Source organism: Zonotrichia leucophrys, chromosome 13 (assembly GCF_028769735.1).
Source record: "Zonotrichia leucophrys gambelii isolate GWCS_2022_RI chromosome 13, RI_Zleu_2.0, whole genome shotgun sequence".
NCBI lineage: Eukaryota > Metazoa > Chordata > Aves > Passeriformes > Passerellidae > Zonotrichia > Zonotrichia leucophrys.
The window spans coordinates 1,580,812-1,717,129 of record NC_088183.1 but is presented as its reverse complement, the minus strand read 5'-3'; the positions used below and the strand labels follow the sequence as shown (position 1 = coordinate 1,717,129).

At 57.6% G+C, this 136,318-nt stretch overlaps 6 protein-coding genes and 1 long non-coding RNA gene across 9 annotated transcripts in view; 5 read left to right on the top strand and 2 right to left on the bottom strand.

Moving 5' to 3' along the window:
• Positions 1–12,854, bottom strand: part of SH3TC2 (SH3 domain and tetratricopeptide repeats 2) — a 21,481-nt gene extending 8,627 nt beyond the window's left edge. Inside the window, exons 1-13 of the mRNA XM_064724911.1 lie at positions 12,756–12,854; positions 11,000–11,401; positions 9,436–9,573; positions 7,451–7,555; positions 6,557–6,684; positions 5,917–6,022; positions 5,478–5,621; positions 5,176–5,377; positions 4,621–4,694; positions 3,638–3,833; positions 2,577–2,713; positions 1,775–1,816; positions 1–1,517 (exon numbers count right to left, since the gene is read on the bottom strand). The exon at positions 1–1,517 is cut by the window's left edge and continues 190 nt beyond it. Of these exons, the coding sequence (XP_064580981.1) occupies positions 1–1,517; positions 1,775–1,816; positions 2,577–2,713; positions 3,638–3,833; positions 4,621–4,694; positions 5,176–5,377; positions 5,478–5,621; positions 5,917–6,022; positions 6,557–6,684; positions 7,451–7,555; positions 9,436–9,573; positions 11,000–11,255 (3,045 nt within the window). The 5' untranslated portion in view covers positions 11,256–11,401; positions 12,756–12,854. The remainder of the gene's footprint in view (positions 1,518–1,774; positions 1,817–2,576; positions 2,714–3,637; positions 3,834–4,620; positions 4,695–5,175; positions 5,378–5,477; positions 5,622–5,916; positions 6,023–6,556; positions 6,685–7,450; positions 7,556–9,435; positions 9,574–10,999; positions 11,402–12,755) is intronic.
• A 10,130-nt stretch (positions 12,855–22,984) lies between these two features.
• ABLIM3 (actin binding LIM protein family member 3) lies at positions 22,985–66,993 on the top strand. 2 transcript variants are annotated; one of them, XM_064724656.1, is made up of 23 exons: positions 22,985–23,375; positions 50,141–50,278; positions 53,336–53,519; positions 53,614–53,726; positions 55,772–55,898; positions 55,984–56,077; positions 56,410–56,497; positions 56,927–56,985; positions 57,207–57,278; positions 57,622–57,777; positions 58,434–58,463; positions 59,118–59,247; positions 60,188–60,286; positions 61,603–61,653; positions 62,871–63,005; positions 63,248–63,312; positions 63,579–63,726; positions 64,463–64,492; positions 64,857–64,915; positions 65,634–65,694; positions 65,870–65,877; positions 66,308–66,388; positions 66,739–66,908. In XM_064724656.1, exons 1-23 carry the CDS (start codon positions 23,363–23,365, stop codon positions 66,850–66,852), a joined length of 2,055 nt encoding a protein of 684 aa, XP_064580726.1. In that variant the 5' UTR covers positions 22,985–23,362; the 3' UTR covers positions 66,853–66,908. The 2 variants fall into 2 exon arrangements, with proteins under 2 accessions (XP_064580726.1, XP_064580725.1); XM_064724655.1 differs by lacking the exon at positions 65,870–65,877 and having other exon boundaries at positions 66,739–66,993.
• A 2,940-nt stretch (positions 66,994–69,933) lies between these two features.
• Positions 69,934–89,568, top strand: AFAP1L1 (actin filament associated protein 1 like 1). 2 transcript variants are annotated; one of them, XM_064724778.1, is made up of 19 exons: positions 69,934–70,016; positions 82,053–82,181; positions 82,557–82,640; positions 82,971–83,071; positions 83,196–83,307; positions 84,065–84,163; positions 84,511–84,722; positions 85,040–85,219; positions 85,815–85,901; positions 86,103–86,196; positions 86,316–86,468; positions 86,923–87,134; positions 87,375–87,520; positions 87,812–87,890; positions 88,082–88,196; positions 88,317–88,481; positions 88,640–88,818; positions 89,087–89,215; positions 89,435–89,568. In XM_064724778.1, exons 1-19 carry the CDS (start codon positions 70,001–70,003, stop codon positions 89,456–89,458), a joined length of 2,316 nt encoding a protein of 771 aa, XP_064580848.1. In that variant the 5' UTR covers positions 69,934–70,000; the 3' UTR covers positions 89,459–89,568. The 2 variants fall into 2 exon arrangements, with proteins under 2 accessions (XP_064580848.1, XP_064580847.1); XM_064724777.1 differs by having other exon boundaries at positions 88,079–88,196.
• Positions 89,569–89,575: 7 nt separating this feature from the next.
• GRPEL2 (GrpE like 2, mitochondrial) lies at positions 89,576–103,118 on the top strand. Its single transcript, XM_064724779.1, has 4 exons — positions 89,576–91,725; positions 95,639–95,807; positions 97,316–97,397; positions 99,334–103,118. Exons 1-4 carry the CDS (start codon positions 91,529–91,531, stop codon positions 99,690–99,692), a joined length of 807 nt encoding a protein of 268 aa, XP_064580849.1. The 5' UTR covers positions 89,576–91,528; the 3' UTR covers positions 99,693–103,118.
• Positions 103,119–108,293: 5,175 nt separating this feature from the next.
• On the top strand, positions 108,294–111,326 carry PCYOX1L (prenylcysteine oxidase 1 like). Its single transcript, XM_064724840.1, has 6 exons — positions 108,294–108,408; positions 108,660–108,866; positions 109,300–109,474; positions 109,554–109,765; positions 109,854–109,994; positions 110,513–111,326. Exons 1-6 carry the CDS (start codon positions 108,294–108,296, stop codon positions 111,169–111,171), a joined length of 1,509 nt encoding a protein of 502 aa, XP_064580910.1. The 3' UTR covers positions 111,172–111,326.
• A 915-nt stretch (positions 111,327–112,241) lies between these two features.
• Positions 112,242–113,743, bottom strand: IL17B (interleukin 17B). The gene is made up of 3 exons (XM_064725190.1): positions 113,735–113,743; positions 112,622–112,908; positions 112,242–112,491 (listed from the first exon to the last, which is right to left on the bottom strand). Exons 2-3 carry the CDS (start codon positions 112,879–112,881, stop codon positions 112,242–112,244), a joined length of 510 nt encoding a protein of 169 aa, XP_064581260.1. The 5' UTR covers positions 112,882–112,908; positions 113,735–113,743.
• Positions 113,744–116,091: 2,348 nt separating this feature from the next.
• LOC135453748 (uncharacterized) lies at positions 116,092–121,747 on the top strand. Its single transcript, XR_010441942.1, has 3 exons — positions 116,092–116,196; positions 117,779–117,848; positions 120,093–121,747. It is a non-coding gene; the product is annotated as an uncharacterized LOC135453748 (long non-coding RNA).
• The last annotated feature ends 14,571 nt before the right edge of the window (positions 121,748–136,318 follow it).

Here is a 136,318-nt window from a genome sequence, read left to right as displayed (position 1 = left end):
CAGCTGGGCCGCCCCGCACGACAGGCTCAGCTGGCCCAGGTTAGCCAGGGCCACGGCCTGGTTCCTGCAGCTCCCCGCCTCCTTGGCCTTGTGCAGGGCCCTCAGGAAGTTCTCGGCAGCCTCCTGGAGGCGGCCCTGGGCGGTGAGGGCCATGGCCAGCAGGTTGTGCACGGCGCCATGCGGGGTCTCGCAGGCCGCGCCGCACAGGCAGCGCCGCAGCCGCCGCAGGAGCTGCCCCGCCGGGCCCGGCCGCCGCTGCAGCACGTAGAGCCAGGCCAGGCACAGCGAGGACTCAAACGCCTCCTCCTCCCCCAGCAGTCTGGCCAGATCTGCTGCTCTAGCTGCATAAGGGATGGCTCCATCCAGCAGGCCATGCTGGAGGTACATCCTGGACAGCACGGCGCAGAGCGTCCTCTGCATGGGCACGGCCCTGCTCTCGCAGCAGAACTGCAGAGCCTGCCTGAGGTACAAACAAGCCACTGCTGGGATGCTGCTCCTGTCCTGCTGCTGCCTCCCCAGGAGCTTGGAAGCGTTTTGGAGGATGAAGCCGGCTCTCCAGACAGGGCTCGGTGTGCCCTTGGTGCTGCTGGGAACAAAGGACCTGACGGAGGCCAGCGCGATGTTCGGCAGACACTTCTTGTCGTAGAGGTAGCCCAGGGTGGCAGTGGCATCCAGGGGCCCAGCACGGCTGCCTGGGCTGAGCCAGGTGGTGCTGAGGCACTGGAGATGCTCCAAAAAGGGCAGCACCTCCTCGGTCCTGCCCAGCTGCAGGAAGAGTTTGACAATGAGGAAGCAGATCCGGGCCTCCAGCGGGGCATTGCCCACGGCGATGGATTCCCTCAGGATGTAGGTGAGGAGCTCCAGCTCGTTCTCCGAGCTGAAGGAGCGGCCAGGCAGGCACACGAGCAGGGTCACCGTCTTCCCCAGCAGGGAGGAGAACTTGTGCTTCATGTTCTGCTTCAGGTAGATGGAGGCGAGGCTCCCGTGCAGCGCTGCCAGCAGGGGCAGGTCGCCAAAGCCTCTGTCCAGGACACTCATGGCTTCCTCAAAGTACACCCGGGCCTGGGAGAGCTTGAGCTTTTTGATGCAGAGCTTACCCAAGAGGAAACAGAGCCTGACGTGAGCCCAAACTGAGCGAGTCCTCTTGGCCCAGTTCCGGGAAGTCTCGAGGTACAGGACCAGTTCATCCTCATCAGAGAAGCCATAAAAAGTGGAGTGGAGAAAGGAAAAGCTGAGATCATAAAAGCTTTGGAAACTGGGCACGAAACTGTCTTGGTTGAGGAAGGTCAGTATGGGGTCAAAGACATCAGCATCCTCCATGTGGCCAGCGTTGAGGTCGATGAAGAATTTGGGATAATCCAAGTCGTCCAGCTTCTCCAGGAGAACATCTTCCAGTGTGGCAGGACCTGTTTCACTGCCTGGGCTGGACAGCTCTGAGGTGCTGCTGGTGGCCCAGTCATTGATCTCCTCCCAGGGCTGGAGCACCTGGATTTCTTTACTGCCATGGAGAGCAGCCTCTGGAAGGGACAGGGAAACCACAGAGGGATCAGGAGGAAATTCTTCCCTGGGGCTGCCCCACCCCTGGAAGTGTCCAAGGGCAGGTTGGACAGGGCTTGGAGAAACCTGGGATAGTGGAGGGTGTCCTTGACCATGTCCCTGGATGACCTTTAATGTTCCTCCCAACCCAAACCATTCTCTGATGTTTCCTCCTGTCCAAGTTCACCCTCAGCAGCCATCACCAAAGCTTCCCCCTCTGTCCCCTCCTCGTACTCACCTGGTGGCACTTGTGGGAACACAGCTGTGGGTTCAAACCCAGCTGTACAAAGAGACAAACAGAACACAAACCCCAAATCTTTGGTCAGTGTCAATGTGCAGAAATCAGCTGAAGTCCCAAAGCCACCCAGCCAGAACAGAGAAAGTGAGAGCCCCCAGAAACCCCAACCCTGGTGCTGCAGGCCAAGCTCAGTGGAGAGCAGCACCTGCCAGGGTGAATCCCAGCTCAGGAGCTGCCCTGGCAGCAGAGAAGGGCCCTGCAGACTCCAGCATGGCAGGGTCACCTCCTGAGGACACCTCCAGCCTCTGTCACCAGACTGAGCACAGGTGTCACAGACACTTTTTATGGAAAATCCTTTTGTTAGGGAGAAATGAGAAATGTAAACAATGATTATCTGCTGCTGTGGAATGCAACAAGTGGATCTGTGATTGGTGTCATGTGGTTGCTTCTAATTAATGGCCAATCACAGCCAGCTGTCTCGGACTGTCCCAGTCAGTGTCAAGATTTTATTATCATTCCATTCTTTTTCCTTTCCTTCAAGCCTTCTGATGAAATCCTTTCTTCTATTATTTTTAATATAATATATATATAATAAAATAATAAATCAGCCTTCTGAAACACGGAGTCAGTCCTCGTCTCTTCCCTCGTCCTGGGACCCCTGTGAACACCACCCCACACAGGTTTGTGCTGCCTCCACCCCAGAAGGTGCCTCCACTGCACCCCAATGATCTTGGGGCTCTCCAGGCCTGCCCAGCTCTCCCTGGGGATGCAGGACTGGGATATAAAGAGAGGGGACACTCACCCAGCCTGTACACAGAGGTGATGTCCGTGTGTGCCAGGTCCCCCAGGAGGGTGGCAAAGTGCTCCTCGTCACCATTGCAGGGGATGTGCAGCACTGGGGACTTCTCCTCTTCACTCAGAAACACAAAGCCCTTTCCCCTGGGGTGGGGCAGGAGAAAAGAATCAGCGTGTGCCCAGCCCCTGGCACTGCGGATGGGATGGCATGGCATGGCATGGCATGGCATGGCATGGCATGGCATGGCATGGCATGGCATGGCATGGCATGGCATGGCATGGGAAGTTTCCCCATCCCTTCTCTTCCTCCCACCACAGAAGTTGTTTTGCAGATGAACACAGGATTCTGGACACCTTCTCCATCAAGGTTCTCCAAGAAGGAACAGAAAGGCACCAGAAGAAAGGGCTTATTGGTCTGGTTTGGAATCCAGAAGGCACAGGACACCACCTGATCTGCTCTGTCTCTTCTGGAGTGTCAGAGAAAAGTGCTACAACTCACCAGGAGTGACTCTGAGAGGGGAAAGCCCAGCAGACCTTGGTTAAAACCTTGTCCTCCTACCCACACTCTTGGGATGGGCCTCGAATGGAAGCCACCACCAGAGCCAGCTGCTGAGTCAGGGTGGGATTCACCCCTCTCCCTCCCTGGACAGCTCTCCCTGTGTCCTTGGGAAGGTGTGAAATTCTGCTCTGTGCCAGTTCTGCCTCCACACCCAGGGCAGGAGGAAGGAGAGCAGGATTTGGTTTCCTGGGCAGGGAATGCTCTCCCCACCCTTGCCAGGCTCCCAGCCCCTCAGAGCTACAAACTGAACATTTCTAGGACAAACTGGGAAGCCAGATTAGCCCAGGGCTGGATCTGTTCCTCTCCAAGAGCCACCTGAGGCAGGTGAAATGCAATTTTTTTGTCTGCGCTGCAGCAGAGTCTGGCCAAAGCTTCTGCTCACACCTCAAACCCACCCTCTGTGAAGGTCCTGTAAGGGGAATCGCCTGCCCTAGGCTCTCACACAGCCTTGGGGTGGGATTTGGAGCCTCCCCTCCCTTTTCTCCAGAATTTAATTTAAATAAACTCACAGGGGTTCGCAAGGTTCGGGGTTTACGTGTCGGGTGGGAACGAAGCCGATGCTCCTGGTGCTGAGGGATTTGCCCACAAACCAGGGCAGCCCAGGGATGAAGAATCCAATTATTTCTATGGGATCTCCTTTGGAGAAGCTCAGCTCATCCCATGCTGCTCCTCTGTGGTCCTTGGTGGCGATGCACCTGCCTCTGACTGGGAAACCAAGGCAAAAAAGGGAATTTCAGTGGGATCCCTGCTAAAACCTCCTCACTGGAAAAGACCTGGGCAGGGAGAGGCCATGATTCCAGCTGGAGAGGGCTGCCCCTCTCTCCCCTAAGATTTATTGTGATCTTGGGTCCAGCTCTCTGCCTTTTCTCCTTGAGACGTGCATTATAATACAAAATAAAAGAGGAATGGATAAACTCCACCCCTCTCGAGCTGCAGCCTGGAAGGTGGCTGGAAATACAGATTTTCACAGAAAAATCCCTGCCCTATCTCAATTCTGCCAAATCCTGGACAGTGCCAATGTCCATCCCTACATGACAAAGTCACAGCTGCAGGGCTCTCCTTGTCCAGCTTGCTCTGAATCGGACTGGACTGGGCTTAAGAGCTGGATACAGGGCACAGGTTTCACTGGACCTCCTGTGTCCAGCTTGCTCTGAACTGGACTGGACTGGGGTTAAGGGCTGGGTGGAGGATACAGGTTTCATGTGAGCACAAGGTGGGAACCTCACAATTTGAAACCTCACCCCTGAAAGAATGAAAAGAAACATAAAATTGAAGTAGGGCAGGGAAAAGCCAGTGGCAGGAGGGGGTCACCAGCAGCTCTCTGTGCTCCTCAGAACGTGGTTTGCAAGTTCTGATCTGCATTCCAGAGGGCCCAGAGGTGCTGCATTCCCTCAGAGCCCCTGTGGCAGGGTCAGTCCCAGAAGAACAGATGGATTTGTGGCCAAACCCAGGTTTGGTGCCCAGCCTGGGACAGTGCCCAGGTGTCACTCACCAATGGCCCGAGAGCTCGTCCCGCTGATCTCCTGGGAGAGGCCAAAGCTCACAGCATAATTCCTCAGGAACCATCTGCAGGGCAAAGGGGACCTCAGTGGTCCTGGTGAGCACTCCTGAGCTCAGGCCAGCCCACGGATGGTGTCCCACCACAGGGGAGGAGCAGGATAAATTAGCCATCTTTAGGAAAGGTTTCTCCAAGTAAAAGGCTCAGCCAGGTGACCAGTGTGAAGCCCCACTTTGGCTGGCATTGCCTGAATTTTTTCTGCCACTTCTTCATCTGTTAATCAGAGATAAGCTCATGCATGACCTCAATCAATATCTTACAAAAACCACATCTGAAGTAGGAGCATGTCCTTGCTGTGACTCATTGACTGCACCTGCATTAATTCCAGGCTTTATGCCTAATGTGGACCCTCCTGGAAATATCCTCACAGAATTGTGAGGCTCTTGTCCTTTGCCAGAGGCAAGAGGAGCTTCCCAGCCAGCCTTGGTGCCAGTCATGCACCAGCATCAGGAAAGAATCCTGGTCTGAGCCCTTTCATTCAGCACTTACTGGTAAAAGGGGTGAGCTATTGGCTCCAGAGCAGTCACGGGCACCACGCCTCGCTGTCCCGTCAGCAGGGACATCCCTTCCCATCTGGAATCCTGTCCAGCACTCTTCACATGGACCAGCTCGTTCCTGCAGAGCTGCAGACCCTCCTCTCCCTCCTGCTCCAGCTTGCAGACCCCGGGCACTGCCCTGCAGAAGAAGTTCCCTGCAGAGAGAGAGTCAGAGGTGGCATCAGTGCACCAGGGGCTCCAGCCCAGCCCTGCTGGGGAATTTTCAGGAATTCCCCATGTGCATTCCCATCACACCTTCCTGGAGGAGCAGATCCATGTAGATGGTGGCCAGGTGCTCCTCATCCACAGTGACCCTGAGCTCTGTGTCCTCCACCAGGGCACAGTCCAGCCAGAACTCCTGGGCAAGGAGCAGCTGCTCCAGGCAGGTCCCCACGTACCCTGAGAAGCCAAGAGGGGCATCAGGATCAGCACCTCCCTCTCTGGGCAGCAGGAAGGGTCTTGGGGATTTCCAAATGTCAGGCAAAAGCTTCTAATTATGTCTCCAAAATTTCCCAAACAGAATCCTCCCGATTCTCCCGGATCCAAACAGAGATTTCATAAACAACAGATTGCAAAGTTTTCTAATTCATCTCTCACTGTCCATCTCTCCTGAACATTACAGTTCTGTAGTGTCAGGCAATGCCTTCTCCAAAAACCCTCCTCACACTGTCTGTTTAGACATTAGAAACATTACCTAAAGTCAGATAGGTGGAAAACTTCCAGACTTCCTCAGGGGTTTTGAAGGTGAGGAGGAAGCGATCCTCGTGTGCCTGCGTGCAGACCAGCCTGGCTGACAGCTCCTGCACAGGGAGACAAAGCAGATCAAGGGACACTCCTGGAGCCGTGAAACCCAGCAGGGAGGGAGAGTTCAGTCCAGGCATCCTCTCTGTAGCTGGGATTTGTTTGTATAAAACCCAGCCTGAGAACTCTGTGCCTCTCCAGAGCTGCTCCCTCCAGCAGGGACGTGGCTTAGGTGATCCGAGCCCTGGGAATTCCTATTTAGGCTCAGATCTGTCCTCTCCAGCAGGAACATGGATTTGGTGATCCCAGCCCTGGGACTTCCTGAATATTTAGGCTCAGATCCGTCCTCTCCAGCAGGGACGTGGCTTAGGTGATCCGAGCCCTGGGAATTCCTATTTAGGCTCAGATCTCCCAAAACATCCCAAGGCTCAGCTTTGCCCCTCCCTTGCCATCAAGTTCATATTCCCCATCATTCCAGTCCCCTCCAGAGTGCCCCACAGTGGGGTTGGAGGAACTCCTCAGCTGGGTTTGGCCCCCCAGCACACCTCCCACCATTCCAGGAGCATGCCAGCACGCTGGCACGGGGTTTGTACCTTGAAGAGGGCACAGACACTTGTGTCATCACTCTCCAGAGCCCACAGCCTCCTCCTGGCAGCCTCCTGGAGCTGGGCATTGCGGCGCCCGCAGGAGCGGCTCTCCACGGAGAAGGAGAGAGAGAGCTCTGGGAAGGGAAAAGAAGAGGGTGGAAGGGCAGGAGGAGCTCTGGGGCACCCAGAGCCACCCCTGCCACCCTGCCAGGGCCACCAGAAACCCAGCTGTGGGCTGAATTGAAGGCACTTGAGATGATATTTCATGTTCGGACTCAGGTGTTTATTATTTCTTATCAGTAAAACAGCCTCACTACTGTGAGTTCTGCAGCTTTTCATTAGAAGGCACAACATTACCAACAATCTCTTGTTGCAAGGTCTTTTAAGAACTATCCAATGAAGAACTGACACCTGGATTATTTCCCCTTTCAACCCAATAACTGATCCCAGAGAGCCCCCAGTGTGAACTTTTCTGCCCAATTACAAAATGCCACCCAAACCCATGGAGAAAGAGGAAGAAGAAGCGTGAAGAAGAAACCCAAGCCCTCCATCTTGCTTCCACCCACAGCACACTAAAACCCTCAAAATCTAATTTTCTCACCAAGTGACACACCTACACTGCTCTCTACAATCTATTGCACACTTTTGTGGTTTCTAGTCTATTCTGGAGTTTAGGGAACTTTCTCCATGAATGAGGGTCAAAGTCAGTGCTGCCCTGGGGGTCAGGGCACCCCAGAGCAGACAGAGGAACATTCCCTGTGTGCCCTGGGTTTTCCCATCCAGCCTGCTGTGATGCTCACACAGCACAAGCCCAGCCCATCCCCATCCCTCAGCACCAAGGTGAGACCCGAGGCACTGCAGGAGCCAGGGAAAGTGTGAGGTGCCCCAGGAGCTCCTTACCTGGGGGACAGGTGTTCCTGAGAGCCAGCAGCACCACCGGGGGCTCCGGGGAGCCGTGTCCTGCCTCGGGAGCGGGGCTGCTCCTCCCTGCCAGCCCAGCCTTACCTGGAGAGGAGGGAACAGCAGAGCTGCTGGGAATGCTGTGCACAGCTCTGGGATGTCCTGCCTCGGCTGAGAGCTCCTGGAGCACAGCCCTGCACCTCTGCTGGGACTGGGAGACTCTGGAACCAGCCTGAAGTCGTGCTCAAGGCTGGAGAGACCCGTGTGTGACCGTGTTCACAGGGGTTCTTGGATCAGGGAAGAGACAAGGATCTGACTTTATGTTTCAGAAGGCTTGATTTATTATTTTGTGATATATATTACATTAAAACTATACTAAAAGAACAGAAGAAAAGGTCTCATCAGAAGGCTGGCTAAGAATAGCATAGGAAAGAATGATAACAAAAGTTCTGTCTCGGAGAGAGTCTGAGCCAGTTTACTGTGATTGGCCATTAATTAGAAACAACCACATGAGACCAATCCCAGATGCACCTGTTGCATTCCACAGCAGCAGATAATCAATGTTTACATTTTGTTCCTGAGTCCTCCTAGCTTCTCAGGAAGAAAAATCCTAAGGAAAGGATTTTCCATAAAAGTTGTCCATGACACCCATGGGAGTGATGGGGTCTGACTCCATCATTCCCTTGATGTTGGGTTTTTTTCCAGTGCTGGAGTGGCTCTGGAGTGAGGAGATTTCCCTCCCTTTTCCTGGCCAGATCCTCAGATGAGCAGATCTGTTAAAAGGGTGAATCCCCAGCAGAGATTTTTTTTGGAGGAGGCTTCAACTCCCCTGCACAGGAGAGCCAAGGCCTTGCAAAACTCTTCATTCAAAAATTCGAAAATCAAAATGAGATTTTCTCCCCTGCCTGCTTTTCTGGGTGTCCAAAACCCAAGCAGCATTCTCCCTGCTCCACACATCATCAGCTATTGCCATAAAGGATTCAGGGCCTGCTATGTGAGCTGCTAATTATGTTAATGAAAGCTGAGGCACACACAGCTCCAGCCCTGCTCTCCACAGCTGCATTGGCAGTGGAGGGATAACCAGATTAAACCCCAATTTTTGTCAGCAATCAGACAGGATTTGTAAGATAAACATGTACCTGGAGATGTGGAGCTGGAATGTGCAGCAGCTTTTTAAAGTCATTTCTTTGACCAGAACTCTGCTCTACAGTTCTTTTCACTGAGCCAGCTTTGCCAGCCACTCAAACAAACTGATGTTTGCATTCAGAAATAGAATTCTTATTTAAAGAAATAGAATTCTCATGTAGAGCTAGCAAGTAGAAAAGAACAGCCCAAGGCTGGACAGGCCATGAATGAGTTTTGCTTTGAAAGAAAAGGGTCTACATTGAAGAAAGTCTCTACATTTCATGTGGCAGCTCCACATGAGGAAATGGAGAAGGGGAAGTGAAGGGAGGCAGAACTAAATCTGAGCTGGCTCCTGCCATTGCTCCACTCCTGGCTGCCCTCCTCCCTTCTCTGTGCCCACAGAGCCTGGCAGGGTCTGGAGAGGGTACCTGGTGCCATTCTCTGGGAATGGAGATGGGGATGGGGACGGGCATGGGGATGGGGCTCTAATGCCATGCCCTGGGGATGGGGATGTGTACCTAATGCCATTCCCTGTGGCTGGGTACCTGATGCCATTCCCTGGGGGTGGGTACCTGATGCCATTCCCTGGGGGTGGGTACCTAATGCCATGTCCTGGGAATGGATCCCTGATGCCATTCCCTGGGGATGGGTATCTGATGTCATTCCCTGAAGATGGGGCCCTGATGCCATTCCCTCAGGATGGAGATGAGTCCCTAGTGCCATTCCCTGGGGATGGGGATGTGTCCTTGGTGCCATGTCCCATGGATGGGTACCTGATGCCATGCCCTGGGGGTGGGTACCTGATGCCATTCCCTGGGGGTGGGTACCTGATGCCATTCCCTCGGGATGGGGTTGGGTACCTGTTGCCATGTCCTGGGGCCGTGTCCCTGGTGCCGTGTCCGTGTCCGTGTCCCTCCACCATTGTCCCCGGCGGTGTGGGCTGTCCCCGTGGGGCAGGAGCTCAGGGGCCCAGGGCCAGCAGGACTCACACTCCTCACCTGGAGGGGGGGCAGAGGCGTCCACACCCCTGGCAGGGTCCTCCCGGCCTGAGAGGTGTCCCTGGGGTGTGACAGGTGGGACGCTGCTCGTGCCACCCCTGCCAGCAGCAGGGCACAGCCCGTCCATGGGTCCCCAGGGCTCACTCCGGTTGCTCTCGCAGCTTCAGTGTTTATTTTCATTTGAGCCAGCTCAGAAAGGGAACTGGGAGCTTTCTTTTCAAGAGACCAATTGAAACTGCAGCTGGGGAGTTGTTCCCAGCCGTGCCAGTGACTCACTGACCTCCTCAGTGCCAAAATACTTTGTGCCAGTGGGCAGCAAACAGCTCCAGCCCCAGGCAGGTCCCAGCACTCAGGGCTGCACTCCTGGCTCCAGGGCTGGTGCTCAGGGCACCTTCTGGCCCTGGCTGAGCCATGTCCCTCCTGCAGCTCACTGGGACACCCTGGAATGGTGCCCTGGGGGATGCCAGCACCCATGGGCTGTGCTTGGAGGGATCCTGGGCAGGGAGGGGAAACACCAACAGCATGGGAGTAAACCAGCCCCAGAGTCACCCTGTCCCCTCCCTGGCCAAACCATCCTGCCTCACTCCCTACACATCCCAATCCAAGAGGAGAGAGCACAGGAGCCATCCCAGAGGAAAGCCAGAGGGGCCAGTGCTCAGTGCCAGGGTGTCCCCAAGGCTCCCAGCCCATGGCAGGAGCCCTGCAGCCCCACGGGCACCTTACCTGTGCATCCCAGCGCCAGCTCCGGGTGCCAGGGGGTCCCCAGGCAGCAGCCCATGTGTGCAATGACAGCAGCACAGGGCTGGCACAGGGCTGGCACAGGGCTGGCAGGGGCAGGGCTGCTCGCTGCCCGCCCGGCACGGGGCTGGGCACGGCCACAATGCACAATGTCCCCTTTGAGAGGGCACTGCCACCGCGGGGGCGGCGGGCACGGGCGCAGGGCGGGCACAGCAGGGACTCACTGCAGCAGCCGGTGCTGGAAAGGGCTTTAAGGGCATCAGTGAGCTTTGGAAAGGCCTTTAAGGGCATCAGGTCTGGCCACACACCTAATAGTGCCAAGGGCACCACTAGACCATGTCCCTTAGTGCCACAGCTATGTCCTTTAAATGGGGACTCTGCCATGCCCTGGATGGGCTGTGCCAGTGCTTGCCGAGCCTTTCCATGGAGAAATTCTCCCTGATATCCAACCCTGGTGCAATCTGGGACCATTTCCTCTCCTCCTGTTCCCATTCCCTGGCTGTCCCCTCCTGTCACAGCTGTGCAGAGCCAGCAGGGCCCCCTGAGCCTCCTTTCCTGCTCTCTGCCTCCAGGAGGGCAGTGCCCATCCCACATGGCACATTCCTGCCATTCCTCCCCTCGCTCTGCCAAGCCTGCCCCAGCTCCCAGCTGCTCTCCCCCATTCCCAGGGGCAGAGCTGCTCCCTCACCTTTGGGGGTGTCCACCTGGGGCCCATCCAGCGTCCTCCTTGTGGGTCTGGCTGTGATCCTGCTCCTCTTCCCTGCCTGATGCTTCTCCTGTGTCACCCTGGGGGCAGCTGGCAGCACCATGGGCATCTCTGGCACCCACAGCCAGGTGAGTCCTGCAGCCCGGGCACTGTGGGCACCTCGGGGGCAGCACTGTGCAAACCCCAGCTCCAACAGCAGCAGGAAGGGCTTGGCTGCCCTGCAGGATCCCTTGGGCATCCCAGGATGAGGGTGAGCCTCATTCCGTGCTCACTCACATCCTCAGAGCTTCCCCAGCCGTCGGGGTCGGGATTTGGGGTGCCTGGGAGGGCTCACTGAGCGGTGCAGGGTCTGCAGAGCATCTTTGGGCAGCAGCAACACAGCCCCTGCAAAATAAAACCCAAAGGGGTTTAGGGAGAGAATTTTCAGGCTGGGAGGGGTTTTAGGGATGGGTTTTTGCTGCAGCAACCAGGCAGAGCCACCACTGCAGGGATTTATGTGCTGGGGGTGCTCCAGGAGCATTGCTGGCTCTCCCAGGCTGCATCCCAGGCCATGGACTTCTCCAGAGCAGGGAATAATTAATCCAGGGATTAATTATTACATTAATTATTATAGTAGGGAATAATTAGGCCAGGCTGGATGGGGCTGTGAGCTCACTGGTGCAGTGGAAGGGATTTAATGGTGGGATTTAATATTTTAATATTTTAAATTTTTTTAACACAAATGTCTTCCTTTGTGGTTGTGAAATGTCTTTTTGTTTTTAAGTCTACCTTGACAACTTAACAACCAAACCCATCCCTGTACAAGCAAAGGTGTCACCTCCTGTTTGACCTGAGCTGGAATTTGCCTTTTGGCCAGCAAGCTGAAAACCTCTCACTCCACTTCCTCCCCTTCTGCTTCCCAACAAATAAATGCTGGATCTGCCCGGGAGAGCCCCCATCGCTGCTGCTGCTGCTGCCTGGCCTCCCTGGAAAAGCCAGGGATAAGTCTGGAATATTTCCTGGGACCTCAGCCTGTTCCAGAGGGGGTTCTCTGCCTGTGCCTGCTTTCCAGGGGCTCTGCTCCCTCTGCAATCCCAGTGCCAGCCACACTCCCTGCCCTGGGCACAGAACAGGGTCAGAGTGGCTGTGCAGGCACCCTCGGCTCGGGGACGGAGCTGCCACCAACCCCAGAGCTCTGCGGGGCTGACACCCAGCCCTGGCACCAAAGTCCCTTTCCCAAACCCATTTCTCAGTTCCCAAAGCTCCCAAACCCTCCTGTCCCTCCCTCCGTACCCATCCCTGAGCCCCTGGTGCCAAAGTACCCAAACCCTCTTGTCCCTTCCTGAGCCCCTGACCCAGGCGGCGCCAAAGCCCCGAACTCTGCGCTCCAGTCGGGAATTCCAGAGGCGCTGGATCCAGCCTGGATTCCAGAGGCTCTGAATCTCTCCAGCCTGGAATTCCAAAGGCTCTGGATCGCCCCAGCCTGGAATTCCAGAGGGGCTGGATCCAACCGGGAATTCCAAAGGCTCTGGGTCGCCCCAGCCTGGAATTCCAGAGGGGCTGGATCCAACCGGGAATTCTAAAGGCTCTGGGTCGCTCCAGTCTGGAATTCCAGAGGCCCTGGATTGCTCCAACCCGGAATTCCAGAGGCTCTGGATCGCTCCATCCACCCGCACCAGCTGCCGGCTGGCTTTGCCCAGCTGGGCCAGAGGGCAGGGGACAGTCCCGGGACAGACACACAGACTGCGGCTCCACTGACCTGCTCCCAGCTCCGCTTCCCTCCCGGAGAGCTCCCGCATCCAATTCCAGCCTCTCTGGAGCTCCCGCATCCAATTCCCTCCGAGCCCCAGGGAACGCTGCTGCGCTGCCGGGATGGAGCTGCCGGGGCTGCGGACGTGTTTGCGAGCGTGCCCAGCGCTGCCACTCCCTCACACGAGGGGAGGAATTCCTTCCAAGAGCTCCTTATCATCCTGGGAACCTCCGCTTCCCGGCAGAGGTCAATGAGTTACCCGGGGCTGGGTTAGAAACCGCGGCTCCCGCAATTCCCAGGCGCCTCCTTCGCCCGGCCGGGCAGGAAACAATTCCAGGGGGGCTCCATGGGCACCGTGTGCCCGTGCCAAGGGCTGGGATCTCCCTTCCCGGGCAGGAACAGCCTCTCCCGGCCTCACCTGTGCTCTGCTCGCAGCAGAATCCCGGGAGAGGCATTCCCTGGGGAATCCCAGCTCCGACACCCCTGGCAAAATGCAAATACAGGCACAGAACAACAGATCTGTGCACCCAGCAGTATTGGTGCTAAAGTCCGCGGCACGGCAATCACGGGGATGTTTTTCCTCTTGGAAGCGATGAAAATAGTTAACACCGAGATTTCCCAACGCGGAAACCATGAAACAGTTAACACGGAGGTTTCCCAGTGTGGAAATCATGAAACAGTTAACACCGAGATTTCCCGACGTGGAAGGGATGGAACAGCTAACACCGAGCATTCCTGAAACACTAAACACGGAGATTTCCTGACGTAGAAGGGATGGAACAGTTAACACCGACATTTCTCGATGTGGAAATCATGAAACAGTTAACACGGAGCTTTCCCGACGTTTCTGCTCCTTCTGAAGTCGGCCATTCCTTGGCAGGTTCAAAAACGAAGCCTCGTGGCTTTTCAGCTTGTTATTCCACACTGGAGCTGAAAGCAAAGGAAGTCAGCCCAGAGCCGGCTTCGCTGGAGGAAAAAGCAAACAGAAAAAGATGAAAGGTTTTGTTTGAGGCCAAAGGAGCCCTTGGTTCATGGTTTGATCCTCTGGTAGCCACTTTGGTGTGAGATGGAGCTGAGCTTTCCTGCCCTCCCTCTGAAATCCCGGTGGGGGAGGGCTGGGAGCTGGCAGGAGCACAGGGGACAATTCCTCAGGGACATTTCCTCATTCCAGAGCTCTGCCTTCGCTGTCACCCTGTGCAAATGGCACAGAGCAGCGATAAGGACCTGCCCCCTCCAGGTTCTCCCGGAATCCAGGACCCCTCGGGCTGCTCACCCGGAGAACCTGCCTCATGTCCCTCCATCCCTGGGTGGCTTTGGGACAGCATTTTCCCGGCTTTTTTGGCATTTGGGGCACTGGGGAATGGGCGGGTTCATGCAGGACACACGGAAATCTCAAGGCTTTCACAGCCAAACTGGTGTGGCCAGTCCCTGAGTGCAGCCAGATTGACCTGGCCTTGAGACTTTTCTCCTCATTGATTTCCCTCCCTCAGGAATTTTCTTCCACCTCCAAGCCCTTTCTGAATTCTCTCAATCCAAAGCTGCTGCTGCTGCCCTGGGAATTCTGCTCCATCCCACAGCGAAAGGGTTAAGAGGGCTCTGGGGCTGAACTGAGCTGAACTCAGCGCTTCATGTTCAGAAATGCTGAGTCCTGCTCCTCTCGCATTGTTTTCAGCCAGGGGAGGAAATGAACCCTCCTGGAAAACTGCAAAACTGGGAAAGTGGAAAATGGGAAAACAGGAAAATGGGAAAACTGGGAAAGTGGAAAATGGGAAAACAGGAAAATGGGAAAACTGGGAAAGTGGAAAATGGGAAAGCAGGAAAATGGGGAAATGGGAAAACTGGGAAAGTGAGAAAACTGGAAAAGTGGAAAATGGGAAAACTGGGAAAGTGGGAAAACTGGGAAAGTGGAAAATGGGAAAACTGGCTCAGTGTGTGTTGGATGGATCCGTGTGGGTCTGGAGCCTTTGCCACACCAGGAGCTGTGGTTTGAGGTCTCCTCCCTGGCACTGGGGTGGGAATCCGGGAACTCTCCCTGCTCCTGTCACCGTCACTGCAGGGCAGCAGCTCAGTGCCACAGCCAGGGAGCCTCAGACTGTCCCAGACACGGCCAGGGAAGTGAGGCCGTGCATGGGGCATGGAAGGAGGAAGGGAGGACAGAAGAGGGTGCTGGGAATGGCTCCCCAGGGATGGGCACAGCCTGAGGCTGCCAGAGCTCCAGGAGGGTTTGGACAGCACTCCAGGGATGCACAGGGTGGGATTTTGGGGCTGTGCAGGGTGAGGAGTTGCACTGCTGATCCTTCAGGTCCTGGCAGCTCAGGATTTTCCCATTTCCATGCATTTGAGGATGAGAAGTGCATTCACCCTGCGCCAGGAAGGGCAGAGCTGCTGGCACCAGAAGCATCATCCCAAAGGAGCTTGTCCTGAGCTTTGCCATAGGAATGTCTGTCCCTGCCCTTCTCCCCGTGCCCAGTGTCCCCTCAGGGACATCGTGCCGTGTTGTGGGCTCGGTGTGACCTCCTGCAGCCCTCGGGAGAGCTCAGGGACTCCCCAGGCAGCAGCGCTGGCTGAGCCGGGCTCTCCCTGCTGGGTGTTCATTGTCAGAGCCATTAGATGGCAGCAGGAACCGCTCCGCTGCATCCAGCACGGGAAAATGCGATGGCAGCCCTGCTGTCCCCATCTCTGCTGTCCCCAACCCTGCTGTCCCCAGCCCTGCTGTCCCCAGCCCTGCTATCCCAACTCTGCTGTCCCCATCCCTGCTGTCCCATCCCTGCTGTCCCCAGCCCTGCTGTCCCGTCCCTGCTGTCCCCGTCCCTGCTGTCCCATCCCTGCTGTCCCAGCCCTGCTATCCCAGCCCTGCTGTCCCAGCCCTGCTGTCCCAACCCTGCTCTCCCATCCCTGCCTTCCCATCCCTGCTATCCCAGCCCTGCTGTCCCAGCCCTGCTATCCCAACCCTGCTATCCCAACCCTGCTGTCCCCAGCCCTGCTGTCCCGTCCCTGCTGTCCCCGTCCCTGCTGTCCCATCCCTGCTGTCCAGCCCTGCTATCCCAGCCCTGCTGTCCCAGCCCTGCTGTCCCAACCCTGCTCTCCCATCCCTGCCTTCCCATCCCTGCTATCCCAGCCCTGCCGTCCCAGCCCTGCTGTCCCATCTCTGCTGTCCCCAACCCTGCTGTCCCCAACCCTGCTGTCCCAGCCCTGCTGTCCCCATCCTTGCTGTCCCATCCCTGCTGTCCTCAACCCTGCTGACCCCAACTCTGCTGTCCCCAGCCTGCTGTCCCATCCCTGCTGTCCCATCCCTGCTGTCCATCCCTGCCGTCCATCCCTGCTGTCCCATCCCTGCCGTTAACCCTGCTCTCCCATTCCTGCTGTCCCCATCCCTGCTGTCCATCCCTGCGTGTCCCAACTCTGCTGTCCCATCCCTGCTGTCCCATCCTGGTCCAGCCCTGCTGTCCATCCCTGCATCCCACTTGCTGTCCCAACCCTGCTGTCCCCAGCCCTGCTGTTCCATCCCTGCTGTCCCATCCCTGCTATCCCAACTATGCTGTCCCCATCTCTGCTGTCCCCAACCCTGCTGTCCCCAGCCCTGCTGTCCCCATCCCTGCTGTCCCAGCCCTGCTATCCCAACTCTGCTGTCCCCAGCCCCAGCAGCTCCACAGGCTAGCAAAAATATCCCCAAGCCCTGTGGAGCTGCAGAATTGGGATCACCAGAAAAAACAAGGCAAAGCTCCAAAATAGGGGAGCAGCGCCCTGAGCAGCAGCAGGGACACAGAAGCTGGGTCTGGATGACATCTCCAGGAAAAAAAAAAAAAAAAAAAAAACCTCTGGAAGCTTTTCCCAGGGATTTTTGGAGCTCCCAGCTGGGGGTGCCTCAGTGGTCAGCACAGCCACATGCAATTCCAGCAGGGATTTTATGGTTCCTGAGTTAAAGACAGCCCACGTCAGGTAATGCTGATGGGAATGTCCAGCTGAGCTTCATCCAGTGCTGCTTTGGATGGAGCTGACTGAAAACCAGCAGGAAAACTGCTCCAAACATCAAGGATGTTCTCCTCCGAGAGGCTTCCAAAGGAAATGTGTTTCACCTCTAGAAAATGAGACTTCCAAAAAATATTTAATATTCAATTTCCCTTTCAGTCTCTATTTTCTGTATTATTCTCTGCTCTTACCCTGGTGTTGTTTTGCCGCTGGAACAGAAATAAACAGGACAAGGAGAAGGAAAGATGACAAAGTGAATTTAAATGAACCACTCCATGTAATTCCCACAGCTCAAGCTCCAGCTCAGCCATCCAGTGAGGGGATCATATTTAAAGAAATCTTTGGATAGAATGGGAAAAATCAATATTTTTAGACTTCCCTCTGGAAGAAAAAGAGAAAATCTAATTAAGAAATTAATTGCTTATGCTGAACTAGGGGGGTTTTTTTGAAGTGCTTAATGATCCAAGCCTCTTGTAAAGGTGTTGGTCTCGATGCCATTTCCTTTTAGAAAGCAACAAAGCAGCTCAGCGAGGCTCAGCATCTTGTTTTGATATTTCCAGGCTGGAACATTTTGATTTTTCAACTTCCAAAGCTTTGCTGCTTTAATTTTTTGTCCATAAAGGCAAGGCTGAAATCAGAATGAAAGCTTTCAGTTTAAGCTAATTAATCCAAACACTTTGAATCAAAGCCTGGGATGTTTGCACAGTGGTGTTCTCTGGGAATTTATTTTCAGGGTCTGCATTCCATTTTTAGACTGAAGAGCAAAAAAAAAAGAGTGAGATTTCCTAGAAAAGAGATAACCTGCTGCTTACCTGGGGCGAGCCATTCTGCAGCTTAGAAGTGGAAAAAGAAATTAGCTCTCCTTAATTACAGCATTTGGCCTCCTCCTGAGGATTGGAGACCTGGCCTGAGCTCCAGTTGCTGGAGGTGCCCTAAATTCCCCCAGAATCGCCCTGATTCCTGGTTTTCCCATGGAATAATTTGAGGAAGAAAAGGCAAAGCGAATTATCGTGACAATCCCACTGCAGTAATAAGAAATCAGCAGCATTTCCCAGGTCATCCTGAGCAGGGGATGCTCTCTGGAAGGTGGGAGGAATTGCAGGAGTGCACAGATCCCAGAGCTGGGCTTCCCACAGATGGTTCATGCTGGGCAAGGCTGTCCATGAACATCTCCTGATCCCAGCCCAAGGGGAGGAAATCCTTCTGCCAGCAGCTTTCAGCGCTCCAGGGCAACTCAAAGAGAAAACCAAAATGAACCCCGACGTCCCCTGCCCTGCAGTGGGGTGAGAGCAGGGCAGGGACCTGGGGCTGCAGCTGGAGCTGAGCTCCCCGTGCCAGGAGGAGCTGCCAGCTGGGCTCAGCAGGGCGGCTGTGCCCACAAAGGGTCCCTGTGTGTCACACACAGGCAAATGGGACAGGGAAATGGAGCAGCCCCAGCTCGGGCAATAATTCCTGACACAGCCCTGCTGTGGGACACAACAACTGCTCCTCCTTTTCCAGAGCACTCCAGGGTGAAAGATTTGCAGATTTTGGGAAAAACACTGACTTTCAATGCCCTTAGATCTTTGCCATCTCTCCTGCATCAGTCCAGACCATGCAGGAGGGATGGCAAAGGTTTCAGGGCATTGAAACCTGGACACCTCTCCTCTCCCTGGTGTCCAGGTCTTTCAGGGGGGAATGTGACCATTCCTGATGTGCAGAGCTTCTGCAGGACTTGCTTTGACTCACCTGCTGCTGGTTGAGGAATATTTGTTGCATTTGACCCAGAGGCAGTCTTGGTGAGGATAAGAATGAAGGAGGATGCAAGAGCCAAAGGATGGAACCAGAGGATGGAGCCAGAGGATGGAGCCAGAGGATGGAGCCAAGGATGGAGCCAGAGGATGGAGCCAGAGGATGGAGCCAGAGGATGGAGCCAGAGGATGGAGCCAAGGATGGAGCCAGAGGATGGAGCCAGAGGATGGAACCAGAGGATGGAGCCAAGGATGGAGCCAAGGATGGAGCCAGAGGATGGAGCCAGAGGATGGAACCAGAGGATGGAGCCAAGGATGGAGCCAAGGATGGAGCCAGAGGATGGAGCCAGAGGATGGAGCCAAGGATGGAGCCAGAGGATGGAGCCAGAGGATGGAGCCACCCTTGGTGGCTTTGCAGGGTGGCTGCAGGTACAGATGGGCTGTGGTGCATCAGCTTTCCCTGGAGCACATCCAGATCCCACCCATCCTCCACTGCCTGGGTGCTCTTTTCACTGCCTCTCTTTGCACAGCACTAAAATTAATGCTGAAAATGAGAGTTTGCTTGAAAATAATCTATCATTTGATTATCACTTTAATGCAGGCAGCCCGGGGAACATCTGCCTCTGCCAGGCTGTGTCTCCTCCTGCTGATGTGGGGAATTGCTGGGAAGGGCTGCTGGGGAAACTGGAAGAAAGCCAAACCACTGGCAAATGGTGGCTGTGAGGAGGAGGAGGAGGATGAGAGGGGACCTTTGCTGGATGAGGCCCCACTGCCCAGTTCACTGCCTCTGCTCCCAGTTGCTCTGTGGTCCAGAGACTCAGAAATTAAAATGTTCATCTCCATCACATGGGAAATAATTCTGCCACCACTGGCAGTGCCTGGCTTTGCACTGGGCAGTGGGCAGCAGCATCTGCCCTCTCCTGCCCCTGCCAGATGCCACCTCCCAGGGGACCCAGGGACAAGGAGAAGGGATGGGAACTGCCCAGCGAGGCAGAATTTGCTCCCTGCCATGCCACAGCCCATGTGCCGTGGTAGAATGGGGTCTGCAGCCCCCTTAGGCTCCTCTGCTGCCTTTTGGGAACATCACAGCCCCGGACTTTGAGGCTTTTTTTGGAAAATGTCACCAGCTTGTGATGAGTCAGCCGTGGCTGTGTGCAGCCTGCCCAGCGCTCCGTGCGGGGCGTGGGGCTGTCCCCAAGGCCATTCCCGCTGCTCTTTGCACTCAGATCATCCTGGGGACACGAGAGGCTGTGCTGGGCCGGGGCTGAGCCGGGGGCTGGGCCGCCAGGGCCGTGTTTGGCCGGCCGGAGCCGCAGGGACAGACGGACACATGGGTGCTGCAGCTGCCATCCCCGGCAGAGGCACCTCCGGAGCCCGCAGCAAAGGCTGCGCTCCCAAATGACTCCCGGGGGAAGGGAAGGGGCTGGGGCAGCGCGGGGAGAGCGCTGGGGGCTGTGCTGCAAGCAGGGATGGGTGGGAGGTGTCCAGGTGTGATGGAAGCGATGATCCAGCTCCGAATAAAGCAGAAACGCCAGAGGCTGCTGATGGGCCATCCCCTTGGTTTTGTGTGATCCTTTTACTCTCCGGACTCTCTCCCAGCTCTGCTATGCGAAATTCCCCTTGCAACCTCACCGTTCCTCATCTGTCCCCAAATCCCCTGGCAGTGAGGAGGGAGCCCCTTCCCTGGGAACTGCCCAAAATCCCTTCCCAGGGACAGCAGCTGAGCACAGCCTCACATGGAAACACGGCGCAGACACATGGAGAGTGCTGAGCCTGATTTCTCACCATTCCTGCTGCAGGTGTGGCACAGGATGTGTCTGAGCCCAGCTCCCGGTGGTTCCAGGTACAACCAGCAACTCCCAGCTCTCCAACTGGGATCAGGCATCAGGGAAAAAAGGAACACAATGACTGAGCAGGTGGGGGAAGTCTGGTTCAGGTGACTCTCAGCATCTTATGGAGGAGGGATAAAAATCCCAGTGTCCAGGGAAGGAAAATTAAATGAAATGAAATTAGCACCTTTTTCTCCTCTGTCCTTTTATCTCCATCACTCCTGTGTCCCTTCTCGCTGGAGGGGGCAGGGTTCCCCTTCCTCTGCACAGCCTGAGCTCTGTGGGACCTGCGGGTGCTGAACGGAGCAGGAGCCTTGTGGGAAAAACACATCCAATAATTGCTGTGAAAATTCATGTTGCAGCGCACAGACACAAAGGGATGAAAGGAGGCTGCCTCAACGTCCTGACATTTCCTCCTCTCTGACTCCTGTCTCAGGCATCCCCAACATCCTCTCGCGGCAGCTTTCGCAGGCAGCTCCCTCAGACAAAGGAAAGGAAATGGGATTTCCAAAACGCCCTGGGATGGTGCTGAGGGGCTCGGAGCTCCACCAGAGCACCCCATCCTCCAGTGCAGCCCTCTGCAACCCCAGCCTGTCTGTGCTGGAGATTTCAAGTTGTTCCAAAGGCAGCAAGTTAACAAGATTTGGAAACCAGGTCAGTGGAAGGAGCTCAATTAGCTGCTGAACCGTGGGGACCAGCTCAGGTCCTGGCTGCTTTATGGACTCCTCAGATGGGGGTCATTGACACCACTCATGACAGTCTGGCTGGGATGGGGACCCTCCCTGAGTAAGGGAAAACCTGGACACTCATCAGGCACAGGAAACTTTACAGAAGGCCAAACTCAGTGCAGCCTGAGCCATCCCACTGTGCTGTGCCATAGAATCACCACAGAATTATAGAATTCTGTGGTGATTCCACACAGAATTATAGAATAAGATAATAAGATTCATCACAGAATTATAGAATAAGATCCCTTCCAACCCAGAATGGCCTGGGCTGGAAGGGATCTTAAAGATCATCCATGGGCAGGGACTCCTTCCATCAACCCAGGTGGCTCAGAGCTCCATCCAGCCTGGCCTTGGGCACTGCCAGGGATCCAGGGCAGCCACAGCTTCTCTGGGCACCCTGTGCCAGGGCCTCCCCACCCTCACAGAGAGGAATTTCTTCCCAATATCTAATCTAACCCTCCTCTAAGGCCACTCCCTCCTGTCCTGTCACTACACGCTCCTGTAAACAGCGTCTCTCAATCTTTCCTGTATCAGCAGCTCTGCTCCCCCCAGCCCTGCAGGAACCTCCAGGCTCCCACTCCCACTGCTCCTCCTGCTCTTCCCTGCCACCTCAGGGGAGGGGACAGCCAGAGGGGACAGGCAGCAGGGCTTGCAGGGAGCTGGCAGCACCAGCACAGCTCCCTGCTACCTGTCTTGTCACGTCAGCGCCAGCAGCTGCTGCAGATGAAGCAGCAGAGGAAGGGAAGGCAGAGGGGCTCTGAGCAGCTCTGCAGCCCCAGCAGTGCAGGGACACAGCGGCTGCCACGCTGCGTGACAAACCTCTGTCACTATGGCAGGGCTGAGCTCACATCCTGCAGGCACAGCGAGGATCACAGCCTGGGAGGGCAGCACAGCGGGCAGGGGGCACAGCCCGGCTCTGTGGGCACCCAGGGAGCAGCCTGGGCATGGCTTTGTTCTGACTGGCAGCCACAAAACAAGGGGCTCAGGGAGCCCTGCAGGGATCCTGGGGTGCTGCCAGCAGGGCAGGCTGCTCTGATCCCGAGGGAAGGGCCCCTCTCTGTCCCACAGCCCTGCAGACATCCTCAGCTTCCTGATCCTGGCATGGGACAGACGCCCAGGCTGCCAGGAGAGCTGGGGTGCCAGCCTGGACAGCTGCAGGAGGGAATCTTGGCATGGGAGGAAATCCAGTTTACTGCATAAACCACATGCCTCTGTCCTGGGACAGCATTTGTGAGATGCTCGGCTGGACAGCAAACAGCACAGGGCAGCGGTGGCACCCGGGGCTGGGCAGGAGCCCTGGGGCAAGGAGGGACCAGCCAGGGGGCTCAGGGGCTGTGGGCAGGGCAGGGGGTGAAAACAGGGCAGGGCAGGGCAGGGCAGGGGGCAGAACTGAGGGCAGGGCGGGGCAGGGGGCAGGACTGCAACCAGGGCAGGGAAGGGCAGGGCTGTGGGCACAACTGCAGCCAGGACAGGGCGGGACAGGGCGGGAAAGGGAGCTGAAAACAGGGCAGCTGGAAGGGCAGGGCAGGGCAAAGCTGGGCTGGGCTGTGGGCAGAACTCAGGGCAGGGTGGGGCAGTGGGCAGGACTGCAGCCAGGGCAGGGAAGGGCAAAGCTGGGCTGGGCTGTGGGCACGACTGCAGGACAGGGCAGGGCAGGACCGTGGGCACAAGAGGGCATCGGGCAGAGCAAAGCAGGGCAGGCCAGGGCATTGCCAAGGCTGAGCATCCTTCAGCCGGGTCCATACAGGAATCTGTGTCCGCCACACCCGGCCCCGCCCGGCCCCGCCCGTGTCTCCCGGGACGGTCGCGGCCCGCGGGCGGTACCGGGCGGTACCGGGGAGTACCGAGACGGTGCCGGGGCGGTGTCGCTGGGCCAGGGCGGTGCCGGGGCGGTACCGAGGGGTACCGAGGGCGGTTCCGCCGGGCCGGGGCGGTGCCGGGGCGGTGTCGCTGGGCCGGGGCGGTGCCGGGGCGGTGCTGCCGGGGCGGTCCCGGTGCTGCGCGGCCCCGCCGCCGCTCCCAGCCGCTATAAGCGGGCGGCCGCGGCCGCGCTCCGCAGTGCATGGCCGAGCTCCGGCCGGCCCCCGCCGCTCCGCCGGGACCCTCCCCCGGGCCGGGACCCTCCCCCGGGCCGGTCCCGTCCCCTCCCCGCCGGCCGTGACCTTGGCATCCGCCGGCCGCGGGGACGGCGCCGGGGACAGCGCCGGGGGATGCGATAGGCGGCGGATCGCACGGGAATATTCTCCGGGGAGAGGGAGAGCGGCAGCCTCCTCCCGCGGCCGGGGAGCGGCACGAGAAGCGGATTTAAGGAGCATCTTGGCCCCTTTGTTGGGTGAGAAGGACGGGCAAGGAGCGGCAGGATGAGCACCAGCAGTGAGTACGGCGTCCTCTCGCCTTGGCTGAGGGAGTGGGGCTGATACCGCACCGAGCTGGCTGGGAGCAATTGGAAAGAAAATGTCATAGCAGCGCTGACAAGCCCAGTGGGATGGATTTTGGGTTATTTTCCTGCTCGCCTGCTCTCTGACAGGCTCTGGCTCGGCCGTGTTTGATGTGGGCTGAGCCGCGGTGCTTATCTCCACGGAGTACTTTTCTTGGCTTGGATTTCTGGGGTTTTGGAGGGCAGAGCATCGACTGAAATGTCGATACGCAACATGGTGAGAGGCAGCCAGGAGCGCTCTGACAGGCACAGCCTCACTTGCTGCTGCCTCTGCCTGGGCAGAAATGGATGCGAGGGGAGGAGGAGAAGGGTGAGGAGACACCCAGAAACCTGAGCGAAGCACAGGTGCAATCCTGGGGAAAAAAAATAAAAGCCCCCAAAGCTTCTGCAGCTGGGGATGTGGGTGTTGCTATTGTGCGTGTGAGACAGGGACGGAGGCACTCATGCGCTGTGGATGAATTTCTAAAGAAGCAGAGCTCGGAAATGCGCTGCATAAGATGAGAACTGGCACCAGGCTGCTCACTTTGGATTCCGTGCCCTTGCTGGAAAGTCTGGGAGGATTGATCAGGGCTGAGCAAGTCACAATCAATTTCTTTTCCTGCCTGGCGTGCTGTGTGACAGCTGTGCCCACCTCGCTGGCACGGCTTTGATCCCCGTCTGTAAGTCCCTGGTGAAGGAGTTGGTGCTGGTGGCCACCTGAGGGGCTTCCTGCTGGCCTGGCCCCTCCAGGGGAGCCCCCCTGGCCCTCCGTGGGTGCTGGAGCTGTGTGGGGAGCAGGGCCCTCCCCCGGGCACGGAACAGCAGAGCAGCAACTTCTCCATTGCACTGGCGTGCTGAGGTTTCTCAATCCGAGGGCTTGGGGTGGTTCCCGAGCAAAACACCGTGAAAAATGCCTTGGCACGCTGCGAGCCAACAGAACAGGTGATTCCAGCTCTGTCGGGCTGTGTCAGAGGCGAGGAAACTTTGCAGGTGCCCTGTGCCCGAGCCACACCTGGGGCAGCGGCGAGGAGCCCCCTCCTCCCGGGGCAGCCGGGGTGGGAAACAATAGGGACTGATCCTTTCCGAGGCTGCAGGATGCCTGATAACAAAGGGTCCTCCCTCTGCTCCTCGGGGGGAGCAGCCCGGCTCTGTGCTCAGCCCTGCTGGCATCTCCCTGCTCAGGTGGGACTGCTGAGCTTCCTCCGGGCCGCTTTTGGCAAACGCCTGTTGGTTCCTTTTGGGATTCCTTCCCAGCTCTTCACAGCAGCCCGGGCTGCTGCTGGAGATAAGGGCTGCTTATGGCACTGCTGTGTTCCAGCTATCTGATGGTGCTGCAAAACTCCCTCGGCTGTGGCCTCCCACGCCCATGGAGGTGCCAGGGATCCAACCCTGCAGGAGGTGCCAGGATCAAACCTCGCTCTGCCATGGAGTGCAGGGATGCAACCTGCCCCTGGAGGTGCCAGGGAGCCAAACACTGCCCATGGAGGTGCCAGGGAGCTGAACCCTGCTGCCTGTCCATAGAGGGGCCAGGATCCAACCTGCCCATGGAGGTGCCAGGGATCCGAACCCTGCCCATGGAGGTGCCAGGGAGCCGAACCCTGCCCATGGAGGTGCCAGGGAGCTGAACCCTGCTGCCTGCCCCCTGCTCTGCCCATGGAGGTGCCAGGGATCCACACCCCCCTGCTCTGCCCCCTTCTCTGCCCTGCCACACAGAGGAGGCCCCTGGGCACAGCCAGGAGTCCTTGGGAGCTGCTCCTCTGCCCCTGCCCAGCTCTGTGGCCCTGGGCACGTCACTCAGCAGTGCCAAGGCTCCTGCCCAGCCTTTTGGGGCTTTGCAGTCTGTGCCTGAGTTGCCATTCCCCCATTTGAAGTAGCAGCTCTGTGACATCCCCTGGTCACTCAGGGTGCTGGGGTGGGTGATTTTGGGTCAGTGGAGGCGCTTTGGGAGCACCCCAGGGCTGTGCAAACCCTGCTGGGCACTGGCTCTGCCCTCTTGGGCTCCCATTGCTCTCCCACAGCTGGAGTGCTCTGAGCAGGGCTTGGATGCCCAAATGCTGCTTCACCTCTGTTCCAGCTCACTCTGTGAGCCAGGCTGGGCTGTGGGGCCATCTCTGCCATCAGCTCCTTCTGGGACTGCTGTGAGCACTGCCAGGAGCTGCCTCACCCAGCTCTGGGCATCCCTCCCCAGCCTGTAGCCCTCCAATCCATCCACAAGGCACAAAACCCCAATCCTGGCAGCCTTGTGTCTGTGCCATCTCTGCCCTCCAATCCATCCACACCGCACAAAACCCCAATCCTGGCAGCCTTGTGTCTGTGCCATCTCTGCCTCCAATCCATCCACAAGGCACAAAACCCCAATCCTGGCAGCCTTGTGTCTGTGCCATCTCTGCCCTCCAATCCATCCACACCGCACAAAACCCCAATCCTGGCAGCCTTGTGCCAATGCCATCTCTGTTTCACCCCCTGTGATGCCCCTGGCACTGCCCTACCATGGCATTTCACCCCTCTGCTGGTGCCTCACTGGAGTTTGGTGCCCCTTCCCAGCCCTCCCAGCATGGGCAGGATTGCTGCTTTGATTTTTTTTGGCTGTTTTTCCCCCCAGGACAAGGGCTGAAGAAGCCAGATTGTGCACAAATTTATGATGCCCAGGTGTTCCTGTGCCTGCAGGGCTGAAATTTTTGGGGCTGGCAAAGCAAGGAGATGCACAGCTGAGGACAGAATGGCACCATCTGATCTGTGAGCTCCCACCACTGCTTCCCACTGCTCTGGGTGCGTTTTGTTCACGCTTCTCCCCTGCCTGAGGCTGATGTGAGGCAGGGAACCTGTGGCTGTGGGCCATGGCTGGCGCTGAGCCACGCTGCTGAGCAGATCTGAGAGGCCTCCAGGAGCTCTGGGCAGGATTTGTGGCTTTATCCCTGGAGATGCTCCATGCACAGGAGCCTTGCTGAGGGGACAGGGAGTGATTTGCACCCTGGATTTCAGTGTCACCGTGTCATCGTCTGTCCCATGAGGAAGGCAAAGCCAGGTGGAAATTGTGTCTTTGGGGTGATAAAACCACTTGATGCCAGGTGTAAATTCCTGTCCTGGGGCTGCAGAGGAGCTCAGGTGGCCCTGAGGGTGGAAGGGTGGGAAGGTGGCCTCTGCTCCTGGGATGGCAGTGAGGGTTTGGAGGGCACAGTGCTGGTGTTTACACTCATTAGGCTATCAGTGCCTCTCACTAATTGCTTACAAATGGATCCCTACCTTAGCAAACAGCTCTGTGCTGCTGCTTGGCATTCCCATGGCAGCCTGTAGGACAAACCCTTGGCCAAGAGAACATCCCTAAAAATCAGCCCTTGGAATGTGGAATGTGCTCTGCGTGCAGGCAGCACCCCCTGGGAGCCTGGGCATGACTGATGCTGTGTTTGTGCTGAAAGGGTTAAAGCTGCCCCTGCCCCGAGGATCTCAGCCCCTGGAGTGAGTGGGAAGGATCCTTCTGCTGCTCTGAGGGAGCCAGCAGGGCTGGGTGCTGCAGGTGCCTGGAGTGCTGCTGTGAGTCACCCGTGGCATCTGCACATCATCCATCCCTGCTGGGGTGGCACGGGGGCTGTGCCAGCCTGGGCACTGCTTGTTCTGGGTGAGACAGAGGGGCTGTGCCAGCCTGGGCACTGCTCTGGGCAGGATCAGTGTGCCCCTGCTTGTTCTGGGTGAGGGGCTGTGCCAGCCTGGGCGCTGCTCTGGGCAGCACCAAGGTGCCCCTGCTTGTTCTGGGTGAGGGTGGAGGGGCTGTGCCAGCCTGGGCACTGCTCTGGGCAGGATCAGTGTGCCCCTGCTTGTTCTGGGTGAGGGGCTGTGCCAGCCTGGGCACTGCTCTGGGCAGCACCAAGGTGCCCCTGCTTGTTCTGGCTCCCACCCAGGGCATGCCATCCTCTGGGGGTGCCACCCGGGCCAGCTCTGGATTGGGCAGCTCTGGATCAGTGTGGCACTGGGTGATGGGGCTGGCACACACACCTGGCATCTTCCAGACTCCCTCCTGTCCCCAAGGTGGGGAAAATGGCCAGAATGTGATGGCAAACCAGCTGAGGGTGGGCTGAGCCATTTATCCCCATCCTTGGAGCAGTGGGAGCTTGGTGGGACACAGAGATCCCAAAGCAGGTTTGGGATGCCAAGTGCAGAGTGCCATCCCCAGCCCTGGCACCTCTCAAATTCCTGTCCCTGCTCAGAGAGGGAAGGCTGGGCAGTGAAGCATTTGGGAATGAGGTTTCCTGACAGACCCTGGTGCACGCAGCATGTTTGCCTGGTTATTTTTGTCCTCCCTCAATCATGCTTCTCTCAGATCGTGATCCTCTAAGCGTGATTACCCCCTAATCTGCAGGCACATGTGGCTACAAGGTGTTTACCAGCAAACTCCATTAAGGGCTGTGTAATTAAAGAGGAATCTCTGGGAGCTGCAGCTCTGCTCCTGGGGCAGGTGATTGTCCCCACCCAGCTGGGAGGGTTTCCCATGCTCAGGGATGCAGGGAACCCAAGGGATCAGCCTGTTGATGCCATGGGCAGGGAGTTTTCCACAATTTGGGCACTCCCAGACCGCCTGCCTGCGTGTCAGTCCTCTCAGCACCCTGACAAACAAGCAGACACAAATCACTCCCTGTTTTCCTGGGCAGCCTAGCAGAGGCACAATCACCCATTGCATTTGCTTTGCTGCCAGAGAATTCCAATGCCAGGCAGCAGCTCTGTCCCTGGGCTGGTGGATGGGCTCTGTCCTCTCACCCAGGCTCTTTCAAACCCTCATTCCTGGCAGCTGGCCCTTGGGAGAGCGGGAGCCCTCAGGCTCATGGAGTGCGTGCTGGAAGGTCAATGGAAGCACTGAATTCTTCCAAGGGCTTGGCCTGCTCCTCTCAAACAAAAAGCACATTTTCTAATCATCAACTGGCCCTGCTTGAGCAGGATAACAGCTCTGGGATGGGGACAGGAGCCCACGTGCTGCTGCCTGTGCTGGGAAGGAGGGAGGGAGGAAAATCCCACCCAGCTCCTGGCAGACCCTGCAGCCCCGTCGTGCTGGGGCCATCACGAAGCGCTGGGAACACCTCATTGGGTATTTTTAGTAGTGAAATTCGTCAGAGACTGAGCTGGGAGCGCTGCAGAACCTCCAGAAAGCATCTGGGGGTGGAGTGGTCATGGCAGGAGCTGGGCTGAGGAATGATGGGGAGTTCTGCAGGATGGGGAGGAACAGGTGCCTCAGGCTTGGGGATTGTGGCTGTGGGCAAGGCTGGCAGGGTCTGGAGCAGAGATTGTGGCTGTGGGCAAGGCTGGCAGGGGAGTGGAGCAGGGATTTTGGTTGGGGATAGGGATGGCAGGGTCTGGAGCAGGGATTTTGGTTGTGGATAGGGATGGCAGGGTCTGGAGCAGGGATTTTGGTTGGGGATAGGGATGGCAGGGTCTGGAGCAGGGATTTTGGCTGTGCCAAGTCCTCCTGTGCCCAGCACCTCTGGTGTCAGGGGGCTCAGTGCATTCCTGGGGGAGCAGAGCAGCTGGAATTCACTGAGCCCCACGGCCCGTGGGCACTGCTGGGATGCCCTGAGCCCCACAGCCCGTGGGCACTGCTGGGATGCCCTGAGCCCCACGGCCCACGGGCACTGCTGGGATTCACTGTGCCCCACGGCCCACGGGCACTGCTGGAATTCACTGTGCCACACAGCCCGTGGGCACTGCTGGAGTTCACTGAGCCCCACGGCCCGTGGGCACTGCTGCTCTCAGCAAAGGCTGTTTGAGGTTTTTCAGGCCCAAGGTGATCTCCCCCAGGAGCACGCTCAGCTCACAGGTGCCGTTTATCTGCTGGTGGCTCAGGTGTTTGATAGCCCCCCATTTCTGGGTGCATTTTTCAGCTCAGGTGCAGTTCTGTGGATGCTTTATCAGTATCAGCCATGAGCCCTGGCCTGGGGATTGATGAGCTCTGTGCACTGCCTGGGGCGGGAGCAGCAAGAAAAAGGAGCTGAAGCTGCTGCTGTGCTTTCCTGAGCCAGCCTGTCTGACCTTCCTTTCTTCTTACCCTTGCTGGCCTGGCAAGGTCTGCAGAGCCCCAAGGATCATTGGTTTTCTGTTCATGGACATTTTACTGCGCTTCCATTTTGAATCAGCTTCTCCCTGAGCCCTGGGGAAGGCTCAGAGCTGGGGGATTTTGTGGGAAGGTTTCTCTGGGGAGCAGGTGCTCGAGGTTTGGAGCCATCCCCTTGGCTTCTGGATTTTCTTGGCATCGAGTGGCACATTTGGAGAGCTGGGGAGCAGGAGAAGCTTTGCTGGTGCCAATGGCAGCCACAAAAACTCTTCCTGAACCCAGGCTGAGTTTGAGCCCCATGGTTTGACCTGGAGCAGGGAGCTGTGTGAGTGTTTCCCAGCAGGATCACACAGCCAAAGGTAGAGCAGGGCTCGCTGGGGGCTCCCAAATCTCCTGCCAGGCCCTGTGGAACAGCCCCCCTCAGAAACACCTCCCTTGTGAGGGCCCCTGGCCTGTCCTTCCCAACATCCCTGCTGTGCTGGGCTGCCAGCCCTTATTGGGAATATTTTTGGGGATATTTTGAATTTTTAAAATTTATTTTTTGAATATATTTTGATTTTTTAATTTATTTTTGTATATATTTTGAATTTTTTAAATTTATATTTTGGATTTATTTTTGGAATTTTTTTTTAATTTATTTTTGGAATATGTTTGGATTTATTTTTGGAATATTTTTAGGATTTATTTTTGGAGTTTTAAATTTTTTTTTGTCTGGATTTTTTTTTTTTTTTTGTGGAATTTTTTTTGGGTGGAATTTTTTTTGGGTGGAATTTTTTTTGGGTGGAATTTTTTTTGGGTGGAATTTTTTTTGTGTGGAATTTTTTTGGTGGAATTTCAGGATGGCCAGGGCTGGAAGGGCCCTCCAAGCTCTTGCAGCACCCCTGGCATGGCAGGGACGCCTTGCACAGAGCAGGGTGCTCCAGGCCCTGCCCGAGCTGGCCTTGGACACTTCCAGGGATTGCTCCTGCTGCAGAATGGGAGCTATTTCTGAACCCCCCTGGGGACTGGGTGGGTCTGGGCCTGGCCCAGAGGCTCCTGCTGGGACATGTGGGGCTCTGCCAGTGCCAGCTGCTGCCAGGGCAGCCACAGAGGGCACAGGCTGGGGGGGTGGCCCAGGGTGGCTCTGCTGCACCCCCTGAGCAAATCCCTCAGAGCTGCAGAGGAGAAAATCTGAGTGAGGAGCCCCTTCCTGAGGCACTGCAGGAGCTGCAGCCCCTGCAGGGCCCCCTGTGCCCACACCTGGCTGGCACTGGGGTTGGTGTGCCCACACCTGGCTGGCACTGACAGCTGGCACAGATATGCCCACACCAGGCTGGCACTGGGGTCTCTATGCCCACACCTGGCTGGCACTGTGGGTATCCTTCTCCAGATGTCCCAGCTGCTTTAGGCTCTTGCCAGGCTGTGCCAGGTGCGGGTGGCATGGGTGGGGTGTCCTTGGGGTTTGTGGCCAGACTTTGGGACAGAAAGGGGTGGCAGCTGTTCCACAGGAAATAACCAGATTGAGGGGGGCAAAGAGGGGCTTGTGGGGCTGCTGCAGTGCCTGTGGGCATCAGGGAGCCCTTGGTCTGTCTGTCTGTCCATCCAGGCTGTGCCTGTGGGCATCAGGGAGCCCTTGGTCTGTCTGTCTGTCCATCCAGGCTGTGCCTGTGAGAGCAGGGAGCCCTTGGTCTGTCTGTCTGTCCATCCAGGCTATGCCTGTGGGAGCAGGGAGCCCTTGGTCTGTCTGTCTGTCCATCCAGGCTATGCCTGTGGGAGCAGGGAGCCCTTGGTCTGTCTGTCTGTCCATCCAGGCTGTGCCTGTGGGCATCAGGGACCCCTTGGTCCTGTCTGTCTGTCCATCCAGGCTGTGCCTGTGGGCATCAGGAGCCCTTGGTCTGTCTGTCTGTCCATCCAGGCTGTGCCTGTGGGCATCAGGGAGTCCTTGGTCTGTCTGTCTGTCCAGGCTGTGCCTGTGGGAGCAGGGAGCCCTTGGTCTGTCTGTCTGTCCATCCAGGCTGTGCCTGTGGGCATCAGGGAGTCCTTGGTCTGTCTGTCTGTCCAGGCTGTGCCTGTGGGTGTGGGAAGCCCTTGGTCCTTCTGTCTGTCCCACCAGGAGAGGAGTGGGCTGGGCTGATCCTTCCCCTCTGCAAAAGGAGGTGCTGGATGAGCTGGCTGAGGGATGGAGTGTGGATGTTCTCCCCTCCCCTGAGGGATGGAGTGTGGATGTGTGGATGTTCTCCCTCCCCTGCTTTTCAAAAAAAACAAACCAAGAAAAGGCAGTGCCTGTGTGGTGAGTTATTGCTGATGACTCCTCCTGATGGGCTCCACATAAAATCCCCTGCCTCCCTGAGGATGCTCCCCGTTGAAAGCTTTTATGGCATCTTAAAAATAGCCCCAGAGGGGGGGGAGAGAGAATGAGAAGATGGATAGGTAGGTGGATCCCTAATAAGGAGAGGAGAGGAAACAGCTCGGGAGGGAATGGAAAGACTCTGGTGCACGGCATGTGAGTGGCTGCAGAGGGAGGGGATGGCGTGGCCACGCTGAGCTGTGCCCAGCAGGAGCAGGAAACCCTATAAAAAGCCTGTCTGGGGGATCCGTGCCTTGCACGTGCTGGGGACAGGGCTGGGCTGAGCAGCAGCTCGGGCTGTGCCTCCCCCAGGCTCTCCCTGCATTCTACAAGTGGCTGTTAAAAATAATCCCTGCCTTGGCCATGCAGCTGCTGCTCCGGGGTCATCCCCAAAAAAGTGCCGATGCCCGTCCCCAAATAGTGCCCATCCCCATCCCCAAATAGTGCTCATCTCATCCCCAAAAATGTGTCCATCCCAGCCCCCAAAAAAGTGCCGATGCCCATCCCCAAAAAGTGCCCATCCCCTCCCCAAACAGTGCTCATCCCATCCCCCCCAAAAAAGTGCTCATCCCCTCCCAAAAAAAGTACTCGTCCCCAAACTGCTCATCCCATCCCCAAAAAGTGCTGGGACCCTGAGGTTCCCAAAAAGTGCTCGTCCCCAAACTGCTCATCCCCAAAAAAAGTGCTGAGCCCCATCCCCAAAAAAAGGGGGATCATCCCCAAAAGGGGCTCATCCCATCCCCAAGAAAGTGCTCAGCCCCATCCCCAAAAAGGGCTTATCCCATCCCCAAAAAACTACTCATCCCCCAAAAAGTGCTCATCCCCAAACTGTTCATCCCATCCCCAAAAAGTGCCGGGACCCTGAGGTTCCCAAAAAGTGCTCGTCCCCAAACTGCTCATCCCCAAAAAAAGTGCTGAGCCCCATCCCCAAAAAGGGCTTATCCCATCCCCAAAAAACTACTCATCCCCCAAAAAGTGCTCATCCCCAAACTGTTCATCCCATCCCCAAAAAGTGCCAGGACCCTGAGGTCCCCAAAAAGTGCTTGTCCCCAAACTGCCCAATCCCCAAAAAAGGGTGCATCCCCAATCCCCAAAAAAGGGTGCATCCCCAATCCCCAAAAAACTGCTCATCCCCAAAAAACTGCTCATCCCCAAACTGCTCATCCCCATCCCCAAAAAACTGCTCATCCCCAAAAACTGCTCATCCCTGCTTGTCCCTTCGGTGCAGGCTGCAGCTGAGGGATGGGATCACCCCTGGATCTCCCTCAGGTGCCCTTTCCCCCCAGTCTGTGCCCTGGGAGAGCTGCTGGGCCCCTGAGGTGCCACTCCCCATCTGGGCTGTGCCCGGGGGAAGGAGCCTGAGGTGCCCTGTGCTGAGCTTGTGGCAGCTCTCCCCAGCACTCAGGGAGCATTTCCCAGAGTGTCTCCAAGAAATGCTAATTGCTTTGGCTTCCCTGGGTACAGCACAGCCACTGGGCACAAAGGGCTCTTAGTCAGCTCAGAGATGTGCCAGATCCTTGCTCTGGATCCCCTGGAGAGCTGCTGGGCTCTGCTGTGGCCGTGCTGATCCCCACATCCCCTCTTGTCCCCAATATCGGGTGACACAAGGCACTGTGAGCTCTCTTTGGGGTGTGAAACCCCCCAAATTCAACCCCTGGCAGGCACAGCATGCTCACATGCTCCCCTTGAGCTGCTGGAGGGGTGACAGGAGTTTCCCATCCTGGGGATGTGTCAGGAGCCATCAGCTGAACCCTGGGGTGCCACAGCCCAGCCCAGCTCTGCCCTTAGCAGGAAAAGCCCTGTGCAGTGTGCAGGAGCCTTGGTTTGGTGCAGGCAGCTGGAAACTCTCCCTGGCTTTGCCCCTGCTCCAACTGCAGGGAAAAAATGCTGCTAACGAGGCTCCTGTGTCACAGCCACCAGCCTGTCACATCCAGGCCATCTCCCTTTGCTTTCTTGCCTTTTTTATCCTTTTTTTATCCCTCTCAGCTAGACAGGAGCCCAGGGAAGCTGAGGCTGTGGAGGGTTGGCAGTGCCCATCTGCAGGGCACAGTGGAGCTGCAGAGCCCCTGCCTGGTGCTGGGGGTGGCTCTGAGGCAGCAGCACCTTCTGGCTGGGGAGTGTCCATCCTCCTCCTCCTCACCTGCAGGGCTGCAGCCTGCTCTGGCCTCCAGCACTGGCCTGGGAGAGAGGAGCTCTGGGATCACCCAGCTGTGACCTTCCAGTGCCTGAGGAGATGTGGAGAGGGAATTTAGCAGGGATGCAGTGGCAGCATAAGGGCATGGCTGCACACTGCCAGGGCGTGAGGTCAGATGGGATATTGGGATGGAATTCTTCCCTGGGAGGGTGGGCAAGCCCTGGATCCCTGGCAGTGCCCAAGGCCAGGCTGGATGGGCTTGGTGACACCTGGGATAGTGCAAGGTGTCCCTGCCATGGCAGGGGTGGAATGAGATGAGCTTTAAGGTCCCTTCCAACCCAAACCATTCCATGATTCTACCCCTGGTCCCTGCTCCCTCCTTGGCTGGGAGCATCCCCTGGGTGTCCAGAGGGAGAACTGGCCAGGATGGGGACACTGCAGCTGGTAAGGATGGTGACACTGCAGCAGTCCCAGCTCTCTCTGCCTGGGCTGAGCTGCTCAGGTGTGACCGTGCTCACAAAGGTTCTTGGATGAGGATCTGACTCCATGTTTCAGAAGGCTGATTTATTATTTTATTACATAAATTACATTAAAACTATACTAAAAGAATAGAAGAAAGGATTTCATCAGAAGGCTGGCTAAGAATAGAATAGCAAAGAATGATCACAAAGGTTTGTGGCTCAGCTCTCTGTCCGAGCCAGCTGACTGTGATTGGCCATTAATTAGAAACAACCACATGAGCCCAATCCCAGATGCACCTGTTGCATTCCACAGCAGCAGATAATCAATGTTTATATTTTGTTCCTGAGGCCTCTCAGCTTCTCAGGAGGAAAAATCCTAAGGAAAGGATTTTCCATAAAAGATGTCTGCGACACTCAGGTGGCAGCCAGGCTCCAGTTTGGGGCACAATTCACAATTTGGGCAGGCAGGTTTTGGCTCGCTTAACCAAAAGCACATCAAAGGCCACGCTCATTTTCCCCCTGCTGAAAGGGGACTTGTTCCCGGAAAGTGCCAGCGCTGCCGGGCCCATTGATTGCCCGTTAATTGTCGCTAATGAGGAGCTGGTGAAGTGGCATCCAGAGGCTCTTGGGGACAGACTGTCGCTTCGGCTTGGGAGGGACAGCTCAGCGGGGAAGGCAGCCGTGCCCTGCGTGGGTGAGCTGAGCTGAGCTGCATGAATGGCTTTGTTAACGAGGAATGCTCCAGTTCTGTGCCCGCAGCTCGGTCCAGAGGTCTTGGTGCTCCCCTGTCCCCTGATGGATTTATTTCCACGTGGAGAGGTGGGATGGAGAGGGCTAAGCCCACCCATGTTTTAAGTGATGACTTCAGTTTTAGCTTCCGTATTTCCCCAGACTCTGTACTGTGTTCGTTTATAACTCTGCACTCCATATAAAGTGTCAGCAGTTCTGCTCCCAGCTCAGCCCCACAGAACAATCCTTTTCCAGCCCCACAAGCAAGGACACCGCTGCAGCTTCAGCCCCAAAAGTGCAAACAACAGGGAATGGAGGGGAGCAACCTGGGAGGGTGGGACTGCATCACCTGGAGCTGGGATTGGACACTGAACCCCAGCATGGAAATGGACCCAAACTTATCAAAGTGTGAGAACTCGTGGCCAGGATCCATCTGGGTCAGGGTCTTGCACTGCCCAAGGTGTGTCCTGTGAAGGGCTTTAATAAATCCCAAATTTATTCCTTTACCAGTCCAGCCTCCGTTCTGAAGGCACCAGCAGCACTCAGTCTGTGCCCAGGAGCTGCAGGAGCTGTGCCAGGGCTTGGCCCCTTGCCTGCAGCCTGCCCGTGGAAGGAGGGCTCTTGTTCCCCAGCCCCATGAAAGGCACCAGAGGCTCTCAGCAGAGCCAGCCCTGTCTGCCTGCCCAGAATCCCCCAGCCCTGGGATTCTGGGCTGGGGAGCTTGGATATTAGGTTGGATATCAGGAAAAAGTGTTTTACAGAAAGGGTGATAAAGTTCTGGAATGGCTGCCCAGGGAGGTGGTGGAGTCCCCATCTCTGGGTGTGTTTAACAAAGCCTGGATGTGGCACTGGGGGCCAGGGTTCAGTTCAGGGGTGTTGGGGCTGGGATGGACTCAATGATCTTGAAGGTCTCTTCCAACCTGGTGATTCTGGGAATTCTGTGAATTTTGGGAGTTTTGGGACCGGGGAGGTGGTGGAGTTCCCATCCCTGGATGTGTTTAAGGGAAGACTGGATGTGGCACTGGGTGCCAGGGTTTAGCTGAGGTGTTGGGGCTCTTCTGGGTCTCTTCCAACCCAGTGAATTCTGTGTGATTCTGTCAGTTCTGTGAATCCCATCTGTGCCAAGCCCCTGGTGTGCCATGGGGGTTTCACAGTTCCAGGTGTGCCAGTTCTGCCACGTCCCCACCATCCCCAGCCAGGTGTGGCCCTGCCCCATTGGCCCCTCTTGCTGGGTACCCCCAGGTCCCCAGGTGAGGCTCAGGGTGGGTCTGGGGGCTGTGGAGCCCCCCTGGGAGGGTCACACTGGTGCAGAGCTGTGGTTTTACCTATGGAGATTCCTCTCCCGCTGCAGCAGCTTCCTGGGTGCCCATCCTTGCCCCAGCAGCTCCTTGGCACCTGTGCCACTCACCTCAGTGGTTCCTTTTATCTCCTCTGTGCTAAAATGGCTGGGTTGCCTCATCAGGCCCTTTTCTGGGTGTTTTCTCTGTTTTTCTGCCACTCCTGCCAGGTTTCCATGGACCTGTGTGCCTGTTCTTGTTCTCACAGCAAGAGGCTGTGTCTGATTCCTGCTCAGCTGCAGGCAGGGCTGCTCTGCAGAGGGGATCTTCCCTCTGGATTTGTTATTTCTTTAGGATAAACAGCCAAGTGGGATGTTATTTTCCATTCCTGCTGAGAGAGGTTGGAGCTGCTGCTTTCTTACCCATCCCTGACGTCTGGTTTTGGATTCTCTGCCTCTGAAGTGGGGAGGAGAAGCAGGAGTGGAGAATGTGGATGTGTTCTTGCTGTGCCACCTCTGCCTCCCACCCTGGCCCTGCTCTGGGGGTCAGGGGAGCCCTGAGCTGTGCATGAATTGTTCTGGGCTTTGTTTTCCCCTGGTTCCAGGCTCCTTTCACAGCCAGTCAAAGTTGTGGATTTGGGATTGGTTATTGATTGTGTTCTGACCCCTAAAATGCCTTTTAGGGGGCTCAGGCAGCCCTGCTCCACTGGGGAAGCAGCAGGACAAGGAGCTGGCACAGCTGGGCTGAGAAATGTGCCTGGGGCCAGAACTGGGGCAGAGTGGGAGAGCTCTGAGCTGCTGTGATGTGTGAGCTGTGCTGTGCCCCAGAACTGAGCCAGCATCTGTGCTGGGACAGGGAGAGGTGCTGGATCACCTGGTCGGGCCATCCATCCATCCATCCATCCATCCATCCATCCATCCATCCATCCATCCATCCATCCATCATCCCTCCATCCCCAGGGTCTCTGAGCTGCCCCAGGCTCCTCTGGGCTCTCTGGCACTGTCCCCTCCTGTCCCAGTCCCCCTGGCAGGGGACAGGACATGTCCTGGAGGGATCCTGTGCTGGGACAGTGGCAGGACACAGAGGATGTCCCACTGGTGCACTCAGAGGGTGGTTCTGTGAAGGTCATCCCAAGGGGAGCAGCCTCCACCCTCCTGCACAGCTGATTTCCCTCCCCATGGCTCCCTCCTGCCCCATTTTTGCTCCATGGCTTTTTGCCTTCCCTGCTTTTGCTTTCTCCACCTTCCTTCTCTCTTCCCTCTGCTGTTTCTCTGCTGGCAGCTTTGTTCTCCTGGCTGTGTACTGGGGTTGCCATGGTGACTGCCAGAGCATCTCTGCATCCCCAGCCGTGCTCTGTGCCCAGCCTGGCCATGGCAGGGACAGGGCACCCCCTCCTGCCCCTCCCAGGGGTGCCATTCCCTGGGGACATCCCTGGGGACAGGAGGGGACAGCGTGGGGTGGCCCTGAGCAGCTCAGGGCAGGGCTGGCTGCGTGGCACAGCCTCACTGCTGCCACAAACGTGCCAATAAAACCTTCAGTAAATTTTTTTTTAATGAGCAAACACCAGTTGAGGAGAACAGAGGAGCTGCTGCAGCCCAGGGAGTCCCTGGGGTGAGGAGGCAGAGCTGATGTGGCCTTCTGGTGGCGATTTGCAGATGGCAATATCTCCCTGCAGTGTGTGTCAGAATTGCTGGGCCCCTTTCAGGAGATAATTAGGTTGATGTGTTATTAGCTGATTACTGGGGAAACATACATTTACTGAGGATTTATCCTGCAACCAGCATTAATCTCCTGTATAGCTGCTAAACCCCCATAAATAATCTGATTTTGATAATCAATTGCTATTGCGAGTTCCCCTATAAATCTCAATTAAATGCACATTTAACAGGCATCAAGGTGCCAAATTTGCTTGTGCCTGTGTGCTGCTGCTTGCCTGGGGCAGATGTCAGGGCTGGGCCAGCTCAGCTCTGCTTTTCACACAGCCTGCAAGCAGAGAGGGGTTTGCCAAGGCAGAGCATCCCAGAGCAGGAACTCCTCCCTGGGCCATCCCAGCCATGGGGGACGCCAAAATCCACCTGGGGCTTTCAGCAGCGCTTGCTTGGGATGGAAATTGAGAAACTGAGCCTGGCTTGGGCTGGGGACAGTCCTGGCCACCCTGGGCCACTGTGGTGCCCTGTGCAGCCTTGGTGCAGGTGCAGGGCTCAGAGGGTGGGGACACCCTGCAGGGAGAGGTGACCAGCAGGACAAGGTGCCACCAGCTTGCTTTGGAGCTGGAAGGGGATTCCAGCCTTTAATTGGGCTCTGCTTGCTGTTGGGGCAATTTATTTTATTTTACTTTATTTTATTTTACTTTATTTTATTTTACTTTATTTTATTTTACTATATTTTATTTTATTAAATTTTATTTTATTTTACTTTATTTTATTTTATTATATTTTATTTATTATTTTAATTTTTATCAATTTATTTTAATTTATTTTATTTATTTTATTACTTTTGTTTTCTTATTTTATTTGATTTATTTTAATTTTTACTTTATTTTGTTTATTTTGCTTTTATTTTATTGTTTTATTTTAATTTTTATTTTGGTACTTTTATTACTTTATCAATTTTTTATTTTTTATTTAATTTTTTATTTATTTTATTACTTTTAAAAAATCTATTTATTTCAATTACAACTTTATTTAAATTGTGTTTATTTTAAAATTGTATTTTATTTTTTAATTGTATTTTTTTAAATGCATGTATTATATATTTACTGATTGATTTCATCTCCTCGTTTTTGCCCCAAGTGACCACTCCATCCTGCTGTGTCCCTGGCACTGCTGAGTCCATCCCTGGCACTAGGGAGGGGATCACAGCAGATGAGGATCCAGGTGTTTGCAGGGTCCCTGGGGCTCTCTCAGCTCCCCTCCGAGGGCTCTGCAGGGTTTTTGGGGTCACTCTGTGGTAGGAAACTGCAGGAGTGGATTTCACCTCTTCCAGCCCCATAATTTGCAGGAGTTTGGCTCAGGAGGGCTCCGAGGGGTTGGGGTTAGGGTTAGGGTTCCAGGGGGATGTGGCAGTGCAGGAGGGCCCCAGGGGATGTGGCAGTGCCCTCCCTGTGTCTCACAGAGCCCCCAGTTGTCCCAGCGAGCTCCTCGCAGGCTCTGGGAGCCCTTGGAGCAATCTGGACCAGCCAGGGCAGCTCCTGCTGCAGTTCTGCCCCCATCCCCTGGAATGGGGCTGCAGGCTGCTGGTGGCACGGAGAGGGCTCTGTGACAAATACCCCAGCCCTGCAGCCTATTCTGGGGACATTGTCCCCTCGGTGACGCCAGGCCTTGCTCTGCCAGCTGTCACCCCCAGCCCGAATTCCCAGTGCATTAATATCCGTGCAGTGCCTCTGGATGGGGATTTGGTTTCAGCTGGCTCCCCGGAGCAGAAAGAGTTAAAAATAGCAAATCCACCACCCCTCATTCCCTGGCTCTGACGCAGACTCCCAGGTTGGAGCTACAATGCCGACAGGAATAGGGTTTAAAATAAAACAAGGGAGTGCTCTGCACTCTGCAAAGGGAGAAAGGACCTGGAGGAGCCCCTGGTTCTGTAAAACAGGCAGGAGTTTGTCTGTCTGGCAGGTAAATGGTGCTGGGCGTTAGAAATGGACACTCCACTTTAATAATTAAGGAAATTTATTAAATTCTCAAAGTATAAATTTGGAAAAAGCTACAAGGGATTTGACTCTAAACTAGATGATCAGAGTTGGGGATACCCAGGATTTGGCCTCTATTGCACCAAAGTCCCCATGGGTCTCCAAATGTCATTTCTAAGGGGTCTTCTGTTTTATACAGTCTTTTGGGCAATGGAAGGGGGCTCTTCTTTAGCATATTTTAGCATATCATTGTAGTTTTTAGCATATTCTTTAGCATATTATTGTAGTTTTTACTTTCCTGCTGCCACATTTCCCAGTGGATAATTCCTGGAATCCTGTCAGGTGAAAACTTCCCAGGAGAAACTTCTGATGATGCCTATCAAATACCTCCTGCTGGGGCCTTGTCAGATGGAAAATAATCCCTTGAAATATCCATCCCTGGAGCCAGTGTCCTCCTGGTGCTGGGATCTCCATTCTTTATCACTATTACTGCTCGTTGCCCGACACTGGCTTGGTACGCAAAATGGTGTGGTTTGAATTTCTTTTAGCACGAATTATTGTATATTTAATATAATAATATATAGTATAATAATATATATTGTAACATATATCACATATACAATATAATAATATATCATAGATCATATATAATATAATAACATATCATATATCGTATATCATATCACATGTTATATGCAATATATAATATATAATATATAATATATAATATATAATATATAATATATAATATATAATATATAATATATTTAAAATATTGTATATATATATCTATGTATTGTATATTATTATCATATTATATGTGATATATATAATATATAGAATATGATGATATATAATATAATAATATTATATTGTAACTTATATCACACTGGGCACACACAGAGATCAGTGAGAGGGAATTCAGGAGATTCTCAACCCCAGGTGAACCATGGAGGAAGGAGCTCAGAGCACTCTGCTCTGGAGCTCTGCACCTCAGCAAGGCTGGGCTCAGCCTCCTGGAGGTGCAGGCAGGGACAGAGCAGGCAAATCCTTCTCCCAAAATTGTTCCCAGACTCTGGAAGCAACAGTCTGCTGCAGGGTGGCGAGGTGCCAGCCTGGCTCTGCCTCATCCCACGGGGCTGCTGCTCTGATCTGGCACAGAAAATCCTAAATCCCCACGTTTCTCCCTCTCTCACAGGCTGGCCTAGTTTAAAAAAAAAAAAAAAAAAAAAAAAAGTCAGCTCCTGGCTTTTCTTTTGTAATATTTTAAATATAGCAGCCTTTATGTCTGTGATGGATGCACCATATGTTTGGGAAATGGCCCTGAAATGCACTGGGCTGGTGGGTGGAGGTGGAAGGGAAAGAGCATTTCCACACGGGAAGCTGCAAACACAAAAACACAGCAGCAGCAAACAGCAAATCCCTGCTGCAGCAGCCAGCAATAATCTCCTTTCTGTCCTGCCTGTCCCATGTGAGCAGCAATGAATGTTTCCATTGTGTCACCTCCTGTCCTGGCCACCCTGGCACTGCCCAGCAGGACGTGCCACATCTGACAGCTCCTTTGCCTTTTCCCTTCCTCAGAAATCCCCTTTGCTGCTTTCTCTTTGGGGTTTTGGGGAGGTTTTTCAGCCAGAATAGTTCCTGCTGGAGCTGCTGCAGGCTCAGGCTGTCCCACTGCAGGTCCCTGGCACCTGTCCTCAGCCCATCAGGAGCACTCAGCCCTCCCCAAATTAAAAATGTAAATATTAAATAAGGAACCATGTGATGCTTTTGAATTTTACTGGGGGGGAAGGATCAGGAGAGAAAATCTTCTGTCCAGAGGTGAATCTGGGTCCCTGGTGCTGCTGCTGGCCTGGCTGGGGGTGGCTTTGGCACCAGGGACAGTCCCTTTCCAGCTGCAGGATTCCCCCCTTTCACTTTACTCTCTCAAAGCTCCATCTATCACTTGCCCAGACCTTCAGCACTTACATATTTCCTTCCATCTCCTGTCTGTGTGGTTTAATGTACAGACAATGGCAGTAACATCCGACAAACAGTGATACTGCACACCATTCTCACCCTACAATCAGATCTCCCTGAGCTACACATCGTGTTCTTCCATCTCTTTGCATTACCCACCTGGTCCCTGAGCAAAGGCAACCCCACGAATGGGTTTGTCTGTACTCGAGGCAGAACTGACCACAGCATCTCCCAGAACACTTATTTCCCCTCAAACCACAGCACCCACCCAGCCAGGGCTGTGTCCCAGCCCCGAGCACAGCCCCTGCTCCTTTTTTCTGCAGAAATCTGGCCCCAGCAAAGGGATGAGCTCAGGCTTTGCAGCTTTTGGCCAGCACCTCCAGTTTGGATTCCTTACTCCGCACATCCCTCAGCTTCAGGAGCCAAGTGCAGCCCCTTGTGGGGACCCCCCAAAACCAAAACCAGCCCAGCTGGAGCTGGAAAGAGCAGAAATCCTGAGGGATGGGGATGGGGGCAGCCTGAGGCAAGGGCACCCCTCCTGCTCTGCCTGGATCAGCTGCCTCAGGAACCAAATCCAGGGCAGGGGATGGAAATCCAAATCCAAGGGGTTCTGTCCCTCCAGACCTCCCTGCAGGGCAACTCCTGGGACACAGGGGATGTGCTGGGATTCAGTGAAGTTCCTGGGATACTGGCAAATTCTTGGGATGCAGTGGCACTCTTGGGATAAATTGGAATTCCTGGGATGCAGTGGAGTTCTTGGGATACACTGGAATTCCCGGGATACAGGCAAATTCTTGGGATTCAGTGAAATTCCTGGGATACAGTGGAGTTCTGGGATGCAGCAAAATTCTTGGGATTCAGTGGAATTCCTGGGATACAGGCAAATTCTTGGAACGCAGTAGAACTCTTGGGATACAGGGGAATTCTTGGGATACATTGGAATTCCTGGGATACAAGCAAATTCTTGGGATTCAGTGAAATTCCTGGGATATAGTGGAGTTCTTGGGATGCATTTGAATTCTTGGGATACATGGGGAATTCCTGGGATACAGCGGAGCTCTCGGGATGCAGCGGAATTCTTGTGATGCAGTGCAATTCCTGGGATATAGAGGAACCTCTGGGATGCAGCGGAGCTCCTGGGATACATTGGAATTCCTGGGATATAGGCAAATTCTTGGGGTACAGTGGAACCCCTGGGACATAGTGGAACCTCTGGGATGCAGTAGTATGCCTGGGATACACGAAAATTCCTGTGATGCAGTGGAACTCCTGGGATTTAGAGGAGCTCCTGGGATCCAGTAGAACTCCTAGGATACAGTGGGATTCCACAGCGTGTTGCTGGCCCTGCCCAGCCCAGGTGTAGCTGCCATTCTGGGGAAGCCCTCAGCCCTGCTGTGCCTTCCTGTCTGCACTCAGATCATCCAATCTCCCTGCAGCTCTGAGAACAACAAAAGCAACTTTTCCCTCTTGTTCTTGTGGATCTGGGAAGATCCCAGCAGCCCCCAGCGCTTCCATGTGATCCCAGCTCCCCCAGGACACTGCTGGGATGGGGCTGGGGGCTCCTGCAGGCAGGCAGGAGGTGCCAGCTCTGAGCCCCAGGGAGGGTTTGGGTGTCCCTGGCACATTCCAGCCCTGCCTGTGTGGGAAGTAAACATCCTGCAGCAGCCAGGTCAGCCTGGGAGACAATCACGGCTTCCTCCACACTCATTTGGAGAATAATTTCCACAAACGCAGCCAGCAGCAAATTCTGCTCTGCAGGCAGGGCCCTAGCTTTATTTTGTTTTTGTTTTGGTTTTTGTGTTTGGTTTGGTTTGGGGTTTTTTTTTTTTTTTTTTTTTTTTTTTTTTTTTTTTTTTTTTTTTTTTTTTTTTTGTGGGTTTTTTGGTTTTTTTTTTTTTTTTTTTTTGGTTGGTTGGTTTGGTTTTTTAGGGGTTTTTGGGGTTTTTTTGTTGTTTTTTTGTTTTGTTTTGGTTTTTTTTTCCTTCTATGCCCTTGACTTTTGCTTTTTTTGTTTGTTTGTTTTTGGTTGGTTTTTTGGTTGTTGTTGTTTTTGTTTTGTTTGGGGTTTTTTTTAATTTTTCTTCTATCCCTTTGCCTTTTCTCTTTGTCCCGTTCCCTCCTTTGTCTCCTCTGGGTGTTCCTGACCTCCCTCCTGTCTGTTTTTCCAGCATGTCCCTGTGTGACCCAGCTCCCACCCTGGCACAACGTGCTGCCGTGCCCTCACCATGCTCTGGCACCTTTTTGGGCACCTGTGCCACCCAGCCTCACTCCCTGCAGCCCTGCTCCAGCTCAAGGGTGTTCCCTGCTCCCCTCCCTGGTGTGGTGCCAGCGCTGGCCCAGCCCTGTGCCCTCTGCAATGGTGGCACTGCCCCTCCAGCTCCCTGGTGCCACCCCCACGTCACCCAGGGCTCCTCTGTGCCCTCTGTCCCACGCAGGCAGTGGGGCCAAGGGGCCACTGTGAGCCAGGTGGGGCAATAATTGGTGCTGATCTAATTAGGGGAGCCTAGGGCTGGATTAGGAGCTGTGACAGGGGAGGGGGTTTAGCTGTAAGCCACAGATGGCTTTGCTGGGAGCCAGGAGAGGCTGCCATGGGCTGGAGGGTTCTAATCCTGCCTGGAGCACACTCTGAGCTGACTGGTGGGATTGGGAAGAGCCCAGGGGCTGCTCTGGGTGCTCCCCAATGCCCTCATACCACTGTCCCAGCCTCAGGGGTTCAGTGCCAGCACTGGAGGAACAGCCAGAGCTGTTGCAGGCTCAGACTGTCCCTACAGATTCCTGGTACCTGTCCCCAGCCCATCAGGAGCACTCAGCCCTCCCCACCTTAAAAATGTAAATATCAAATAAGGAACCACGTGATGCTTCTGCATTTTACTGAGGGGCAAGGATCAGGAGAGAAAATCTTTTGTCCAGAAGTGAATCTGGCATTTTCTCCTGGCTGGAAATGGATTTTATCTGATGGAGCTCCATGAAAGCAGGGGATGAGCACTGAGATGGTTGTGCAGGGCTCAGTTCACCTCCAGAGCTGAGCATCCCAACTGCTGGGCCCTTCCTTTACCTCAAGGGGTTTGGATGAACCTTTCCTGTGTCCCTCACCCAGCTCTGTCCTGCTGGGCCCTTCCTTTATCGCAGGGGGTTTGGCTGGGCCCTTCCTTTACTTCAGGGGGTTCTGCTGAGCCTTTCCTGGGTTTCTCACCCTGCTCTGTCCTGCTGAGCCCTTCCTTTATCTCAAGGGGGGTTTGGCTGAGCCTCTCCTGGGTCTCTGTGCTGCTGAGCCCTTCCTTTACCTCAGAGGGTTTGGCTGGGCCTCTCCTGGTTCTCTCACCCAGCTCTGTGTTGCTGTCCCCTCCTCACAGGGACCTGGGCTGGACTCTGAGGTGTTTTCCAGCCTGGTTAATTGGGATTTGTGTGTGGAACAGGCACATTCCTGGCTCAGGGCAGCCCCACAGGCCCAGCCCAGGCTCTCCCTGCCCGCTGAAGGAGCAGCACCATTGCCTGCCAGCCCATCCTGCCCTTCCTTCCCAGGGCGTTCTTGGGGCTGCAGCCAAGCCCTGGACATGCAGCACAGCAGGCAGGAGCCTCTGGCCCTGCTGCTGATGAGAAAATCCCACATCCCGTGGCCTGGAGCTCCCACCCTTCCTCCCTGCACCCCTGGGACACAGCTTAGCTCTGCCTGAGGGGAAATCCTCACCCTGGAGCATATGGGGGTGTTCACAGGGGTTCCAGGACCAGGGAGGAGACAAGGGTCTGACTCCATGTTCAGAAGGCTTGATTTATTATTTTATTATATATTATTATATTATATAATATTATATTACCAGTAAGGTGTATATATATATATATATATATATATATACTATACTGAAGGAATAGAAGAAAGGATTTCATCAGAAGGCTTAAAAGGAAAAGAAAATAAATGGAATTATAATAAAATCCCACAGTGACACCCACACCTCCCTCAGCACCCCAGGGCTGGCTCCATCCCATGCTGGCACCCTTTGCTGCAGGTGCCAGCTCTCAGTCCCCGCATGCCCCCTGGCACCCACCAACCTCAGTTTCCCACGGTGGCCCTGCCTCTCCTTATTCATTTCAGGGTGAATGTTTGCTTTGCCCAGTCCCCTTCACCTGTGGCTCTCCCAGCATTGTGTGAATGTTAATTACTGTTAATTAAGCCAGGCATGCCCATCTTCCTGTGGAGATGCAGTGTTATAATCCTGCTGGCAGCAGGGCTGGGTGGGAATATCCAGCTCCCTGTGGATAATGATCCAAACCCCACCTGGAGCAGCTCATCCCTGATGGACCCTCCTAGAGGGCCAATGGGCTGGAAGAGGGAGGTGGGAAAGGAGCATCACCTGTAAGGAAGGAGGAATGGAGCTTTAAAAATGTCTCTGGGTGCTCAGGGAAGCTCTTCCTGGTTTGCTGTGCTTGGGTATGTGGGGCTGTGGGGTTTGGGGCTGCCTGGGGGGAGCCCAAGCTGCTGCAGGAGCTTGTTCTGAGCTTGTTGTACCCTGCTGTTTGTGTTGGTGGTGAGCAGCAACCCCTCCAAATGGAAATTATCCCCTGTTATCCTTGCACTCCTGAAGCGCTCAGAGTGTTCCAGAGGTTCAGCATTTCCCCATCCTGCTGGAGGCTGGACAGGGGCAGGAAGAGCACAGGAAACCAAACAAGGTCCTTGACCCTCCCGAAGCCAAGGAGGGCATTGCAGAGGGGAACTGCAGATTGTGAGCCTGGAGCAGCCCTTGGGCAGGGTCCCTGTGCCCTGGGGGGTGTTTGGGGCTGTCTCCTGCCAGGGTCACCCCCTGTCTGTCCCTGTCCCTGGGTGTTGGGGCTGTCCTGCCGTCACCCCCGTCTGTCCTGGCCGTGGTTTGGGACTTCCCTGGTATTTGGTCTGTCCCTTGCCCTGGTGTTTGGGGCTATCCTGGGGTTTTGGGGTCGTTTCCTGTCCCTGGGTGTTTGGCTGTCCCCTGCCCAGCTCACCCCTGCCTGGGCCCTGGCACCGCTGCCTGACCCCAGGGCAGCAATCCCTGACCGGAGGTGCCACCTTAATCCGGATCATTGGCAAATCTGCCCAGTGCCCACGCAGCAGCCCTGTGGCACTCCCTGCCTGGCTGCAGCCAGAGCCCACCAGGACACGGGCACAGCCCCACAGGAGCCCTGCCCTGGGCATGTTTTGCACTGAGAGTGCGGCACAAACCCGTGAATTGTTGTCCCAAACCAGCTCTGAGCAGAGTGGGGGCAGATTATGGCATTCCTTGGGCAGCTCCCACCCCTTCTGCAGGGCTGCTGTGTCCCAGCCTGCGAGGCCTCTAATGCTATTTACGTTATTAGGGGATTATTGGGTGTAATGAGCTTTGCCCCGCTCAGCTGGCCCTGTGCTGGGGGCTCTGGGCTGTGTAATACTTCCTGCACGGGGCCACCAGGCGGGCAGCTGCTGCCTGCACACAATGCCCCAATGTTCCTGCACACAATCCCAGCCTGGCCCGGGCGTTCGGCACAAACCAGGGAGCTTTGGGCAGCGCTGGGCAGAGCAGGAGGGTGAGGGTGCCCTGAGCCGGCTCCTGACCCGTCCCCACGGGCACGGCGGGCAGTGGTGGCTCAGAGCCAGCTCTGGAGCACAGCTGAAAGCATCTCTGCCATCCCCAGCTCCTCTCCATCACAGCAGCCAGGGCTTGGGATGTGTTGCTATGGACACCAGGAAGTTTTCCCTGGAGACCAGGAGCCCGCACCAAGCGATGCCCGCGTGTTCCGACACAGATTATGATGATGATTATTATTATTGTTATTACTTTGTATTATTATTATTATTATTATTATTATTATTATTATTATTTCTGTGTGTTCCAACACAGATTATTATTGTGTCTATGTGTTTGGACACTGATGATGATGATGATGATTATTATTATTATTATTTTGGCCTCTCCCCCCTTTCTTTGTGGTGAATGTTTCAGTGTGGATGAATTCCTGGCTCCCCCCCTGCCTCTGTCCTGTTTTCCCCTCCCAGCTTTGTGGATTTCCATGGCTGTGTCCCAGGGCTTGGCTCGTTCTGGGCCAGGGTGTGAGCAGTGGGTGCGTGGGAGGAAGGCTCAGCTCTGTAACTCTTGCTCTGCTGGACAGCCCTGCAGGGAACATCCCTGATTTATTCCAGCCTTGGGAAATCCTCCTGCTCCCCTCAGGCAGCTGCAGAGCTCCTGGGCATCCATTGCACCAGTAACCATCACAGGAGGTGCTGCATTCCTGCTCTTGGGTGGGGGTTCCCTGCTCCCTTCCTCTTGTTTGGGACCTCAGAGTGATTTAGGTCTGGACTAATTAGTCTCTGCTGGGCTTGCTCCAGGCCTTGTCACTCCTCTGCTGGCACTTGGTGTCCTTTAGGTACCTCTGAGAGCTCTGGGCTTGCAGGGAAAGGAAATCCCAGCAGCTCCTGGAAGTCAGGGCTGGGCCTGAGCAGTGCAGGAGCTCCCTCACAGCCCATTCCCAGCAGCTCCTGGAAGCCAAAACTGGGTCTGAGCTGTGCAGGAACTTCCTCCCAGCCCATTCCCAGCAGCTCCAGGGATGGAGCCGTGCTCCAGGAGGTTCAGCCCCTGTGGCTCTGGGCTCTTGGCACAGGGAATAGGATTTTACTGTGCCACAATCTCAATGTCATTTTGACTTTTCCTGCCTGGCTTTTGAAGCTGATAATGGGCTGTTTCTGTTCCCTGTCACTTGATCTGCCCCTGGGTGAGCGAGGAGCCTCTGATGAGTGATCTCCTCTGTCCTGTGCCCCCTCTCCCTGCTCTGCAGGCACTTCACAGGCTGCCTTTCAATCAGCTGCTTCTCCTGTTCCTGGGAATGCAGTTCAGCCCTGGGTCAGAAGAGCTCTGGCCCATTGAAATCCTCCTTTTTGCTGCTTGACCTGCCCAGGTTGTGACTCCCTGTCGGAAATCTTACAGCAAATAAATCCTGTGGTGCTTGGCGTGGTGTCAGCCTGGCTGGGGCTCCTGCCCTGCCCAGCACTCCTGGGAGGGGCAGGGAGAGCAGGAATTGCTCTGTTTGCTCCATGGGACTGGGAGGGAGAGCAGGAATTGCTCTGTTTGCTCCATGGGATTGGGAGAGAGAGCAGGAATTGCTCTGTTTGCTCCATGGGACTGGGAGAGAGAGCAGGAATTGCTCTGTTTGCTCCATGGGATTGGGAGGGAGAGCAGGAATTGCTCTGTTTGCTCCGTGTGTTTGGGAATTGCCTTCAGACAGTTAAGCTACAAGAACGTAAAATTTGGTGGGTGGTTGGTCGATGATTTATCACCATGGTTTGTATTTTTGTTTGGTTTTTGGAGGGGGGCTAAATATGTTTGTTTGGGGGGGGTTGTAGAGTGATGATGATGGTTGATTGTTGTTTTTGATAGTAGGAAATATAGAGGAAGGTTAATTGAAAGTGTATTGACGACAAGTGATTTGGAAAATGTAGGGATATATGGTTTAATTATTTGATAAAAAAAATAAAAATAAAACCCTCCCACAGAGCAGGAGGGTTTCATGTGGAGCATGGGGTGAGGCTGCTGGGCATCCCCTGTGTGTCCCAGAGGGGTGAGGAGTGCACTGTCACTGCAGGACACGAAAGAACACGAGCTCACACCGCTGTTCTCAAGGTGAAGAAAAAAGGGAAGTTTATTTTCTGACTCCAACATTTATAGTTTTCCAAGAGTGACAGTGGATTGGAAGGTGACAGTGCCACCTCTCCAATGACACTGGTCAAACCAACAGCCCATCAACTTCTCTATTATAAAGGAATGCAAAACAAAGCTATACTAAAGAATTGAGAAAGCATACAGACAGAAGGCTAAAAGATGATAATGAAAAACTCGTGACTCCTTCCAGAGCTTGACAGTGATTGGTCATTAAGTCAAAACAATTCACATTAAACCAATGAACAATCACCTGTGGGTAAACAATGTCCAAACACATTCCAAAGGAGCAAAACACAGGAGAAGCAAATCAGATAATTATTGTTTTCATTTGTCTTTGAGGTTTCTCAGTTTCCCAGGAGAAAATCCTGGCGAAGGGATTTTTCAGAAAATGTGACAGTGACATCGCTGGGTGCTGTCCCTCAGTGCTGGCCCTGTCACAGCCAGGCTGAGCTCAGTGCAGTGACACCCGGCCATGTCCCACATCCTAACAGAGCCTTCCCCTCTCTCCTCCTGCAGTTCCCTACCAGCAGAGCCCCTACAGCTCCGGGAGCAGCTCCTCTGCCATCCAGTGCTACCGCTGCGGGGACACCTGCAAGGGCGAGGTCGTGCGCGTGCAGAGCAACCACTTCCACATCCGCTGCTTCACCTGCCAAGGTAGGACCAGGGCCCCCAAAAAGCTCCTGGCCAGGCTGTCCCACAGCCCCAGGACAGACCTGTAGGTCCCAAACATGCCCATCTGTGTCTGGGGGGGTCACTGTGTCCTTCAGCTGCTCCCAGAGCAGGAGGAGTGTCACGGTGTTCACATGTTGAGGGAAGACATGAAGATCTGACTCCATGTTTCAGAAGACTTGATTTGTTATTTTATGATAGATATTACATTCAAACTATACTGAAAGAATAGAAGAAAAGATTCCATCAGAAAGCTAGCTAAGCTAAGAACAGGAAAGAATGATAACAAAAGCTTCTGTCCCAGACAGAGAGCCTAAGCCAGCTGACTGTGATTGGGCATTAATTAGAAACAACTCTATATGACCAATCACAGATGCACCTGTTGCATTCCACAGCAGCAGATAATCAATGTTTACATTTTGTTCCTGAGGCCTCTCAGCTTCTCAGGAGGAAAAATCCTAAGGAAAGGATTTTCCATAAAAGATGTCTGCGGCAGAGGAGGAGCAGGGAGATGAGGCAGTGCCAGGTGGGGGAGATGCCCAGAGCAGAGCTGAGGCTGGGTGACACATCCCTGTGACATCCCTGTGACATCCCTGCCACCTGCCCATGGCCTGCAGCTGACCTGGTGCCCCCAGGGCTGGCAGGAGTGCAGCAGAGGTTCTTTGGATGCTGCTGAGCTGCAGGGCTGTAAAGCTCATGGTGCAGAGCTGCTGCTGCTCAGCTCCTTTATGGCAGCAGCTGCTCTCAGCCGGCTCCATGGCTGTAAAATTCCCCATTCCAGGGCTCTTTAAAGCCTCTTCCAAGCTCCCTGTGCCAAGCATGATCCCATCCCCCTGGCCACCCTCTTGCCAGAGCAGAGGGGTTGGCTGCAGGTCACACTGTCCCCACCCTGCTGCACCCCAGGTTTTTGGGACTGGGATCTGTCCTGGGATGCCCTCAGGGCTGCCTTGCACCTGCAGGGCCCCGTGCTGAGCTCGCTGCCCTTCCCCAGCCCGGCCTGGAGGCTCCAGCAGGAGCTGAGCATCCAGACAAAGAGCTCAGACAGCTTCAAAGGGAGCAGGAGCCAGCAGGGAGAGCCTGGCAGAGCTCACTGCCCGATTTCCAAGTGAAAGGGAATAAATAATGAGAGGAAATCCTCCTGTCTCACCTTCCCTCGCAGCTCTCACCTCCTGCCACCTCTGGCTGGCTCCAGCCCCGCTGAGCTGGCACAGGACTGAGCCAGGGGTGTGCTGTTCCACAGCAAACAGGGCACACAGCAGCCTCCCTTTACATTGCATTTGCTTCCTGATGCTGTCCCTGCATTGCTGGCCTGTCTCTGCATTGCTGACAGGGTGTTTGGGACACCCAAATTCCCTGCTGGGTACCCCAGCTGTGACGGTGTTCACAGGGGTCTGAGGATGAGGGAAGAGATGAGGATCTGACTCCATGTTTCAGAAGGTTTAATTTATTTTTTTATGATATATATTACATTAAAACTATACTAAAAGAATAGAAGAAAAGGTTTCATCAGAAGGCTGGCTAAGAATAGAATAGCAAAGAATGATCACAAAGTGCCTGGGACTCTCTGTCTGAGACAGCTGGGCTGTGATTGGCCATTAATTACAAACATCCAACATGGATCAATCACAGATGCACCTGTTGCATTCCACAGCAGCAGATAATCAATGTTTACATTTTGTTCCTGAGGCTTCTCAGCTTCTCAGGAAGAAAAATCATAAAGAAAGGATTTTTCATAAAAGATGTCTGTGACACCCAGCCCCAGGGAGCAGCTGGGCCAGGGGATGCCCAGGGCAGGAGCTGCTCCCTGTGCCCTGCAGCTCCAGCTGTCCCCTGCCACCAGGGACAGGACAGAGGGGCTGAGGGACAAACCCAGACCAAGGTGGGCTGTGCCAGCAGTGCCCAGTCACTCTGGGGTCCCCTCCCCATCCCAAGGGGACAAACCCAGACCAAGATGGGCTGTGCCAGCGGTGCCCAGTCACTCTGTGGTCCCTCCCCACCCTGCCACCCTGCAGGATGGGCTGGGCACGGTGCCCACCCTGTGCCAGCCCAGTGCCAGGCTGTGCTGCCCTGCAGGTCCCTCAGGCTGCAGAGGCCGTGGGTGGGAAGGAGGGAGATGATGCTGAGGCCAGGGCTGGCCACGTCTGCTCGGATTCCTGTGATGGGCTGTGCACCACCCACGCTCCCCACAGCAGGGCCGGACACGTGGAGAAACGAGCAGGGAGAGCTCCGAGTGCTGCCAGGAGCTGCTCCCGTCAGGGCAGGGCTCCGTGGCACTGCAGGTGGCTCAGCACGGGGCTGGCAGGGACAACACCGCTCCCCAGCTGTCCCCAGCCCTGCCCTCATCTTCCTCACCCCTCGGAGGGGCTGAGCCAGGTTGGGAGGGGATGCCCAGGCTGTGCCCGTGTCCGTGCGTGCTGCAGGAGCGCTGCAGTGCGGGGGCTCCTGCCGGCTGCGGGAGCGGCCCCATCCCACAGCCCGACACTGACATCTGCTGGGAGAGCCCAGAGCCCGGCTGGCCAGGGAAACCCTCGGAGATACCTGCGGGAGGCAAGGGAAACTCTGGGAGATGGGAAACCCTCGGAGATAGATGCCTGCAGGAGGAAAGGGAAACCCTGGGAGATGCGTGCAGGTGGCTGGAGAAACCCTTGGAGATGGGAAACCCTGGAAGATACCTGAAGGAAGCTGGAGAAACCCTCAGAGATAGATGCCTTCAAGAGGCAAGGGAAACCCTCAGAGATGCCTGCAGGAGGTTGGAGAAACCCTTGGAGATAGATACCTGCAGGAGGCAAGGGAAACCCTCAGAGATGCCTGCAGGAGGAGCGGGAAGCCCTTGGAGATAGATGCCTGCAGGAGGTGAGGGAAAACCGGGGAGATAAACACCTCCAGGAGAGGGGAAACCTTGGGAGATGCCTGCAGGAGGCTGGAGGAACCCTGGGACATAGGAAACCCTCAGAGATACCTGCAGGAGAGGGGAAACCCTGGGAGATGCCTGCAGGTGACCAGAGAAGGACCCACCCTGATGGCTGCGTGTCCTCTCCCCAGTGTGTGGCTGTGACCTGGCCCAGTCAGGTTTCTTCTTCAAGAACCAGGAGTACATCTGCACCCAGGACTACCAGCAGCTCTACGGGACCCGCTGCGACAGCTGTGGGGACTTCATCACCGGCGAGGTCATCTCAGCCCTGGGCAGGACCTACCACCCCAAGTGCTTTGTCTGCAGCACCTGCAGGTCAGTGCTGGCTGCTGGCCCCTCTGAGAGGCCCCAGGGCAGGAGCAGCCCCGGGGGTCCCTGCTGACCCCTCCCCACGTGTCCCTGGCCGCAGGAAGCCGTTCCCCATCGGGGACAAGGTGACGTTCAGCGGGAAGGACTGCGTGTGCCAGAACTGCTCCCACGCCCTGCTCAGCACCAAGCCCATCAAGATCCACGGGCCCAGCCGTAAGTTGTGCTGTGCTGGGTGCACACAGAGGGGCCACGTGTCCCTGCAGGGGTGACAGGGCGGGTTCAGGGTCACCCTGCAGCCCTGCAGAGCCAGGGTGCCACCAAGGGGTGGGAGGAAGGACGGGGCAGTCCTGCAGCTCCACCCAGGATTGCAGCGGTTTTGGGAACTCCCCTGGCCTGCTGGTGACCTGGGCAGGTGCCACCACCCTGGCAGAGCCCATGGGGAGGTTCTGGAGCTGTGTCCAAGCTGCTCCAAGGGGCTGTCCTGGGAATGCTCCTGGGGCTGTCACAGCACTGGTGTTCCTTGCTGGGTCTGCCAGCACTGAAAGGGTTTTTCTGCTCATCCCCTTGCCCTGGTGAACCCCAGAGATCCCCTAAAAGTGATCTGGAGTGATGGACAAGCTCTTTAGGGTGGGTTTGGCCTTGCTTTTGACCCCAGCTTGGGAGGACCTTCCCTTCCTGCCCTGGAGCTCAGTGCCTGACACTGCAGCCAGGACTGGGTGTCACCCATGTTCCTTGTCACCCAGCCACCATGGTGACACTTCTGGTGGCGGGGTTGGTGCTGATGGACCCCCTGTGAGTCGATGGAGGGGACGTGGCAGGGTTGGGCTGAGCCAAAGGACAGGAATTCCCTCATCTTCAGGCCAGGCTCTGCCTCCCTCCCACCTTCCTCTCCCTCCCCATCCCCTTCCCGGCCCTGTAGCGGGGTTACCTGAGGACACCATGCCCTATTCACGGCAGCTGCAGGCACACAGAGCTGTCCCCGGTGGCCCTGGTGGCCCTGGCAGTGCCACCAGCAGGGTGGCAGGGAGCTGTGCTGCATTCCACAGCGAAGGCATCCCCAGGAGCAGCCTCTCCCTGCAGCCCCTGCCCTGCAGGACCCGGAGGAGGGAGCAGATCCTGCCTTTGTGCAGGGCTCTGAAATGTTCCAGGCAGGGATTTGGGACAGAGCAGGCTGGGCTGGGCTGGGCTGGCTGCTCCTGCTTCCCCGTGGCAGGGACGGGGTTAAACGAAACCCCCTCCAGACAGCGCTGGAGCCCAGGGAAGGGGAGGACAAGGAGGAATCAAGGTCAGGGCTCCAGGCCCGTGTGCTTCCTGCCGGGAGCCAGGGGAGGAAGGGAAGGGAGGCCGGAGCGGGGCCGGACGCGAGCGGACAGCACAGCCCTTCCTCTGCCGGACGCTTCACCCTTGGGCACCTGCCAGCCCACGGGGCCCTCCCACAGCCCAGCACAGAGTGAAACTGCCTGGAAAACACCCTGAGGTCATCGAGTCCAAGCTGTGACACAGCAGCTCCTCCTCAGCTCAATGCTGGCACTGGGTGCCAGATCCAGGCTGTGAAACCCAGCAGGGACAGTGACCCAGCCCCTCCTGACCATTCCAGTGCCCAGGTGCTGGTTCACATAAGAGTTTGTTCCTGATGTCCAGCTGGCCTGGCTCAGACTGGGCACCCCGAGGGAAGCCCAGGGCTGTGGCTGGGTGCCAGAGGTACCTCTGAGGTCCCACATTTCCTGTGCTGGGGACCAGCAGAGGTGACAGAAATCCACAGTGAAATGGTCCCCACGAGGCTGCCTCAGAAGCAGGGTGTTTGTAACAGCATTGTGGTGTTTTTGGGGTTACCCAGACAGAGGAGGAAGGAAGTAATCTGACTCCATGTTCTTAGAAGGCTAATTTATTATAATTTATTATAATTTATTGTATATATATTAAACTATACTAAAGAATGGAGAAAGGATACACACAGAAGGCTGAGATACTAATGGAAACTCATGACTCCTTCCAGAGTCCCGACACAGCTGGACCAGCAAAACACAGGAGAAGCAAATCAGATAATTATTGTTTTCAGTTTTCTCTGAGGCTTCTCGGCTTCCCGGGAGAAAATCCTGGGCAAAGGGATTTTTCAGAAAATATGACAGTGACACAGCATCATCCCTGGCTCACCCTTTGGGGCAGGGCTTTCCCCTGGGGGCGAGGGCAGTGCCAGGGCTGTCACACAGCAGCTGGGGGTGTCCCTGCTGTGCCCACATCCCCTCCTGTCCCCCCAGACTGCGCTGGCTGCAAGGAGGAGATCAAGCAGGGCCAGTCCCTGCTGGCCCTGGAGAAGCAGTGGCACGTCAGCTGCTTCAAGTGCCAAACGTGCGGGGTCATCCTCACCGGCGAGTACATCAGCAAGTGAGTGCCACCTGGGGGCTGGGGCCGGCCTGGCACTCCCTGGCACTCACCTGGCACCCACCCACCCCTCTGTGCCTCTCCCCAGGGATGGCATCCCCTACTGCGAGTCCGACTACCACGCCCAGTTCGGCATCAAGTGCGAGACCTGCGACCGCTACATCAGCGGCCGTGTCCTGGAGGTGAGTGAGTGCCAGGCCCTGGAGGTGAGTGAGTGCCAGGCCCTGGAGGTGAGTGAGTGCCAGGCCCTGGAGGTGTGTGCCCTGCTGCTCTGGGACCCCTGACTCTGCTTGCTGTGGGAGGTTTTGAGGAGAGCAGAAGGTCCTGCAAGTTTCCAGTGGGGATGAAGCCGTCTCTGGTTTCTCCATGGGACGTGGAGGCCTCCAGGGCCACCCCAGTTTGCTCACTGGTCCCTGTGGGCAGCAGTGAGGGTGGCAGGGTCACTCAGGCCAGGGGACAGGGCCAGGCCAGCGTGTCCTGCCTGGCTCAGGGCTCCTCTCTGCTCCCCTCACAGGCAGGAGGGAAGCACTACCACCCCACCTGTGCCAGATGTGTGCGCTGCCACCAGATGTTCACAGAGGGAGAGGAGATGTACCTGACAGGTAACGTGGGGGGTTTGGGTTCTCCTGGCACCTCCTGGCAAGAGTCTCTGTGTGTGCAGTGCCAGGGATCCCCTCCCACAGCTCTCCAGCTGCTGTGTGCACAAATCCCTGCTCTCCATGAGCCCTGGCCCTGAGCTGGGAACTCCTCCCCTCCCTGCACACCTGGGCACAGCCCAATCTCTACTCACTGAGCCCAAACGTGGGGGTGTTGTGGTGTCCCCAGCTCGGTGTCACCCCAGTTTAACCAGCAGCAACTGGTTGAGCTGCCCCAAATCCACCCGAGTTTGCTGTCCCAGCTGAGGTTTGGCCCTGCCCTGCTCCATTCCCTGTCACAGACACTCATTCCCATGGCACTGCTGGAGGTGGCAGAGACGTGGCAGGGGGACCAGGGTGACAGTGTGTGAGCACTGTCCCTTTGCTGCCCTGCAGGCTCTGAGGTGTGGCACCCCATCTGCAAGCAGGCAGCCAGAGCAGAGAAGAAGCTGAAGGTAGGCACCAGGGTGAGGGGTGGCACATCCCAGGTGCCATTGTCCTGTGTCCCAGCTGGAGCTGGACTGTTCTGGCAGTGCCCACAGCTGGGGTGGCTTCCTGAGGCTGCCCAGAGGATGGTGGGTTGCCATGGCTGGGGCTGTGACAGTGACATTCAGCCCCAAGCCAGCAATCTCTCCTTCCCTGCCCTCACCTGCCCTCCCCGTTTGTGCCTCCACAGCACAGAAGGACGTCAGAAACCTCCATCTCACCCCCTGGCTCCAGCATTGGCTCCCCCAACCGTGTCATCTGTGTAAGTCCAGCCTGCCCCTCGCCAGGGGTGGCAGCAGCAGCTGCTCTTCAGTGGGACAAGCCCAGAATTTGGGGACAGCACGGACAAATCCCCCTGTCCCTGCAGCACGCTGTGCCACCAGTGCCATGGCACAGCTCGGGGGCACTCAGGGGCACAGCCCTGCCCTCCCAGCTCCTCTGCCCTCCCCTGCTGCCTCTCAGGCCTCTCCTCTGCCCTCTCCCTGCTGCTGGGCTGGCACTGAGCTCTGTCTGCCCTGTGCTGGCTCCACACTGTGCTCCAGCCTCCCCTCCCTTCTCTGCTCCTCCTCCTTTCCATCTCCGTGTCTGTCTCTCCCTCTCCCCAGGCTAAAGTGGATAATGAGATCCTTAATTACAAAGACCTGGCAGCTCTTCCCAAGATTAAAGCCATCTATGAGGTGCAGCGTCCCGACCTCATTTCCTACGAGCCCTATCACAGATACACGTCGGACGAGACGCTGGAGAGATATAGCTATGGGGAGGTACTGATAGAGCTGTGGGGAGGAACTGAGGCTGCAGGAGCCCTGCAGGCTGGGCACAGCTCTGGGGGGCTCCTCCATGCCAGGGGGAGCCGTGCAGGGAGGCAGGAGTGGGGCAGGGCCTTGGGGAGGGTCAGTGATGGAGGTGAAGTGATGCTGCTGTAGTCAGAGATCCCAGTGAGCTCAGGGCTGTGTGAGAGGAGTGATGGGCAGGGAATGCACCCTCACAGACCTGGGCATGGCCCTGGCAGGCAATCCTGCCTGCAGCACCTCTGGGGCACCTCTGGAACACCCAAAGTGATGCTGGAAGAGGATTTGGTGGCAGCAGCACCTGCAGAGGATTTGGCAGCAGCCCCTCTCCCATGCCCACCCCGAGGTTCTGCCACAAGCCTGGTGTCCTGCAGCCCACCAGGATGGTGCAGGCAGTGTGGCCATGGCCCTGTGTGCCTCCCCCTCTCCACAGAGGTGTCTGAGAGCTGCTGATTGCTCCTGCCAGTTCCTCTCCCTGCCCAGTTCAGCTCTGGCTGCACCCCCAGTGTACCCCAGGCAATCCAGCTGCTGTGGGAGCCCAGTCTGTCCCTGTCCTCCTAACCATGTGCTGTCTCTCTCTCTCTCTCTCTCTCTGCTTTCCTCCTCACTTTGCCTCCTGCTGCCTGCAGTCCCTGGGGACCCTCTCCCCATACTCACAGGTAATGTCCCTGTGGGCACTGGCTCTGTCACCTGCTGCCCCAGGATATCCCTCTGCCCTGAGCCTCTGCTGCTCGTCCCCCTGGGCTGGTGGCTGTCCCAGGGTGTGGGGAGATGGGAGAGGGCTGCTGTTGTATCTGTCAGGCCCCAAGAGAGCAGGGTGAAAGCCCTCCCTGGCAGAATGGCCCCAGGGTGCAGCTTCTGCCCCGTGGAGGCAGCCCCAGTGACTGGGGACAAATTCAAGGGGAGGGGACAATCTCCAGGCAAAAAACCTCTGTCACCTGCTCCCACACCTGGGCTGTGCTGCCTGTGCCTTGGCAGGGCAGGCTGGGGACCCCTCCAGCCTCAGGGGACACTCAGAGCCAGTGTCACACACAGAGCACCCCCGGGCTGGGGACACTCAGAGCCAGTGCCAGTGTCACACACAGGGCACCCCCAGGCTGGGGACACTCAGAGCCACTGCCAGTGTCACACACAGGGCACCCCCGGGCTGGGGACACTCAGAGCCACTGCCAGTGTCACACACAGGGCACCCCCAGGCTGGGGACACTCAGAGCCAGTGCCAGTGTCACACACAGGGCACCCCCAGGCAGGGACCCACCATGGGACACCCCCATGCCAGTCTAACCCCGCTCCCCACACCTTCCCCACGCCAGGACATCTACGAGAGCTTTGACCCGCGGCAGAGGCGAGCCTCCAGCCCCGGCTACATCGACTCCCCCACCTACAGCCGCCAGGGCATGTCCCCCACCATGCCCAGGTCCCCCCACCACTTCTACCGCTCAGGTGAGGATCTGGGCTGCGGCCCCACCGCCAGGGGGAGAGAGGATCGCAAAAACATCGCTGGGATTTCTTTCTGTGCTTTCTCATCTGGCCAGCAGCAGGCGGCCTGGGGTGGCCAATGGTGGGAGCAGTGGTGCCCATCCTCTGTTCTCCAAACTCCTGTGAGCAGCAAGGAGAATTTGGGGCAAGCCAAGGGGAATTTGGGGCTGGCAGGATGGGGTGGGAGGCATGAGACCTCCAGCTCTGGTGAAGACCCCTCGGCTGCCCTGGTGGCTCTGGGAGTGGTGTGCAGGAGGTGTTTGTGCCCGGGGAGCTTCTTGCACATGCACAAAAATCTCTGGGATTTCTGTGTTTTCTCATCTGGCCAGCAGCAGGAGGCCCAGGCTGGCCCATGATGGGAGCAATGCCCAGCTCTGCACATCCTCTGTTCTCCAAACTCTTCTGAGCAGCAAGGAGAGGCCAAGGGGAATTTGGGGCTCAGGCAGGACGGGGTCCAGCTCTGGTGCAGACCCCTCGGCTGCCCGGGCGGCTCTGGGAGAGGTGTGCAAGAGATGCTTATGCCCAGAGAGCTCCTTGCACACGCACACGGAGCACGGCAGGGAGCAGAGCATGCCTGGGCCGTGTCTCCCGTCCTTTGGAGCTGCAGATGAAGGACCAGAACACTCTGAGCTCACCGAGAGCCCCCTGCACGGCCAGGGGCTCCTCAGTGCCTCTGCAGCCCGCTCGGCTTTTCCCAGCCCCGCTCCGGGCTGTGCTCTGCATCCCGGCGATGCGGGAAGTGCCCCGCTCCATCAGCGCCGCTCCCGGACCGCAGATCCCCGTCGCTGCCACTCACCCGGCTCACCGCCGCTGCTCTAACACCGCCGCATTTAACACTCATTTTCTTCTGCCTCTTGTTCTCTCTCTCGGTCACTCACGGCTGCTTCTGCTGGGCCCCGCGCAGGCACCGAGAGCGGGCGCAGCTCCCCCTACTATAGCCAGTTAGATGTGAGGTCCTCCACTCCAACCTCATACCAAGCGCCCAAGCATTTCCACATCCCAGGTAGGCTCCGGAGCGCGCCGCTGCCCGGGGAGCCGTGTCCGTGGCATGCCCGCATGTGCCGTGCCCGCTGTGTCGCATGCCCAGCTCCGCCGCCTGCCTAGAGCCAGGATCTACCCCTGGGAGAGGCCATCCATAAACAGGACCTTGAACCCTCCTCCTCCTCCTCCTCCCCATCACCACCCGGAGGTCCCAGAGCCGCCCGGAGCCTGCTCGATCCTTGCAGCATCCCTCTTCTTCCTCCTCCTCCCTGCCCTCCCTCCACTGTTCCCCACACCGAGATGAGTGTCCTGGTGAGATCCTGTCCCCATCCCTGCCTCCCCCAGGGTCACAGCCTGTCTCCCCGAGGCGTTTGCACAGCCCTCCGCTACAGATGACTATTTTATACCCCCCTAGGGCCCGCCGCTCCCTCCCCCCAGCGTGCGCTGGGCTTGCCAGATGCCTGCTCCCCTTCTGCAGGGATTGCAGGGGGCCACCAGGTAAGGGCCACCCCGCCCCGGCCACGCACAGCCCACGGGGACGGGGCAGGAAGGGACAGGGGGTTGGGAAGCAGGCAGACTCGGCAGGGTCAGAACCCGCACCGGCCACCCAGCTGGGGCATCTCCCCGTGCCCCGAGAGCCTGGCACCCTCCCCGAGGCATCACCGATGCCCTGAGCACACCCGGAGGCTCCTCCAGCTCTGCTCCCATCCTTGCCCTGCTCATCCCATCCCTGCCCACCCCATCCCTGCGGTGTTTATGGATGGCCCCCTCCCTGCTCCAGCTCGCTTTCCCTCCCGACTCGCTCTTTTCTCTCTCTGTGCTGCGCAAAGAGGCTTTGGCTGATGCTGGCTCGCCCCAGGTAGCTCGCAGGCGGTGCTGGCACCCCCAGAACGGTGCCCGGCTGCCAGGCTGTGCCCCTGCCCCCGGTGCATGCTGTGGCTGGGTGCTCGCTGCATGTCCTGGCACTGCTGGGCAGCCGGGACCGCGCTCCGTGCCAGGGCTGCCGGCCCGGGGCCCTCCCGGACACTCCCGGATCCCTCCTTGGGCCCTCCCGGGGCATTCCCGGATCCCTCCTGGAGCCTTCCGGGGCCTTCCCGGGGCCTTCCCGGATCTCTCCTGGGGCACTCCAGGATCCCTCACGGAGCCTCCCTGGATCCCTCTCTGGGCCCTCCCGGGTCACTCCCAGTACACGGAGGGCCCGGGGGTGGCTCCGTGATGGAACCGTGACCTGAGGGTGGTGGCACCGGCAGGACCCGTGTCCTGTGCGCTCTCAGCACACTCACACTCACCGCCCTCTCTCCCTTCTTTCTTCCCTTTCTCTCTCTCTTGTCCCATCAGCTGCTGGCGAGAGCAACATCTACAGGAAGCCGCCCATCTACAAGCGGCACGGTACGTCTGTCTGTCTGTCTGTCTGTCCCTGTCCCCGTGTCACCCCGGGGAGGGGACTGGTGTGCTCAGGAGTGGGTGGGAGATGGGGCAGGCATCAGGGTTTAGGGTGGGCTCTGGTGGGATGCTCCTGCTCTGGGCAGCAGGGAGGGATCACAGCTGTGGCTTTGGAGTGTCCCTGTGGTGAGGGTTCCAGCAAAGGCCCCAGTGACACCAGGGATGGCTGTGGCAGGGGGAGCAGGGCCTTGGTGGGTAAGGGAGTCAGAGCAGCCTCGGAAAAGGGATGAAAAAAGCAATTTGCAGTTGAAAATGCAGCCCTGGAGAAAATGCAGCCCATTGTGGGCGGCTGCTCCAGAGTGAAACAGGCCTGGGGGTGTTGCAGGTTGGGGAGGGTGCTTGGTGACCCTTGGTGCTTGATAGCCCCCAGTGTTTGGTGGTTCTTGGTGTTTGGGTGGCTCTCAGTTCTTGGTGGCCCTCAGTGTAGGGTGGCTCTTGGTGTTTGGGTGGCCCTTGGGGCTTGGTGGCTCTCAGAGGGGCTGGCTGGCTCTGTCCCCTCCTGCTCCTGCTCACGGAGGGACAGCAGCTCCCCTGGGCAGTAACTGTGTCTGTCTCCTGTCTCTCCCTGCTCTCCCCTCCCTCCTGCCATCTCCCACTGCCTGCTGCTGCCTGCTCCTGCTGCTGTAAGTACTGCTGGGTCCCCTGTGCCTGCCAGGCTCTGCCACCTCCTGGCCCTGCTGCTCCTTCCCCTGTCACCCTCCCGGCCTCTGGTGCAGCAGAGCTCCCCCCTGGGCTCCCCCGTGTGCTATCGAGGCTCTGTCCCCAGCCTGAGCACCTGTGTGTCCCTGCCATGAGGAGCCAGCCCTGCCAGAGCCCTTCTGCTGCCACCTGTCCCTGCTGGGGCTGAGCCTTCCTCCTTCCCCTCTGTCACCTCCTGGGGACAGCACAGCACAGCCTGGTGGCACTGCTGGGACGGGATGAGCACGGTGCAGGACACAGCACTTGTGGTGCCGTGGGCTCTCAGCCATTTGGGTCCCTTCCCAGCCACACCAGTGACATCCCCTGCTTGTCACTGTCCCCTCTGTCTGCCTCAGCAGTTGGAAAACTGATAATTCCCAGCTCTGCTCCGTGCCCAGACACAAATCCCTGGCAGTCTTGGGGAGGGAAGAGGATCTGCCTTGCTTTGGGGATCCTCACCCTGGCTCTGCCCTCTCCTTCTGCAGACACCCCCTCTGCAGCCACCAAGAGCAAAACCAGCGAGGACATCGCTCAGTCATCCAAGTACAGCCCTGCCTACTCCCCTGACCCCTACTACCACTCTGAGTCCGAGTACTGGTCCTTCCAGGGCTCACCCAAAGGTAACAAATCCCCCTTGGGCTGGGAGGAAGGGAAACCCATTCCTGCTCCACATTTTCTGGGAGGAAACCCCGCTTTGAGTTGGGTCTGGACACAAAAGTGGGATTGGGCTGAGATACCTGCAAAGGTGACCCCAAAACGCAAAGAGTGTCCAGGAGCCAACTGTCCCCATGGAGCCGGGGACTGTCTGCCCCCTGCCTGTCCATTTTTGTCCCCATCTGACCCCTGCTGTGTCTCCCTGCAGCTCCCCGGGCCCGGAGGTTCTCCTCAGGTGGGGAGGAGGATGGGTACGACCGGGGCATGCACAAGGTGAGTGCCAGCCCTGCTGGGCACAGCCAGCACCCAACTGTCCCCAGCTGGCTCTGCCACCCCAGAGGGTGCCACCACCATCCCCATGGCCCTGGGCCATCTGTCCCCTCCTGGCCACCCTCATCAGAGGCTCTGAAGGAGGGGACAGCATCCCCCTGTCCAGGAGATGCCCAGCCCATGCCAGGGGATGCTGTGCCCTCCTGTGGGTGCCAGGGCGGGCTGGGCAGGCACAGCAAGGGTGGCAGGTGGCTTTTCCCCCCTGGCAGATCCAGAGTGGCATCGGGAGGCTGATCCTGAGGGAGGAGATGAAGGCTCGCTCCAACTCCTACGCAGACCCCTGGACCCCCCCTCGCAGCTCGGCCAGCAGCAGGGAGGCCCTGCACACTGTGGGCTACGAGGGCTCCCTCAATGGCTGTAAGGCTGTCCCTCTGTCCTTCTGTCCCACCCACCACAGCCCCAGCCCCTCGGGAGGGGTGGAGAGGGAGGAATGGGATGAGGAAAGGGCTGATGAGGGGTGCTGGGCATGGAGCTGGGCATGGAGCTGGGCTCTTTGCCTCTATGGAGGGCCCCATCCATGCCCTGTGCCCCAGCTGGGATGGGGCATTGCCCAGGGGCAGCCTGGAATGGCTGAGGGGTCCCTTGGGGGTCTGGCAGCACAGCCATGCCCACGTGCTGGCACCTGCTCTGGGATGGCACCCCAGGGCTGCCTCGCTCACCCTGCTCTTCTGACAGAGCCTCCAGGGCCCCCAGCCCTGCCTTTGGGGCCACTTGAGAGCCTGGCAGCACAGCTGGCACTGCCCATTCCATGCTGTCCTGGCAGCACAGCTGGCACTGCCCATTCCATGCTGTCCTGGCAGCACAGCTGGCCCTGCCCATTCCATGCTGTCCTGGCAGCACAGCTGGCACTGCCCATTCCATGCTGTCCTGGCAGCACAGCTGGCCCTGCCCATTCCATGCTGTCCTGGCAGCACAGCTGGCACTGCCCATTCCATGCTCTCCCTCCTCATGGCACATCTACCCTGGTGGAGCAGGCTGGGGATGCTCAGGGAGCCCCTCATGAGCTCCAGGGAGCCCCAGGGAGGGTCTGTGGGGCTGGGGATGGGCAGCTGTGCATGGATGGGGCCCTGACAGAGCTCTGCTCTCCCTGCAGCTCCCCGCACCCATTACCTGGCTGACAGCGGTGAGTGCCTGAGCCCAGCCCGCCCCAGCCCCTCCTGGGATCCAGAGCTGAGCTGGAGGCGCTGCTGGGACCTGGGAGGGGAGAAGGGAAGCCAACAGGAGCCCTTGAAAGGCTGGGTTAGGACAGAGCTGGAGCAGGGCAGAGAGGATGAGAGGGGGAGCTGGGAGAGGAGAATGGCTTCTCTGGAGGGTGAGGTGGGAGGGTGCCATGGGAATGGGATTTTGGGGAGAGGAATATCAGCACAGGCTGGAAATGAGCTGGAGCTGGGAGGAGACAGAGCTGGGAGCACAGGGGCAGAGGGTGAGGGCTGTCCTGGGCTGCCATTGCTGCTTTTTCCCTGATGGAATTGGTGCCTTCTTTGCAGATCCCCTCATTTCAAAGTCAGCCTCGCTCCCTGCCTACAGGAGGAACGGGCTGCACAGGGTGAGTGCCTCCTGCTGCTGCCAGCCTTTCCCCATTGTGCCAGGCTTTCCCCCTTGTGCCAGGCCTTCCCCATTGTGCCAGCCATTCCCCCTTGTGCCAGGCCTTCCCCATTGTGCCAGCCATTCCCCATTGTGGCAGGCATTCCCCCTTCTCCCAAGAATTCCCAATCTCCAAGACATTCCTCAATCTCCCAGGCATTCCTCCCTCTTCCAGGCTTTCCCAAATCTCTTCTCCCAGGCTTTCCCAATCTCCCAGGCATTCCCAAATCTCCTCTCCCAAGCTTCCCCATTGTCCCAGGCTCCTCCAAGCCCCCCATGCTCCCTTTCCATCACTGGGATCTCCTGTTTCCCCCTCCTCTGCATCCCTGCTGTCACTGCTGCCCTGTGCCAATCCAAAATGATTATTACCATTAATAATCCTTATTAAATAGGGTCCAAAGAGCCCTGTCCAGGCAGTGTCTGCCCTGAAACCCCCACAGAGCAAATCCAGAGGGATGCTGGTGCTGCTTTCCAGCAGGAGAGCTTTGCTTTGTATCCTGGGGTTGTTTGGGATCAGGAGCTCTGGGCTGGTCACTTCACCTCCCCGTGTCTCCCTTTCCCTGCTGCAGGGTGGGGACCCTGGTGTCCCCCCCTGGGGATGTGGGAGGTGTCCCTGGGGTGTCTGGAGGAGCCTCCCTCCCTCTCACAGCCCCTCTGTCTGTCTGTCCATCCCTCTGCAGCCTCCCAGCGCGGAGCTGTTCCACTACGACAGCACCAACGCCGTCAACTGGGGCATGCGAGGTGAGGGGACATCCTGGGGACACCCTGAGGGGCTGCCCATGCTGAGGGGCTGCCAACCCCTCCAGGCAGCTCTGCAGGGGGATGGGGTCCCCCCAGGCAGCCCTGGGGCAGGGCGGTGCCAGCAGAGTTGGGGCTCACGTCTGTCTGTCTGTCTGTCTGTCTGCTCTCCCCACAGAGTACAAGGTAAGAGCCTTCTGCTGCAAGGAGAGGCCACCAGCCAGAGCCCCAGGGATGTGTCCGTGTGTCCCCAGGCTCTGCAGAGGGAAGCTCAGCCCTCTGCCTTTGTTCTGCTCCATCCTGGACCTGGCAGCCCCATCCCAGCACCCTGGGGCTCACACCAGAGCCCCTTCCCTCCCCAGGGGCTGCTGAGCACAGTTGTCCCCTGGGTGAGGAGCAGAGCAGGGGGTTGTGCTGCTCACACCCCTGCCTGGGTCATTCCTGCTGTTGTTCCAGAGCCACCACGGAGCTCCAGGGTGGATCAGAGTCACCCTGAGAGCAGCTCCCACCTCTCCTTGTCCCACCCAGGCCATGGAGGCAGCTGTGCCACCCAAACCCTGTTAAATACAGGGGGCAGGAGGGTGCCCACAGTGTCCCTGTCCCTGTCCCTGTGCAGATTTACCCCTACGAGCTGCTCCTGGTGAAGACGAGGGGGAGGAACCAGCTGCCCAAAGACGTGGACAGGACTCGGTTGGAGGTGAGAGGAGCCCTCGGCCCTGGGGACAATCAGGGCACAGAGGGACCTGATCCCATGGGGGTGGCCCTGGCACGCGGTGTGTGGGGCTGTGTGAGGAGCATCTCCAGGGCACTGCCACAGGGCTCCTGCTGCTCCCTGGCCAGGCACAGCTGTCCCCTGTGCCTCTGGCAGGGGCAGGAGGGTGGCAGGGCACTGTCACAGGGCTCCTGTGCCACAGGAGAGTGGCAGGTCCCCCCATTCCCAGGGGAGCAGTGCTGGCCTCGTGTCACCCACTGTCCCAGCGGGCAGGGGATGCCCTCAGAGCCCCTGGCGGGTGCCCAGCTCTGGCCCAGCCCCCTGTTTCTCCCCAGAGACACCTGTCCCAGGAGGAATTCTACCAGATCTTCGGCATGACCATGGCCGAGTTCGACCGCCTGGCGCTGTGGAAGAGGAACGAGCTGAAGAAGCAGGCCCGGCTGTTCTGAGCCAGGGCACTATAAATATATACATACCTATAAATATATACATAGAGAGATCTCTATATGGCAGCTCTGTATGATTCTGGGGGCTGCACGGGCCACTGGGGCCCTCCCTGCACCCCTGAGAGTGAATTGGAGTCTTGCAGATCCTTTGGTGCTCTGTGTTTCCTTTCCTTTTCTAGTTCTGTAGGGATCCCTGGGCTCTCCTTTTGGTCTCTGTCACTGCTGCCCCACAGGGACATGAGGGGAGGGTGAGGATTCACACCTGATATTTAAATTTCCACAGGGACACAAGGGGAGGGTGAGGATTCACACCTGATATTTACATTTCCACAGGGACATGAGGGGAGGGTGAGGATTCACACCTGATATTTCTGTTTCCAAAGGGACACAAGGGGAGGGTGAGGATTCACACCTGATATTTGAATTTCCACAGGGACACAAGGGGAGGGTGAGGATTCACACCTGATATTTAAATTTCCACAGGGACATGAGGGGAGGGTGAGGATTCACACCTGATATTTCTGTTTCCACAGGGACATGAGGGGAGGGTGAGGATTCACACCTGATATTTCTGTTTCCAAAGGGACACGAGGGGAGGATTTTCCAGAGAGCATGGCTTTGGGATGGGGGCTGCACTGGGGTGTCCCATCCCCTCCTGCTCAGCTGGGCTGTGGAGTTGGGGTGGAAAAGGCCCTGGATACAGCAGGAAAGTGGGATCTCACTCCAGCCTCCTTAAATCCATCCCTGCCTTCACATGCCAGCACTGGGAGCACTTCAGGATCTGAAATACAAAGTTTGGGGCAGGGGATAGAAGTGCTGGGGACCTGAGTGCCTTTCCCTGCCAAGCCTGGGCTGCTCCAGAGCCAGTTTATCCTCCCAAGGTGCCAGAACAGCCACTTTCCATCCCCAAACCCAGCCCTTCTCAAGTGGGACAGCAAAGCCACCTCCTGCCTTGTGCAGTTTGCTGCTGCTCTTCAGGTTTGTCCAGGGCTGAGTGTCCCAGGATATTCCAGCTGGGAGCTGGGGAAGAGGAGAGGAATGGGAAATGCAGGTCCCTGCTGGACCTCTCCTGGGTGTTCCTGAACATCACAAGTGCCATCATTCCCTGATGAATTCCTCTGGGAATGCAGGCAACTCCCTCCTCTGCAAACTCTACAGGTTTGTATCCCAAACTCTATGGGATAACTTTGGTTTTTGCCTTATTTTTCATAAAATGAATGAGGCTGTCTCAACACAAACATCTTCCCTGCTATCTGTGGTGCTCTGCCTGCCTGTTTGCTCATCCTGCAGGATTTTCAGGCACACAGCAGGGTTGGACAGTCCCAAAACCAGCCCAGGGACCTGTGGGGTGTCAGCAGAGTTCCTGTGAGGGGACAGCACAGGTTTTACCTCCAGTGTGCCCTGGGCCACATTCTGGTCCCCTCTGAAACCCTCCTGTCCCTGTGTCCCCATGGAGTGGGTTCAGTGCCATCCCTGCCATCCAGAGCTGCCCAATTTGTTGCCCAAAATCCCATCAGCAGTTTCCCTTTGCCAGAGGCTCACTCAGGGCAGGGTTTTCCCCAGCAGCAGCAGCTCCAGCCCTGGAGCTTTGTGCCAGCCAGGACAGGGCTGGGCATTGAGGTGAGGATGGCAACGCTGCCCTGGGAGCTGCTCACTGCTCCGGGGCAGCAGTAAATGAGCCAGGCTCGTTTGTAATTATTTTACTCATACAAACAGGGCTCTCTAAATCAAACTCGACTGTTTGTGGCTGTGGGAATCTCCCCTCTCCAGCAGCAGTTCCAGTGAGGGAGCCTGGGGGATGTTATTAATAACAGTAATAACTCAACAGCAGCATCTCCTCATTTCCAAAGCGTTTTATGGACAGTAACTCTCCTCCACAAGGACCTGCATGGCCAAGGTGGGGAAACTGAGGCAGGGCTTGGTTGTTTTGAGCCAGGGCAGCATCTCCAGCTCCATTCTGGGGCAGCAGGCACTCCAAGGGTCCCTGCTGGTGTGCCATTGCCCTGGGAGGAGCAGGGACACCCCAGGTGTCACCAGCTGATCTGGGAGCTGTCCCTTGCCGCTCTGCAATTCCCAAAGCAGCCTGGCACCATTGGGAGATTCCTGCCCCAGAGGAGATCCCGAGTTGTGGAAGAACACTGGGGCTCAGTCCAGAATGGAGAGAGCATCAAACACCATCCATGCAGGAGCTGGTTCCCAGCTGGGCCTGGGCAGATGAGAGGGGCTGAGTTTCCTGGGCTGAAATTGCCCCAAAAAGGGGAATTTCTCCAGGCTGGTTGCTAATTCACAGCTAATATGTCAATTATTGCTCTCCCAGGTGATAATAATTGGGTACGTGTGAAAGCTCATCACATTTCTGTCCCACCCCGCTGTCCCCACAGGGCTCAGCTGCAGCCCAGACTGTCCTGGCAGTGCCAGCAGCCACTGTCCTTGCTGCCACACCTGGGACACTGTCACACATCCCACAGGCTGCCCAAGGGGACAATGGCAGTGCCAGCAGCCTCTGTGCTTGCTGCCACGCCTGGGACACTGTCACACATCCCACAGGCTGCACAAGGGGACAATGGCAGTGCCAGCAGCCTCTGTCCTTGCTGCCACACCTGGGACACTGTCACACATCCCACAGGCTGCACAAGGGGACAATGGCAGTGCCAGCAGCCTCTGTCCTTGCTGCCACACCTGGGACACTGTCACACATCCCACAGGCTGCCCAAGCCCAGGTGTCCCTGCGGGGCCGTGCTGGGCAGGGACAATGACAGTGCCAGGGACAGGAGGAGCAGCCACGGAGGGGATTTTGGGGAGGGGGAAACGAGCAGTGAAGGCTCAGGGGGAGCTGTTCGTGCTACGGGCTGCGGGAATTCGGGATCTTCCCCCTAAACCGGGCAGGTGGAGGTGACCCACTCACGACCCTCACCCATCTCTGGGTGCCCACGGGGACGCAGGCGGGCAGGGACCCCAGCCCAGCGCTGTCCCCGCTGCCGTGCCGTGCCGTGCCGGGGCTGGGCGCTGCCGTGCTCCCAGCGAGGGAGGGAGGGAAGGAGGGAGGGGCGGCTGAAGGGATTGGCCGCCCCAGGCAGAGCCGGCCCCGCCGCGGCCGCTGCCCGCTGCACTCGCCCGCCCGCAGCTCCCGGGGCGGCCGCGGCTCCGCACCATGGACCGGCTCAGCGGTAAGGGACGGACACACGGACGGGACGGGAGGGACGAGACGCGTATCGCATTCCATCCTATCCTATCCTATGCCATCCCTGCCCGGGCACAGCGCGGAGGGCACCGGCGATGCCCGTGCCAGGCGCAGCGAGTCGCGGGTCGCGCATCCCGTCCCAGCCGAGCGGGCGCATCCATTGTGGGTCCCTGCTCCAGCAGGGCCAGCCGGGCACCTACTGGAACCAGTTTGTCTTCGCTGGTGGGATGGGTAAACCACCAGCAGCCTGTGGGGTGTAAGCGCTTGTTAGTTAGGGGAAATTGTGGTTGTGGAGAGGGAGGTGACGCTCCCCGGTGGGGTTCAGAGGTTTCCCTGTCCGGGAGTCTCGCAGAGCCGCGGAGGGCTCGATCCCCGCCCTGCTGGGTGGGAGCAGCTCCTCCCCACACGTGTGGGGCTCCTGCCCGCAGCCCGTGGCACCGCCGAGCTCCGGGGCTTTGATCTGGGATCTGTACGAACCTGCCGGGGCTTGGGGCCAGCTCTGCAGGGAGAGAAGGTCCCGGCTCTGTGCTGGGTCCCTGCAGGGAGCACGGGGAGGTTTGCAGGGGGATCGCTCCTTGCTGGGGCTGCACAGGAGGAGCAGGTGGTGACACGATGGATGGAGCACGGGGTGCTGGCCCTTGCCCTGTCCCCGGAGGTGCTGCAGAAACACGGGCCAGAAGCGATGAGAGAGCGGCAGGGCCGTCTCTGGCTGCAGGGGCACGCTGGGGTGCCAGGGCAGCTCAGGGCGCTGTGTCTGCAGCCCCGGGGCAGCACCGCGAACACCCGCGGGGCAGAGTTCCCCTTGCCCATGGAAAAGGATGGGGCGGCGTTTCCGCACTGGGAACGGCTCCGAGGGGTTTGGGATTGGTGCAAACACAGGCACGGTGTCAGCGGCTGCGGCCCGGGAGGGGACGGGGACAGGGACAGGGACAGCCGCCCTCTGTGGCTATGCCCAGCGTGGCTTTGCCTGTTCTGGAGGAAGGAGGGAGCTGTGGCAGAAGGGAGAGTGATGTCCAGTGTCACTCGATGCCAGAGCTGTCCTCCAGAGGACATCACTGCTGGGGACAGAGGGTCTCGGCTTCCCCATTCTCACTGTGTGAGCTGATGGAAAATTCTCTGTTTGCACCCCAAAAATTCAACCTAGGACCTCATGGCAGGGAAGGAGGGGATGCCCAGCTGAAGGAGCAGTGTCTGGGCATGGTTTGGCCTCTCCACAGGTTGACCCTGCCAGGGAAGAGCCGCTTTATCCCCCTCGTTGGTGCCTGCCTGCTTTGTTTTGAGTGCTTGTGATGAATTGCTGTTGGCACCTGGATGGCTCCTCGCTAATGGAAACCCCCCCCAGCCCCTCCTGCTCATCAGCCAGAGCTGCTGGAGCCCTCTCGGGGCTGTGACTCGTGGTTCCCTTCCCCACTGAAACGGGGAATGGCGTTAGGCAGGGCTCTGTGCTCATTCCCAGTCTCTGGCAGCCCCTTCCTTCACCTGGAGCTCTGCTAAGGCCCTGCTGTATCCTGATTTTATCACCTGCCAGTTCCAGAGCATGGCCCAGCCCTGCACCAGAGGCTGACTGGGGGATTGGTGCTGTTGGCAGAGCTGTTTCAGGATGTCCTGATGGAGATCCCAGCACCCAAAGTGTGATTTGGGAGGCGATCCCTTGCTCGAACACGCCCGTGCTCACACGTGGCTTCTCCTCCCTCATTAGTGCCTCTTCCCTGACCTTTTGAGCCACCACAATTCAGGTCCTGCCCCAAACTTATCAGGGCTCTAAATCCAGCAGAGCCGGGGAGATGTGTCGGGGATAAACTTGGCTCCAGCTCGCCCGCAGGAATGGGGAGGCTGCAGGAGGGTGGGAGGGAGCCGGGATCGTTCCTGCCCGGATATTCCAGCAGGAATCCTGCCTGCGAGGAGGGCTCAGGGTGCTGAGCAGCACAGCCCGGGGCAGCTGTCAGCTCTGCTTGCATTGCAGCCATTCCTTCCATGGAAATCCGCCACCGCCTGTTCCTGGCCCGGGGGAGGTGGGGAACGGCCTGAGGTGGCTGAAACAGGATAAGAGGTGGGATGCTGCTGCTACTGAAGCTCTGGGGTTGTTTGTCCCTCTGGATTTTCCAATCTCCTGCTGTGTGCAGCGCTGGCCATAGCAGGGAAAGGCTGGATCCATGTGGAGCCTCCTGGCTGCTCTGGAGAGGGGAAGGACACTGTGGGATAGTGTCCCCCAGCCTGGAGCCCTGGGCACTGTCCTGTGTGCCTGCCCTGCCTGGAAAACCTGCCTGTTTCCCACTCTTGACCTGGAAATGCTCTTTTCCTGTGCAAACGTGCAGAGCTGCGAGGCCGCCGTGCCCTTTGCCGTGCAGCAGAGCTCCCTCGGGCCTGCAGGAGGTTCCTCTCCTGCCCAGGAAAGCTTTGTTTAGGGTTTGGAAGGAGCTGGCTCATCCCAAGCAGTGGGAAGACTTTTCGGAGCAGAGCACATGGCTCGACCCAAGCTCTGCCTGCTGTTCAGTGCCCAAATCACTTGCTGGGGACAGGAGATAACAGTGGAGCAGAGTGGGGGCTTGAAGTGGTTTCTGGCTTCCCAGACTCGTGTCCTAACCCCTTAACCCTTCCTATTATCTAGTCTGGCACAGCTCACACTCCCTCCTGAGGAACACATCTCCTCCTGGGTATAAGGAACCTTAAAATTAATGACACAACTCTGTGTCCTGTAAAATACTGATTAAATGCCACTGTCCAGCAACAAGTCAATGGAGCTGGAAACCTTTCAGTGCACAAACAAGGGGCTGGCACCTCAGCCAGGGCACCCAGGAGGTGACAGAGCAGGGAGGGCACCCTGGCAGGCAGCAGTGCCTGTCGCCACCCTGAGGTGCTGAAAGCAGCGGCATTCAGGGAGCTCAGCTCCCTGGGGCATTCTGGGCTGGCAATCTGCAGTGGGGAAGGATAAAATAACCGTGGGGAAGGATAAAATAACCTCTGAGAGCCTCCCCCCACTGCAGCTCCTTCCACTCCTGCTCCTGATAAAGCCTGCCATGGCATCAAAGGCAGCTCTTTGGCAGGCCAGGGGAAACACTGACATTTCGTAACGGTTTGGAACAAAAACAGCTTTGCTGCAAGGGGTTTCCGTGCTCAAAATATCTTTTTTTTCTTTTTTTTGAAGTGGTTTTCTTGTGCATTTGATCCTGGAAGTGATAAGAGGGAGCTGGGGGAGACGCTGGTATGCTGTGATTGCTGCCAATTAGCAGGGTTGATGTGTAAGGAGCACTTTGAAGAATGGCTTTGGCTTCCTCTGGGTGGGTTTTTTTTCTTTTTGAGCATTAAACCCACCCAAGTTTGTGATGGAGGAACAGCTGCTCATTTTACGTGGTCCAAAATTTTGGGAAACCGAGGTTGTGAAGGGCAGAACAAGGAATAGAATTTAAGTTTGAGATCTGATTTTTGTGTTCTGCAGTGAGAAGCAGGTGAAGCAGTCCCAGCACTGCTGGAGCCACCAGAGCAGTCGCTCACACTTTATCACTGGGACATCCCTGTTCTCCTGCCCCTGCAGCCCGGCCCTGCAGGGGTTAACCGGGTAGGAAATGCTCTCCATGGTGGCCTTGCCGCTGCACCTGATGCAAGGGAAGGAAAGGGAAGGGCTGAGAAAATAACGCTCATCCTGCTGGCCCAGCTCCGCACACGGGGACCCTCTGCTGTGCCCCGGCCTGGGGACTTGGGGACAGGGCTGGGGTGGCCCTGAGAGGGTCCCAACCCCCCCAGCAGGGAGGGGAACTGTGTCCAGCACAGCTCTGAACTCCTGGGCATTGCTGGGATCAGGGCAGGGATGCCAGGGCTGGGGCTGGGCACATCTCCCTGCCCCAGCCCCAGGATGTTCCCCCACATGTGTGGGTTATCTGCCAGGATATTCCCCCACTGGCATCTGTGGGTTATCTGCCAGGATATTCCCCCACTGGCATCTGTGGGTTATCTGCCAGGATATTCCTCCACTGGCATCTGTGGGTTATCTGCCAGGATATTCCCCCACTGGCATCTGTGGGTTATCTGCCAGGATATTCCTCCACTGGCATCTGTGGGTTATCTGCCAGGATATTCCCCTATTGGCATCTGTGGGTTATCTGCCAGGATATTCCCCACTGCCATCTGTGGGTTATCTGCCAGGATATTCCCCACGGCATCTGTGGTATCTGCCAGTATTCCCTCTGCCATCTGTGGTTATCTGCCAGGATATTCCCCCACTGGCATCTGTGGGTTATCTGCCAGGATATTCCTCCACTGCCATCTGTGGGTTATCTGCCAGGATATTCCCCACTGCCATCTGTGGGTTATCTGCCAGGATATTCCCCACTGGCATCTGTGGGTTATCTGCCAGGATATTCCCCCACTGGCATCTATGGGTTCTCCTCCCCCAGCTCTGTAAAGAAGGATCCCCATCCTGCTACTGAAGGCATTTGGGCAAGTGCAGTGGGATTTGGGAAAGCTGATCCTGCAAATCCCTGGCTATGCCCTGCTATGAGGTGAGGGTTGGGATCCTGCTCTCCTGCTCAGGATCCTGTCACGAGCTCCCCCGGTGACTTTTCCTCCCAAGAAGATGCGCCAGCTCTGGTGGCCTCCCCATATCTCACTCCTTCAGGTTGGGAATTGCATCCAAGGCGTTTTGGACCTTGGCTTTGGGGAATGGGGATGCACAGGATGTGGGGAAGTGGCTCTTGGGGTGCAGAGAGCTTTCACCCCACCAGAGGAGATTTTGGGGGTATGGGGGCTGGATCCAGCCCTGGGTGATGGGGGTGATGGTGTGGACTGGTGGGAATTGGGGTTTCCTACTAGAATCCCTGCATTTAGCTGGAATTCCTACATTTAGCTGGAGTTCAAGCTCTCCTGGAGGCTGAGGTTTGGAAGACACCAGGGGCTGCAGGGAGGTGACAGCTCCAGGTCCCCACAGGCAGGAAGGTGACCCAGGGAGGATTCCCCCTGCTCTGCCCACCACAGAGGGTGGGCACAGGGCTGGGGCACCATCCCAGGGCCTCTCCCAGCTCTGGACAGGGGCCCAGGCCCAACCTGTTGCTAGAGTTTGTTTGAAAAAGGCCGACACCAAAATTTTGGTTGGAGGGAGCACAGTTTACTCTGGGTCCTGAGTAATCCTAACATCTCTCCTCTGCCTGAAGCTTGTTTTTTATACATTACTCAGCAGGTCTCGCCCCTGCCTGACTATTCCTTTAAAGGGCATCTCAAACCTCTCCTTTTCATTCATTATTTACATGTGTTCTCCAGCCAGCAGCCTCTGAGCCCAGCTCCCAGGCTGGAGCATCCTGCCATGAGCCTGCTGAGCCTGGCACTGAGCACTGAAATGTAGTCTGGGGCTGGCACTGGGCACGGAAATATAGTCTGGGCCTGGCACCAGGTCCTGAAATGTAGTCTAGGCCTGGCACTGGGTCCTGAAATGTAGTCTGGGCCTGGCACCAGGTTCTAAATGTAGTCTGGGCCTGGCACTGGGCACTGAATGTAGTCTGGGCTAGCATTGAGTCTAAAGTATAGTCTGGGCCTGGCACCAGGTCCTGAAATGTAGTCTAGGCCTGGCACCAAGTTCTAAAATGTAGTCTAGGAGTACTAAACCTGCTCCAGGTTTAGAATTTGTGATTTTCCAGAGCTGATTGTGTTGAGCTGGAGCTGGAAACCTCTCGTGGCTGGGGTTGGGGGCAGAGTGTGGAAGCTCCCTGTGCCTCTCTGGGGACACAGCAGGGTCACTCAGATCTCTCACCTGGGTGGTTTTATTTGCTCAGCATCTCTCTGTGAGAGGGGTGACCCAGGAACCACCCCCTCCCTGCTCCTCCGGGCCAGGGGGATGGGGTTTGCTTTGGGTGAGCTAAAGCAAACAGCCAAACCTTCTCCAGGAGGCAGAGAAAGGGGGGACAGCCCTGCAGAAGGGGTCCTGCCGCAGCCCTGGGGGTCATTGGCAGCCTGGCTCGCAGGGAGGTGCTTGCTGGTGATTTAATCAGCTGTTAATCATTACCTGCAGCACTCAGGAGCTGCTGGGAGGGAGGACAAGGTGTCCCAGGGGTGGTGTCACTGCAGGGAGCCTCTGTCCCTGTGGTTCCCCATGGCTGGGCTGGGGGGCACTGCCCACACTGGGGTGCCAGGGTGAGGGGCTGAGGGGGGATCTCCCACCCACAGCCGTGCTCGGGGATGTGGCAGCACCAGGAGAGCCCCGACCCAGCCTGGGGTGAGCCCAGCACCGCTCCTTGGGCCGGGGTGGGATCCCATTCAATCCTCGTTCCCATTCAATCCTCGTTCCCATTAATGTAATTACTCTGGGGAGAGGCTCCTGTGCCCCCCGGAGTGAGTGATGGTTCCTGCAGTGTGTGAGCTGCCCGGACACCAGTGCAGGTGATAATCTCTGCCCTCCAATGCCGGTGATAATCTCTGCCCTCCCCACGCTCCATCAGCTGTAATTGCACTTCCCTCTATTCAGGGCTCCTGTTTCCTCCTCCAGGAGGGGAGGAGGGTGTGAGGAGCTGTGTCCTGCGGGCAGGGCTGTGCTCACAGGGGGAGGTTGCAGTCCTGCTTGTGTCCAGCTCCCTGTGCAGGGCGGAGCTGGGGCTCTTCTCCCGTTTTTGGGGGTGCTGGGGGCTCAGAGCCCCTCTGTGCACAGAGCCGGAGTGGGAGAGCAGCTCTGGGCTGGGCTGGTGATAAGGGCAGGAGATAAGGCTCTGTGCAGGGTGTTTATCATGGGGAGAGGAGCCTGAGCTGGCAGGGGCTTGGGACAGGCCTGGGAGCCTCGGTGCCACTGCTGGAGTGAACTGGTGCCACTGGAGCTGAGCTGGGAAAGCATCCCCAGAGCTGCTGCCAGGGCTGGGTGTCTGCAGCACTGATGGAGGAGAGACAGCAGGCACAGCCAGGCACCCTTTGTGCTCTCCAACCCTTGTGGTGGCACAGCCAAGGCACCTTTAGTGTTTTTAACCCTTCTGGTGCCTCACCCATCACCCTTTGTGCTTTTAAGCCTTCTGCTGGCTCGTCTGCCTCTGTCCCAGGATGGAAGAGCCCTCCAAGCCCCTGTGTTATTTCAGTGTCTCGTTGTAGGGATCTAGCTCATCCTTTAACTCTTCACTTATCTAGTGGCAAGACAATGTTGTTCATTAAGCTGGCAAAAAATTACTCACTGGAGATTCAGAAGGATAATTCAGACAGATGGGAGAGACCAATAAGTGAAAAATAAGAGAAATCCTCTTGTTGAAAGAATATAACTCTTGCCATGACAATTTTTTGCAAACAAAAAAACAAGAGAAATGCTTCCCAGTACAGATAGTTTCATAATGATATGATTAAAGGAACTTTTCATATTTCTTTAGCCTTTAGCTGGTATCTGTCTATGACACTCTGTTCCAGAGTTTCAGAAAAAAAGATGGCTTTTTGATTGTCTGTTTTTCAGTATATGTGTAAGTAAATAGTAGAAATGAGGAATAGCCTTTAGCTGCAAACTAAAGCAGTTAGTTTCTTTATTTCAGAGCTGCTGCTCTGGGGGCAGAGCTGGGGGCTTTGTGCCCCCTCAAGCAGTCAGGTTCCACATTCACCTCCCAGCATTGATTTTCCAAGGCTATCAAATGAGGATATTAATTACTGCCAGGCCATGGTGAGGGCCCCAGGGCTGTGCGTGGCTGCTCTGCCTGCGTGCTGGAAGGGCTGAGATTGGAGATCTGAGCTTGCCTCGTGCTCCCCAGCACCCAGGGCTGCTGCAGCCCCCAGAGTGGGAGTGAGAGCCTGGATTTGCCCCAGTGAGGGGCAGCTGGGTGGGTGCCAGGAGCCAGCCCTGGGTGCTCAGGGCTGCTGGAATTGCTGGGTGCAGAGGCAGAGCTGCCCCGTCCTCCCCACTCAAGGGGCCCTTGTTTGCAGGGAGGAGATGATTCATGTGCACCCCCTCAGCAAATCTTCCACTCTCAGGGGATGCTGCCAGGGCTCAAGGGTGAGCATTGATGGTTGGCTCTTCCTGAAACCCCCGGGGCCTGGAGCAGGACAGGAGGAGGATGATGATGTGTTTTCCAGGCTGCTGTTGCTGGCCCTCCCAGCCCATCCCAGTTTGCCCCACACCAGCAGGTGCTGGGTGATGGCAGCAGAGCCTGGCTGGCTCCTGCCCCTCCAGGGCCCTGTGCTGCCCCTCTCCTGCCCCTTGGGTGCAGGCAGCTCTGTCCTGCTGTCCCCTGCACAAAGGAACAATTCTGGGAGCACCAAGAGGCACTTCCTCATCCCTGGTGGGAAGAAACCTCCTTGGGATGGGGATGGGAACAGGACTTGCCCTGGGAGCTCAGCAAAATGCCCGTGGGCTTCCTCAGAGAGCAGCAGTGCTGGGGCTGGAGGGGCTGCCAGCATCTCACCCCTCTGGTGATGCCATCCTGGGGCACCCAGCCAGGCTAGGGAACACGTCCCAGCACTGCAGGGCTCCTGCAGGTGGCTGCACACCCACCTGTGCCCAGGTGAGCAGGGCTGGTGTGCTGCAGAGAGAGCCCTGGGGCTGTTGGTCCCACAGGCACCTCCCTGGTGCTGGGGTGTCCCTGGTGCTGTCCCCTCCTGTTTAGGGCACCCAGGAGCTCTCCAGGTTGATTTTTGCTGGGCTGGCAGCAGTGAGGAGCCCTGAGCTGGCAGGCACAGCAGCCAAGGGCCCTGCCCTGCCCACAGGAAGGATTTATTTGTGCCTGGGTTTTATTTTAGCTACAAACAATGGCTGTTACTCCCAGCATCCGATTTCCCCCGGCCCCAGGCATCACCTGGCGCGGGAGGAAGCGTGGCCGGAGGCAGGGGAGCTGTGACACAGGATGGGGGTCCCTGAGCACCTCCCACGGCATTTCAGGGCTGTGATTCAGCCTATCCCCTCCCCAGGGAGCTATGAACATGAGATTGGGGTCCCTGAGCACAGCTCCCACCGCATCTCAGAGCTGTGAACACAGGATGGGGGTCCCTGAGCACCTCCCACAGCATTTCAGGGCTCTGATTCAGCCTCTCCCCTCCCCGGGGCTCTCTCAAGCTCCAGGCTGGGCTTTTCTTGCGGTGAGACCTCCATGGGCTTGTCTTATCTCTCCCCTTGCAAAAGCTGGGTCTCTCTACACCAGGAAACTCCTGCCTTGGCTTGGCCAGAGACTCTTCCTCCTCCTCCTCCTCCTCTTCCTCCTCTCTGCGGGCTGCTGGAGCAGGATGGGGTTTGTGCTGCTGTGCTGGGGCAGAGCCAGCGAGGCTGTGCAGCTGCAGCCCGTGTCCAGCCCTTATCTGCGTGCTGGGAAGAGGCTCCCTGAGCACTTGTGGGCTCTAAAAATAGAGCTAGGTTGGTGTGGGGGACAGGGGGGCTGCAGGGGATGCAGCTCCCTTGCAGCTCCGTGCCTGCTGCTGCTGCCAGGGCAGGATGTGGCAGCACTGTCCCCATGTCCTGCATGGCACCATGTCCTGCTGCTGTCCCCTGGGCCACCCTGGGTTCCCCAGCCCCTCCAGGCCTGTTGGTTAATGCTGAAGCCATCTGCTGCCCAGGGTCCTGGCCTTCCCAGGCCCAGGGAGCTCAGGGACATCTCCCACTGTGCCTCAGACGTGGAGAGGAGGGCGTTGCTGGTGTCCCTGCCTGTCCTGGGCTGGCTGTTCCAAGCCTGAATGGTGATCCCACAGGTTTTGGATGCAGAAAGCAGCAGGTGGGAGCCATTTGCCAGCACCATCTGGAGGTGTCCAGAGCAGGGGACACAGGGTCTGTGTGTCACCTGTGGTCACTGTGAGAGCCCAGCCCTCCTCCCCAGAGCCCTTTGCTGTCCTGCTGTCCCTGTGCCCGGGCTCAGAGCCCCCAGTGGTGGCACCAGGGGATGTGTCCCTGTCCCCTGGGCCAGCCCTGGGGCTCTGTGCTCATTCCCACCAGCTCTTGCAGAGGTGTCTGTGCTGGTCCCTGCCTGCCAGGTGCCCTTGGGTGTCCCCCATCCCCTGCTGCCCCCCTGCAGCAATCTGCCCTCACTTCCTGCAGCCCCCCCATTCATTTCCTTCAGCCTGGCAGCCTAACGAGCATAGGAAATGAGTCCTTGCCTCGCTGTGCTGCCCCAGGCTGTGCTCAGCGTGCCCTCCTGGGATCACAGGCCCCTTTCACTGCCCTCCCTCCCTCCCCCGTTGTATTTTGGAGGATGTTTAACAAGGGAGACGGAGGGGACAGCTCAGCTGGGGGAACAAAGGCGCCTTCAGAGCCGTGTGTCCGTGCTGAGTGTGCCCAGCTCGGGGCACTGCTGCTGATCCCAGCCCTGCCAGCAGCCCTGGCACGTCGGGCACCCCAGGGGGGTCCCCGTGCCCCCTCCCTGCCTGCTGGGGCTCTGCCCATGGAAACCAGGCTGTCCTTTGGGCCCTGGCTGGCCCAGAGCCCTGGCACCGAGCTGGTGCCTGTGGTGGGAGGTGTCCTGCACATGGCACAGGATGAGGGTGCTGGTGATACCATGGCCTGGGGTTTGGGGTGTCCTGAGAGTGGGGAAGATGCTGGTGACAGTATGGGCTGGGCTTTGGGGTGTCCTGGGAGTGGAGGGATGCTGCTGACCCCATGGGCTGGGAGTGGGGGGGATGCTGCTGACCCCACAGCCTGGGGTTTGGGGTGTTCTGAGAGTGGGGGGATGCTGCTGACCCCGTGGCCCGGGGTTTGGGGTGTTCTGAGAGTGGGGGGATGCTGCTGACCCCGTGGCCCGGGGTTTGGGGTGTCCTGAGTGTGGAGGATGCTGCTGACCCCATGGGCTGGGGTTTGGTGAGCTGTGGAAAGCCCATGCAGGGAGGAGCCTGCACAGTCCCTGTCCCCCTTGTGGGAGCTAGATGACTCCCTACACTCCCCAGACGACTCCCCAGATGTTTGCAGCTGCTGGCTGGACAGGGGAAATCTGGCTTTTGGTCCCAGCTGCTTCCTTGCAGTCCCCTGGCCTGCCCAGCCCTGCAGGGAGGATGTCTCACCTTGCTGGAGATCAGCAGCAGCAGCAGCCCGATCCTGTCCTGCCTGTGCACTCTGGCACAGCCCAGGGAGCATTTCCCTCTCTTCCCTCCCTCCCTGTAAGGCAGAGGGGCCCTGGGGCTGGTGCTCTCCCCACCCACGAAGCTCAGCAGTGCCACCATGGCAGGTGTGTGCCGGCAGGGCCAGCGAGCTGAGCATGGCCAGGGCCTGCCCCGTGTGTTGGCTCTGGGGTGTCACTGCAGCTCCAGGAGCAGGAATCCATTCCCTGTGCTTGCCTTCTCCTTCCCCAGGGTCTGAGGGGTGCTTGGCTGTTCTGCTGGAGCAGTGCTGAGGTTGCTCCTGCTGCTGGGGCTGCCTGTCCTGGCTTGGCTGCCCGTGGGAGATGGGCACTGCCTGTGGGAAATGGGCACTGCCCGGTGCTACGGCCAGAAGGGCTGAGGCTGGGCTCAGCTTGGCACTGGGCAGGGAGGAGGAGGAAGCAGGAGCTCTGTGCAGTGCAGGGAGGCAGGAAGAGCCCCGTGAGCCACATCCTGCCGTGTGTCCTGGAACAGTGGCAATTTGGGCTGGCACGTTGTCCCTGTGCCCAGGGGCTCATCTTGGCTGGCACTGCTCCTGCTGGGCTCCCCTTCACCCTCAAACACCAGCTGCTTTTATTGTGCTGCTTTTGTTATGCTGCTTTTGGCTCCATGTTCCTTACATAAGGAAGGAGGATCCCATCAGTGCCTCAGGATCCTTCCCTTCCTCTGGGAGATCCCCTGTGCCAGCCCTTGCTGCTGCCCTGCTGTGCCCAGGAGCAGTGTGGGCACAGCCACAGCCCAGCCAGGGTGTGGGGCACACACTGTCCCCTCCTTGGTGCCATCCCCATCAATTAGCACGTCTGAGCTGCCTCCAGGGTGACCCTTGGCCTGTGTTGCTGTCCCTGGAGACCCAGAGCCAGCTGTGTGCCATCCCAGCTGTGCTCAGAGGGTGTTTGGTGCCTGCCAAGAGGAGGATCCTGCACTGCAGCTCTTTCTTTCTGCCCCATCCAGAGCTCCAGCCCATTTTGCCTTGTTTAACCCCATTATCCCAACACCCCCTGGCTGATGGGATTTTTCCTGCTCCCCTCAGTGCTGGACCAGCTCCTGCCAGAGCTCAGCGTTCTGCTCAAGCTGCTGGACCACGAGTACCTGAGTGCCACCACGCAGGAGAAGAAGCTGGCTGTGTCCACCATCGTGCAGAAGCTGCAGCCGCCTGCAGGTCCGTGTCCCTCTCTGTTCCCAAAGGCACCGGGTGTCCCCAGCAGGGCAGGGATGAGCCCAGCACCTGCTCAGCCCCCTCAGGGCACTTTGCTTTCCCTTCTGAACCCCTCCCGGAGCAGGGCTGGCGTCAGCAGTGCCCCGGGGGCAGGAGGGAGGAAACGCAGCTTCCAGAGCCCTTCCTGCCCGGTTTGTGCTGAGCACGGGGGTTTCCTCCAGCCCTGAGCACCTGGGCCTTCAGAGCCCCTGTTCTGCCCTCCTGGGGCAGCCACAGCAGCCCTGGGGGCTCCTCCATCCCTGCTCTGTGTCCCTGGGGTTGTGGGGACAAGGGGTGGCAGTGCCTGCCCCAGGCTCAGAGCGTTCCCCTCAATTCCAGGGAAGGATGTGGGCTACATGTACGTCAACACAGCGTCCCTGGGCAATGGCACCAGCTTCGTGGAGTCCCTGTTTGAGGAGTTTGGTACGTGTGCCCTGGGGGTCGTGCTGGTCCTGGGGTCCTTTGGAAGGAGGGTGACAGCTCCATCCTTGTGTCCAGCATGGGCATCATTGCTCTGGGTGCTTGTTCCTGCTGCCTTGGAGCTGAGTGGGGGCTGGCCGTGAGGGAACCTGTTGTACTGCACTATATAGTTTATTGAGTTGTTGTTTTGCACTGCCATGCTGTGTTTAGCAGTGATTCCCATCTCCCAGCACCTCCCCAGGGCAGGGCCATGGGGAGAGATCCCTGCAGGGCACAGCTGGGATGCCCAGCTCTGCTCTCCTGCTCCCCTCACCCTCTGTTTGCTCCGTGCAGACTGTGACCTGCGGGACCTGCAGGACATGCAGGAGGAGGAGGAGGGGGACACCAATGACACTGCTGGCTCGGAGCTGGCAGGGGCCCCGACAGCCAAACCTGTGAGTGCCTGGCTGTCCCCGAGCCAGCTCTGCGTAGGGAGGTGACAATGGGACCCTTCCTGTGCCCTGCTGGGGCTCCTGCGTGCTGCTGCCTTGGTTAAAGCTGGACGTGTTTCTGCCCCAGGTTCCCGTGGATGCTGCTCCTCCTCTGCCCACCACTCCCCCTCCTGAGGATTACTACGAGGAAGCTCTGCCCCTGGGCCCCGGCAAGGCCCCCGAGTACATCACGTCCCGCAGTGAGTCCTGCTCCAGCCAGGCCAGCAGCGGGCTGGGGGGAGCCCCAGGGGCTGCCCATGCATCCCTCACCTGCCTGACACCCCAGGCAGCTCTCTGTGGCTCATCAGATGCATCATTCCTGCCTTTGTCAGGGCATCCCTGCAAATACAATCCATTGGATGCCTGGATTCCAAATGATTGCTCTCACTGAGATCACAGGCTCATAGAATTATGGAATGGTTTGGGTTGGAAGGGGACCTTAAAGATCATCCAGTTCCAACCCTGACACCTTCCACCGTCCCAGGTTGCTCCAAGCCCCATCCAGCCTGGCCTTGGACGCTTCCAGGGATCCAGGGGCAGCCACAGCTTCTCTGGGAAATCCATTCCAGGGCCTCCCCACCCTGCCAGGGGAGAATTCCAGCTGGACTGAGCTGGGATTGCATCCCAGGAGATGCCAGGGAAGGACAAATCTTCCACGTGTCATCACAGCCACCCCCACCACCCACCAAAATCAGGGTCTTGCTTCGACCTTTTCAGCAGCACCTCTCAGAAATAAATATTTCTGGGAAGGAATGGTCGCTGCTCCCACCAGCAGCGCTCCTGTCCCACTCCCTCCCATCCCACTTGGTGCTGCAAGGAGTTGTTTGCTCCAGGCAGACTGGGAATGAGGAGATGGGAGGGATCAGAGCCATGGGATGCCCTGGGAGGGTGTGCTTGGCTGTGCCCCATGAGGGAAAGCAGGGTGTACCAGCCCCAGCCCCTGTGCTTCCCCTGCAGACAGCTCCAGCCCCCCCAACTCCATCGAGGATGGCTATTACGAGGATGCAGACAGCAGCTACCCCGTCACCAGGATAAACGGGGAGCAGAAGAGTTCCTGTAGGTACCTGGGTGTCCTCAGCAGGGAGGGGGGAGCTTGGCAAGGTTTGGGGCTTGAGCTGGGGGCTGGGGGCTGCTGGGGTTGAGGCTGGAGAGCCAAGGTTTCAAAGTGTAAGCCTTGCAAAGAAACAAACCAGCCCAGGGCTCTGGATAGAGGCACCTGGGGCTGGCACTCGGCCCACGAGCATCCTGCTGGGATTCCAGGGGAAGTTGAGGTTGCTGGTGCCCAGCGCTGCTGTTTGCAGAGGATGCCAGGGAATCCACCTTTCCTGGCACCCAGCTCTGTCTGGAGCTGCTGGGCACGGGCGTGTGGCACCTTTTAGGGTGACTCTCCCACTTCCTTGCAGACAATGACTCGGATGCCATGAGCAGCTCCTACGAGTCCTATGACGAGGAGGAGGAGGAGGGCAAGGGCCAGCAGCTGACACACCAGTGGCCCTCGGAGGAGGCCTCCATGAACCTGGTGAAGGATTGCCGGATCTGCGCCTTCCTCTTGCGCAAGAAGCGCTTTGGGCAGTGGGCCAAGCAGCTCACCATCATCCGGGATGGCAAACTGCTGGTGAGCCTGCCTTGGGGGGCACAGACTCCACCTGGGAGGGTGGGAGGGTGGCTGAGCCCAAGCTGAAGGAAAAACAGCACCATTCAAACAAAGCCCTGCCCCAAGCAGCAGCTGCCCTTGCTTACCTTGCAAGGGAACAGAGGGCTCCCCTGTTTTTGGGACACCATGGAGTGAGAGGGCACCCTCAGAAGAGCCATCTCCATCTGTGCCACCAGCGAGGGACCCTGAGAGCCCTTCCCACCTGTGGGACCCCCCAGCACAGCAGCCAGCCAGGCAGGCTTGGCTGAGCCCTGAGCAGTTCTCTCTGCTTCCCTCAGTGCTACAAAAGCTCCAAGGACCGGCAGCCACACGTGGAGGTGCCCCTGCCCACCTGCAACGTCATTTACGTCCCCAAGGACGGGCGGCGCAAGAAGCACGAGCTGCGGTTCTCGCTGCCGGGCGCCGAGGCGCTGGTGCTGGCAGTGCAGAGCAAGGAGCAGGCTGAGGAGTGGCTCAAGGTACCAGGGGCATCCACAGAGCCCCCTTGGCATCCTCCCTGCCCGGGCTGGGGAGGGGGCTTTGCTCCTGTCCCTTATCGGCCGCTTCCCAGGGCTGGGCGGCTCCGGCGCTGATAGCCCTGGCTGGGGGATGTTTGCTCTCCCCTTCCTCTTCCCCAGGGCCCTTTCCTGCCTTTGTTCGGGGCCGGGAAGTGGGGGCTGCGGGGAAGGGGTGGCGGGTGGGAAAGGAGCCTCTGAGCACAGCTCTGACACAGCTGTCACCCCAAATGTGGGAGAATGGGGGTTTTACACACCCAGGGCACACCACGCCTTAAAACAGGGGTCACAAGGTGTCCTGTGCTGGCAGGGTGATGCTTGGCACCTAAGTCTGTCCGTTCTGAGATTTCCAAACTCCCTGACAAAATCCACAGAACTGGTTGAAGTTTTGAAGGGGCCAAGGTGTGAGCAGTCCCGATGTGGGTGTGCTGCCCTGAGCTGTGGGGACCAGGACGTGTCCCCCTGGCTCAGCCTGGCTCTGGTAGTGAAGGAGCTGAGCCAGGAGGGCAGCCCTGGCCTTTGGGCCATTTTGAGGTGACAGCTGGGGCTGTCTGTGCAGGTGATAAAGGAAGCCAGCAGCCCAGCAGCAGGCGGGATGGAAGCCCCCACCTCCCCAGTGATGCCGTGCAAGATGGAGCTGGACAAGGTGATGGTTTCTGGGGGCACTGGACAAAACTGGGGAACACAAGGCTGGGGGACCCCAAATTCCTGGGGCTGCACGAGGAGCCTTTCCCATCCTCACAGCAGCTCTGCAGGGCTGGGAAGGAGAGCAGGAGCTGGAAATGCCAGCCCTGTGCAGGGGGATGAAGGGCTGGGGTGGTGCTGATGGGATTCTGCTCTCCCACAGCGGCTGTCCCAGGAGAAGCACACCTCGGACTCGGACAGTGTGGCCATGGGGGACACCGGGTCCCCAGCCAGCCGCAGGGAGCACGGCGAGCATGGTACAGTTCCTCTCCCCACTGCCCACCCAGCTGTGTGCCCCCAGCTGGGCAGAATCCTCTGCAGCCAGGGGGGATGGCAGGACACACACCAGGGTCACACAGCCACCCTGTCCTTCCAGGGAAAGGCAAGAAGAGCGGCCTGGCTGACCTGAAGGGCTCGATGAGCCGGGCAGCGGGGAAGAAAATCACCAGGATCATCAGCTTCTCCAAGAAGAAGCCATGCCCTGAGGACACCCAGACCTCCTCCACCGAGGAGGAGATCCCCTGCTGCGGTTCGTGTGGGCTGGGGGCAGAGATGGGGCTGGCAGTGGATGGGATCAGTGGGGAGTGACATCCTTCCCCCAGCATGGCTGCAGGGGTCAGAGCTGGGGGCAGAGATGGGGCTGGCAGTGGATGGGATCACTGGGGAGTGACATCCCCCAGCGTGGCTGCAGGGCTCTGGGGTGGGGACGAGCTCACTGGAGGGGAAATGCTGCCCAGGCCCGGCTCTGCAAATTGCAGTGATGAGTGGGCAAGGAGTCACCAATGTCCCCAAAAACAGGCTTGAGGGGACTTTGTGGTACCAAGCTGGCATCTCCCCTGAGCCCAGCTGGTTGTGTGTGGGGAAACTGAGGCCCAGAAGGGCTGGATGAGCAGGAAGCCATGCTGTCAGCTCTGTCCTGTCAAAGCCTGCCTGAGGCACAGCCGGGCAGGCGCTGATGCCCTTCCCTGCCCTGGCACCCCCAGGCTACCTGAGCGTGCTGGTGAACCAGTGCTGGAAGGAGCGCTGGTGCCGCCTCAAGGGGAACACGCTGTACTTCCACAAGGACCGCTGGGACCTGCGCACCCACGTCAACGCCATCGTGCTGCGGGGCTGCGAGGTGCTGCCCGGCCTGGGCCCCAAGCACCCCTTCGCCTTCCGCATCCTGCGCCACGGCCACGAGGTCACGGCGCTCGAGGTGAGCAGGGGGCGCTGAGGGCAGCATTGCCAGGCTGGGGGAGCAGCCCTTGGGGTGATCAGCACCCCCACGTAAGCAGTACCTTGTTTTGCCCTCCCCTGGAAAGCTCAGGGCACCTCTTGGGTGAGCTGGGGCAACCGCATGGAGATTTGGTGCACAGAGGGGGATTGTGCACAGTAGGCAGCAAGGATGAGGGGCTGGGAGCTGGGTGTGCACACCAACTCTTCCTGTGTCCTCCAGGCAAGCTGCTCTGAAGACCTGGGCCGCTGGCTGGGTCTCCTCTTGGTGGAAACAGGCTCCCAGACAGCCCCAGAGGCCTTGCACTACGACTACGTGGATGTGGAGACCATTGCCAACATCGTGACGGCCGTGAGACACTCCTACCTGTAAGGCTGTGTGCCACCTGCAGTGCCAGGGGCTGGGGGCTGGGCTGGGCATGGTGGTCCTTGGCCCTGTGGAGTCCCTAGAAAGGGCACAGGCTGGGCTGTGGTTGGTGGGATCTCAGGGACAGGGTTGTTCCCTAGGGCAGCATGGGAAACTGAAAGGGTTTCATCAGTGCTGATGGAGGGTGTGTTAGGATGGGGTTGTGAGATGCAGGAATCTCTCTGAGCTGGAAGGGTTCCCTGAGGGGCAGGCAATGATGTTTTGGAAAGCAAGACCCACGCCTCCTTCTGCAGGTGGGCCAGCTCCTCCCAGGATCAGCGAGCAGACTCCTCTCGGGTGGTCTACGATGACGTCCCCTATGAGAAGGTTCAGGTGAGCACGACTTTGTGGCTCATCCTCTCCCACCACAGTGGCCCGGGGGCTGGCATGGCCCTGCAGGTGTCTCAGCTGGGAGATGATGGCCCTGCAGGTGTCTCTGCTGGGAGATGATGGCCCTGCAGGTGTCTCTGCTGGGAGATGATGGCCCTGCAGGTGTCTCAGCCCTCTCTCTCTCCTCCCAGCAGGCAGAGGAGGAGCCGGGGCGGCCGGGGGCTGCTCAGGTGAAGCGCCACGCCTCGTCCTGCAGCGAGAAGTCGCGGCGGGTGGACCCGCAAGTCAAAGTGAAGAGACACGCGTCCAGTGAGTCCCCGGGCCACAAACCTCCCCAGGGCTCCTGGCCAGTGCAGGAAGGGGCTGCTCCCCACAGGGATGTGGGGGTACCATCAGTGCAGCCCTTCGTGGGCTCTCTCGTGCCCGCAGGTGCCAACCAGTACAGGTACGGCAAGAACCGGGCCGAGGAGGACGCCAGGCGGTTCCTGACGGAGAAGGAGAAGCTGGAGAAGGAGAAGGCATCGATCCGCAGCGAGCTGATGCTGCTGCGGAAGGAGAAGCGGGAGCTGCGGGAAGCCTTGAAGGGCAGCACGGGTAGGTCGGGGCCGTGGGGTACGGAGCACAGGGACACCGGGCTGGCCGCAGCGACACCGGGAGCCGGGCTGGCTGCAGCGCTCTGGCAGCCCCATCTAGTGTCCCTGTGCGAGGATGGGTGGATTCCCCAGCGCTGAGCCGGGCGGTTGTGCAAGCAGGGCAGAAGCTGCAGGAGCTGGAGCAGCGGGTGGCGGAGCTGGAGGAGCGCTGCCGGCAGAAGGAGCAGTCGCGGGTGGATCTGGAGCTCAAGCTGACCGAAGTGAAGGAGCAGCTGAAGCAGTCGCTGGCAGGAGGGCCAGCCCTGGGGCTGGCCGTGACCAGCAAGGCTGAGAATGGGGTATGCATCCTTTTGTCCTCACTCAGAACTCCAACTTCTGCAAGAAACAGTGGTTGGGGTATTGTGGGGAGCAGCACAGGGGAGAGGGGACATCCCTGTGGCTTTGTGCCTTTGAAGACAGAGGTGTGTGAGTTAAATTGGGTCACCTCAACTTTTATCTCATTACACTTCGCAATTTTTTTTTTAAATCTGGTTGTTTATGCTTCCTGGGTTTCTTGAGCTTTGCTTTTCTCTCCTGAGCTTTTTCTTTTCTCCCCCTTTTCCACAGGAAACTACAAACAAGCCAAACGGGAGCCCCCCCGAGCACTTGGTCCCTGTGAACTGTGCGGCAGAGCTGAGGAAGAGGAGCCCCTCCATCATCCCTGCCAACACAGGGAGCGTGCTGCAGAAAGCCAAGGTCCTGCTCAGCTCTCCTTCTCCTCCCTGGCCCCCTGGGAAATCTCAGTTTTTGCCTCTTGTTTAACCATGGAATCCTGGCAGTGCAGGGCTGGGTGGGAGAGGGAAATGCTTGGAAGATACTGGGTCCTAAGCCCCCAGCAGGGAGGGATGCCTTGAAGTGTTCCTTTTCCAGTGATGTCCCCTCATCCTTTTATTTTATTTCTTCCTTTCTTTGCAGGAATGGGAAAAGAAGCAGACTTAAGTCAGCCTGCCAAGCCCTGAACTCACAGTGGGGATCACGAGGAGCTGCCAGCCCCCTTTCTCTGAGACACTGGGAGGGTGCTGGGAAGGTGTGGTGGAAGAGCCGCTCTTCCCACCATAAACCAGGGGAAGGGGACGGGAGGGGACGGGGGAGGCGGGAGGGGAAGGGAGTTCCTTGTGGATCAGGGTCACAAACTACTGGGAAACCCAGCTCTGGGGGAGCCTGCCCCGGAGCCAGGAGTGTGACACAAACTCCGGGTGCAGGAGCAAGAAGGGGAGAGCCTGGGCTGGCAGGTGGCACTGCTCAGCAGGTGCTCCAGTTTTGGGGATCAGCTAACATCTGCCAAAGCAACCATGGACTCGTTGGGGTTTTTGGCCCCCTCAGTTTTGGGATTCAGGAGCTGCTCAGGACCAGCCACTTCGGAGACGCCAGTTGTTCACCCTGCTCACTGCTCCCAGCTCTGCAGGGTCTCATCTCAGGGTTCCTCACGGCTCGAGCTTGCTGTGCCTCAACCAAGTGCCTTTGTCCGATATTTCCTTCTTGTCCTCCAGGCAGTAGGGGTGAGGGCATGCTGCCTTCCCTTGGAATGAAGGAAGCTCAAGTGTCAGCATTAACAGTGGGCACCTTTTACCTTTGCTAAACAGCTTGTAAGTGCTGCAGAGGGCTGGGGATGGAGGCAGGACGGCTTCCTGCCCTGGTCCCATGCTGGTTTTGGGGGGAGCAGGGGAGGGGACAGGGCTGTCTCCAGGCCAACAGCACATTCACACTGGCTGCTGCACTCAGACACAGGTTGGTAAGGCATGTGATCAAAATGGAGTGAAGGGAAGTCTAAAAATTAAGAAAAAAAATCAGCAGGGCTGTTGGAGCAAAAAAGTGAAATAGAGTAAGGTCATTCAGCACAAGCAGAAACAAAGGACAGGAATGGAAAGGCCCCAGCTTTTGTGCTGGGAGCAAGGGAGTCACCATCAGCCTCTCATGCTATGAACTGCCACAATTAACCTCTGGAGCTCGCTCTTCCACAGCCCTGTGTTTTTCCTAGGTAAGCAGCTTTTAATAAAAACACTGGCACTGGCCTGCCCGGTCCTGTGGCTGAGGGAACAGGGTGGGAATGCTGCTCCTGCTCCCAGGGAAAGGGGCTGGGCTGGGCTCAGCACTGCTGTGCCAGCAGCTGCTGGGACAAGCAGCTCCCTGAGAATCCCAGACTGGTGTGGGTTGGAAGGGACGTCAAAGCTCATCTCTTATTTTAAGGGGCAGGGATACTTTCCACTATTTCAGGTTCCTCTAGATTCCATCCACCCTGGCCTTGGACACTTCCAGGGATGGGACAGCCACAGCTTCTCTGGGCACCCTGTGTCCTGGCCTCAGCATCCTCACAGGGAAGAATTCCTTCCCATCTAACTCTTGGCAGTTTGAAGCCATTTCCCCTTCATCCTTCACCACGCAGTTGTTGGCAACTTTGGCCAAGACTTTGGGCTTTGCTTAATGTTTATTCACCACGGGTAAGGAACACTCGCAGTCTCTTCCAGTCCTTTCCTGAACTAGAAGTGAAACCTGTCCAGTTATCACTTTTAACCTGCGAGCCAGCGGTGGGAGCTGTGTGTCTCGGGGTGAGCAGGGTCTGAGCCCTGTGGGGACCAGGTCCGAGCCCCAGGGGACAGAACCACGTGCCAATGTCCGAGCCCAAGGGCCCGGAGCTGTGTACCCCTGTCCAGGTCTGAACTCTCCCGGGGCAGGAGCTGGGGCCGGGTAAGAATCAGAGTCCCGGGGGATGGAGCGGTGACCGGGGCCGAGCTCCAGGGACCCGGTGCTGCGTGCCCAGGTCTGATCCCTGGGACACTGGAGCTCTGTCCGGGTCCTAATCCGGGAGCCCGGTGCCAGATCCGAGTATCGGGGCAAAACAGCCGTGTCGGGAGCCAAACCCCGGGTCCGGGCCCCTTGTGCCCGGAACTGAGTCCCGAGTTCCCGGAGCCAAACCCCGGGTCCCGGCCCCTTGAGCCCGGAGCAGAGTCCCGGGTTCCCGGAGCCGCGTGTGCGGCGGCGGGCGGAGCGCTCTCCGCCCTCCATTCCCTCATGCCCGCCTTCCCCTCATGCCGCACCCCTCGGCCGGCCCGCCCGCGCTCGCAGGGCCGTGTGGGAGCTGTAGTTCGGCGCTGCCGCGGGCGCACGGCCGCCGCCTGCTCCGCCGCTCCGTGCGGGGCCATGGCCGCCCGCTCCCTGCGGCGCCTCGGGGCCCTGCTGCCCACAGCCGGCAAGGCCGGCACCGGCAGGTACGTGGGGCGGGCTGGGACCGGCCGGGCTGGGATGGGATGGGGATACAGGGGTGGCCCGGAGCTGCGGGGTGTCGGGGACAGACGTGGCAGCGCCGCGGGGCCGGGCCCGGGCGAGAGCCGCGCCGGGGGCGGCAGCGGGAGCGGATCCGCACCCGGAGCCCAAGCACGACCCGGGCCCGGATCTGGACCCCGGCCCCAACCCGCAGCCAGACCCCGCCGGGCTCCATCATCCTCCGCCGCTCCCCATCTCACCCCCGAAACCCCGCGCTGCCGGTCTGCGCTCCTCAGAACGCCCTGGAGCAGAAATAACTCCCCCATAATCGAGCTCTTTTCCCGAAATAGTGATTTTTTTGGAAATTAATGTTCATCCTTAAGGCAAAGCGTTTCCGCGCTCGATAAATCACGTTGGGAGGTGGTTTCCTGCCACTGTGGGTGGGTTCTGTGTCTCGCCCGGCGGAACCATTTATTCTTTAATTTATTCAATAGTTATTCAGGTTTAATGTGCTCCTCGGGTTTTGTTTCTGGTGGTGAGGCAGCCCATGTGCTATCAGTGTATTTTGGGGGGTCGCGGGAAGAGAATCCATTTAATTGTGTCAATATTTAGACAGGAACAATGTCCACTCATGCTTTTTTTTTTACATTATGGAATATAGCTTAGAAAAGAAAAATCCATAAAGATGCTTTGGTTGTTTGAGTAAAGTGTGGGCAGGTGAAAAGAAAAAAAGCCAAAATGCCTGTTAATTTTTTTGTTGTTGTCTAGAAGCATCACTAAAAGACTGTTTAAATGTAATATAATAAATCTGCAGCACACAGTAAAGGCAGCTGTGTTTGGGACTAAATGTAGATGCGTGTCAGGAAATTCTCCCTCTTACGTGAGTGAAAACTGCTTTGCCCCCCTGAAAAATGTGCAATGCGTCTTTCACCCTCCTGTGTGTCCCTCTCTAGGAGCTTTAGGTCTCTCTCACATCCTGGCACCCAAAACTGCCCCAGTTGTCGAGGTGCGGCCACCCCAGAGCGGGACTGTCCCCTCCTTGCGCTGCATTATCTCTGCAGGCACTCCCTGATGAAACAGCGCGGAGGAATTGGCAGTAATTACATTTCCTTCCAAAGCAGCCTCATCAGAGCTGAATCCAGTGCAGATGTTCCCGTGTGTCTCAGCACTCGAGAGCTTTGTCATGCAGATTTGGGAGGAGGAGGAGGGAGTGTTCCAGGAGGGTGGGGAAGGACCCTTGAGTTAGAGAGAGCTGATTGTCACTTCGGAATGGTCGGGTGCTCCACAAAGAGGTGATGATACCATTGTAGCTCCGACCAGAAACCCTCTCTCATCACTGAAATATTAATCTTGAAGGGCTTAAGCCATATGGCTGCAATCAGCTTCTCTGCTCTCCCTTATCTATTTGGCTTTCTGTGACATCGCTTTGTAAATCTTTCTGTAACACCAACTTGTGTAACTCCCTTCACACACCCCGCCACTTCCACGTGTCTGTCACTTCGGGATGTGTCAGCTTCCTCCCGTGGGATCCATCCCTATTTTTAGGGCAGCTGTGATCAAACTATGGAAGATGGAGCCCAGTCAGTGGACAGCCTGTAAATAGCTCCTGCCACTTGTTGGGGAGAATTCCTTTCATCCTGCAGCAAGGAGTTCAACTGAGCAGCGTTTTCAACCCTGCATAACAGATCTGAAGAATTCCCTTTGGAGTCAGGCTGGGATGTCTTGGCCATAACTTTTTGCAGGCAGCATGTGACTGCCGGGGCATGTCCCTGCTCGGGGGAGCGCTCTGGGATTTGGGATTTGGGTTCCGAGGCTGCACAGAGGAGTCCATGCAGGCAGCTCCCTGCTCCACGTAGGCAGCAGGGACCGGCTCCTCCATGCCCCTCTCCCACGCAGAACACACCCATCCCTGCCAGCAACCACCGGCAGAGGGAAAAACCTCCCCAGCTTTGGCTTCTGGGGGGCAGAGGAGTTAACTGAGCTGCACTGCCTATTTTTAAAACTCTGGAGTTTCACCTCTGAGGGGCCCAGCGAGATTTCTCAGCTGCGGTTCAGGTTCTTTGGTTCAGCTGTAGCATGGCTGATTTCCATCCCTGCAGCTCTTTGAAATGAAATGTGAGATGATAAAGGATAAAGCTCGGAGCTGCTGCTTCCCATGGACGTTTTTATGTGCAAACAAAGCCTCAGATTGATTTTTGAAGGCTTGGTGAAGGGGTCCTGCTCTGTCCTCCCCTGTAGTTTAATGTACTTTCTCTAACTTTGATAAAGTGCTGATAATCAGTCAATAAAATGAACGTGACAGGAGTCTTAAAAATCATTCAAGATAAATCATTCAAGATGGGGTCTTGTGCCCCAAACAGCAGCCAAGGATGAAATGTGGGGTTTTTCTCCTGTATTGGCATTCCTGGAACACTTTAAAGATTAGTCTGAGGAACATCCTCCTCTAGAGCAAGTGTAAGTAGAGAAAGCACTTTGAGGTCTGTATGTGGCACATAATTTGTTGAAAAGGAGTGGTCCCCACTTAATAAAAACTGTACATGCAAATGTCCTCAGGTGGGGAGAGGAAGTTTGTCATTAGTGCTGTGGGACATTTAGCACCCTGCTATTAAGGATTTAAATGAGGAAACATCTGGGCTGTTAAACAGGGCTGGGAGGAGATGCCTGGTGGTCTTGGGGCAGATACAGATCTCTCGAGCTGGGCTTTGAGGGTTGAGCCAGTCTAAACCCTCAGGGACACCTCCTCCCTGCCCCACACCTCACATATTTGGCTTCTCTTGGGTACTGGCACTTGCACTGATCTGATCTGTCAGCAGACCAATTCAGGGACACTGAGAGAAAAGTCCTCTTGTTTTATAGGGTTATTTTTCAGCTGGTTTAACTCCTTGAGACTGAATTCTGCTCAGCTCCAGTACTGGAGTAAAGGGGGCAAAACAGCTGAAGAGCACTGAGGCTTCATGATAGACCCCAGAACAAACTCTGTGCACTTGTGTGACATTGAACCTGAGCACTGCAGCCTTGCTGAAGAGGAAGAATGCTTCATGGTGCAGGCCTGGTAATGTGAGCTCAGCTGAATCGATTCTGGGCTCTGAATTAGCCTCTCTGAGCAGAGTGGAATTGTTCTGTACAAGCACAGGGAGTGGAGCTGGTGCCAGCACAGGGATTTCTGGGCTCTGCTCCCTTTCACGAGGTAGATATGCACTTAATAAATGGAAAATATTGCATAGAGTGGATATAAAACATTGCATGATGGGGGTGCTGAAAGCTTTGCTCAGAGGAAGAGCCCAGGTATTCCCAAAAAAGGAGAATACACCCTCCTTTGTTAGGTGTGTACTGAAATGTTTCCTGGATGGAGCTGGTTTGAAGTAAATTCTCTTTTGTTCTGCAGATTCTTCCTGGTGTGACAGGGAGGTGGAGCTGAGGCTCACACTGGCAGGAACGAGCCCTGTCTAGGTTGGTTTGTAAAAGCAAGTGTAGTAGGAGGGAGAGTGAAACACAATCAGGGAATCACAGAATTATTTATGTTGGAAAAGACCAGGGAGGTGGTGGAAGTGTCCAAGGAATGACTGGATGTGACACACACAGCTCTGGGCAGGTGACAAGGTGGGGATTGGGTACAGGTTGGACTTGGTGGCCTTGAAGGTATTTTCCAACCTCATTCTGTGTTTCTGTGAAAATCTGACTCTTTTGAAGGTATGCCAAGGAAGTGGAGTAAAGCCTCTGTGTGCCATGTTAGTCTAAAATAAAAGAATTTAAAAACACCTCTTTGTGTTTCTTTGCTGATTGTCTGTGTTTTCTAAGAACTAAAATTGTTTCTAGAACCCTGTGTACCTCTTTTAAGAGAGTCTGCTTTTAATACTGACACTAATCTTGAATTCTCATGGACCCTGAAGTTACTCAACTTTGTTTCTGTGTCCCTAGTTTGTATTTCAGAGGGTGCCCCTGTGCTTTCAGCACTGCAGCTCAGCAGAGGAGCACAGGAGACGAGTGTGGCCCAGAGGAGCCCAGTGAGGAGCCCAAGCACCCCCTCTCTGACTGTGCCTTGGAGCACAAAGCCATCAAATTGGAAGAGCAAGTCCGGGATTTAACTGTGAGTGTGCTGAGTGCCTTTGCTTCAGTCCCCTTGGCTTGGTCTGGTTTTCAGCCCTGGATTTTCCCCTAAATGCTGTGACACACACACACACAGAGCTGCAGAGCAGCTGTGCCCTGAGAGTGAGGAGGTGAAATTCCACCCAAAACACCATCTGTCAGCAGTGCCTGCAGCAGGGCACTGATGGTGTGATCCTGGCAGCAAAAGCTGTGTTTGGAGCTGGTCACTTCTTTCACAGCCTTGTGGCAGTAGCTTCGTGCTGATTAGTGTCACATGTGTTGGCATAGAATCATGGAATATCCTGAGTTCCCACAGGATCATCCTGGCCCTGCACAGACCCAGAATCCCACCCTGGCATCCCTTTTCTCCAGGTTCTTTACTTCTCCACAAACTTGATGTTTTTGCAGGACATTAGCATATAGGCCCCATATCAAGCCAAAATGTTGTTAGTTTTGAGACTGTTACAAGGAAAAACAAACTACTTTTGGATTGATTGTCTTTTTTGGTTAGTGGTTCCTGGCTGTGAGAGTTTGCCCATGTGTATCATGCTGCATTCCAGTATATTTCCTTTGTGTGCTTATGAGTTTTCTGTCTTCCTGAATGCCTTGTTTTGCATTGAATGGGAAGCACTTAGGATGCCAGTTATTCTGTTATCTTTTTGTTCAAATACAGTTATATTAATTTTCTTTTCAATAACTCTATCTTCCTAGTAATTTGACACATTTTTGCTTAGATAACCTATGCTTAGTTTTTAAGAATCTTCTGAATAGGACTTGTTTATGCTGGTGGAGAAATAAAGACACCCTGGAGTGGTGTCCAAGCCCTCCTGGAGCTCTGGCAGCCTCAGGCTGTGCCCATCCCCAGGGAAGAACCTTTCCCAAAATCCACCCTGACCCTGCCTTGGCACAGCCCCAGCCCTTCCCTGTGTCCTGTCCCTGTCCCAGGAGTCTCCCCTCAGCCTCCTCCAGCTGCACAGCCCCAGTGCCCTCAGCTGCTCCTCCATGGCCCCTCAGACCCTTCCCCATCCTCATGCCCCTCCTTTGGACACTCCTTAACAGCTTTATGCCACACTGGATCCAGATTATCCAAGAAGGGAAGCCCTTTTAAGTGCCTGTGTGTGATGGAAATCAGGTTCTATATTGAAGAACACACGTGACGGAGGGAGGATTAAATGCCACAGCACTGGGCTGTTCTGCAGATAATCACCCTGAGAACCCTGCCCTGAGTGAGAAATCAGCTGTCACAGAGCTGCCTGCTGGAGAGAGCAGGATCTCAGCAGCAGCCTGACCGTGGCTGCTCAGCTGAATTCAGCCATTCAGTGCCCAGATTATTTTTGGCCTTGAGTCTTGTGAAAGAGTTGCAGTTTTTGGTTAATCAGTGGAAAGACTTGTCTTTGTATGAAAATGCAGCAGCCCAGCCCGAGCTTCTCTCTTTAAAGCCTTCCTGAGGGGTTTGCAGTGTCAGAGAGGGTTTCACCTGCAGGTTTGATGTGTCCCCTCTGCTTACAGGAGCGATACAGGAGAGCTCTGGCAGATTCTGAAAATGTCCGGAGGAGAACGCAGAAGTTTGTGGAAGATGCCAAACTCTTTGGTAAGCAGAAGAGCTGTGTTTACTGCACTGGCCTGCCTGCCTGAGCAGAAAATGCTGATCAGCAGCTTTCTGTCCCCCTGTCCTGCCCTCCCACGTTTATTTCAAAGCTTGCTGTGATGCTTGGCCTGGACTCTTGATATCTGGGCGTAATCACTGTTTTTTTCTCTGTGTCCAGCTGTGTCCTGTCCTATCAGGTTTAGCCACAGAATCACAGAATTTGGACTATTTTTTTTTAAATAGTCCCAGTGCAGCTGAGTTTAGTTCTGCTGACTTGGTTGAAAATGCAGGCTCTGCTGTGTGCTGAGGATTGGCTCTGGCAGGGTGCATTTTATACTCAGCTGTGTCATCAGGTTGTGATCTCCTTTTCTGTATTAACAGCCTCCTGTGCTTCAGTTCATTGGAGGTAAATGCAGCCTGGGGCAGTAGTTGTCAATCTCTAGATTAGATGTTTAAAATGTCTTAAGAGAAATATTTTAGCATCAGTGAAATGAGATGGATTTGTAGCTTTGGCAGCAGAAGCAGGTGAGGGGGGGAAGAAAGTGCTGTTCAGGCATTGCACTGTGCCAGAGCCATCTCTGAGAATGAAAAACTGTTTTTCTCCATAATGCATGAATCTCAAGAGGTTTATTGTTAGCTAATTCTAGCAGCCTTGAAATTAGAGCTGCTGTATTTTCTTACTTTCCACCCATGGTGCTATAAAATGGCTGCTGAGTTTGGAGATAATCAACAACAGGATGATTGATTTTGAGAGGGTTTTTTTAGCTTTTGGGTTTTGATATGTAGCATGAAGAAAAAATAAGTTCTTTATTAGAAATTGCTCACAGAGTGAGACTTGGAGATGTGTAGATAAGGGGAAAATCTGAAAGGAGATCATAGCAAGGTGGAGTTAGTCTCTTTTCCCAATTGATGAGAGGTAAGACAAGAAGAAGCAGCCTCAGGTTGTGCCAGGGGAGGTTTAGATTGGATTTTAGGAGAAATTTCTTCACTGAGAGTGTTGCCAAGCACTGGCACAGGCTGCCCAGGGAAGAGGTGGGGACACCATCCCTGGAGGTGTTGGAAAGGCTGTGAAAGGTTTAGTGATGGCCTTGGCAGTGCTGACTTGATGATCTTAAAGGTCTTGAGCAGCCTGAATGACTCTGATTCCATGAAATGAGTGGTAATTGCTGGGCTTCTGTCTGCTGCTTTGCTGCATCTCCTTCCTCTCCTTTGTTCACATGTACAGCTGCAGACAGCACCTGACTATTGCCTCATTTTCTCTGTTTCCCTAATGTGTCATTCCAGTCAGGGAGTTATGACATTTATGTAACTGAGGGAGGCAGCTTTTCCTGGAATTTCTGCACTGTGCAAGAAACCACTGCTGGAAATGCAGCCAGTCTAACCCTTTTGTCAGTATTTTCAAATGACAAAACCTGCCTGGCTTTTCATGACCAACCCAAGGACCATTTTGGTTCAGTCCTTCCACAATGGTTTTAAGCTATGAATAAATTGGGGATTTTGTACTTCTGAATAGCCGTGCATTGTTTTTGCTTCCCCCCATTGTGTTTATTCCCTGTGGAATGGGCATTTGTGTGACAAAATTATGTCAGTGGGACTGGAGCAGGGGATGTGGAGCAGAGTCCTAAATGACAAATCTGAGTTGCAAAAAACTGCTGAGAGTGAGACATTACTGCTCTGTTTTGTCAGGAATACCAAATATATATATATGGTCATAGTATGGATGTGTATTTCCTGCATATACCTTGGTTTGGAGAATCTTTAGGTTACTTTTAATGCTGAAGCTTTGGTTCCAGCAATCAGAACACACTTCCTGGTCTTGCTAAATTAACTTCAGATCAATGAGCGGCTTTAAAGCTGCCTTCAGACCACAGTGCCTTTGCCTGCCCTTGGTGCTGGAGTCTTGATGTTCTTTAAGCTGTCCTTCACTCCCTTGCTGCAGGCATCCAGAGTTTCTGCAGGGACCTGGTGGAGGTGGCAGACATCCTGGAGAAGACGGCCGAGAGCGCCGCCGGCCACGCCGAGGAGCGCAGCGACCCCAGCCCGGCCCTGCAGAAAATCTACGAGGGGCTGTCCCTCCTGGAGGCCAAGCTGCAGAGCGTCTTTGCCAAGCACGGCCTGCGCAAGATGAACCCCGTGGGCGGCAGGTACGACCCCTACGAGCACGAGATCATCTGCCACGTGCCAGCCGAGGGCGTGCAGCCGGGCACCGTGGCGCTGGTCACGCAGGACGGCTACAAACTGCACGGCCGCACCATCCGCCACGCGCTGGTCGGCGTGGCCGTGGAGGCACACGAGTGACAGGGCTGCAGCTGCTCCACTGGGACCTTGCTGGGCTGGGGACAGTCACAGATTGTGTATTTACTTTATTTATTGAGCTGCGTTTGTGTCGTGGGGTGGTTTCAGGGTCGCCGCCGTTCCTTCTGAGGTACTCGTGTATTTAATGATCCTCCTTGGAGCTGGTCCTGCTGTTTTTGTCAGAAATTCGGGGCACTGTAGCCTCCTCCTTCTCTGCTCATTTCTCCATGGTTTGTATGGGGAAGAGGGGAGATGTGGAGAGAAAGGGAAATTCTCTTCAGGAGATGTGGAGAGAAAAGAAAATTCTCTTCTTGTCTCCCTGTTCCATCTCCTGCAGTGGCCTCCAGGAAAGGAACTTCTCTGCCTCACTTTCCACAGCTGTATTAAGGGACTGTTAATAATACTGACCTACCTCACAGGGATGTGGTGAGGCTTTTCATGTGCAAAGCACTGGGAAAAGTCCAGAGGGATGAGTATTATTGTCACCTGGATTTGATGTCTTCCCTTGTCCCCACACCCCTCAGATGGGGTGAAGATGATCACTTGAAATAACATTTAGGGGCAGCTTTTTCTGATGTTGCTTCAGGAAAACAATCTGGAATTCATGGCATCTCTGTTGTACTAGAGTTGAATAGAGATGAGGGCTTAAAAAGAATTCACTTGTTAGGTCAGACTAATGTTAATATTCCTTCTCCAGGTAAAATTCCAGCTTGACTCTTTGTTCCCAAAGGTAAAACAGGGAACGGTGATTTGTGGTGGAGCCAGAAAACTGTCCTCACATCTCTTAATCTCCAACCCAAATGTATGTTTTAGAGGAGAGTAATTTCTCTTCCCTGGTGGGTATTTGTGCAGCTTTCAAGCATGATAAACTATGTGCTCTTGTTGCAGCTGCTGGCAAAATGGAGCTGTGCCCTTAAGCAGGAAATCTGGACTGTTCTATTTTCTCAGCTCTCCAGTAGAGATCCTCAGATTACACCAACTTCCAGTCCACATTCTGACTCTTCTTTCAGTGATCCTAGTGAATATGAAACCTTTTGGGTTTTGATGCAAGGAGAAAAACCTTCTTTGCTCCAAAGTCTCAAGTGCCCTTGAACCAATTTTAGCAGCAGTGACAAGAAAGCAAGAGAAGCAGAAGGCTGAGGAAGTGAAAGCTGACCTCGAGCTGTCCTCCTGGTTGGAGGCATGTTGTTGTCACAGCACATATGTATTTCCCACTGGCCCTATTGCCTGGGAGTTCATTTATCTCAGCTGAAAGGATGCAGTCATGAGGAGGATCAGAATTTAACCCTTTGCAGAGCAGCAGGCATTCAAACGACAGAACAGTTAAGACACAAAACCAGGAATTGTTGGTTTTCAGCTTGTTTCTTACTGATTTGTTCATTCCTTCCTTTTTACTTTTCTGGAATTGGTTCCATAACCTGACAAATGCACTTCCAAAAGTGCTTTACTTATAGAGTGGATGCCATCCCTGGCTTGGAAGAAAATTTATTCTTCTCCCATTCCTTTGGAGGCGTCAGATGAAAAACCCTTTAGTGGTGGACTCCAAGATTGTCATAGCCTTTAATACTGCCAGTCTTTCACCTGGGGAGGCTGTGTGCAGTTAGTGGGTTGGCACCCCAGAAATTTAAGTAATTTGCACATTTCTAACCTGCTCCATTTAACCTTTTTTAGTGGCAGCTGTGGTGTGAGTGTGTAGTGGATCCTTTTTGGAGTGTGGGTTTCTACCTCTGTGCAGCAGGTTCTGGAGATTTCAGCCCTGAAACAGCACTTCTGGCAGCTTTAGCTCATGGCCAGACCTCTTGTTCAGTGTCTTGTATTATTGCCATGTTTTTGGAAGTTTCAGGACTTCCTATCCATTGTTGTGCTGAGCAGGTCACCAGGGTACGCTGTTTCTCCAGAGAAGAATGGTAAAATATGAAATGTGACACTACAAATGTGGCTGTTCTTCCTCAAAAGTGAGGAACCCATGTCCTCAGCTGGAACAGGGAGGTCTCTGCTCCTCTTCAGCCACTGCTGTATCAGCTGAGTCTTGCAGTATGAGGGGAGAGCTGGAAACCAGCTTTGAAAGTGAAACTTTAGTTGTAGAGACCCAAACAGAAGCGCAGGCATTTTACACTACAGACAGTTTTCTGTCACAGAGAGGCTGCAGCTGAGTGTGACCAGGAGTGATGGGATCCAAATCCTCTTTAAACTCACCCATGGAGCCGCTGGACTGTGAAAAAATGTTACAGCCACTCAGTCCAACCTGTGTTTGCCAACTCTGCCTGTCTCCTCAGCCAGTGTTCACCCACTTCTGCCTTAAGGAAATACCCTAAAATGCACTCCAGACCTTCTGTCTGTACTGAGATGGTTTATCAGTTTGTCTGTAGTGTGGCTGCAGCAGGGCTCTGAGGGCTCCAGCTCCTCTGCAATCTTCCCCACCCTCACAGAGGCCCTCTTTAATTTGGGGCAAGTTCTTCTCCCAGTGAAACCTCCAAAACTTCTGCAGGATCCTGTCAGGTTTTATGGTTCCTGTGAAACTGAGGCAATGCTGAGACATTCACAGATGTTACCAAAGAGATAAATCCTCTAGCTGTTGTTTGTCCCAGTTTCTGCTTCCTCTGAAAGGTGAAGTGAAAATGAAATAACCAAACCTGGATTCCAGCACAGAATCCAGATTTCCCAGGTAAAATTTGATTCTCTTGCCTTTCAGGCGCACTTGATGATGGTTTTTTGTCCTGGATGAGATTGTGAAGGTTGGGTTGAATTTCTCCTTGGTTCTTGCTGCCTTTTCTGTAACTCCTGCAGGGAGGGCACTGAGCTGCTCCTCTGCAGTCACTTTATCCAGTGCCTGTTCAGTAAAACACAGGAATACATGAACAGGGCAGCAACAGCAGAGGAGAGGAAGTGTCATGTACCTTTTAGTCATTTCCACACCTGGACAAGTCTCCAGTGGCACTGTCATGAGCATGGCAAGGTCTGAACTCTGACCAGGAGCAGTGCAGAATAAAAGGGATGTTGGTTTATGAACCTGAACTTCCAGTGCTTCAGCAGCAGAGCTTCTGTTGGAAGAGCTGTGATCACTCAATAGCTCCTAGCAGTACCTTAATTAAAAAAAAAAAAAAGTATTTAAGTTTTATATTGTGAATATTGTAGTATTTTTTTATTTTAAAACTCGAGGTGTTTTGGTATTATTTGCAAAGTCAAACGAACAAAGCGTTGCTAATGTCCAAAAACCCAAGGCCATTGAAGTGGAGGGAAAATGTGTATATATTGTAATTTTTGTGTGTTTCTGTGCTCTTTGTTTACCCAAAGGTTCTGGCTGTATGAAAGACAGAGATGTGTGGGAGCAGTGCAAGAAATTGACAACAACATTTGAGTTGATGTTGGAAAGGTCTGATTTATTTTAGCTCCTGTCCATTTGCTAATAAAACAGAAGAATTGCAGTGACTTCTCTTGCCTTTTCCAAACTTCTGCTCATTCCAACTCCAGCCAGCTGGGGCTGCACATGGGAAGGTTTGGGGCTGTTCCTGGTCCCATTGTCTGTGACAGGGCCACAGCAGCATTTGGCTGAGCATTTTATTAATGATGCTTTAGAAGGACTCCCAGAAATGCACACACCCAGGGTTGGTGTCAGTGATTCCTGCACTGATAACACACCCAGGGTTGGTGTCAGTGATTCCTGCACTGATAACACACACGGGGTTGGTGTCAGTGATTCCTGCACTGATAACACACACAGGGATGGTGTCAGTGATTCCTGCACTGATAACACACCCAGGGTTGGTGTCAGTGATTCCTGCACTGATAACACACACAGGGATGGTGTCAGTGATTCCTGCACTGATAACACACAGGGATGGTGTCAGTGATTCCTGCACTGATAACACACACAGGGTTGGTGTCAGTGATTCCTGCACTGATAACACACACCCAGGGTTGGTGTCAGTGATTCCTGCATTGATAGCACACAGGGATGGTGTCAGTGATTCCTGCACTGATAACACACACAGGGATGGTGTCAGTGATTCCTGCACTGATAACACACACAGGGTTGGTGTCAGTGATTCCTGCACTGATAACACACACGGGGTTGGTGTCAGTGATTCCTGCACTGATAACACACCCAGGGATGGTGTCAGTGATTCCTGCATTGATAACACACCCAGGGATGGTGTCAGTGATTCCTGCACTGATAACACACACGGGGTTGGTGTCAGTGATTCCTGCATTGATAACACACACGGGGTTGGTTGGTGTCAGTGATTCCTGCACTGATAACACACACAGGGTTGGTTGGTGTCAGTGATTCCTGCACTGAGAACACACAGGGATGGTGTCAGTGATTCCTGCACTGATAAGACACACAGGGATGGTGTCAGTGATTCCTGCACTGATAACACACACAGGGTTGGTGTCAGTGATTCCTGCACTGATAACACACACAGGGATGGTGTCAGTGATTCCTGCATTGATAACACACAGGGATGGTGTCAGTGATTCCTGCATTGATAACACACAGGGATGGTGTCAGTGATTCCTGCATTGATAACACACAGGGATGGTGTCAGTGATTCCTGCACTGATAACACACACAGGGTTGGTGTCAGTGATTCCTGCATTGATAACACACACGGGGTTAGTTGGTGTCAGTGATTCCTGCACTGATAACCTGCCCAGGGTTGGTGTCAGTGATTCCTGCACTGATAACACACCCAGGGTTGGTGTCAGTGATTCCTGCACTGATAACACACACAGGGATGGTGTCAGTGATTCCTGCACTGATAACACACACAGGGTTGGTGTCAGTGATTCCTGCACTGATAACACACCCAGGGTTGGTGTCAGTGATTCCTGCACTGATAACACACAGGGATGGTGTCAGTGATTCCTGCACTGATAACACACACAGGGTTGGTGTCAGTGATTCCTGCACTGATAACACACAGGGTTGGTGACAGTGATTCCTGCACTGATAACACACACGGGGATGGTGTCAGTGATTCCTGCACTGATAACACACAGGGATGGTGTCAGTGATTCCTGCATTGATAACACACAGGGATGGTGTCAGTGATTCCTGCACTGATAACACACACAGGGTTGGTGTCAGTGATTCCTGCACTGATAACACACCCAGGGTTGGTGTCAGTGATTCCTGCATTGATAACACACCCAGGGTTGGTGTCAGTGATTCCTGCACTGATAACACACCCAGGGTTGGTGTCAGTGATTCCTGCACTGATAACACACACGGGATTGGTTGGTGTCAGTGATTCCTGCACTGATAACACACACAGGGTTGGTGTCAGTGATTCCTGCACTGATAACACACAGGGATGGTGTCAGTGATTCCTGCACTGATAACACACCCAGGGTTGGTGTCAGTGATTCCTGCACTGATAACACACCCAGGGTTGGTGTCAGTGATTCCTGCACTGATAACACACACAGGGTTGGTGTCAGTGATTCCTGCACTGATAACACACAGGGTTGGTGTCAGTGATTCCTGCATTGATAACACACAGGGATGGTGTCAGTGATTCCTGCACTGATAACACCCAGGGTTGGTGTCAGTGATTCCTGCACTGATAACACACCCAGGGATGGTGTCAGTGATTCCTGCACTGATAACACACACGGGGATGGTGTCAGTGATTCCTGCACTGATAACACACCCAGGGTTGGTGTCAGTGATTCCTGCACTGATAACACACCCAGGGATGGTGTCAGTGATTCCTGCACTGATAACACACACGGGATTGGTTGGTGTCAGTGATTCCTGCACTGATAACACACACAGGGTTGGTGTCAGTGATTCCTGCATTGATAACACACACGGGGTTAGTTGGTGTCAGTGATTCCTGCACTGATAACACCCAGGGTTGGTGTCAGTGATTCCTGCATTGATTAACACACACGGGGTTGGTGTCAGTGATTCCTGCACTGATAACACACAGGGATGGTGTCAGTGATTCCTGCACTGATAACACACCCAGGGTTGGTGTCAGTGATTCCTGCACTGATAACACACCCAGGTTGGTGTCAGTGATTCCTGCATTGATAACACACCCAGGGTTGGTGTCAGTGATTCCTGCACTGATAACACACACAGGGATGGTGTCAGTGATTCCTGCATTGATAACACACAGGGTTGGTGTCAGTGATTCCTGCACTGATAACACACAGGGATGGTGTCAGTGATTCCTGCACTGATAACACACCCAGGGTTGGTTGGTGTCAGTGATTACTGCACTGATAACACACCCAGGGATGGTGTCAGTGATTCCTGCACTGATAACACACACGGGGATGGTGTCAGTGATTCCTGCATTGATAACACACATGGGGTTGGTGTCAGTGATTCCTGCACTGATAACACACACAGGGATGGTTGGTGTCAGTGATTCCTGCACTGATAACACACCCAGGGTTGGTGTCAGTGATTCCTGCACTGATAACACACCCAGGGTTGGTGTCAGTGATTCCTGCACTGATAACACACCCAGGGTTGGTGTCAGTGATTCCTGCACTGATAACACACCCAGGGTTGGTGTCAGTGATTCCTGCACTGATAACCTGCCCAGGCATTTCCACACCTTCTGCTGTGTCTGTTCCTGGACGAGAGTAAAGAGAATTGTTTTCTGCCAGCCTCTGGTGGTGGTTGGTTCAGCAGAGCTCTGCCAACAGCTGAAATCTGGATCTCTGGGTTTATCTTTGCTTGGCACTGCCCCTATGTGCGCTGTGCTGCAGCAATCCAGGGATTGTGCAGCACTGCAGTTAAGGGTGGGTTAATTTACAGGGTACCTTCACACTGGTACCCACAGGCAGGCTGTGATTTGAGGGATTTGTGGGAGAAAAGACGAGGCTTTCTCTGTGAGGGCGTGTTTGTAACAGATTTCCTTCTCTGCAAAAATAGCTGGGCCTCCATTCCTGCTTTCACCGTGGCACTTGGTGCCGTGTGGGTGAGCCTTGTTCTGCCACAGCTCTGGATGCCCCCGGGCACTTCTCCCTGCAATAAAAAGCATTTGCAAAAGACCATTTACAAATGGCCTTTATGGGGGTGAGATCAATATTTCCGTGCTAAAGATCTGCCAGCAAAGCCAGCCGTGCTGCAGGGGGGGTGGCCCATTACAGGGCTTTTCCTCATCCAGCCCAGGAAATCCTGCTGCTGCCATTAGGCAATTTCTGGCTGTGCTGGTTCTTCTCTGCAGCACCAGTGAGGGTTGGGAGTTCTCAAACCACCATGTGCAGCAAAGCCTCAGAGCTTGGGGCAGAGCATTTTGCTTATGGCATGATAAAATATCCAAACTCCTGCGAGCAGGGTGGGGACTGGGAGCAGTGCTGACCTGCCTGGGAGCCCTGCTGTGTGCACAGCACATTTCTTGTCGCCCACAGCCCTGGGGAAATCAGGCTGGTTAAGCAAGAGCTTGTTAAAACCCGAGATGTGCTGCAAAGGTATTTGTGTGCTGTGTTTTGAGCTGCTTGTGATCATCATCTCCCCATCCCTGTGGGATCCTGCCCATTGTGAGGGGAATCTGACCAAGGGTCATTTTTGTCTGTGCCCAGCCCAAATATTCAGCCTTGAGGTTCAGGGTTGTACGTGCTCCCCATGCAGAAAGTCTGGAGTGGCTCCTGGCTGGGGAAAGGAAGGGGCCTGTGCTCGTGTTGTGTTTCCTGGAGACAAAGTGATGAATTCTCCAACAAAATTCTGTCCCTTGGTAAGGAGCCAGCCCTGGGCTGGAGCAGGCTCTGGGTCTGTAATTACACGTCCAACCTGTTCGAGAGTTTTTACTCAGCCTTTGCTATCCTTTGTAATCCGAGGAGCAGCGGGCTCCCGTGGGATGCCCTTGGCACAAACCGCTCGCTGTCAGGCTCCTTGTTTTGCCCAGGGCAGAAAGTCCGAGCGAAAGCTGGAAACGCCTTTGCTGCTGCATGAGGCGGGCAGGACCCAGCCTGCTCTGCTCTGCCAGGGCCTGAGCTGTGTGAGCATCACCCGGGGCACATGGAGCCATGGAAAACGTGCTCAGGGTGCTCTGGCAATACCGGGGCCCGAGCTGTGTGAGCATCACCCGGGGCACATGGAGCCATGGAAAACGTGCTCTGGCAGCACCGGGGCCTGAGCTGTGTGAGCATCATCCGGAGCACATGGAGCTGGTGGAAAACGTGCTCAGGGTGCTCTGGCAATACCGGGGCCCGAGCTGTGTGAGCATCACCCGGGGCACATGGAGCCATGGAAAACGTGCTCTGGCAGCACCGGGGCCTGAGCTGTGTGAGCATCATCCGGAGCACATGGAGCTGGTGGAAAACGTGCTCAGGGTGCTCTGGCAATACCGGGGCCCTCGCAGGAGCGCGGTGCTGCCGGGGCAGCTCAGGCCGGGCCCTCGCAGTGGGACGCGTGTGAGGAGCGGAGGGCAGGGGGATGCCGGCAGGGGGATGCCGGTAGAGGCTGTCGCAGGGCGTCACCGTCCCCCGCGTCCCCTCAGCGCCACTCCCCGCCCCGCGGTGCCGGTGCCGCCTCCCGGGCCGTGCCGGGCTCGGGGCGGGGCGGGCGCGGGGGGCGCGGGGGCCGAGCCTCGGGAGGGGCGGGCCGGGGCGGGCGCTGCCGGCGCCGCTCTCCGCGCCATGGCCCCGCCGCCCGCCGCGCTGCCGCTGCCGCTGCCGCTGCTGCCGGCCCTGGCCGCGCTCCTGGCCGCGCTCCCGGCCGCGCCCGCCGCCCGCGCCGCGCCGCGCTCCATCGGTACGGGGGATGCCCGGGCTGGGGTGGGCATCCGCGAGCACCGGCAGCACCGGGCCGCCTCCCCGCCCCGCCGGGGCCGGCACCGAGCGTTCCGCACCCCTCCTGCGCTCCGCAGCCTGCATCCCCATTCCCATCCCCGCATCCCCATCCCCGCTGGCGCATCCCTGCCCTGGCAGGCGGCCGGGGCAGCGGCGGGACCCCCTCGGCCCCGGGGCGCTGCTGACCGGGCCTCGGGCCGCTCTCGCCCGCAGCCGTGGTGGGCGCCGGGCTGGGGGGCTCGGCCTCCGCGTACTTCCTGCAGCAGCACTTCGGGCCGCAGGTGCAGCTGGACGTGTACGAGCAGGCGGGCGTGGGAGGGCGCCTGGCCACCGTCACCGTCAACAAGCAGCAGTATGAGAGCCGCGGAGCCTCCATCCACGCCCTCAGCCTCCACATGCAGGACTTCGTCAAGATCCTGGGTGAGACTGGGCGTCCCAGCGCTTGCATGGCCTGCCTTGCTGGGCTGGGGTGTTTGGACATCCCCGGGCTCTGTGCTTGGGGTAGTGGGGAGGGTTTCTGCCAGGCCCCCTTGGCACCCAAGGAATGTGATGATCTCCTTGCTGTCTCTCCTGTTGTGCCCTGGAGAGAGAAGGGGACAGGGTGGTCACCATCAGGGGGTCTGCTGGCATTAGTGTTGGGTGGTTGTTCACAAACTCCTGCCAGTCTGTCCCAGTCGCCAGCAGCAGCTCCATGAGATGCCCCAACATGATGTGGCTGGGAACCTGTGCCTTGGGGTCCCTCATTCGTGATGCTCCTCCAAGAGCATCCTTGCCCCTATCCCTGCTGGGATGTGTCCAGTGCTGGCCTTTAGCCCCAGGGAGGGGCAGCCACGCAGTCCCTGTGCTCCCGCAGGCCTCAAGCACCGGCGGGAGGTGGCCGGGAAAAGCGCCATCTTCAGCGGGGAGCACTTCGTCCTGGAGGAGACCGACTGGTACCTGCTCAACCTCTTCCGCCTCTGGTGGCACTATGGCATCAGCTTCCTGCGCCTGCAGATGTGGGTGGAGGAGGTGATGGAGAAGTTCATGAGGTAGGACAGCCCGTGGGGCTGGGGGGTTGTCCCTGGCACCAGGGCATCACCGGGTGCCCCCTGCTCCTGTCCCCGCCAGGATCTACAAGTACCAGGCCCACGGCTACGCCTTCTCCAGCCTGGAGGAGCTGCTGCGCTCGCTGGGCGGGGAGGCCTTTGTGAACATGACCCAGCGCTCGGTGGCCGAGTCCCTGCTGGAGGTCGGTGTCACCCAGCGCTTCGTGGACGATGTCATCGCCGCCGTCCTGCGCTCCAGCTACGGCCAGTCCGTGCTGGTGCCCGCCTTCGCAGGTGAAGCCACCTCCTGTTGCTGTGTGACACTGCTCAGTGTCCCCTCTGCGGCCAGGCTGTGGAGCCACCCTCGTCTTCCTCTCTGCAGGGGCCATGTCGCTGGCGGGAGCCCAGGGCAGCACCTGGGCGGTGGAAGGAGGGAACAAGCTGGTGTGTTCGGGGCTGCTGAAGCTGACCAAAGCCAATGTCATCTCAGCCAGGGTGACGGGCATCTCCCTGCACAGCTCGGGTGAGCCTGGGCACGGCTGTGGTGGGAGGTTGGCGGTGGCAGCATGGGAGTGCTGTGGCTGGAGGGCATCCTGGTCATGGTGAGGCATTTGGGAGAGGCCCTGAGGGTCTGTCCTTCTCTCTTTGTCTCATTCTGCAGTGGGGACCCTGCAGCTCCACCCTCAGCCCTGAGGTTGCCCTCCCTCCCTTCTGAGGTCCATCAGGTTCTCCTGTGGCACCATCCTTGTTGCAGGCTTGTTCCCCCTTTCCACCACAGCAGAAAAATATCTGGGGCCTGGGATGTGGGCTGTGTTCCCCCAGTCCTCTTTTCACACACTAGGCTGGGCCTGTCTAGAAACATTTTACATCTTAATGAAGCCTTTCTGCCACCGTAAGGCATCAGAAACTCATCCATAACCATCAGGTGCTGTGGTGTGTGCTGGGAAACCAGGGGCTGGAGGTCAGGCTGGGAAAAAGAGGGTCAGTGCAGCAGCACCCGGGGCTCAGGGCTGCCCCTGACTGTCCCCTGTCTCTCTCCAGAGGGAAGAGCCCTGTACCAGGTCCACTACGAGAGCCCCGAAGGCCAGGGCTCGGCTTTCTACGACCTGGTGGTGCTGACGACTCCGCTGCACCCCAGCAGGAGCAACTTCACCTTCGACAACTTCGACCCGCCCATCGCCGACCTCCCTGGATCCTTCCAGCCCTCCGTCACCTCCGTGGTGCACGGCTACCTCAACTCCTCCTACTTCGGCTTCCCCGACCCCAAGCTGTTCCCCTTCACCAGCATCCTCACCACCGACACCCCCGAGCTCTTCTTCCACGCCATGGACAACATCTGCCCCGTCAACGTGTCGGCGGCGTTCCGGCGCAAGCAGCCGCAGGAGGCGGCCGTGTGGCGCGTGCTGTCCCCGCGGCCGCTGGACAAGCCCCAGCTGAAGACCCTCTTCAGGTCCTACTACTCGGTGCAGGTGGCCGAGTGGCCGACGTACCCGCGCTACGACGCCGCCAAGGCGCTGCCGCCCGTCGTGCTCCACGAGAGCCTCTTCTACCTCAGCGGCGTGGAGTGGGTGGCCAGCTCCATGGAGATGACGGCCGTGGCGGCCAAAAACGTGGCCCTGCTGGCCTACAACCGCTGGCACCAGCAGCTGGACAAGATCGACCAGAAGGACTTGATGCACAAGGTGAAGACGGAGCTGTGAGGCCCCGGAGGGGTGCTGGGCCAGGAGCTTTGGGGTGTGTGGTAGTTTGGGGAGTATTTATTGCCTTGGGGAGGCCAGGGGGGGCTGGGGGACAAGGGACAGGCTGTGTCCCAATGACTTGAAGGCCTTCAGGAATACAGTTCCTGCCCAGTGTTGCTGTGTGTGTGCTGTGTGCCTCAGTTTCCCTGTTCCCTCACCCCAGGCTCTGCTGGAAAGGAGCTTGTGTCTTCTCCTGAGAAAGGGTCACAGTGTTTGGGAGGGATCTTGGGGGGCTTTGGGAGGGATCTTGGGGGGCTTTCAGGGGTGAGGCTGGCTGGCATTGGCAGCAGATGGGTGCCCCTGAGCTTCCCAGCTCCCACCAGTCTCTGCTGCCCTCCTGGCTTTGCCCTTGGCAGCCTCACAGGGAGGGCTGGAGATCCCAGGGCCTCTCCCATGCCTGAAGCCAACCCTGCTCCTGTGCCCCAGGGATGCATGGAGGGCTCTCACAGCTCCTGCCAGGTGCTCTGTGCTTCTGGGGGTGCCCAGGCTTGTGTTTGGGGGGCAGAAGAGCCTCAGTGGGAGGATCTGGGCAGGACAGAGGGGCAGCGTGAGGGGTCAAGGCAGGGGCAGCTCACACCAGGGCCAGCAATGCATTTTATTGAGACCTCAGAAGCTGCCCAAAGCACCAGCAGCTCATCCCCTCTCCTTGGGCTGCCCACCTTGGTACAGAGGAACCTGTGGGAGGGCTGGGGAGGGCTGGGAGGGATGGAAGGGCTGGGTGTTGCCAGGAGCTATTGCAGCGATGGAGCAAACAAAGGGAAGTGGGGACTTCGGAAAGGGAGGAGGCCTGATCCTGATCCTGATGCTGATCCTGATCCAAGGGCTGCCTGTGCCCTGGGTGTCCCCAGAGCAGCTGCTGGGGCTGGGGCTGAGGCTGACAGAGTCTGCAGGGGGATTTTGAGCAGCTCTTGCACAGGGAGCTCCCCTCACCCTGATGCTTCTCCCAAAGGGCCGGGCAAGCTGGGGAAGCAAGAGCAAGCTGGGTAGATTGGCCAGCACTGGGGGAGCTGCAGGGTGTGAGCTTTGCAGCCTCAGAAGATGCAGGTGCAGCCCACGGCGATGGTCTCCATCACCATCTGGTACTTCTTGTGGCACTTCTTGCCCTGTGCCCTGTGCCCCGGCGGGGCCGGGCAGAGCAGGCGGCGCACGGGCAGGCGGCTGAAGATGGGGATGCTGGCCATGCTGCGGTCCTCCTGCAGGCTGAAGGGGTTAATGCAGCCGCTGCACAGGCACCGGGCCTCGGGGATGTCGGCTGGGATCCGTGAGGCATCGTGGTTTATCCTGGAGGAGAGGGAAACAGGACGAGGCTGCAGAGATGGTGCTGGGGTGAAATGGGTTCTGCATCACAGCCTGCCACAGCCACCAGAGCCCCCGTGCTGGCACTGAGCCACCTTGGCTGTCCCCAGCTCACCTGTAGGCCCAGGGGGACAGGCTCCTGCGGTTGGACCTCCAGAGCCTCAGGTTCACCTGGCACTTGGTGTCCCCCGGCTCGGAGCCGTTCCTCAGCTGGCGCACCATGTCCTGGATGCTGTGCTCGTACTGTGCCATGCTGCTGTAGGGCTCCTCCGGGGCCCAGGCCAGGCCAGGGGGGGCTGTGGGTGCCCGTGCCAGGCCCCTTCTCCTGCCCCTGGCTGCCTTGCTCTGGTCCTTGGCTGCGGGAACCAGGACCATGGCAAAGGTGAAGATGCAGAGGAGAAGCTGAGGAAGAAGGAGGATGAGGATGGTGAGAGGCTGCTTGTGCTGCAGGACTGGCATGGAAGGGGAGCTCTCCCTCCTCCCAGGGGTCTCCAGGTGATGGCAGGACCACATTGGCTTTGAGGTGGCACATTCAATGCCCAAAGGCAGTGCTGGCCTGCAGGCGAGAAACACCTGAGGGCACTTTGCAGGGATGGTGGGCACGCTCACGATGAGCTGATGTGTGTGGCTGCCCCTCACCCTGCTTGCAGCTGGCAGTTTGTGTTCCCCAAAGTGCCCCTGCCTGTCCCCTCCCTGCCCACCCTGAGGCAGCTGCACAGGGAGTGACCCAGCTCAGGCTGTACCTGGGCAGCCTCTGCTTTAAAAGGATCCTCACAGAGATGACACAGCCAATAATGAGATCTTTATCCAAGCCCTCCCCTCTGTGCTCTGAGGACGGTGAGAGAGAAAAGATGCTTTTTTCCTTCCCTTCTCCCTCCAGCCTTGCCGCCGTGTGCTGCCACTGCCCGGCAGGCTGCCCAGCAGGGAACAAGGTTCCTTTCTGTAATCCTGCTGCTATTCGTGTCCCTGCAGTGGCCCAGGCTGCCCCACACCCTGCCGTGGGTGTGCAGTGCCCCGGGGCAGGGAGGCTCGGTGGCCGGAGCCGCACTGTCCGGCTGTCTGTCTGTCTGTCTGTCCATGGCTCTGCTCTCCCAGGCTGCTGCATCCTCACCCTGCAACGGCCCTGGCAGGCCACAGCAGCAAACAACCCCAGGTAAACAAGCATGCAAATCGTTCTGTTAGGGAAGGAAAGCGAGGAGCAAGCCCCGAGATTTGGGGAGGCACCTACCAGGTTCGGAGCCCGCTCCATGGCCGCTCTCTGCGCTGTGGCCGCTCCCTGCGAGCCGGGCAGCTAAAAAGGGAAAGCCCCAGCCCCGGGCTGTGCCCTGCCAGAGGTGTGTCCGGTGCCCAAGGTGCCAGGGAGCCTGGGAGCAGCCAGGGCAGGGGGCCAGCGTGGTCTGGGACTCGGCCACCCGTCCCCGCCCCAGCGCTGGCTCTGCTGCCCGCGGTCAGTGTGGTCAGTGGTGGGTTCCCTCTGGAGCAGGCAGCCCCGAGGGGCTCTCCTGCAATAACACGCTCTGGGGAGGGCGTTTGGGCTCTCTCGGTGTCACCAGCACGGTCGCAGCCCTGGCAGGCTGGAGGGACACGGCTGCTGGGTGGCAGAGCAGGGGCACACAGCAGGAGCAGGGAGGAGCAGGGGTGGCTGTGCCCTGTGCTGGCAGCAAGGTGAGTGGGTAACCTGGGGCTGAGGGCCTGCTGCCATCTGTGAGCCACCCCCAGCACAGCTCTGCTGTCCCCAGGAGCCCCCAGGCCCCTCTGCCCAGCAGTGAGATGGTGGCACCCATCCCTCCCTGCAGCCCTGCTCTGTCTGTCCCCAAACCCTTCCCTTGTGCTGTCCTGCAGCTCCTGCATGGGGACACAGCAGCTGTGCCACAGCTGGCCCTGGGGCTGCGGGGGGCTGGCTGTGCTGGGTGATGCCCTGGCTCTCCGGGCACCGCGGTGCAGGGTGCTGCGGCGGGGGAAACTGAGGCACGGGGGTGCTGGCTGTAATTCCCCGTCCAGAGGACAAGGGCTGGCATTGCTCTCCCTGCTCTGTCGCTGTCCGTGCGGTCAAGAGCCACGCGATGGTGCTGTCCGCCACCCAACCGCTGCCGGTCCTTCCCGTCTGCATCCCTCCTCCTCCTCTCCATCCCTTCGCACATCCCTCCGCCTCCATCCCTCCCTGCATCCCTCCCTCCATCCCTCCGCCTCCATCCCTCCCTGCATCCCTCCCTCCATCCCTCCGCCCCTCCATCCCGCCCTCCATCCCTTCTCCTCTGCATCCCTCCGCCTCCATCCCGCCCTCCATCCCTCCCCGCATCCCTCCGGGTCTCCTCCCCTGCAGCCCCAGCCGCAGGCGGATGCCGCCGCTGTTCCCCACGCTCTTCCCTGCTCCCTGGGATGTTTCCCTCCTCCTCCCGCCTCCCTGTGCATCCCCAGGGATCCCAAGGCCCTCGAGCTTTGTAGGGCAGAGGGAAATTTCCACCTCCTTTTCCCATCCATGGACTGTGCCTCTGGGAAACCCCATAAATGGGTAAAGGTCTCTGCACCCCCAGCTCACGCTGTCCCCTCCTCCTGGCAGCCCTGGGGTGCAGCAGGGACCGGCCTGGCTGCTCCCCCTGCCCAGCCCACATTAGCACCCCCAAGGACAGCCCAGCACAGCTCCCGAGGCTCTGCTGTGCCCTGGGCAGGGATCTGAGCATGGAGTGTCCCGTTTGTCACCTCAGCACCTGGGCTGGGATCTGAGCACAGATTGTCCTGTTTGTCACCTCAGCACCTGGGCAGGGATCTGAGCATGGAGTGTCCCGTTTGTCACCTCAGCACCTGGGCTGGGATCTGAGCATGGAGTGTCCCGTTTGTCACCTCAGCACCTGGGCTGGGATCTGAGCACAGATTGTCCTGTTTGTCACCTTAGGCCCTGCCAGAGGAGCCCTGCACCCACCCGCCTGTGCTTCAGGTGAACAGCAGCACCCTGCCTTTGGCCAGCTGCAATTTTGGGGTGCAGAGCCAGCCCCAGCCTGCACCCAGTGACTCCAACCCTCTTGTGGCAGGGCTGGTGGCAGCCCCGGGCGCCTGCGTGTGCCGAGCAAGGCGAGCGTTGTGTCAGCGCTCGGCAATGCTGTTTACACATGAGAGAGGCGCAGAGGCATCTGTGCCGGCAGCCAATTACCCAGTTTTGATCTTTTTTGGTGAAAAGGAAACCAGGCCTTGTCAGACATGGCCAAATTTGATAAGCTGGGGGAGGCGGGGGCGGGCGTGGGGAGGCTTTTCCCCCCTGGCCTGGCCCAGGGAAGGGGCTGGGATGGGGAGGCTGGGCCATGGCCAGTGTGGGGGCTCCGTGTGCCCATCCTGGCTGCAGTGCCAGCCCTGAGAGAGCAGGGCTGGATATCCCAGAGGGGACAGGAGAGGTGTTCTCAGGTTTGGTTTGTGCTCATCTCTGCTGCTGTCACCACTTTGCCACATTGCCATGGGAAATTTGGGTAGAGAGCAAGGGCTGGAGATGGGGAACAGGGATACAAATGGGGCAGGGGTGGATGTGATGATAAGCTCCACCTGTCCTGAGTAAACCCAGGTGTTTATTGGCCAGATAAGCCTCGTGGAACCCACCCCAGCCCCAGAGATGCAGGGCATCTGTGCCGTGCCAAGCTCGTGCTTGGCAGCAGGGATGTGCTGGCAGGGATCATGTGGCACAGCACACCACAGGGACTGCAGGTAAGGGAACAGGGGGGAAGTCAGGCCACAGCTCCAGGCTGGCAGAAAATAGCTTTGTGCAGTTTCCCATATCAGGAATGTCCCTGCAGGGGTGGGAGCTGCTGGAGTGGGGGCTGCATCCCCTCCATCTGCACTGGGCAATGGCTGGTGCCACTCTGCAGGGCATGGCCACTTCTCTGGGCACCAGGCTGCCCCAGAGCCCAGCTCCTCGTGGGGTTTGTGCACACCTGAGCACAGCACACACCCACCCAGCCAGACAGGCGGCTCTGGCAGGAGGCTCCAGCACGGCCTCATCCCTATCTCGGCGTGAGCAACATTTTCCACTCATCAAAGCAAAGCTGCAGGCAGCTGTCCTGGCCAGAGCCAGCCCTGTGCCGTGCTGGGAGGGGGGTCAGCCCCCCAGAACCCCCCTGGCAGGTACTGCTGGCCCCGCCACAGCACGGAGCTCACATCCTTATTTGCACAACGGCTCCAGAGACAGCCGAGCCAAAAAAGCTTATTTTAAGCTAGCTGGAAAAAGAACATTGTTTGGTGGGAATTTAAACTCCCCATTCTCAAAAAAGGCAAAAACAAAAAGTGCTTCATTCTGCCGGCTCCTGCCATTGCATAAACACAGAGACAGGCACGGCTGGGCAGGGGGGACAGGAATTTATTGCTGGCATCGAGCAGGATGGGTTGTGGGACAGGGACTCCTCCTCTTCTGTGCCCTCTCTGTCCCAAAATCCCTCCTGCTGGCAGGAGGGAGGGAAGGGGCATTGCCCCACCGTGGTGCCAAGGTGCTGCGGGCAGGAGGGGTGAGCACGCTGGCAGCCCGAGCTCTGCATCGCTGCACAATATTATTAATAAAGATTATTTATACAGCCCTAATCCAGCTCCCCGGGCGGGCAGCTGGCCATGCTCGGGGCTGGCTGTAAATCACGCCCTTCGCATCCCCGAACAGCAGATTTGGGCGTCGGGAGGCAGAGCTGAGCTGGGGGGACAGCAGCACCCGGACAGGAGGCTCCTGGGGGGCCCGGGGCGGGGGAAGATGCGCGTACGTTCGTCTGTCCGTCCGTCCGTCTGTCCGTGCGGCACATCCTGCGCGGCCCCTCCGGCGCATCCATCACCCGCCCGCGTTTACAGCACGTCGCTGCTTTTACACGATCCAGACGCGCAGGTTCCTCCTGTCCCGCTCCTCCAGCGCCTTTTGTTTGCTTTCGCCTCCTGCTGCTGGAGACAGAGCAGCTGATGGAAAAAGCCTGTTCTGGAAAGGGCCGCTTCCTTCCGTCCCTGCCGGCTCTGGCCCCGCTGCTGGCTCTGGAGGGGCCGGTGTGGGCGCAGGGCACGGAGAGACCCTGCTCACAGTGTGGGACAGTCTCAGGTTCCTGTAGGACCGCGGGGGCACAACCATGGTGTCCTCCAGGACCTGGCCATGGGTCCCCTCATCCAGCCTGGCCCTGCTCCCTCCATCCCCTGTGCTTGCTCTCTGACCTTTTCCAGCCCTTTGAGCTCCTGTTCTGCCTGTGCCCCCCTGCCCATCAGCACACAGCATGGGCTGGGCAGTGCTGGCTTTCAAATAATTCAGTTTTCCCTCCCCCTGCAGTCCCAGGCAGTCAGACACCAAGCCCTGAGTGCTTTGGAGAGGTGGCTTCATTTTGTGCTGGACTGCAAAGGTGAGACAGCCCTGCCAGGACAGGGGATCCCTCTGCATCCCAGCTCCTGGCTGAGGGAAGGGCTGGTCCTTCAGCCCCTTGTGGGACACACGGAGCAGCCTGGAGCCATCCTCACCACCTTCCCTGCCAGGCCAGGGGCCGGGGGATGCTCCTGGCTGAGGGAAGGGCTGGTCCTTCAGCCTCATATGGGACACACGGAGCAGCCTGGAGCCATCCCCATCACCTTCCCTGCCAGGCCAGGGGCTGGGGGATGCTCCCAGGGACGTGCTGCCAGGGCAGCAGTGCCTCTGGGTCTGTGAGGAGCAAGCCTCTTGCTTGAAGGGCTTTGGTGGCTTTTTCTGGTGGGCAGGAGTCCAAGCTGCCAGTTCCCAGGGCAAGGCGAAGGAGGAGGTAAGTGCAAAGCTCAGCAGTGGCACTGACGTCTGTCCTGCAGGGCTGTGACCAAGCCAAACTTCCCTCAGTGCTCCTGGGCAAGGGATCCCATGCAGGGACCCCCAAACTGCTGGGGAATCATCCCCAGGTGGGAATTGGTGGCTTGGAGTCACAGCAGGCAGTTCCCTGCCCTGCTCCCCATTCCCTGCTCCTGTGTCAGGGAGGGAAGGGATCTCCAGGGCAGCACTGGCCGCTCCTGAAGGTCACCTTGGCAGCTGCTGCAGCCCAGCTCCCCACTCATCACTGCCCTGGCCCTGCAGGGGCTGAGGGAGCAGGGGCTGTAACCACACACGGGCTCAGAAATGCCCTCCTGCCCTCCAGCAGCCCCCTCTGGTGTCCGGCAGCAGATGAAAAGGTTCTAAATTCGGTGTGTTTGGGTGTTAGCAGGGCTTGAAGGAGAAGGGTTCCTCTTTGCACGTCCCAGGCTCTTGGGAAGGTGGGAGCAGCCCAGGGCTCCCTTTCCATCCCAGCCCTGTGGCATCACCCTGTGTGCATCCATGATCCCCTCCCACCTGCCTGGGACAGAGCTGCCACTTGACCCTGCCCCTACACCCAGCCAGAGGGGCTGGAGGTCAGGAAAAATGTCACTTTAGTGAAGATACTGAAACTGAGCCCGTGCTGAGCAGGGATGGCTGGGCAGCATCTGAGTGAAGGAGTAACAAAAACAAACCCGCGCCAAGGAATCCTGCTTTGCCCCAAATGTTTTTCTTATGGAGTTGTAATAAGACAAGAGCTGTAAAGATAGTAACCTCCTAAACATTACCTTATTAAGGCTTCTCAGAAACCGCAGGGCACGACCCCTCTGGGTCATGGAACAAGAGCGCAGCATCCAGCGAACAAACAGAGGCTAACGTTACATTTTTCACTTCATTTAGGGAACCTGGTTTCTAATTATAGTGTTTGTTTAATGGCTGTGCCTCACTGCTAGCCAGCCCTCCCAGAGCTCAGGGAGAGGGGAGTGGGAGGGCTGGGACATCTCCCTGCTGGCTCCCAGGGGATTGAACTGGGGACAGAGAGGGGTTTGGGGGTTGGAGGCAGTGAGGGAGGGTCAGTGCCCAGGGAGAGCCCCTGGGGACATCCCACGGTGCTGTCCCTGCTCAGTGCCGTGCAGCAGGGGCAGGGGGTGCTGGGTGTGCTGGGTGTGCTGCTGTGGCTGTGCCCTGTGCAATTCCCATTGCATTCCAGTCAGCCTGGGCTCATCTCTGCCCTGCTAACAACAGGCAGAGCTGCTGGGCCCTGGCAAAACCAAGGCTTGTGCTGCCAGGGCCACTGCATCTCTGTGTGTGCAGCAATTAAAAAAATAGTAATTTTTTTTTTTTCCCAAGCAGCCCCTGGGAAGTGCTTCATATTCCAGGTGGGTCACAGGTGGTTCTGGCCCCTCAGAGGCCACCAGGTGCCTCTCCCTGCCAGGTCTGGGCATGCTGCTGGCAGATCCAGGCCCTGCTGCTCCAGCCCTGCTCTCCTGGCAGCTCCCTGGTGCCTCGTCCAGCACAGGCTGGATCCCTGCTTCTCCTGTCCTGCAGCTCCCTCTGGGATCAGGGATATCCCCAAAGTGCTGAGGGCATGTTCAGCTCCTGCAGCACTGGCTCTGGTGCTGAGCTGGTGCCTAAGTCTGGGGAGAGCCTCAGGGATGGCAAGCACTCCCCACCATCCCTGTGCAAAGCCTGGCATGATGGCACAGAGGCCTTGGCCCTGCCTTTGGGGCTGTCCCCACCAGCTCAGGGGGCTGAGGATGGCAGGAGCCTCTCTGGGATGTGTTTCTGGTGGAAGTCCTGCCCTGCCTGACTCTACTCCACGTTTGTCCCCATGCAGGTTACAGCAACCATCGTGCATGTGCGTGGCTCAGGATCAGCCTCCTTCCCACAGCCAGGACCCTCTGATGGACGCAGAACCCAGAACCAGCTCTGTGCTCCCCTCAGGGAACGTCACCACCTTGCAAAACCAGAGCTGAAGCTGGAGGTGTCTCCCTCAGTAATTTCATGCAGCAGAGGCTGCTCCAGAGCTGAGCCCTGTGCTGGATTCACTGCCAGTGTCACCCAGCAGAGCAGCAGTGACAAACCCCATCCTGCCCTGCTGGGGCTGATGGAGCAGGGGATGAAGGCTCTCAGTGCTGGCTGTTCCCTGCCCAGCTGCCAGCCTGTGCTCATGGTGGGGCTGGAGGCCATACATGGACTCACACGGGCCAGGAGGGGCTGGGCTGGTGATGGAGCTCCCACCCAGGCTCCCACACCCTGGAGCCAGGACAGCCCTGCAGCCCAGCCTTGCCACCATCACCTCATGAGTGTCCCAGCCCTGGGGTGTGGGATCCTGGCCAAAGGGGTTCCCCAAAATCTGTCCCTATAGCTCCGTCCTGGTGCTGGGCTTGGTGGGCTCACCCGGCTCTACAGACGTGGGGATGGACCCTCTGGGGCTGGGGGAGGAATCGCTGCCTGCCCTGTGGATGTCTGGGATGGAAAATCCAGGAGGGTGGAGGTGAGCCCGGGCAGGTGGGCTCCTCACAGAGCGGGGACATGGAGCCCCTGCCTGGCCCCTGTGCTGCTGCCCCTTTTGGGAAAACCAGGGACCTCACCCTGAGGTCCCAGCAGAGCCCCAGGGCTGCAGCAAGGCCTTTTCCCAGGCCAGATGGAGCTTTTCAAAGTCAGGGCAGTCACGGGAGCCTGCAGGCAGGCCAGGGAGCATCTCCTCCTCCTCTGCTGGCCTGCACACCACCCCAGCTCCCCACGGCCATCCTCCGCAGGGGCTGGGGATTCTTCTGAATCAATTCTTCTCCAAGGAAAACCCACCAACCCTAATGAAGTGAATTAAGGGCTATTTAAAGGGGGTACAGTTCCTTTAAAAAATAATACAATCTCTATGAGCGGATAAACATTGATTTCCCAATTACACTGTGGCTCCTCAAGCAGCCTTCGGCAAAGAGTGCGTTAAAGCTCTACCCTACAAAAATATCAGAACTTTACGACTCCCTCCCCATGAACAGGCTAACCTATATTGAAATAGGAGAATTAATGCTAGAATGGAGTAACCAGGGTCCATACATGAAACCAGGAGGAAGTGAGTGAGCTATTCCAAACGAGCTATTCCAAGTGAACTATTCCAAACGAGCTATTCCAAACGAGCTATTCCAAGTGAGTTGAGTTATTCCAAGTGAGTTATTCCAAGTGAGTTGAGTTATTCCAAACAACTTTCTCCGGCCGGCATGGCCCCGGTTCCCAGGCACAGCCCCGGCCGCTCTCCTCCCCCTCGCTTCCCCCATCCCTCCTTCCCTCCTCTCCCCCTCTCCGCCTTAATGACTTCCACATGGGCCTCTGGCGGCCCGAGCCAAGCCTCCCAGCATTGTCTGAAATCTCCAAATTTAGAAGAAATATGAAAATTGTCAAGCGGCCCTTCCTTAGGGGGTAAAAGCAGCGCCGGGCCCCACGTGACGGCCCCCCAGCCAATGGATCCCCCCGGCGCCCCTGACAGCGCTGCCCGCCGCGGCCTGGCCTCCCCCGCCAGCTCATATAAGGTAAAAACAAAAAGCTTTTTCCAGCTTCTCGGGAGCCTGCGAGCAGTTCTGCACCCGGGGCTCCCGTGCCGGCCGCTTCAAAAAGGCCCGAGCGGCGTGCCCGGGGTGGCACTGGCGGGTGGCGACGGCCATGAGGAGGTGACGGGCACGTGGCCGTGTCCCCGCGGTGCCACAGGGCGGCTGTGGGCTCGCAGGTAGGCGGCTGTGGGTGGAGGGGGCACGGGTGGGTGTGTGGGGCACTGGGGATGGGGAGGTTGGTGCGGGAGAAGTGTCTGAAACACAGCTCGTCCTGCATCCCCTCTGCCAGCCTGGGATGCTCAGCAGAGCTCTGGGGAGCTGGGTTAGGGTTATGGACACCAGGAGCTGAGTGGAGCACAGCCCAGGATGTTCAGCAGCAGATTTGGGGAGCTGGGCTGCACCCCAGGATGAGTGGATGTTCAGGATGCTCAGCAGCAGCTCTGGGGAGCTGGGTTAGGGTTATGGACACCAGGAGCTGAGTGGAGCACAGCCCAGGATGTTCAGCAGCAGATTTGGGGAGCTGGGCTGCACCCCAGGAGCTGAGTGGAGCACAGGTTGCTCAGCAGCAACTTTGGGGAGCTGGGTTATGGTTATGCACTCCAGAGCTGAGTGGAGCCCAGCCATAAGCAGGGAAATCTGCTGGGCATTGAGTGGCCAAAGCCTCCTCAGGGTTAGGGGATCCTGGGCAAAGGGGCTCCCCAAAATCTGTCCCTATAGCTCCTTCCTGGTGCCTGGTGCTGGGCTTGGTGGGCTCACCCAGCTCTTCAGATGTGGGGATGGACCCTTTGGGACTGGGGTAGGAATCGCTGCCTGCCCTGTGGATGTCTGGGATGGAAAATCCAGGAAGGTGGAGGTGAGCCTGGGCAGGTGGGCTCCTCATAGAGCAGGGACATGGAGCCCCTGCTTGGCTCCTGTGCTGCTGCCCCTTTTGGGGAAACGAGCTGGGCAGGGAATGGAGCTGGGGCTCAGAGCCCGAGGCTCGCAGGGTGTTGGAGCCGCCGTTCTCAGAGCACTCACACCGCCTGGGAGCATCCTCCTGCTGCCCGCAGCTTTTGTGACCCCGGGGCTGCCCAGCCTTGCCCTGCCTCTCTCCATCTCCCGGGAATGGCCCCAAAAATCGCATTTTCCCAGCCAGGAGCCCTTCCCCAGCCCCATCATTCTCCCGGGCAATGGTGGCTGCATCCTCAAGCCCCCGGAGCTGCCGTGGTGGCTGCACAGTGAGTGACCCTGCAGGGTCAGCAGCTGAGCCCAGTCCTGGTGCCGGGGAGAGCACGGGGAGGGCAGCAGTGATGGCCAGCAGGGCTGGTGGCCTTGCAGAGGCTCCCCGGGTGGTGCCTCGTCCCTCAGGGCTGCCTTTGTGGAGTTTAGGGCTGGCTCTGTGCTCCTGCCCTGCTCCCAAAGCCCTGGCAGGGGCTGTCCCCTCCCTGGGTCACCTGGGGACACTGCAAGGTGCCACGTCCTCCTGCCTCCTTCTCAGCAGGACAGCTGCCAGGTGTCATTTAGGTACAAGGACAGCGGGTCCAGCCAGGGCACGGTGCCATCCCTGGGGGTACAGGAAGCTCTGTGTGGGCTCTGTGTCCCTCTGCACTGGGCAGTGACAGTGACCAGGGCACTGCAGTGACAGCCCCAGTCTGTGCCCTCTCTGCTGTTCCTCAGGGGTTTCTCACTGTTGTTGGCTGTCCCTGGGGAGGCTGCAGCATCCTGGCCCTGGCATGCTGCACCTGGGGCTGCGGAGCCACTGCTGGGACATGAAAAGTGTCCCCATCCCCATGGCAATGTCCCTGGCACGGGGCTGTCCTGCCTGTGCCCAGCCTGGCTCCCCAGACACCGGGCACCATCCAGGAGCCCTCCCAAGGACAATGGAGCTGCCTCTTCACTGCCAGCTGGTAGGAGAGAAGTCAACTCCAACAAACACAGGCAGAGATTTCCCAAGCAGTTATCAGCAGGAATTGGGGAAAGGCTGTGTCTAGACAGGCTGCAGCTCTGGGTGGCTGCTGGATGGAGTGGCATTTCCCTCCACGCTTGTCAAGAGACAGTCTGCACATGATTAAGATCCCTTTTTTCCTTCTTGGTCTCCTTTTCTGTCCAAGAACTTCCCCTGTCCCTGATCAGGCTTTTCTGGGGTTTGTTCTTCGGCAGTGCCCGGGTATTTTCTATGAATCAATTTCCCACAACCTGCCTTTGCTCTTCCCTGGCATCCTGGGGCTGAGTGGGCACAGCCAGTGCTTGGTGTCTGGTGGATCATCCTGCTGTGGTTTCTGGAGAGCAGGGCTGGGATGAGCTTTTCCCTCAGCCCATGGCACCTTTGTCTCCTGGTCAGTGACAGCTCTGGCCATGGCACTGCTCTCTCCTGGTCAGTGATAGCTCTGCCATGCCCTGGCAGGTGCTGGGCAGTGGTTTTGGCACACACAGGGCAGCACAGGGGCTGTGCCATGCCCTGGCAGTGCTGTGGCACACACAGGGCAGCACAGGAGCTGTGCCAGGCTGGGGACCCAGCTGTCCCCAGGGCAGCCCCAGCACCTGAGCCTGAGCAGGGCAGAGGCAGCAGAGCTCGGCAATGAGGCCAGAGGCTGAAATCTGAGCTCGGGGCTGTTTCACCATGGCCTGACCTTGGCTGGGAGCTCAGAGCAGGCCATGGGAGCAGAGCTGCTCCAGCCGGGGCGGGTGAAGCCCCAGTCACGTCCTGTGCCTCAAGGCCGGTGGTGCTGGGGCTGCTCCTGAACCCCAGACCCACTGCCTGCCCAGGACTGTGTGTGCTCACAGGGCTCATCCCAGCCCTGGCTCCATGCCTGCCTGCTGGGAACGTGCTGCCTGCCCGCTCTGGGGGAGCTGGGGCAGTGTGTGCCCAGCACAGCACCCACAGCCGGGCACTGGGAGGGCACAGGGCAGTGGGGTCTCCTCCTCCTGTAGTGGCCCCAAAGGGGTCACTGAGTGGGAGGTGCTGGTGCTCCCCCAGCCCTGGCTTAGGGCAGGGACAGCAGGGACAGAGGCTGGCATGGGCATGGACACAGCTCCATGCAGGGGCAGTGCCGGGGCTGCAGCTCTGGCTGAGGTCAGGCTGGAGCTGCTTTGTGGACGAGCTGGGGATGGCCATGCTGTGTGTGGAAAGGGGGCTCTGGAGGGCTGGCAGGCCCATGGCCAGCCCTGTGCCCCCTCTGTGTGCCCAGTGTGCAGCTGGGGAGGTGACAGATGTGTGTGTGTGCTCACCCTGCCCAGGCTCTGCTGGAGGTGACACATCCAGGCAGGAGCTCCTGAGCAGCAGCATTGTCCCTGTGCCTTCCTCACTGAAACCTGCAGTCTGGAGTGCTGGGGGCTGCCCAGGGCTCTGCCAGCCCTGCAGGGTGGCACCAGTGCCACCAACCCCAGTGCATCTCAGGGGGCTCGGCCCTGCCTGCCTCTGGGCTGGACCCTGCACAAGGGATGGCAGCAGGGCCTAGGGATGGGCTGTGGGCTCTGGTGTGTCCCACGTGGGGCAGATGGGGCTGTGGGCTCTGGTGTGCCCCATGTGGGGCAGATGCTCCATGGTCACCCTGCTCTCAGTGTGGGACCAGCTCGTGGCCACTGGCACCTAGGACAGTGTCTCTCTGCAGCTTGGCCTTTTTAACTGGGTCCCTCACTGCAGATTTGTCCTTTTTTCCCCCCGTCTCTCTTTTCAACCTTATTTTTTAAATTTAATTTGATTCTTCCCTACCTCCAGCCCCACAATTCCTGCTGGAGGCTCTGCAATGTCTGTTGCTCCAATCCTGGTGGAAATTTGTGCTCCCTGTTTTTCCACATCTCATCTCCCCAGTGCTGGGAACTGGAGCCATTTAGGACATTTTATTTTAGTGTATTTTATTGTTGAGATGGCTGGGCAGCTGGGAGCCTGTGGGAGGGATGTGAATTACAACCTTACCAAGAGATAAGCTGATAGAACCTGGAGAAGCAGCCAAAGCTGTGCAGCTGAAGGAGCACAGCATGGCTGGGGCTCTGCCCGAGGAGGCAGCTCCAGCTCCAGGCTCTGGGCATCTCCTGCATGCCCCCCATGCCAGGGGTGCCATCAGGAGCCCTGCAGGAGTGGGGTGAGGAGCAGAGCCCCGGCTCAGGAGGCTGCTGGAGCATCTCCCCGCTCTGCATGGGAACAGCGTCCATGGGGAGCTGTCCCTGCACAGCTCTGGGTTCCCACCAGCCCTGCCCGGTGACGTGCTGGCCTGTCCCCTCTGGGACTTCACCCCTGCACCACTTCCTGCAGGCCGGGAATGTGACGGGTAAACAGAGCGGGGAGGCTGCTGCGGGCTGGGCTCCCACGCTCCGTGTGCTCTGGGGCCATCCCTGTGCTCCAGTGCCATCCCTGTGCCCCTGTGCCCCAGGGCCATCCCTGTGCCCCAGTGCCATCCCTGTGTGCTCCAGTGCCATCCCTGTGCCCCAGTGCCATCCCTGTGCCCCAGTGCCATCCCCAGTGCCATCCCTGTGCCCCAGTGCAATCCCTGTGTGCTCCAGTGCCATCCCTGTGCCCCAGTGCCATCCCCAGTGCCATCCCTGTGTGCTCTGGGGCCATCCCTGTGCTCCAGTGCCATCCCCAGTGCCATCCCTGTGTGCTCCAGTGCCATCCCTGTGCCCCAGTGCCATCCCCCGTGCCATCCCTGTGCCCCAGTGCCATCCCCAGTGCCATCCCTGTGCCCCAGTGCAATCCCTGTGTGCTCCAGTGCCATCCCTGTGCTCCAGTGCCATCCCCAGTGCCATCCCTGTGTGCTCTGGGGCCATCCCTGTGTACCCTAGTGCCATTCCTGCGTGCCCCAGTGCCATCCCTCTGTGCCCCAGTGCCATCCCTGTGCCCCAGTGCCATCCCCAGTGCCATCCCTGTGCCCCAAAGCACCCTCCAGAGCTGGGCTGGGGCTGGGGGGCAGCTCTGTGGGAGAAAAGCAGCCAGGGGTGCTGGGGAGTGGTGGTCCAAGGGCTGGCAGCAGCAGGGCAGAGCTGAGGCCATGGCAATGGCAGTGCCCAGGCTCCTGTGTGCCCGGGCTCTTCTGCAGCTTCCAAGGCTTCTTCCAGCCACCAGTCCCTGTTCTGCTGCTCCTCCTGGCCCTGCTGGGGCCTCCTCACCCCAGGCCAGGGCCTGCAGCTGGAGGGTTCCAGCCCCTCACCACAGCACTGGCACCAGGGGGTTCTGCAGGGCACAGCTGGGCACAGTGGTGGCCGGGCAGGGACAGTGGGGACAGTGCCCTTCCCTGGGGTGACAGAACGGTGGCAGAGGCCTTGCTGGTCCCTGGGCTCCCTCCTGCTGTGCCATGACATGCCATGCCGTGCAATGCCATGCCACCAGAGGAGAGCAGCGTGTGCAGGGTCCCATTTCTGCAGAGACACCAAATTTGGTGATTTCTCCCCAGCTGCGGCCCCACAAAGCAGATGCTGTGTCCCCTGTGCCCCCACCCCCTGCTGCAGCCCCCCAAACCTGCTCCTTTGTTCCTGGCACTGCAATCCATCCCCCAGAGCGCAGGGAGCCGGAGCAGCATCCCCCGGGCCCCCTTGGCTCGTGCCCAGCGCGGAGGGGATGGGGGAGATGGGGCTGCTCGGGCTCCAAATGTGCCTTTTTGACCATAAAAGGGCAGGCACGCAGCCCCGAGGATGGGAAAGGGAAGGCAGAGCTATTTATAGCTGAGCACCGGGACCTCGGCCTGAACCCGGGGTTAATCAGCCTGCCACCAGATTAGGATCTCCCCTGGCCCCTCCATTTTCTCATAAAGCTTTGATTTAATAGCAGGGCTGGCAGGGAGGAAGGGAGAGGGGAGGCTGCTCTCCTCTGCAGAGGCCACCGTGGGCTGGGGGGACAGGATGGGGACACAGGGGACACTGAGGGACGGATGGACAATGACATGAGGAGGGTTAGGACGGGGGACTCGCTGAGGGTTAATCGGGCACAGGATTGAGGGACAGATGGGACCCTGGGACACTGAAGGCTGATTATATGGAGGGACTGAGGGAGGGAAATGGGGACTGAGGGGGATGGGACCTGAGGGAGGATGGGGCTGGGGACGGATGGGGACATGAGGGACTGATGGGGACGCTGAGGGACGGATGGGGACATTGAGGGATGGATGGGGACGCTGAGGGACAGGATGGGGACGCTGAGGGATGGATGGGGACGCTGAGGGATGGATGGGGACCTAGGGATGGATGGGACGCTGAGGGACGGATGGGATGCCTGAGGGATGGATGGGATGGGCTGCGAGCTGGATGGGGACATTGAGGGACGGATGGGGACCATTGAGGGAGAGCACTGGTGTGACACTGAGGAGGATGGGAGCCCTGGGAATGCGGAGCTGAGGGAGTGGACATGGGACATGCTGCTCAGGACGATAGGGACATGAGGGATGGATGGGGACGCTGAGGAATGGATGGGGACGCTGAGGGATGGATGGGGACGCTGAGGGACGGATGGGGACACTGAGGGATGGATGGGGACACTGAGGGATGGATGGGGACGCTGAGGGATGGATGGACACTGAGGGATGGATGGGGACGCTGAGGGATGGATGGGGACACTGAGGGATGGATGGGGACGCTGGCAGAGCTGGAAGGGGCATTGGGGCTGTGCTGCCACCATCCCATGCCAGGGAGCAGCACCCTGTGTGATCACTGCCTGCAGGAGCTGCCCTGGGCTCAGCCCTGGGAATCCCTGGAGCTGAGGGAGTCCTTGCAGCCAGGACATGCTCTCCTACATGGTCCCAGTGCTCAGCACCCAGGAGGGGCATCCGAGGGGGTTCTTGGGCAGGATTTACCTGGCTTGGTGCTGCCATCAGGGCCGTTTGGGAAGCTGATGGATCACAGCCTGTCTGGGGCAGGGAGCGGGCTCCAGATCAGGATTTTGGGGGCCAGGAGGAGGGAAAAGGGACCTGAATGGGGCTGAGCATCACCCAATGCTCCTGAGAGCGAGGAGCTGCTCACAGCAGAACCCCCTGGCCCGGGGGCTCCAGCGTCCCTGAGGAGCCCCAGCCTGGCCTGGCAGGGCTGGGGAATTTCAAGGAGGAACAAATCCCAAGTGCTGTTAAAAAAAGGACATTTCCTGCAGCCTGGAGAGGGGAAAGGGCGCAGTGTTGTAACCACGGGGAGGGCCGAGCTCTGACTCAGCCCAGCACGGCCGGGAGCAGCTCCTGGGGTGGCCACGGGGCTCTGGGAGCCCTCACCCGCTCCTCCTGCTCCTCCTGGGGCAGCAGCAGCAGCACCAGGGACACCAGGGACACCAGGGACACCAGGGACAGGCAAGGCTGGAGGTGAGCGGGGGGTTGGGGCATGGGCAGTGCCAGCAGAGCTGCTGTGCCATGGGAGGTGCCAGGGACTGTCCTGGCCGTGCCCTGGGCACTCTCAGGCCACCCAGAGCAGGGGGATGTGGCAGTGGCGGGTGGGTGCCCAGTGCTGGCAGCACCACCCAGCCATTCGTCATTCCGGATCATTCCGAGCCCCTGTGTCACACTCACGCCCTCAGCAGTGAGCTGGGCAGCCTGGGCTGGGCTCTCCTGCCCCAGGGGACACTGGTGTCCCCACAGGGAGGTGCCAGCAGCAATGGGAGTGTGGGGACCAGTGCTGTGCTGGTGGCAATCATCTTTCCTTGGGAATTTGAGGGAAAACTGCGGAAAAAAAGTGGAATCAAGGGGGACAGGGCAGGCCCTGCAGGGCTGGGGTTCTGCCCCGTTTTGGGGACACTGAAGGGAGTTCTGGGGTGTCTGTCTGTCTGTCTGTCTGTCCTGAGAGCCTCTCCGGGCAGGGCAGGGGAGCTGTGCAGATGTTTTGCCTCCATCCCAGCGGGATGCACAGCCCAGCATTCCTCCCCTCCCTGGGGACAGGGACAGAGCTGAGCTGGCCCAGCCCTGCTCCAGGGGCACACCAGGCTCTGTGCCACCAGGGATGGTGGCAGGGGAGGGCAGGGCCATGGCCAGGCCCAGGACAGGGCTCCCACACTCCTGGCAGGGGGACCTGGCAGTGGCTCCCAGGAGAAGAGACGTGTCCCACACTGGTGGGCTTTGGGCACACAGGGCTGTGAGTAACAAAATGAGGATTCTGAGTGGCTGTTGTAGGGTTTGATGTGTGCACAGAGCTGTTGGCATTGCTGTCCTCAGGATCAGGGGTGCTGAGCAGCCAAAGAAGCCCCACAGCAGCTGCCCAGGACTGGCCCAGTGCCATCCCCGTGCCCCAGTGCCATCCCTGACCCAAAGCTCATGGCTGCACACTGAGCCCCTCACACCCTGCTGACCCCCCTGCTCTGTGTTTTACAGGCCCAGCTGAGGCTGCCCCTGGCCTTTGGAAGCTGCTGGACACACGAGAGGATGGCACAGCCCCGACACGGCCACCAGGAGAGAGGGCAGAGCTGATGTGCCACCACGCTGCCACACGGCCACCACCGGGTGGTGACATTCCTGGGCACAGGCAGGGACAGGCCCTGGGCTCGTTTTCACTGCCAGCCATGCCAGGGGGATGGAGCCCAGGCTGGATCCCAGGAATGGATCCCAAGGGATGGATCTCAGGGATGGATCCTGGGGATAGATCCTACAGGATGGATCCCAGGAATTGGAGCCCAGGGATGGACCCCAAAGGATGGATCCCAGGGGCTGGATCTCAGGCATTGGATCTCAGGGGCTGGATCTCAGGGGCTGGATCTCAGGCATTGGATCCCAGGGATGGATCCCAGGGATGGATCTCAGGGGATGGATCCCAGGGGATGGATCTCAGGGGATGGATCCCAGGGGATGGATCCCATTGTTTGGGTCCCAGCACCCACAGCAGCCCCTTCCTGGGGATGTGCAGGGCCCGGCCAAGGCTCTGCACAGGCAGGGGGGTCCCTGCAGCCCCTCCCCTGCTCCGTGTCCCTGTGCCTGCTGTCACACTTGGCCAGGGCCCAGCGCTGGCCGTGGCTGGGACAGACACAGCCCGTGCTGGCCAAGGCTGCTCCAGCCCCTGTTCCTGAGCAGGGGATGCTGCAATGCTGGGGCTGCACAGGGGGCTGCAGTGCTGGGGCTGCACAGGGAGCTGCAGTGCTGGGCTGCACAGGGGGCTGCAGTGCTGGGGCTGCACAGGGGCTGCTCTCTCACAGGGCTCAATGCTGGGCCCAGGGAGCTCAAGCGGGGCTGCACAGGGGGCTGCAATGCTGGGTCTGCACAGGGGCTGCAATGCTGGGGCTGCACAGGAGCTGCAATGCAGGGGCGCCAGGGAGTCCAATGCTGGGGCTGCACAGGGAGCTGCAGTGCTGGGCTGCACAGGGGGCTGCAGTGCTGGGGCTGCACAGGGAGCTGCAGTGCTGGGGCTGCAATGCTGGGCTGCACAGGGAGCTGCAATGCTGGGGCTGCACAGGGGGCTGCAATGCTGGGCTGCACAGGGCTGCTCTCCCCTCTCTGTGCCCCCAGGGAGGCAGGGCCAGCAGGGGGACCCCAGCCCTGAGGTTCCTGTCCCAGGTCCCAGCTGGGTGAGCGAGGCCGGATGCAGGGGCTCAGGGCAGAGCTGCAGCATCTGCTTCTCATCAGGCTGCTGGGGCTGCTGGGCCGTGATGGATGGGCTGTTTATCAGCCTCAGCCTGCTCAGGATGTTAGTGTTCGCCTGGGGAGGATATTTTTGGGCTTGGCTGCTCCCTCCATCCTCCCTCGCCTCTGCTTCCCCCCGGATCTTCACTCCCAGGCCAGGTGGGCTGAAGCCTGGCCAGACCCAGGGGAGGAGATGCACGGAGCTCCTGTCCCACAGCCCACGGAAGGGCTGGGCTGGGCCCTGCCAGCCTGGGAATGGATCAGGACATGGTTTGGGCTTGGGAAGTGAGGTGCTGGGCAGCTGCAGAGCCATCTCAGAGGATGGATCCCAGGGCTGGATCCCAGGGATGGATCCCAGGGGTTGGATCCAGGTCCCCCCTTTGCCTGTCCCTGGAGGTTGGGGACCCCCCCTTTTCCTGTCCCCAGGCCCGGCCCCTCAGTGATGGGGTCACAGACACGTCCATGTCTCCCAGCCCAAGGTGCAGTGCTGCATCTCTGGTCAATTGGGAGTCTGAGATGAAGCACTGTAGCTCGGGAAGGGAGGAGCTGCACGCCCTGGGGACCCCCAGCCGCGGGGACGAGTGGCACAAGGACAGCTGGCTGCGGGACAAGGGCTCATCCCAGAGCTCCCCAGCAGGGATGGGAGGGTGGGGAGGCTTTTCCTTGCAGCAGAGGGACCCCTGTGTCTGCTCAGCACCCCCAGGTGGTGCTGGGCTCGGTGGGAGGGGTCCCACAGGGATGGCAGGGTGGGGGCACAGCAGGATGGGCTGCCCCCATCAGCATCAGCCACCCATGGACCTGGAGAGCAGCGAGGACGCAGGGCTGGCACAGAGCCTGGCACGCCGTGTCCTCAGGGTCCAGTTTTCCCAGGAATCCCTTGGGCACTAGGATGGGGATTCCTGGAAATACTGTTCTTGGGGCCACGGCTCTGCGGCCACCCCAGGGAGCCCGGATGGAGGAATGGAGCCAGGAATGGAGGTACAGGGAGGGGAGGGTCAGGGGAGCCCCCCTCGGGGTGTTGGGTGTCCCGGGGGTCACCATCCCCTGCCAGGGCTGTGGCTCATGGGCAGGGGCTCCAGCCAGGCTCAATAAAGGTCTCCTGTCCCCAGTGAGTGTCCTGGGCTGTCCTTTGGGGTGGGAGCAGGGTGGGGGGACAGGAAACACAGGAGCCACCTGTGGGGCACAGCCTGGGGCTGCTGTCCCCCAGTGTCCCCCCATGCCCAGCCCTGATGTGTGATCCCATGGGGCACCGAGGGCACTGCAGGCAGCAGCTGCCTGGGCATGGGCTGGGGGCTCTCCCTGCAGCCCCCCGGGCGCCCTGCAGTGATCCCTGCCTGCATTGATCCCTGCGGCACCCAGTGCTGGATGGGCACAGAGGAATCCCAGAAACATTTTACTTGGAGAAGCCCTCTCAGACCATGGAATCCAAGCTGTGATCCCCATGTTGTCCCCAGCTCAGAGCACCGAGTGCCACCTCCAGGGATGGGCTCTCCAACCCTCCCTGGGCAGTTCCAGTGCCTGAGCCCCCTTTCCATGGGGAAATTCCTGCTGTGCCCACCCTGAGCCTGCCCTGAGCCCCCTTTCCATGGGGAAATTCCTGCTGTGCCCACCCTGAGCCTGCCCTGGCCCAGCAGGCAGGTGCGGGTGCAGGTACCGGCTGGGCAGGCCGGCAGGTGGCACTGGTGGCTCGATGGCAGCAGGCAGGGACATCCCATCCCATCCCATCCCATCCCATCCCATCCCATCCCATCCCATCCCATCCCATCCCATCCCATCCCATCCATCCCACACTCCCCATTTCCCACCATGGAGCCCCCGGGCTGTCCCACAGAGGTTCCCCAGCCCTGGCAGCAGCAGCAGCAGAGCTGTCCCAGGGGACAGTGACACAAGGCCAGGACTCCCCATACACCCCATGCAGGACCTGGGAACTCATTTGAGGAGATTTAATGGGATAAATCCCACAGTGAGGTTTGGGGTGCTGGGATGGGCAAGGAGAGCCCCAGGAGAAGCCCCCAAACCCAGCCAAGGGAAGGCAAAGTGGGAATCACAAAGAATGGAGAGCTGAAATGCAGCCCTGCTGCTCCCCTGCCAGCACCGGGGCTTTGCCATGGCTCAGCCTCTCTGTTTCAGCACTTTCCAAGCATTTGTTTGGATTTGGGTTGGTGAGGGCTTGCAGGACATGCCGGGGCACGAGGGAAAGCCACGGCTGCTCTCACACGCCCAAATTAAAAAAATGTGGCACTGACTGCGGGAAATGCCAGCTCAGAGAGCTTGGAGTCTTTCTTTCTTTCTTCTCCTCCCCCCTGTCCTTTTTTCCCAGCCAGAAAATCTGCCAAGGTTTTCCCTGTCCCTGAGAGAGAGTTAGGTTTGGACAGTATCAGTAATTTTAGACCAGAAAAAGCTCTTTAATTGGAGAATTCCAACTAAACTCCAAGGGAAGGGAAGGGAAGGGAAGGGAAGGGAAGGGAAGGGAAGGGAAGGGAAGGGAAGGGAAGGGAAGGGAAGGGAAGGGAAGGGAAGGGAAGGGAAGGGAAGGGAAGGGAAGGGAAGGGAAGGGAAGGGAAGGAAGGGAAGGAGGAAGGGAAGGGAAGGGAAGGGAAGGGAAGGGAAGGGGGACAGGAAGGGGGCAGCCATGGCCCCCAGGAGCGCCATGGGAGGTGCCAGGGACTGTCCTGGCCGTGCCCTGACACTGTGCCAGGGCTGTCCCTGCCCAGGGGCTCAGCCTGCCCTGCTCCCTGCACAGGCTGGGCTGGCACGCAGTGCCTGCTGACTCAGCACTGGGCAGGGCGCTGCCGTGTCCCAGCCTGGCACATCTGGCACACCCAGCCCGGTGCCAAACGCAGCTGCCAGGGCTTGGCTGGCACAGGGGAGGAGGTTTGGGCATTGCCAGCACCTACCCAGCACCAGGGGTGGCAGTGGGAGCCACCAGGGCAGCCACAGGGTGCCAGAGCTGTGCCCACAGTCAGGCCTAGAGCCCAGTCCAGGGCACAGCTCAGGGCACAGCTGAGGGCCCTGCTGCCCTGCCAGCAGTGCCCACGAGCTGCCACAGCCAATATTGACCCAAGGCACAGCTCCACGGGCCTGGCTCCAGCCTTATCTCCTCCTCCAAGTCCTCCCAGCAGCTCTGAGGCTGCACCAACCCCACCAACCCCACCCTGGGCTGGGATGAGCCCCTGGGCAGGGTAAACCAGCACAGAGCAGGGCAGTGCCAGGACCAAGGGTGGCACCCAGCAGACCCTCCCAGGCAGCAGGAGGGCACCGCTGGGTGTGCTGGGCTGTGCTGAGCTCCAGCTGGACTTTGCCCACGTTGCTGGGATGCAGAGGCTGCAGCTGCCCCCTCCAGCCCCAGTGCTGTGCCTGGAAGCAGCAGGGCCAGCTGGGCACTGCCAGGGGTGCCCGGGGCAGAGCAGGGATGGGGGATCCCTGTGAGGTGTTCACAGCGGTGTGAGGGTGAGGCGGGAGATGAGGATCTGACTCCATGTTTCAGAAGGCTGATTTATTATTTTATGATAGATATTACATTAAAACTATACTAAAAGAATAGAAGAAAGGATTTCATCAGAAGGCTGGCTAAGAATAGAATAGCAAAGAATGATCACAAAGGTTTGTGGCTCTACTCTCTGCCCAAGCCAGCTGACTGTGATTGGCCATTAATTAGAAACAACCACATGAGACCAATCCCAGATGCACCTGTTGCATTCCACAGCAGCAGATAATCAATGTTTACATTTTGTTCCTGAGGCCTCTCAGCTTCTCAGGAGGAAAAATCCTAAGGAAAGGATTTTCCATAAAAGATGTCTGTGACAGATCCCCTTCCAGCAGGGACACCCAGACACAGCAGAGCCCACACTGTCCCTGTCCCCTGGGGTCACCCTGGTGTCACCTCCCAGCAGCAGCAGCCAGCCTGAGGGCGGGAACACACTGTGGGCCTGTTCTGCACCATGGAGGGTAAAACCCCATCCTGCCCCCTCCATCCCTGCCTGCGGGCACCAGCCGGGCTCCACTGGCCTCTCCTCCTGCAGACAAGCCAGGGCTGGGCTCTCACACGGCCCTGGAGGGCAGAGTCAGCCCCAGCCTGCCCTGCTCAGCTCCTGCCCTGCCCAGCCCTGGCAGCTCCTCAAGTGGGTCCGTCCAGAACAAGGAGAAACAGAACAACTTTGTGCCTGCCCTCAATTAATGAGTGACCTATTTAGAGGGAAATCTGGGCTAAGTGGGATGAAGGAGCTGGAGCTGGGTGCTTGGGGGTGGCACAAAGCAGCCTGAGCCCTGCAGCTCCAGAGTCGCTCGGGACAGAGCAGCCAGGGCACAGCACTTCCTAAAGTGCCCTGCGAGGTTTTATTGCTGGGGAAAGGGAGCCCAGCCTGGGAAGGAACTCACACTGCTGCACTTTGCTGCACATTGGCTCAGGCTGCATCCTGAGCCCAGCAGCCAGGGGACATGTCCAGCAAGGGGACACATCCATCCAGGGGACATGTCCATCCAGGGGATATTTCCATCCAGGGCACATTTCCAGCCATCCTGGGGGCTCAGGGCACAGGGTGGGCCAGCAGGAGGGTGGCACAGGGGGTCCAGCAGAGCCGAGGGCTCCCAGCCCTGCTCCTGTGGGGCTCTCGGTGGCAGCAGAGCATCAGAAGCCTGCCAGGTGGGCAGGGGGAGCAGGCACAGGGATGCTCCCCATGGATCCTGCTGATGGCAGGAGCGCTGCAGGCGCTGCCGTGCCCGGGCAGGGCGCTGAGAGCAGAAATGCTGATCTGGCAGGACGGGCTGGCAGAGGCGGCTCCGTGCCCTCAGGGTGGCAGAGGCGGCTCCGTGCCCCCAGGGCTGCCCCGGGATGGGACAGATCCCTGGGAACGCCGCCGGTTCAGAGTCACAGAAACACAGGATCTCACACAGAATCACACAATCACAGAGTCACAGAATCACAGAGTCATCACAGAATCACACAGAGTCACACAGAATCACACACAGAATCACAGAATCAGAGAATCCCACAATCACAGACTCACACAATCACAGAACTACACAAT

Bases quoted from the DNA above. Each gene is read 5' to 3' on its own strand.
- IL17B (XM_064725190.1), bottom strand. From the start codon at position 112,881: ATGGTCCTGGTTCCCGCAGCCAAGGACCAGAGCAAGGCAGCCAGGGGC. The intron at 112,492-112,621 runs GTGAGCTGGGGA...CCTCTCCTCCAG, and splicing joins CTGTCCCCCTGGGCCTACAG to GATAAACCACGATGCCTCAC.
- PCYOX1L (XM_064724840.1), top strand. From the start codon at position 108,294: ATGGCCCCGCCGCCCGCCGCGCTGCCGCTGCCGCTGCCGCTGCTGCCG. The intron at 109,766-109,853 runs GTGAAGCCACCT...TCCTCTCTGCAG, and splicing joins GCTGGTGCCCGCCTTCGCAG to GGGCCATGTCGCTGGCGGGA. The intron at 109,995-110,512 runs GTGAGCCTGGGC...GTCTCTCTCCAG, and splicing joins CATCTCCCTGCACAGCTCGG to AGGGAAGAGCCCTGTACCAG.
- ABLIM3 (XM_064724655.1), top strand. The intron at 60,287-61,602 runs GTAGGCTCCGGA...TTGTCCCATCAG, and splicing joins CAAGCATTTCCACATCCCAG to CTGCTGGCGAGAGCAACATC. The intron at 64,493-64,856 runs GTGAGTGCCTGA...CCTTCTTTGCAG, and splicing joins CCATTACCTGGCTGACAGCG to ATCCCCTCATTTCAAAGTCA.
- AFAP1L1 (XM_064724777.1), top strand. The intron at 86,469-86,922 runs GTTCGTGTGGGC...TGGCACCCCCAG, and splicing joins GGAGGAGATCCCCTGCTGCG to GCTACCTGAGCGTGCTGGTG. The intron at 89,216-89,434 runs GTCCTGCTCAGC...CTTTCTTTGCAG, and splicing joins GCGTGCTGCAGAAAGCCAAG to GAATGGGAAAAGAAGCAGAC.
- GRPEL2 (XM_064724779.1), top strand. From the start codon at position 91,529: ATGCCCGCCTTCCCCTCATGCCGCACCCCTCGGCCGGCCCGCCCGCGC. The intron at 95,808-97,315 runs GTGAGTGTGCTG...CTCTGCTTACAG, and splicing joins AGCAAGTCCGGGATTTAACT to GAGCGATACAGGAGAGCTCT. The intron at 97,398-99,333 runs GTAAGCAGAAGA...CCCTTGCTGCAG, and splicing joins GGAAGATGCCAAACTCTTTG to GCATCCAGAGTTTCTGCAGG.